Source organism: Pollicipes pollicipes, unplaced genomic scaffold (genome assembly GCF_011947565.3).
Source record: "Pollicipes pollicipes isolate AB1234 unplaced genomic scaffold, Ppol_2.1 Scaffold_4740;HRSCAF=5597_pilon_pilon_pilon, whole genome shotgun sequence".
NCBI classification, from domain to species: Eukaryota; Metazoa; Arthropoda; class Thecostraca; order Pollicipedomorpha; family Pollicipedidae; genus Pollicipes; species Pollicipes pollicipes.
In genome coordinates, this window is record NW_023596545.1 from 23,019,547 (window position 1) to 23,144,546 (window position 125,000).

Consider the following 125,000-nt stretch of genomic DNA (forward strand, 5'->3'; position numbering starts at 1 on the left):
TTGCCACGAATAATGATCCATATCTTGAAATGCGATTGCTTTTTAAAAGTGATGACCTTACCTCGTACAATATTATCACGTACATACATTCATAACAGCGTACTATTCTAGCTTATCCTGTTTTATTATTATTGCGGATACCAGCCAATGTATCCCGCATCAGCTTAAGCCTAAGGGTAAGACTTATTTATGCATGGGGACTATGCAGATTTTTCAAGAAAATTTTTCGGGATTAACCCGTTTTCAAATTTATGTTGCTGTTGTCGCGAGATTTCAGAACGTCCAAAGGCAGCGCTGTTGGCGCGGCTGCGCCGAACGAGCCGCGCTCCGCTGGCCCGTAGCGTCGCGCATGGAGGCTTATCGCGACGGTCTGCAGAACGCCTGCAGACGGGGAGAGCCCTGCAAGCCGGCCCTGCCAGCCTGGCCGGACCGGGGGGGGGGGGGGGGGGGGGCGGAGGCCGGGACGCGCTGCAAGGCTTTAGAGCAGCCCAGCCGACGGCACCCCACCGGAACTTGGTCACTGTCCGGTCCGGCCTCTGCCGCTTCACGAATGGGGGACAGCCTGAGTTCGCGCCGCTCAAGTGGCAGGCATGCCTTGCTCTGCGGGATAGCGATCGCGATAATCACAGGACTCATCGGATTGTTAATGTGAGAAGAAACGTTCCTTTTCGCCTTCCACCGATGTGAAGTCCTTCCATCCATTCCTGGTGATGTATGGATAGTCGACAAGGTATTCAAATCTACTGGCAGAAACTATAGCAACAGCAACAATGGAGCTTGTCCGGCGCGCCAGTGTGACAATGTAGGCCTTTGACATCGTCGATGGTAATTTTTTTGTCGGCGTGTCATGAAATATATATATATATATATGTGTACATATATATATATATATATATATATATATATATATATACATATATATATATATGCATATATATGTGTACATATATATATATATATATATATATATATATATATATATATATATATATATATATATATATGCACACATATATATATGCACACATGTATATGCACATATATATATATATATATATATATATATATATATATATATATATGCACACATATATATGCACACATATATATATATATATATATATATATATATATATATATATACATATATATTATTGTGTGTGTGTGTGTGTGCGTGCGTGCGTGCGTGCGTGCGTGCGTGTGTGTGCCTAGCCCGCCCAAGTAGCCCGTCCCGATGGTTAGAGCACATGCCTGCCGGTTCATTCACCGATAGCGGGGTGGGTTTGGGTCGCTTTAAGCGCTCGCTTTCTGCTTTTGACACGCATTGTCCGTGGCCGGTGGAAGTTACCGCACTAAAGGTCAAGTGACGTCAGAGGGCAAGACAAACTGAGCCGAACAATGCAGCGCGTGAAACCCTTTCCACTAAATGTTGGCTTTGACCTGACATTGCACGATCAGATGGTAGGGGGTACGTTCTCACACAACAAGTACTGCTTTGCGTGAACTCTGTTCCCAAAAATCCGTTCGTTCAAAGGTTCGGATTACATTTTTAATGAAAAAAGTCCCGGTACGCACAGCCTGAGCACAATGGCGTCGACCAAACATTCCATTGCACTACGCCACCATGTTCGTATGGTGAGAGACAACAGCTAGAAACCCCGGGGGCATGTGTGGGTGCCAGAGGCATGTGTGCGTGCGGGAGGCATGCATAGGTCCCGGGGGCATGCGTGACTCCCGGAGGTACGCGTGGGCCTCGTGACACATGGGTTAAAACCGCCATTGTCGGCTACGCAACAAACGGATCCCGCGCAGCTGTTGACTATACCACGGTCGTTAGCGCTAGTACAAGTAAGCATACTGGCACAAACGGATCCCGCGCAGCTGTTAACTATACCACGGTCGTTAGCGCTAGTACAAGTAAGCATACTGGCACAAACGGATCCCGCGCAGCTGTTGACTATACCCCGGTCGTTAGCGCTAGTACAAGTAAGCATACTGGCACAAACGGATCCCGCGCACCTGTTGACTATACCCCGGTCGTTAGCGCTAGTACAAGTAAGCATACTGGCCCGGGGCGATGCGAAGGCGTGGAGATAGCCTAGCAGCACAAGCACAGACATTGACGGCAAGTGCGGGAGACCACATGCCTACTTTTCGCAAAAGTATAATTTCAACCACATGTCATTCAACCACATGCGAGGAAGATGTAGGCAAAACGTGATTTGCGCTTGTCTCTCCACTTTCCGGTACGGGCATTTCTTTACCCCAGCTGTTTCTTCGAATGCGGGTGTCACAGTAGTTTCGTTCCACCTCGATAACAATGATGAACATTTCCCAGGCGGGTCGAAGGGAATCAACGTTTCCGGGCTGTGAAGTTTCTGACCTTTTCATCTTTTTCCCCTGGGAGAAAAACAAATTTAAAGCACGTAGATGGCTTGACGAAATGCCCGTTGTACATTTTGGTATGTTTTTTATCTTGAAATATATATATATATATATATATATATATATATATATATATTTGCATACAGTTAGTCATACGTGCTCTTATTACACGGACACATTATTTGTTTAGCGCAGTTTGACTAACACCAAAAGTCGCAACACACAAATTTGCTGCTGAACAAACATCGACGCATTGTAATGCCGCGCTTACATATATCCTGATTACCTTGCCAGTCGTGTGTCAAGCACGTGAAATGGCCTGTCTATCGCACTAGAAGGAATAGGGAAGTAGGAAGTAAAATTACACCGTCCTCATCTCAGATGAGACCGAGAACAGATTGTAATTCGCGGATCCTACTTTGACAGTTCAGTGAAACCATATCACTTAGAAATATATGAGCAAAGCCGTTCAGCAATATTTGGATTAACGGCTCATATCATAGAGTAAAAAACTGATGCGCTGGATGATCGTGGTTTCCTAAAATGTCGGTGACGTGACCATGCGGTACCCGTCTACGTGGAAGTAGTTCCACAAACCCACCTAATACCGTCAAAATTGACGAAGTCACATAAACTGGCAAATCTTCATTCACCCGTCATAATCTCTTTTTTACCGAACAGTTGGTCTTTTGGCCCAGTGCCTTACACCATTCCAAAAACAAGACGTTGACAATCCCATGTAGCCGAAGTAAAGCCGGAAATGCCCTTTGCATGCGGATTGGCCATGAACCGGAACTGAACGCGCACACTGAGGGACACACTGCCACCCCACTAGTTTTTGTTCAAATATTCAACAGCACCTAGGCCAACAGTGAGATGACCAGTGCCGCGAAGCCGGGCACTGGTACATGTCGGATGATCGGCCAATTAGACAGCTGTACGGGCTATAAAAATGCCGACACATATCTCCGTGGCAGCATTTCCTCAGCGACGGGTCAGCTGTATCAACATGCACGTTCTGGTGAGATAAGACATGCTGGAAACCCTTGCACACATACGCTTATGGCTAAATATGCGAAAGGTGGAGCTGTCGTGTGATGTTTACCAGTAGTTGTCAATGTGTTTGCAATGCTTAGAACCAGGACTTGCACAACTTAACGTAGGATGGCAATGTGTTCATCATGTTATCAGCTGTTGTGAGGATGAATGGTCACCATTTTCGATTGTCTTGCAGCCTTGACAAACCCTCTTGCAGAAGGTTTGTTAATTAATTTGACTTGTTCTTGTTTCATTTCGGTTTGCGCCGGTCGCCAGAGCAGCGGGCCACTGTCTTCTGGCATGCGACGAAATAGCAACACACGCTTTGCACTTAATGTAGATGTTCAGGCACTTTGCGGACGTGCAGACGCACCAACTGTTCGCAATGATATTTGTGCTTAGCTAGGACGTTGTGCTTTATAAGGCACTCCTTTATTTCTTTAGACTTCAGCCTTGGTGCCCTAGATTTCCCTTTTCCTTGGTGCCCTGCCCCAATACGTAATACTTAGTTTGGGGTATTTTAAAACATAAATACCCAGTAGTTGTATTTATAACTAATACCTGGTTTTGGGGCATCACTCACCAGAGAGCGTCTGAGATTGCAACTGATCCCGGGCGGGTTCCATCAATGCCAAAATCACTGATGAATAAGCAGCATCGCACCAATTATTGTGTTGCTGCATTCATACCACGTGCAAAGCTGTAACATATTCGGTTTACACTTACAAAATTTTGCTGGCAAAAAACTGTGATGAAGATGTTGCGTCAAGGAGCAGGCTAGGAACTGACAGCATGGTACCTTTTGTACTGGCTCAACATATGCTTCCCTATTGTACTGAGGGCTTCGGAGGGCTGGACTGAGAACCACAATCGTTGCCAAGCCTAGTTTAACGTGAGAACTGTGACCTCACGTCTCGCAGAGCATTTCCAGGTGAGCAGATAATTTTGAGCAAAATATTTTTACCTGCCGTGCAATATCATGATACAGCCACGATGTGGCACTCACTCTCACCTGGCCAGTTGGCATCTGGCTGTCCAGGCTAGTCAAACAATCGAGCCGTGTTTCTCGGACGCGAATCCGAAATGCCTGCCTTTCTAGCTCCAGGCAATCAGCTCCCCGTTGCCTGAGCCAAGAGCACAGCAAACTGAGGTAAAGGTAGAATCGAAATGGTGGAATGACTGATGTGCAATACAGTAGCTGAACTACATTACTCTTACAGCGCAAAGGATACACAAAACGTTCTGAACAGAAATGAAATCGCTCAACAGCGAATCTATATTTCGATGCAATGGGTTTTTGTGTGCCGTGCCAATAGCATTTGACTACTGTATTTGTATAAATAATAGCAGTTATATAACCGGTTGTCGTCCGGGACGGACCCCGTATCGACTGCTGGGAGGGGGCGCGTTTCCAGTGAGTGCCAGTAGCATGGAGATCAACTTAAAGTAACAAGTTCAGCCGCAGCTTAGCGGGCTCATCCTCCAAGTTGTGTTCAAAACGATGATGAACATGCACGGGAAAAGGGTTAAAATTGGCCGCTGAGCTCCAGAGAAGGCGGACTGTTTGTTGCACGTCCACCTTTGTGGCAGTGGCACAGCAACCATCGGGCTGTTTGTTGCACGTCCACCGTTGTAAGAGTGGCAGGGCTACCATCGGGCTGTTTGCTGCACGTCCACCGTTGTAAGAGTGGCAGGGCTACCATCGGGCTGTTTGCTGCACGTCCACCGTTGTAAGAGTGGCAGGACTACCATCGGGCTGTTTGTTGCGCGTCCACCGTTGTAAGAGTGGCAGGGCTACCATCGGGCTGTTCACTGCTCGTCCACCGTTGTAACAGCGGCATGATGACCATTGCAGGTGTTGGTAGCATCCGTTTTCTCGACCGGCGTAGCCCACGTCCACTTCCGACCGCACTCGCATCCGCACGATGGGCACGAATACGGCTACTCTCTGCCATCGGGCCACGCACACTTTTCGTCAGGCGTGGGTCTGCACCACCGGCCGCTGGGCGTAGAGTATCACCACGCCCCGCACGCCGCCATCAAGTACGCCCACAGACCCGTGGTCAAGGTGGTCGAGGTACCCCAGGTCATTGTCAAGGAGGTACCCAAGTACCTGATCAAGGAAGTGCCCAAGGTGGTCGTGAAAGAGGTGCCAAGAGTCATCGTCAAAGAGGTGCCCAAGGTAGTCGTGCAGGAGGTGGAGGTACCCAAGGTGGTTTACAAGCCGGTGCCGGTGGTTCATGAGGTGGCCGTGCCCGTCCCTGTCAGCTACCATCCCCCTGTGGCGGAGGTTGTGACCGCCCGCATCTCCCCTGCCGTGACGAGCGTCCCCATCTCGCCGTTGCCCGCTGCTTCGGCGCTCCCGGCGGCTGCCGCTGCTCCTGCCGTCCTCGTAGGTGCCACTTCTACGGCCCCCGTCGCTGTGGCAGCAGGTGCGCGCGCGGCTTACCCCAGCGCCCACGGCTACTAAGTCAGCTCGGTGGAGTCTCCTGTTACCTGCCCGAGAATAGCAGGCTGCGTGCAGACGTCGGCGCGCTAGGTCGCGGCCAATACCTCGGCCTGACCTGCTCGGCCCCACCTAGACTGGACAGCGCAGTTCATTATGTCAACTTTGTCTTGTGAGGTCAACACCAGCTCATAGTGTGTTATCCGTGCGTTATCGCCCCGTCGCCGGTCAGTTCTGCGTGGAAACGGGGTGCCAGTCAAAGGACGGACTGAAATATGCGAGACATAGCAGAGATGCCGTCTGGTTCTACCGTCACCAGTATATTCACATGGGTGTTACCTTTTTGGTGACGTTGTATGGCGTCTCCCTCGGTCAGATGCGTTCGCCTCTTCGATGTTGAAAGATGAGGTGGTCTGTTTTTTTTAGCCCAAAATAGACGTGTCACCAAAACAAGTGATATCTGTTTATGCATTTAGCCGTTGTTGAAAAAGCGAGAATGAAAATAGTGCAAAGAACAGTGAGCTGTCAGCAAACCTCCAGAAAAATAAGCTGGATCAAACCATATAAAAGAAAGAGGTGTAAGTGAGCACTGCAGAGACAGCAAACAAAACCATAACAACACAAACAAAACGGATGTTACGCAATTAAGCATACATCACGCAGTCTGTATGGCCCCATGAACGAATACGTTCACAGTGTGCATAATGGATGATCTCAACGATATCAGCGATTAGATAGCCTAAAACGGAAGTCGACTTGCCGCAATAAACTTCAAACTGGAATCTAAAAAAAGCATTCCAAGAACTTGCTGAACTTGGAAATCCCATAAAGGTACAAGACAACATTGCAGTGCGTACCGAACCTAACACCTGTTGATTATTGACTGCGACTACTGTCTTTTGAAAGTTAAGTGAGCCCCTGTTAAAGTTTTCGGCACGTCATGCGATATGAATATAGAAATATGGTAATAGGACATGTTTCGCATTTAGATATACAAAGTCGTCATCATATATGACGAAATAAGCTAACTCATGACTATTGCTATACTTTTAGCTGGAAAAGACTGTTCTGGATAACAAAACTTCTCTGTGTTGCAATGATTCTCCTGAAAACGCCATTATTTGATTACGTCACCGCACCTTTTACAACATTGATTGGGAGCCAATTGACGGTCGGTATGTGTCGAGATCGTGCTCAGAAACGTCAGCTGTAATCGACTTGACAGTTCTATTTGTCTTGGCCTTGGTAGTCTTACGGATAATGGAGTAGCAGTATTTGAATAACTTTATTTTTGCGTCATTAATGCCTAGATGACCTTGAAATAGTCTATACGAAATAGCGTGCACATCTTCGTGGGCGTGTAGCTTGGAAACTAAGGGATTTTAGGACTTCAGCTGCCTGTTATTTTTCTGATATGGTTTCGTGACTTACGTAACTTTTGTAACTAACGCAACTTTCGTAACAGGCGGACCCTACTTTCCCAAAACCGAAGTTTAACCAGACAGAGCCTGGAACAGCTGAAATCTACTGCTTCGAATTGGCCAGTAACATTATGGACAAGAATGCGCCCAAAAGTAAAAATGCGAATGTCACGCACTCTTCTCCCACCTGACCCGAGCTTGGGCCAACCTTTGTTAAACATTACATTTTCAACAAAGGAATGCTGTCAGAAAGGGACACGGCATGTGCTACGTAAATCACAGGAATATGCGCCAGATTTACAAGTGTTTAACGGGTTGCGCTTCCCGAAAATAGCACTTTCAAGTTAAACACGCGGACAAGTTATGCCGTCGTCCTAGGTTTGTTTGTCATCTTTTAAGTTCAAAATATCTTATTTTCGCGCTGCGATAATTCTGCTCAGTTTTGGTTCAGCTTCACGCTTATGGGGGGAGTGAACGCATATAGAGTAAGTCTTGAAGAAGGTACACTGAAAGATGGTGTATCCTTCGTTAAAGACAGCTTTTAGTCACCAGACCGCAGCACAGTGTTTCAGTCCACAGATCGGAATGGAGTGTGAAAGTCCGCAGCTTATTTAAGTCTGAGGTAGTGTTTGGTGAAACACTATAGGTAGGGTATAATTTTGGCGGCGCAGTATCCAGATGTTACCTTTCAGCTAGTCGGGATGTCTTTTGGTCGCAAGTATTCTTTTCACAACTGGAATTTTCTGATCATTTTTGGGATAAGAAAGAAAAGAAAACAGCTTTGCCAGGTACAGTCTTACTAAATTGAAATCATTGTGGGTTGGCCTTATCGATGAAATATGACAATGCTAAGCTCTCGTGTATCTTAGTCCTTTCAATATAATTTTTATATGGCTGTCCCTGTGATTTTTCAAGCATGCTAGGTATGTGAAACCAGAAGTGAGCCTTACACTACTTCGGAACATTACTGGTCAACTAAAAAAACCTTATGTTTTATCCTTCCAATGGGCTGAAACCTTGACGTGGCATGCGGAATATCCCTTTATTCTCAGTGCTAACCTACTTCGGAGCCAAAGAACCATCGTGCATGATGGCAGTAGAAGCCCCATGGCTCGTGCTACAGTAGATGAGCGCGTTGGACTGAACATGGGATCTCTCAGAGACGTATAGTTGATAATAACACTGAACGAAATGACAGCAAAATTACTTTCAAAATGCTCGCATGCCGATCATACCAGTCGTGAAAGCTCTTTTCGAGGTGATGGCTCCGGTACGGTTTGTCGGACTCACAGAGGGGAGCCGTGAGTCAGACGTCGTGCCGGACGTCGAGCGGCATCCGGCCAGGATGTGACTGATCACGGATCCGTCCCCGGAGAGCCAGGACTTCGGCGGTCCAACCGGCGGTCGCCGCATCGAGAGAGAGGGAGAGAGAGAGAGATAGAGAGAGAGAGAGCCAGAGCCAGAGCTAGAATCAGAACTAGAGCTAAAGCCAGAGCAAGTCTTGTCTTGTCTTGTCGACTTGTCGACCCATCGTTGCCTGCAGTGCTGCAGTCCTGACATTGACATCATGTGATGTGCACAGTAGTTTCTTTATTGTTTGTGCCTGGAAATACGATGCCATACGAAAATTTAAGAATTGTAATGTTGCCATGAATTGATTGCCAAAACATTCCTTTTGCTGTGGTAAAGATGGTAAGGATGGGCTACCAAAAATTTTCATTTTGCTCATAACTATTCATGCAATTTATTGTTAACCCTGGTATAACCATCGTGTTGCACTGACATTCTTACTGTTGATAGTCGTTTGGTACTGTTAAATCAGTTGTTAGAAGTCATTCATAACTTATAAGCTGCTGTCTCATAGCCTTGACAGAGTAGCTAACCAACGTGGTGCATTGTGTAATGGCATGGGTCAACAGCCGTGGCAATACCTCAGTGCTGTACTGTGCTATGACATAATGAACAATGATATGGTTTTTGTACTGCAATCCCTGCTGCTTTCATAATGAATTTCACCATAAAAAGACGGGTCAAGTGTCCTCTCTTGTAATGACTCCCCATCTAATGTATGGCTGACCAAAATCACATGATACAAGATACAAATCACTTTGAGCAAAGCAGACAACAAATAAGTGGCATCACTTGCTCAGCCTGTTTTGGGAATCCACAAAACGTATGTGAGTAAGATACAAAGACATCTTCCACTTCCACAGTCATGCAGCATGCTGCAGCCATCAGGCTGCTTTACTTAAAAAATAACGGGAAAGTTTTACATGTGGTGAAATGATGCTGAAAAATGCTGACCTTGCACAAGGCTGGAAACATAACAAGCGCTTGCAGTTATGGTTGGATGGGCAAATGCAAGGAGGTCATGAAGCTGCCAGTGCACTCAAGGCTTATGATAAGAATATTATAAAGTGCTATCTAAGACACCAACAGCAACACTTTTCCACCTTTCTCAGCACCCAGCATCTCTCGCAAGTTGCAGTAACTATGACATTGATGACTCACCAGCAATGCTCGCCTACATACAATATTTGTGAAGACAGTACAATGTGCATCAGCAATAATACAGCTCCATGTTTTCAGAATTATTTAAGGAAAGACAATTCTCCAATGGCATATACTGTGAGCCTAAACAGAACACGTGCATTAATGAGCTGTACGCACCAGCCGCTGCAGGTAAAATACATTGCTGAGATTATGACACGCAATGGATTAATTACATGCTGTAATATCTCAATAGGTTCAAAATGCTGGCAACATCATAATGAAATACCAGCTTGCCTTCGTACATCCCTGCAATATAAGTGTTAGTGTTTCTCTTAGTTTCCCAGCGTTCCTTCGTCATGTTCAAACACAAACATAAAAGTAGAGGCAGGCATTAATACCTCACATGTTACTGGGAGTCAGTAGACGTAAAGAAAACAAAAAACAATGTTCTCTCTAAGAGGTACAAACCTCGCACGCACACTCCCCATTACATCGAGATCAATACAAGCCACTGGCACACACCACCAGTAATCACACCCATTTCAAGCCCCCGATTTACACTCTTTTGTCGAATAAGTGTGATCTCACACGCACAGCTCGCGGAACTATCAAATTGCAGGTTTTCTCGCAATTTCCGCACAAATTTTCAGTCAAACACCGTATTTCACAGTGACCTCTCTTCAAAAAAGTCCCTAACGGAGGTTCATGATGATGCGGCTTAAGAGATTTCTTCAAGAAGAAAAAGTCACCAACAGGGGAAAAAGACAGATTTGCCGTCGCGTCTTTTTTTAAAACTTTCGGGAGAGATCCCATTTTTGGGTGCCGTACTTTTTTGCAGACAGTGGTGTTCTTTTTTATAGCATTGACCTGTGGCCTGGAAACAAGGAAAAATGCCCCGTTCACGACGAGTGCTGCACAACCCGAAAGAGCTCACGCTTACGTTCGCGACACGCATTTAACAGCCAAATGTTGTTAACAGTCAATCATCTTCCGCGCATTGCATCAAACGTGCCGCATCATTGTTTTTGCGAATGTTCCAGCGGCCAAGCCCTTTTGACATTAAGCATAAAACAGCCTGTAGTAATGACCGCGATCGCATGACGTTTTTATGACGTCATTTATGCCGAGGCAACTTTGAAAAGGACATGACCGTGAACTGCATCAAAAGCTCCTTAGCATGGCTATTTCAGTTCAAAACGCCTTACAAATGTGGAACATTCCCTTTAATCGAGCCTGGCGAAAAAGCAGTGGATGATTTAATATGACCTCGCAAATGGTAATGAGCGTCATGTTGTTGGATCACATATTCACCTCACTCAGCCGGTTCAAATAGTTTTCTGAAAATCGAGCAATTTCAGCTTTGCAGACCAATATTTACAAAACCGTGCCCTGTAGCAACACGGAACTCACAAATACACGTCGCGGGTTCAATTCCGAGCACATGAACAAGACGTTTCGTGTGTGTTTGAGCGAACGTTTGTAATGTAGAGGTTCGTGAATGCAACAGTAATGTCCCACCGCCCACGATCGGCTTATTCGTTTATTGCCGCCCACCGCCCGCGCCGGCCCGAGATCGCCGTTAAGTAATTGTAAACCCGACGCTGTTCAGAAACCAGCAGCGCTGGACACGTTTTGGGGTTCAAACACGCAGGATTAACGCATCAGAGGGTGCAAAAGAACAATGGGGGCGATTGCAAGGCGTGTGGATAACATACACTTAAAAAACCTGATTGGGGTTTGCATCGACCCCACTCTCAGGGCTCAGGTGTTTCTTAACCAATTTCACAGGGCGTGGAGGGAGAAGCATGCATAGGCCATAGCCATGCATCTGTCTAGATGGCCAAATCCCTCCTCAGTGTCTAAGCCGACCCCGGTGGCTAGTGCCGACACTGTAACTACTTCGTTTTGGGTCGTTCGCGTCGGGCTTGTGCGCAGGGATGATTAAATCTAGGTTTTTCTTAGGATGGCAGTTTAAACTTCAAATTGTGTGCATACTCTTGTAATACAATTCTTAAAAACCAAGGGAAATGCAATTTTGAACGGGGTTTTTATGCCGGCAGGCACGAGACCATGCATTTCTGCCCGTCTTGTCTACTAGAGTTCCGTGGCAAGTAATTGTGACGCAGTAGCGACCGCATCCTCGATTCACGGTGCATCCCGGCTAGATGTAGCGCGCCGCATTTTTAGCAGAGTAAATCAGACTGAAAATTGCATTTTTACACGCTTTTAAAATATGTCCCACGAACGTGTTGTCAAATGTTTGGAGAGGCTCGTGACAACAACAATAACACTGCATGTTGTAATGGTATGAAATTCATTCCTATCGAAATGCTTAGCTCACAATCGTAATATGTATTAAATCGCTCCAGCTTGCAGTCGTCACACATTTCAATAGGCAAAGTGGGTTCAGATATTACAGCACAAACTACGCTGTCGGCTTTTATTACATTAAGTTTTCGTAGGAAGCCACTTAATGAGAAGAGCTGCATTAGCCCAGCAATCTACCAGATAAAACGCCTTACCTTGTAAGAAATCTTTTAACCTGCGAGTATGTCACCGGTTGTCAATTCCTCTTCGCCTTTAGATAAAGTAACCATACTAATGATGTTGACAACAATGATAACAAATCTAGTTTGGTAAACTGTCAGGCAACATTAACCAAACAACAGAAGAAACAACTCCATCTCATCTATGCTGCGTGCGTTATTGTAATGCAATGCATTGCTGTGCAGCGCGGTGGCCTGGAATGTGGCATGCTGTGTTTCTCTCAAGTCGAAATGTAAACAAAAAATTGAGGTTTAAAGCTGGTATTATTGTAGGCATTCCTTTCTAGGCGATGTCCTTCGAATTGTACCCGTAAGCAACATTTTACTCATGAGTTGGTTATCGTGACACCGCGAATATATCACTGGCTATTCACGTATGCATTCGCATGCTTGCTGTCTTATCCAGGTTTGACATGAGTGAAACTGATCAGTGCCACGGATTTTTACGCTTGAAATATGCGAGACAGATGTTTATTAACTAGACGAAGATAAGTTTTCAACCATACATTTCTTCTAAAATAATTTGCAATGACTCGCATGTATGACTTTGGCTTCGGAGTGCCTGATAAGCAGAGTTTGCTGCCACTTGCTTGAGCACAGCCCCCACGCAATGCCCCCTCTTCATGGGATGATTTTGTCGCTATCCTTTTGCCGGGGAAGACTCTGGATCGATTTACGTGTGGCACCATGCTGACGAAACATGCAGGACCGTGGGTGAGATAGCAGTGATATCAGCTTGAAATTAATACAGCTTTTATGCTTCGCTTTTGGATGACATTTGATTTGGCAGCTCAACCACCTCAACGGTTCTTAGCATCCTTAAAACGTGTGCCACACAACGTCGAGGAGCGCCAACACCAATCCTGAGCTGAGCCTGATTTGATTTCATGGACATGTCATACCGCACACAGTGCACTGCTGGCCATGCTTTCGTGAATCTGCACTCCCAGCTTTGCATGCTGCGTCTGTTGTTTGCGCGTGGTTTTCCGTCCTGAAGCAAAGCGGCGGATGTGCTATCAGCGGCGCCTCCGGTGACCAGCTCTGTCTGACGCTGACAGCCCGCGGTTAGCACTCCCCAGCGAGACGTGTAGTGACATGGGTGCACTCAAAGTTCTCCTGCGGCTGCTTGTCATTGGTGTCCTCGGTAAGTTTTTACTAGTCTTTCTGCGGAATGACACCGCTTTCTGTTACATTCCATTGTGCCACTGCGCTTTCCATTCCATTCCATTGTGCCATTGCGCCTTCCACTACATTCCACTGTGCCATTGCGCGGGGGTTGCATGGTATCCGGGGGCCAACACCGTTGTGACATTTCGCCGTTGGTTTTGTCAAAGTCGGGCGTCGGGCCCACCGTGTGGTGCGCGCATGGGTTTGCGGCCATGGACCGGGATTATGTGACCCGTTAGTGCGGTTAGTGGTCACTTGGGCGTGGTTCAGGTTGTAAGGGATGGGCGCAATCGTGGACTTTCACGGCTCGTTAAAATCGGTCACCACAAATTGTGCGTGAGGCTGAAAGTTCATCATGGGAGTCCAACAGTGTCGTCAGTTTGGAGGCAGCCCGACTTCAAGGCTATCTCTGTGAAACGGTTGATCATTTTTCCCACACCCAAAAAACAAACAAAAAACATCAGCACAACTGGCACTAATGGCCGACAGAACAGGTCATACATGGATGGTTCGAGCAGCGTATCTGGGCATGGAATGTATTAAAGGAAATCTTCAAAAAGATATACTTGCCACTTAGGAAAGAGGGGAAGGAAAAATTCCATGAAAGGGAATGTTCCACATTGGATGGTGTTCAAGCAGACATCAAGTATTATGAAATAAGCTCACTTATAGCTGTTTGTATATTTTTAAGTGAAAAAGCCTGTTCTAGGCAACACAACTTCTCCGTTAAGTAAATATGTTCCTCAATACGTCATTGCTTCATTACGTCATCGTACCTTCCGCAACAATGACTGAGAGCCAAATGATGGCCGTTATATCTGAAAATCGTGCTCACGAACGTCACATATGAATGACTCGACAATCATATTTTTCTTGGCCTTGATCGCTGCATGGCTCATGTACTTCAGGATATGAACGGCGTCAGTATGGTGTCATGGATGCCTAGGTGTCCTTGAAATAATACCCCCACCCCCCCCCCCCCACCCCCTCCCGAAAAAGCCTGCATATTTTCGCGGGCGCGTAGCTCAGAAGCTAGAGTGGTTTAGGTCTCAAGAGCGGTAGAGCTGTGAACTACACCGGTTGATCTGCAAGGTGGCTAATCCAGTTCAAACCGCCATGTAACAGTCGTTCACTCCCTTCAAAGGGAGTGCTCAATGATTTAATGGTCACCGTAGCCCTGTAATGGTCAAACGAGTTGAATGACCCCAACACGCGCCCGGGTAACAGGTTGAATACCTTTGGCTAATTCTGTTCGAAGCGAGCATCCGAGCGGCGACCCTACTGTGAACCATCTAAATGACGGTGGAGCTCTCCGTTTGGACAACGGAGGGTTACCTAGGAGGTCACCGCAGGGTGCCCCTCGGTGCCCTGCTGTGGCATGGTTCCCCAGCCAGATCTATTCCGTCCACCGTATATGACGGGAACACGTGATTGTGATTGTGCTGTTTTGAAACGAAAGTTGATGGGCGGGTTTTAGATCTGCGTTTAACGGTTCAAAAACTTAGAAATAATGAACAGATCGTCGCACCAAGGGCAGACAAATCCAATACACATGTCATTATGGACAAAGCTTCTTTTCTGAGCAAAATGGGCCATCTCCTTTCTGATGCCTCAAAGTTCATTTGCATTTCGCGGCATTCAAATAAAAGCCTGACTAAGGCGGCCAACGGCCTGGTCACCACGACAACTGCCCTGATGGGCCGGCAGCACTTCACAAAGGTCGCAGGTAAATGCATCCCTAGTTATGCCCACGGCAACGTAAAACCACCTGACACGAATAACCCCCTGAGACAACCTACATCTCAAATTCCCATACATACCTATCAGTTGACAAAACTTCAAATACCATGGTTGAACCCGACACACCAAGATGGTATAGCTTAAAGTCAACAAGAGAGCTCGCGGAAATTATCAAGTCCAGTAATCCCGCTGCTTGGCTTATCTTATTAGACGTAGAGCATCTGTTCACAAACGTGCTGACTGATGAGGCGATCCGGATTATACTGGAATGCGTCTACGACCACCCAACCTTGCCACTTCTGAAGCTGTCACAATCCATCCTTTAAAAAATGTCCCGATGCTGCACCACAGAAGCAACCTTCTTGTGTTCAAATGGAACACTCTGCCGCCAAGTAGATGGTTTTCCAATGGGGTCACCACTTGGATGTTTGTTTGCGAATGTGTACATGTGCTGTCTTCAAAGACGTAAAGGTTAAATCACTTATATACCGTAGGTATGTCGATGACGTATTTGTTTATTTTAGAGACGAGGTCTACTTCCACCAGCTGCAGGCCACTATGCAGCGGCAATCGTTTTTGCGATTTACAGCTGACCTACGTGTCAACCGCTGTTTACCATTTCTTGACATCGATGTGTATGTGAGTGACGAATCTTTTGGGACAGAAGTGCAACATAAACCTACTGCTGCTGGCAACTAGATGGACGAGCTAGCGAATCCCCAGAGCTTTACCGTATGGCCGTCATGCATTCGTTTCAGCGACGCTCTAAAATATTTCCCCGGATGGTCCAGCGTGCACCACAGACTTGAACGGCGCAAGCAATTGTTCGTTAATAACGGCTACTCGAACGACGCAATTGACCAAGCGACAGCATCCACCTTGAATCGACGAAACCTGAAACCACTCGACAAGAAACCGACCTATCAGCTTCTTTATCGAAATCAAATGTCCACGTCGTGTAAGGTGAACGACAAACTTTGCAGAACATGATCAGGACAAATGTCACACCGACTGACGAAGACAACGAATAAGAATTGCCATCTTTTACATGAGCAAGACAACTGAAAGCACTGCAATAAAAAATAACCTGACAGCAGACCAAAACCAACTAGAGCATGATAATATAGTGTATGAAGCGATGTGCCCGCCCGGAGATTGCCGGCTCCGCAACTCGACCTATACTGGAATGACGACATGTCTATCACGAGGCATGACCACGCACCTGCAGGAGCATTATCAGATTAGGGTAGCACGGAATGAGGCTAGTAGCTGCAATCTGAATGGAAATAGAATGCTAGAGATATCATTTCAGTGTGAGTTACACCACAACCTGAGAACATGAAATCCCAACACCAGGTAAAGGCTTTCATGTTAGAACCTATCTGCCATTTGAAAACGAAGCATGGCAATGTCAAATGTTTCCCAAATCTGTCCAATCTAGACCAACCATGTCTGACTGGTGAAAAACCGGAGAAAGTCACATTCAGACAAGACAGTAGTGTAAGCCTTCTTCCACGGAGAAAAACCAGGAGAATGGAGATATGGTTAAGTTGATATATCGGCCACATGCCTTTATCGAAACAGTAACAGAAGTATTTTAGAAGGTAATTGTAAGTAGAAGACTTCTGCTATTGTTTCGATAAAAGTACGTTGGCGAAATATCAACCCAACATTATCTCCATTCTCCTGGTTTTTCTCCGAGGAATAAGGCTAATGCTACTGTATTATCTATATGAAAGCCACATTCTTCTAATCACGCTCTTATCGCAGGAGCCAAAGAAATACTGCGTAACACCAGCGCCTAATTTGCCTATGACAATATACGGACGCGGAATTTTGGCGTATGAGACGGCAGTTGTACCGTCAATATATCCTAAATATTGCAGTGTAAATCATTCATGTTTCATATTTCCGTATTCATATTGCTTTGCGCCACACATCTAGGTCCGATTGCAGTATTGTTTTCTCGCGTGCGCATGGGCCCATTTGGAAGCTGCTTTTAACGATTGGAATGGCTAAGACTGACACTTCTGTAGTTGGAAATCTGAACGATTTATCCAAGTTTGGCTTACGGTGTGTAAGTATGACGTAAAATGTCTTTTCCGCGTACTTTTGCTTGCGGGTGGGAGGGTTTGCATGTGGTCCATTTGCCATTATTAGGCAGACACCCAGAGCTACACCCAGGGTTTTTTAGATAGTAGAGTGCACTTTGTAACAAATAGGAAGTAAGCGAAGCGCCATATTTTTGTTCACTAGCACAGTAAGTATTGACTTGCCCCACTTCGTCTCTTGGACTCCACGCTGCTTGTAGTGTCGGCATGTCACAAGGATTGGAATTGAGGACGTCAGTTCAGAGACAAAATTTTGTCTTGGAGCACAGATACTCCCGTTATGGTTCTTGGATCGCAATGCATCATGCACGAACCAATTATTGTCTGTTTTGCTACAGTGGATTGTGTTACAGCCTGCTTTAGAGTGTCCGTGCCGTCATTGCCCTTTAACCTTACTCGCCCCATGATTGACCTAAGCAGGCTGTGACAGCCCGTGATTCGCCTGGACGTGCACCTCAAGAGCCAACTTTGGTGTCGCTTCTGAATAACGGAGGGAACCAAATTTTCAGAGGTCATATTTAAGATAACAAGATGAGAGCCACGCGTTGTCCTGCCCAACGCCGCGCGACTTAACATCCATCAGAAGCGCTTAAGGGACAAAATTATCCACTGACCGTACTTATCAACGACACCTTCCTTACGATCCCTGGCGTTCCAGTGGGTCGGACCGGGGTGATGCCGTCAGCTTGGATTAAAACCATTCCGGTTCAGCTTGCGCTTGTTTCTGCATTCCAGAGATGTCCAGAAACAGACGTGGCCCACATGTAAAGAAAACGTCAGCCGCCGCAATTGTTGTTTCGTCTTTGCCTGTATATCAAAGTCATTTATGACGAAGTTTATCATAATTCATTCCGCATTTGTAAACCCTGCCAGTTAAAACTTTGTCATTTAACGAATCCGTCACACATGTGCGGATATCAATGCAAGTATGACACATGATTGAATGAGGCCACTTGGAACTATTGGCATGTTTTTTAATTGCAAAAGATCGATCTAATCATACAAGTTGTTCAGTGCATTTGCGAGGAACATTATTCACGTACATAAGGCAGTAGTAACAAACTTTTTCCGCGGGGAAAAACGGGAGTACCGATCAATATAAACCGTATTTATCTCCATTCTCCTGGTTTTTCTCCGAGGAATGAGGCTATTACTGCCGTCGGATGTAGATCACTCTAATTAACACAATTTCCTTCTCAGGGAATAAGCTCCTCGGTGCGTCATCCTTTGATGACGTCATGGAACATTTCTATGACGTCAGAGTCAATGTCAGGTTGGCCGTGGCCACATTTGTTTTCGACTATGAGCACAATACAGCCTATGAGATGGCACATCCACGTGACTATGTATGGCGTTCTTTATGTCCGATTGTCTCACAAAGCTTATTTTTTCTAAATGCTGCTAAATTATATCAATCTTGAAATCATTATCTTCCGATCGGTGTTGGTTGCATCGAAATCGGTTGATAAATAACTTTGCAATAGTAAAAATACCTCAAATCTTAGAGATTTTCCCCAACCCACCTACCAGAAAGCCTTCAGACGTTGTTTTCAAATGTGTATGTAAAGCGTTGCAATAGAGTACCGCTTAAGTACCGTTTTTCACCGTAAATAGCTTCCAAAGCGTCAGAGGCAAGGGCTGGGCGTCCACCTCTTCGCTCGGAATGCAGCAAACACGAACTCGGATTGGACGTAGAGACGCCAACCTTTGTAGAGCTGTGAACAGTCAAATAGCTGAGCGTTTGATATGCAAAATAAGACGTATCTTTAAAGCTCCAACATGTAGCAAGCCAAGGCCCGGTCATGGTCGCAGGGAATGTTTAAAACTAATGCGACAATGCAATGCTAGGCCATGCCATACAACTTCCCGGCCAGTAATTTTGATACGATCCCAGTCAAGATAATTGTGTTCATTCGCCAGTCCTGCAGTTACAATTCACCACTCTGTCGTGTGATGTTTGGAAATGTCAGCTCCAAACGTCAGGCACTTTGGTCGGGATTTGCGACCTGTTCCGTATAATTTATGAAATGATCCGAAACAGGATCCAAATACTTTCACAAGCAAAGTGTCAGAAGCGTTCTCAGAGCTGTCTATGGTCATTGCACCTAAAAAATGACCGATCCCGATTGAAATTTGCCAACTTTTTACAAAACAACCCGTCAGGAAATTATGACCGTCCCCCTTGCTGCCTATCGTGATAACATTTGAACTGGCCCCACACGCAAGGCCCCAAGTTGAAGGTTAGGGAGACTCACAGATCACACAGAGAGATCACAATGTTTTACTCGGAAAACTTTGGAGTTCTCAAAATTTTTCCCTTAAGAAAACTGGAAGTCCTCTCTAACGGTCAGATTCGGGATTTGCTTGGAAAGTTATTTTAAGTCATCATTATGAACGCATCCAGGAAAGGCAATACAGATAATATCAACGTCATCAGAACGGGCTTTCATTTTAGTGTAAGCGGGGCGTACGCCCATTGTGTTGCTGTAGTATCCGACAAGAAGGCATAAATCAAAGATTGGGCATGGGTGGAACCAGAGTGCCTATTGCAGCGGTGGACAGGGATTTGGAGGCTAACACTCACCCAGGTGGCCGGTTAAATACCCGTCGCTCGGTTGGGGGTCAATTTGACCCCCTAAAGTCTTAGAAACTAAGAGAGCTGGGGAGATGAAGCACACAGAGTGTGTTGGACTGTATGTTAACTCACTTGTGCCAAAATTTGGGGCTCTTAGATCATGACTGTTGGGTCAAAAAAGGTCAAGCAAGGTCGAACTATAGATTGGTATCAAAAGCGCTCCCAGATCTTCTTGTGCAACCAACGTGAACCAACATATCTGTTCTAGACAAAATGCCTCTGATGCTCGTTTAAGTTCGATGGCTTTGTGTGACCTTAGGAAGGTCATGGTGACCAGAATAATACAGGACTGCTTTGATTTTGCGTTTGGATAAGCCTGAAGAACTTCGCCGGGCAGAATGTTCCTAAAAACAAAAACTTGACCTGGGTAATTTTAGGCCTATTATAGTGGTTACCGGTAATTATATCACTATCGGGCATTTTGTAACCTTTGATAAGTCGATGGAAGATTGCCACGCGGTTCCGGGCACAAACAAATCCAAAATGAGCATCAAAAACTACTCTCGGCAGCAAGCTCTGGAGCAACTAAACAGGCTGATTTTGACTCGGTGTGACATACATACCCTTTTACCTGCCGTAGGTCTGTGACCTTATTAGACACATCTACATTTTGTATACCGAACGATCCGCTATGCAACTTTCTACGGCTGTGCAAAATTTGGTGTGGCCACGCCACGGCGTTCGGAAATCATTTCGAGGAAAAAATTCGGTCGGGGGATTTATTCCTGCCCGACCGCGTGGCAAGTGAGAAGTAAATATTTTTGATCGAACACGATACTGCTATGCCCCGTGGATAAAGTGTGGCGCTCACTTAGTGGATAACAAGCGTATCCAGGTTGCCAAAGGACATGCGATATTAAAGGGGGAGGTGATTAGGGCAAGTGTATCCAGCTTTGGAAAAGACGCATCTTATTAAGGGCATTATCAAGGATTAAAGTGTGGTCGATTGCCGCGGCCGTCAGCTGTTAGTGCCGGCGATCTTTGTGCACAGTAATCCCTTTGCCAATTGTGTCGAATGTAATCTCTTCCCTCGTATAGCTTCCACGATGTTGTTTGCTGCACAGACGTGATGGATAGAATGCAAGCAAGCAGCCTAATTGAGGCCTTCATATGCGAGACGATATGAGCTCCTCCTTGGTTCAATCCCTGAAAGCGTCTCCGGTACACGATGGTTCTCTTTATTCCTCTGCTGACACTTTTTATTCCTCTGATAACATATTTCATGCTGCTTTAAAAGCCCCCTTTTCAACCACAAGACCACCTGTCATACTTCTTTTGTTATAATAGAATGGCCGTACTCGTGTTGCAACTCTCTTACTCACTGAAAGGATCAGTGCATTTCGTGCACGCAAGGCAGTGCATATAGCTCGGGGAAGATTCAACTATTAACGTAAAAGCCAAATTATATTGGAGCTTCCTCCCAATAACGTCCTTTGGAACCACACCTGCGTATACCATGTAGCACAAATTTCGGTGAAATAGCTAGAAAAAAACAAATAGGACAAGTGGGAACAGTTAAAGAATTATAACCGTTTCGGAGAAACCGGCTGACAGGTGAAGGAACGCAGAGTAGGTCACTTTGCCCGGAATCAATTAAAATTGATATATGCATGGTTTTATTTTGTATTTGAATGAGAGGGCTACAGACCACCCAACTTTGGAAGAAAGGTGAACCACGTCCCGGAAGAACCTGTTTTGGGGTATTTTGATCGTAGGTTGATCCTGATTTTCACACTCAGACACCTTAGTTCATTTTGCAAAAGCAGCCCTGGCCGTATGCGTACGCAGCGTGCAATCTGGACGGCGGAGAAATGCCTCTGCGACATCATCTTAGCTGGTGATGCTGGTCTCTATCGGCAGGGAGCGGATTTTGCCAGATCATTGACTTGGGAGTGCAAGACTCGACATCATGCCGTTTCAAGGAGCAAGACAAAGTGACAGGGAGTGTTGGTGCAAGCTTCAGGTGAGGTCGCCCGCAGCTGGGCGCAAGAGCTTTCCTTTTCAGCTCAGCTGTTAAAGTACTCTGGCTGGAGGGTTCAAGGGCTGCTTCAGTCTCGGCAGGCGCAAGTTAGCGCGCTTGCTGTGCGCAGTTATCAGCTGGCGAGACATATGCGTATGCTGTGTGAGGCATGATTTCACTCACTGGGAACCGCGCGCTTAATGTGATTGCTTATGCCCTTCACATTTCGTGCTGCGCAAGCAAGCGAGCAAACACAACCTGCTTAATCACGCAATAGTGAAACCGGTAATCCCTTAGTATCAAAGCACACCTGTTGTGTTCTGCAGTGCACTCTCGCCGTATGTTATTACACATCAAGCCTGTTGCTGATCTGATGTGATGATGGTCTGTTTTTGTGCTCATTTAGCATGAAAGAGTGGAGATTGACTAACCATAAAACCGCGCCGACGCCCAAAACACTTTACCAAAGTGTCATTTACATCAAAGATGTTGATTTGTAAATTGCTTCAGCTTTTTGTGCTAAGACGTTGGTACGTTTCTGTAGTTTGCTTTAGTTTATAGTGCCTAAGACGTTGGTGCACTTCTAGCTACTTTTTTACAAACGCTATTATTTATGCTTGTGAATTACAAGGTCGGATTCCTGCTTTGCGGATGGTTTTCGAGTTTTGTGAATGACACAAACTCGTGATTACTATTCTTTTCGTCATAAATTAACCTTGCCTCCCATTGACAGGGCTACCTGCGACCAAAGTTGCACGGAGACCGCAACCCAGAGAAAAAATACGGTTTTTGGAACGGATATTTACCACCAGGTATGTATGTCAGCCTTATGCTGCAATTCTAATATGGACGTTCAACCCCATCAGGAAAGGCACCTCCACTGTTTTAGACTAGCAACACCGCCACACCGCGCACAAAAACTATGCGACAGGAGTTATTCGCACACATTGTGCAGGATGCACGCGCACTAGTCGACAGTTGGCATCTTCAACACACATTCACACACGTGGCGTCCTGGGCAGATAACTGAGAGACCTCAGTGGGACCTCAAGAAACATTCACAATCCATTAACGTGATCTGCTTCAAGGCTCGTACAAGGCAAGACAAATATTAACGTATTGTGCTGCATTGTGCTTATAAGGCATTAGTTTGTTTTTTACATCCTTCAGATGTAGGCTTTGGCATGGTGGACGATTTGCACTGCCGGACTAATATACAAATTTATTAATTATCATTATTCAATAACTTGGGGTGCTGGCAGTGTAGTGGTTAACGCAGACGCGTTAACCACTACACTACCACACTTTCCCACACACTGCGCGTCTGGGAAACCAGAGGTACAAGGTTCGATTCTCCGCGGTGCCCGCCCTTCCTGCCAAGGTGAAGGGCAGGCGGCGCCATATTGCCTCCGCAGCTGAGTGCGTCGTAAACCCTCAACGACACACACAGACATCCCCCGTGGCCTGAAGTTCGTCCCGTTTGGTAGGGCCTGCGCGCCGCATCCGTCCTCTCACGTCAGGTAGGGGCCTGGGTCGGCGCACTGGATCACCGGCAGCGTCGCCGCCTGTCGGCAGGACTCAGAACTGTGCGTGGCGGCCATTCACGACGCGCGGCTGGCGCACCCGGCGCGGTGGACGGGGCCGGCTGCTGTCGCGCTGGCCGTCGTGCCACACGACGGGGACTTCGCGGAGAGCTTCCGAAGAGGCGTCCGAACGGCACATAAGGAGCGAGACAGCACGAAAAGGGCCTTCGCCTTCACCAGTGCTAAGGTCATCGGTACGTTACCCGAACATCACTTGAAAGAGACTCAGTGGTTAAGGCCCACAAGCTTACCACCATTGTACCACCCAATGGGTCTTTTTGGCATCATCGCGTCAGTCACGTGTATTGCGTGGGCCATTTTTCGAGTACCCCAGCCAATCCAGATCTCGTGCGCATGATCCTCGGTTTCTTGTCAGCTCAGTTTACCCTTGCTAACTGTGATAGCCTGGCCGATGGCTCGAGTGCATGTGTTTACATCTTCCTGATAGGCAAAGTTCACAGAATGGCATGCAGGTAGATGGGCATGAACGCAACGTTTTCACTTTATCTTACAGCATGCAAAACTGAAATGACCCCACGTAATCTTAAACGCAGCCCAGCCGCAACGGCAGAAAGGTTAACACCGATACTGATTGAGGATGTTAGCCCCGAAGCTCGTAAAGAAGCGCGATAGCCGCCAGTTAAAATGCTGCTGGTCCTAAGTAAGCTGATATCCCTGAATAGTCTTAGCTCCGTTGTGCGGTAATTAACAAGACAGTCGTGCAGTTTCCCTACTCGCTTTAAGTGGAGTGTAAGACAGTCTTGTTTGCTACTTTCAAATTACGTCACGGTCGAGAGGACCACTGTTATTTGTTTCGATAAACATATGTTGCCAAAATATCAGCAAACCTCTACCTCCATCTTCCTGATCTGTCTACGCGAGATACGGCTATTACTGCTGTCAGCCGTATCGTCGAGATGTGTCTTATCTATATGCATAATGTTCCTCGCAAATGCACTTAACCTGCGAGCAAGTTTTATGAAACAACGAACGCCATGTATGGGCTCTCGTGGTCCATTGTTTACAAATTTTGCTGGTCGAATTGCAGACAAGAAGGGGCCACTAGCATTTCTAATTATTTGGGTACTTGGTCGTTAAGCGTGGAACGCTTATAGATGTTTGAGCGCGATTTATGTAATCAAGGGATATTTCTCCCTAGTACGACTAGAGTGCCACACATTTTTCATGCTCATGAGCTGAAATGTACCCGCAGCTCCATTTTTGTGCAAAAGGGCCTTATGCACCCGTCAACAAACACTCTGTGACTTCTCCACGTCTCGTGCCGTTTCAGCTATTCAACGCAATTTTAGCCGGCTGTCACCAATACCTGGCCGCTGATCGGCTGGCCCGAAAGTCTTTGCATTTTGTCTCTGGTACATTCAGCAGGAGCTTAATAGTCAAATCTGATTTAAGCCAACTAGACGAGTGAAATAAAATCATAAACCATGGTCTGTAAGTCATGATAACTGAAGATGAAAAGGTCGGAGAGGAATTGTGATTAAACGAGAACCAATTGATCGCGGCCAAATTATGCTAAATTGTAAAGACAAAATGACGACTCAGGGCATGATGTACAATTCAAAATGCTCCCGGGATGGTACTCTACGACTAATGGGTTTTGTTCCAATTTTTATGCTTGTATAGTTTGATGCCATATTGAGCCCCTGTAGAATACGCCTTCTGTACGAAGGCATAATGGTCTGTTGATCATTACTGGCATGGCGTATGTCTTTTGTATTGCATTGTGTCAACTAATGTGTGTGTTCTTGACCGCACCTGAGAGAAATTCACGGGTCAAGTAACCCAATGGGTATTCATTTGAAATTTGCAACGGGCTGGGCCGAGTACAGGTTCTGTGGAAATAACGCGTAGAGATGTGGGTATGGCGCTTGATGCGGGATGGGTAGGACGCTTACAAAATGGCAGGTAATGCAGTGCTTATGGCGTAATTCCTCGTAGAATAACCAGCGAAATGGACAGATAAATGCATTGGTATTTCGGCGACATGTCTTCATCGAAACTACTATCAGTAGTAAATTCAAAATTTCCTTCTGCAATTTACTACAAATACATTCTTAGGCAATTTTAAATTTGCTACTGATATTCGTTTCGATTAACGCGTATGACTGAAATATCAAAGCATTTAGGCATCCATTCTCCTGATTATTCTACGGGAAATAAGGCTACCAGTGCTGTTTTAGTGGCAAGCGTAATGCTCCTCACAAATGCACTTTAAAATACGAAACTATACGTTGATATTTCAAGCAATGTTTCACTATGGTATTGCATACGCTTCTTTTCATCATCATTAGCCCACTCACGCCACTTCTGCAGCTATTTATCCCCTCGCTCTGATTCGCCGTTTTCCATAACGCTGACTGGGAGGGGGGGGGGGGGGTTCCATACGACCCGTTGACCTTCCCAAATTAATAAAGATAGATGGGACACGATTTCAGAGCCCATTCCTGACATCACGGTGGTCCACGAAGGATTTCGCTACAGGGAAGGACGCCCGACCAGCCTGGAAATCTACGTCGGCGATTCGGAGAATACGGACATCGAAATCTTCAGTTCTTCCGGTGCTGTCAGTCGAAAAGCCCAGATCACTGGAGGTAAGCTGTCACTGCGGCAAGCTGTCGAGCACTTGCGAGGCATGCCTGTGGCAATCACGAAATTCGCTCGCCTGCGGTTGCACTTTGAGCTCTGCATTATCGTATACGGTAACGTGGAAATCCAGTTTAAGGATACAACTAGACAGCACATTTAGGTGAAAAGATTTTTCGTTTACTAGGCTCATTTCCTTTTCCAATTTCCATGTAACGGCTATCCTTAGGTGCTTGAGGGTCCAAATTTTGTGAAATATACTTGAAACTGCCGCCCCCCCCCCCTAAAAAATATTGGGTGCCTCATCTTTGTGCCGATTATTTGCGGGCAAAGCTTTCGATTAAATTAAAGCAGGAGCTCGGAATTTCCTACCGCGGTGAATGAATATCAGCACTATAAGTCAACACCAGGGCGATCTGAAGGCTAGTCATGTATGCCATCCATGTGGCCATGCATCTGTATCTTTTCAATAAATACACCCACACACCGTGCGATTCTTTCTGGATCCCGCAGCCCACGCGCCCCCCGGCCGTGACGGTTCCCCCTGGTCAGGCGGTACGGACGCATTCAGCGCCCGGTGCAGCGGAGTGGTCAAATTAATTCCCACTGCACCCCCTTTCAAACGCCACTGAACATTTCGCTTCCTGTTTCCACTCCAGGAAGTTGTATTTCCTGCGTAAGCGCCCCGCTATTCTGTCCTGTAAACAAAACACAATTTTACCTGACCTAGTGCACAAAAAACACAGCTCGAACTATATCCCATATGTACGGCGGGAGCCTGACTTGATACTTAGCGTGCGGAAGCTGCCCGTCGCCCGTATCAAGTTACACACTCTACATACGACCCCGACCTACACCACGAAGCCTGCCATCACCTCTCCCTTCAGCTGACGTCTGTTAACTGATGTTGCTGATGCAAGGCGATGTCATCTGCCGCGTCTGTGAAAGCTGTTATCTCGACTGAACGAAAAGACCAGTGCTTCTAAGCTGCTGGAGAGCTGACATGCACACCAATTATTCTTCGTTTCATTCACTAAGCGTCTGCAGCAACATCTGTGACAAGTGTAGGATTCATGCTGTCCCATATCCTCAACATCAGAAGCAAGTTGGAGTCGATTCCTCACATGCAACCCCTTGTCAGTTAAGCGCCGTTGGGACACCGTTACCAAGGACCAGGATTAGTTAACAAGGTACCTCCCAAAGGTGGTCTCCATGATCAGAAGACTATCCCAGCAGATTATGAGTGGAATGTGCGAAAACGATTGAGGTAGCGGACTCCATGAACCAGATCTTTCCGCGGGTATCCCATACTTAGCCGGTAAATCCACGGTGTGGCTTTTTTGTTTCCCTCCTTCCATGCAATAGCGGCATGCTACGCTCCCCGCATGCGAACGATGAGATTTACATTTACCAGCGGTGGAAGGGGGAGGGGTAGATTCTACCTCCCACGAGATCTCGAGTAGTGCTAGTCAAATTCTGATGATGGGCGAACACCGTTCGATTTGTGGATAACCACTCAAATTTTTCGATATTCTTAGAGCAAACACAGTTCGACTTGGAATGTGCCGTCTTTTGTATATCTGAGACTATAAATCAAAACGAAATTTGGTGCGGTCACGGGGCTGGCAAAAGCGCTTTTTAAATTTAAGGTTATGCTATTCTGATTTGTTTATGATAGTAACATGCACACTTAGCAACATACTTGGTGATCATTAAAACAGTGCACCGGGGCGGGTCCGTGTAAGCATTATGGAACAGCCACCATCAGCGTCACTTTTCTCCGTCCTCCCGCCACTTGACTTTCCTTTTGGGTGTTTGATCAACAGGTGTCGATTCAGATTTCTTCAGGTTTCCTCCGCCCCCAGTGTCTAACTTGGTCCATTTTCCGATGGTAAGTTTCCTCCCCCCCCCCCCCCCCCCCCGCCCGCTCCCGTGTACGAACCCCAATTACAAGGAGCACATTATCAATGGCAGCTTGAAGAAATCAACATTTTAAAACGCATGCTCGCTGTATTCAATGACGAGGCTCGTATGTTTTGTTGACTGCGGTCTATTTTGTGTGTTGTTAAAGTGTTCTGCTATTATTAACGGCTGGACTGGGATGCCAGGCGATGCTCACATAACGGAGAGAGGTATGTCGCAAAGGAGCGATCTACATAGTTGCATTTGGTTTTATGTTTGATCTTCCTCGTGCTTTGCTTTACTGTATTTGTACTTCATGTTGGGACACGATTGAAGGAAATTGGATTCGCACGTTATGATTATAATGTGCAATCATATGATTTGGCTGCACTGTATCTGACCAATGCCGACTTGTAGGAGCTGGATGGCAAATTGTCCTGCTTTGGCGCCGTTTGCGCGCGCACACGTCGGTCGTGAGATACTTTCTGATGGCCTTCCGTCAAATATTCGTCACGCTGTAGGTTATGCAGCGGGAGATATAAACAGGCTTGCAGGGACACCATTTTCGAACCATGACTTAAAGGGTCGGTACTGTTTCAGTTGAAGATATTGAAGAAGGCATGAGAGGTGATGAAATAAGCTCACTTATGACTGCTGATATACTGTCTGCAAAACGCTGCTCGAGCCAACACAATTTATTTGACTAGTAAATATGCTCCCTAATACATTATTGTTTGATTACGTCATCACACCTTGCACAACATTAATTGAGAGCCAAGTGACGACCGTTAAATCTGGAAGTCGTGCTTGCGAATGCTGGGTATGAACGATTCGACAATCATCTGTGTTTCGCATTGATGGTCGCATGAACCGTGGAAGGACATAATCTTGCTGCGCCGTGGATGCCTACGTGACCTTTAAATAGCCTCCCCGAATTGGTATGCACATCTTCGCGGGAGTGTAGCTCGGAAACAAGCCGGTTTTAGCTCTTCGGAATGGCAGGGCCATGGTCTACACCGAAGGATCTCCAAGATGATTTTTTCAGCTCGAACTCCCAAACAAATGTGAAACCCTCCCTTGGATTTGCATTTGTTGGATCCTTCTGGTCGTTTAGTCCAAGACTATATTCTGGTTTCAATCTGTCTGTCTCCCGGCAGCTGGCAAGTATGCCATCTATAAGCACGCGGCAGCCTACAGTCTCCGCTGTACTAATCAGCCGGCGCGCAGACGACTGTCGCCAATGCTTACCGTATAGGGAGAGTTTGCTTGCATCGCGCCTTGGACGATGGTTTGATCAGAACTGCAGAGCACGTCCCCTCCTCTCGTCTCGCTGATTCAGAATTTATCATTTTCAGTTTACGATCAATTCTGATTCTGAGATTACAATGGCGCCAAAGGATTTTTAACTTTGACCCGATGAATGTCAGGGGAAGTCACTGAAGTAAAAATAGTTTGATTATCCCGTCTTTTGGTGGGCATGCCGCGTAAGATAAGTACTTGAAGCAGATTGTCACTTTAAACTACAAAATTATCTCAATAGCTTTTAGTCATGTTTACTTGTTAAGTCAAATAAGTCGAACGAACCTCATGAATATCAGTGACGATTGGTTCATAAAATGTTTGCTGAAGGGGGTTCCATGAGAAAATCTGATCACTGAGGGCACTTCGGACACTAGGACCATACATGACCCGAAGGTTAGGACTTAAGAATCTCAAATTCTGACACGACTGAGTTCATGTTTGACCCTGTCTGTCCAATGAGGTTATTGATTCCAGCTTTCGCAGTTTTGGAGACCTCAGTGGACGTGAAATTGGCCACTGTAGTACATCATATTGACGTCATATTACATCGCGCAAAACGTGATTCGTGATCGAAGCTTGCATGGCCTGCTCACCATTGATTAAGAGCCAATTGGCATCCACTATATTTGAGAATCGTGCTAAAGGACGCCAAGTCTGAGCAATTCGACGATAATATTTTTCCTCGCCTTGAACGCCACATGGCCTATGTGGTGGCGGGATTGGAATGGCGTTGCTGTGTCATCATGTATACCTGAACGGCTTTGAAAAGTCTGAACAAAACAGTCTGCTTATCCTTGCGGTATGAAGGTTAGAAGCTAGACAGTTTTATGTTTTAAGACAGGCAGGGTGTGAACCGCACCGAATAATTTTCAAAATGGCTAGTTTAGCTCAAGATCCCATGCAAATGTGGAGCACTTCCTTTCGTGTAAATAGCACTGGGAAGCAAACATGCGTATTAGCAGTGTATTATGCGCAAATCAAGTGTATTCATTTATGAGTTCAGTTACGCGGCCATCACTACAGACCAGCGCTGGATTTCTTTCTTCTTTTAGCACCCCATACGGCATGACGTGCATTGACGATATGCTCACACTGAAATGCTGAATGGCTGAGGCACGACTGCCTGAGTATACACCCCAGACGTAGCGCAAATGATATACATGAACCGTGGACTGCTACAGATATGCCGATGCTTGCCTGCCGGCGACACGACGTCTTATGAGGCAATATCGCTGCGAGATTGACTGTATAAGAGCACGTAGAAGAGCACGGGCTGACTCCTTCGTAGTACTTAAATATCCCGGTAGGTGGCCGTGGCGATCCGGGATGTTTTGCTTCCCCAAAGATTGTAATGAACTCCTGTTTTTGGCCCTTTCTGGTTGTGTTTACTGGAAATTCGTTCCGCCTGCAAAACATTGACAAAAAAGGTTGAGTTCGTTACGCCTGAAAACCGTGCTCACGAACGCCAGATATGAACGGCGCGACGAGCGTATTCTTCTTGGCTTGAACGCCGCATGGCCAATATGGTGGAAGCACTCGCGTGGCATAGCTATAGCACCATTCATACCGGTGTGACTTTGAAAAGTGCACCAAATATTCCATGCAATTCGTGGGCGTCTAGCTCAGAAACCAGAGAGCCTGAAATCTTAAAAGGAACAGGGAGTTGAAACACCCTGAATACTCTTTAAAAGATTATCCTGGTGCAAACCCCTACACAAATGTGAAACACTTTTTTAAGTGTTGGCAATCCTCACTATCTTCACATAGTTAGATATCGGCCGTACCGAAGGCTGATGTGTCAAATGATGCGAAATTGGTGGATGCTGAATGAGAGGCAAACAATCTTTTTATCGCCAGCATCTGACACAGAGCTAAACCAACATGCTAGAGGCCTTCATAAATTGCTGGTGTATCTACTGACACCAATGTCGTATGGCTTACAAAACAAACATAGTTTATGCAAGCCCGGGTGTAGTCTTATAAAACAACTTTGGGGGAGGTGGAGGGTCTGTACAGTGAAAAAGGCAACCTAACCCCAGACTACAGACATATAGGTTTCTCCTCAGTGGAAGGGGGTGGGGATAGCACCCCCCTCAAATGAATAGAAACTACGCCCCCAGTTTAGGCCAATTAATGAAGTGTTAAGTGTACCGGTTACTGGTTATCGAAAGTAGGTTACGCTTGCAATAATTCAGCCACTAATACACGTAGATGCGCGCCTTTTTTAACCTTAAGCAGGTGCGAATGAAGCTACCTTTGCCTAGGAAATAAAAAGGCAGGAATTTGACTAAAAAGCTCAGTTTAAGAAAACTGTTGTCATACCTGCCTTGAAAAGGCAGGTATGGCAACAATTTTCTGATCACATTTTTTAAAAATTTGTTTTGTTTTTTGAAACGTAAGTGCCAACTAGTTTGTTTTATCCGGTGCGTTCTTGCCGTAGTCTACGCCCGTCATGGGTATTTTCAACTTTATTTTCTCCCTTTGTCGCTGTGTGTAAGTACGGGAAAGTGTTTTGTGTGCGAACCCTTCATATGACGGTGACCCAGTTGAGCGCCTGCCTTCGGATCCTGAGCATTAGAGCGTCTGCCCTTGCTTTAGACTGGCCGGCTGGAGGTCCAGGATGCGCAACAGCTGAACCTGCGCCGGTAGTAGATTGCCCGGCCTAATCTGATAGATGGTCCACGGTGATGCAGCCAATCTCAAGTCTTAAGGTCGTTTTGAGTTTGAGGGTGTGAACGTTGCGTGCCGCAGGTGCTACAATGGTCAATGTATTTTGGATTGAAATGAATGCCTTACCCAAACTTTTTGAAAAAAGCTGTCAAGGAATTATACGCCATATAGCATTGACAGGTGTATTGATTGATAACAAACAATTTAGCATATTCCATGCGGTACAGGAAAAAAGGTTCAGTTCAGGCTTCGGAAACACAACCCTTTCGTTGTAAATTCAGCACGCTAACGGTTAAGCTGCAGATACCACTGGATGTAATGCAAAAGCCGGAAAATTTACGGCGTACCGTGCACCAAGACTTTGACCCAGTACGCCGTGAGAGTTTGGCGTTGGCGTCCAGACAAAAAGAAATGGTCAATGGATCTGTTCCAGACCAGTGTTCTAGAATTCCCGTCTTTGGGTGTAAAGCACTATGCTATGAAGACGAATTTTTCACTCCTTTTACCCATATTTTATGTGAATTTTTTACTCCTGTCCGACATTGCCTAATCGCAAATGTCAAAACCCTGTTTTCATTTCTGAGGTTTTCAGATGTCATACAAAACCGAGCTCACTTGAAACCACCAAGCCAAAACGATGCTCCACAGAACCTGGACACCTGTGGCTATGTCCTGCCTCACCTACATCTGAATACTGTCTATGTATGCGCAGAGCAAGGCCTCCAGGTGCCTCCAAGCCTAAGAATCCCAGCGACCCCAGCCGCTTGCACGCATTCAGTTTGGTTTGTTTACAAAATGCATCACAATCTGCAGCTGTGCGCCAAATGCAAGGTTTTCACGCATCCACCATTTTTTTTTCTCAACACCACAGCACGAAAGCAGAGCCTGCCGCAAACACTAGCAAGGCGGGATAGATAATTTTACTCCACGTAGCTATCTTTTCCGAGGAAAGTTGGCTACTAAAATGCATCACTCCCGAAATGCAGGAGTAAAAAGCTCAAGAAATACCTTCTTAATTAAGCTTACAAGATGAATATCACCATTTAAGCACTTGTATTAACAGATTTTAAGTCAAATCAGCTGACAACAAAATTTTGCGAGAAATGTTCCAGTCCTTATATTTATTTAGCTACTTTTGTTTTTATTGGTATCATACGAGTGTGATACTGCTTTATTCTTCCTTCCTTTTTGATTGCCTTTAGAGGTACCATCTGCTGCTTAAACTTTTGACCAAATTCTCTGCAAGATGCTGCAACTGCAAACTTGTACGCAATTCATACCTAAATTGACTTAATTCGCCAGTCGCCCAAACATGTTTGATATGCACCCAAGCGTGAACAATTCACAGGGGATGACGGGGACAATTTGAAGCGCGGAACTTATTTTCACCGCCATTTTTGCCCTTTTAAACTCCCGGTCATCCGTTTTCTTGGTTCATGGGGTTGCTCCATAATGATAAATCTAAACCTTTCGAGTGTCCGACTCACCATGCTACCTGGCTAGGCTTTGCTAATGCAGGGCCCTAGGACCGACCTGACGCAGCTAATGCAGAAATGTTTGATGGCGAAATTCTGACCTCTGGAGATGTTTATCATGCACACCTCCTTGTTTTGCATTTTAGTCTCGTAGGTTGGTGAGCATGATGGTGGCATTTATATTTAGGGGTGAGTGGGATCATGCAAAAGGTTCTGACTTTTTTGGGGGGGAGGGGAGGGCAGGAAGAAGCCAGTAAGTCTCGTGTGGACCAAGTAATTGCTTACCGTACCTGCTTTCAATACATGATTGGTAACCAGAGTTGGCCATTTTCTGTTTCAATCCATCGAGTTTTACCATAAGACAAATTATGATGCCACAAGGTATGCAATGGGCTTATTTTGCACCATATTCCTGGTTATTTGCCCTAAATTTCTTAAAGTAATCTCTCATGGCATGGATCTCTCATGACCGGCAAATGACTACTGTATATATGCAGTATATTGTTAACACAGGGATACTCTAAGCTGCATAGCAACTATAAGATGAGTTGAATATTAGTTTGTAACAAATAGTCAGACCATCCCATTCAAAATATGAAGCCAACATCTCAAACTTTACCATTAAATATGAATAAGCAAGCCTAAATGGATGCATTTGCTGCAGCTGAAAAGGCAAGCAGCAATACTGACATGGTCATCTAACAGTTATGTTACTTTTGGAGAAGAGAGATTGTTTTGTGGAGCATGCCCTTTATTGCCGTTGACATGAGTTAACCATGACGATCAAAATAAGTTGTTCAAAGTGATTTAGAGTGTTTTGATTTGTGTGTTGTCAACTTTGTCTGATTTCAAGAAGTATACACAAATGAACTGAATAAAAATGCAAGTTGAAACCAGCCCAAAACTAGCTTTAGATATCATGTTTTTATCACAAGTGCTGCTCTCAACATATAGGTGAGTTGAGATGATGTTCATCACATGGGGCATTCTAAGTTAGATTAAGTTGGTCAAGTGCATGGCAAGTGGCAGTGGGAATTGTGCAATCAGTAACTCACAATTGCTGATGTGATACAAACAGGTTGTACAGGATGAAATGATGTGAGGCCTTTTGGGGTTAGGCATAGGCTACTCTCATAGAAATAAGCATTGGTATTTTGGGAGAAAGAGTGGCAAAATGTTTATGTTCCCTGACCCCATCTTAACAGAAGCCAGAAGTATGTCTATTGTGTTTGACTTGGTGATGGGCTGACGTGTGGGATCCCAAGGTTTTTTGTTGGAGTGTTTTTGTCTTGCTGAATTTCCAGCTGTTATTTTGTTATTGACTTCCTTTGCTTTGTTTTGTTTTAAAGGTGCTGTGGAATGGAATTGGAAAGTGCAGCATCAAATTATTGGTGTTAATAATGTGTTATGCTCATAATACTGCCATGAAATTACTATGATTTAGCACGCGCCCGGTTGGCCGGCTAGATAGCCTCGCTCAGGTGAGGGGGTCAATTTGACCCCCCCTACGAAATCTCGGAAACAATAAGAGCTAGAGACACCAAATTTACAGGGTGCCTTGACCTATAAGCGAAGTCACTTAGGTTAGGGTTTCGGCTCCCTAGGTTATGACCTTCAGGTCAAATAAGGTCAAACGATGTCAAACTCCACGTTTGTCTCCAAAGCGCCCCGAGAACCAAGGCAACTGTCTGTATGCAAAAGGTCACAAGCCCATGTGAGGTCTTTGACCTTGTTTGACTTTTTGAAGGTCATGGTGACCAAAATGATACAAGACTGCTCCGAGTTTTGCATTTGAATAAGCGACGAAGATTGCGCTAGGCGGTATGCTCCTAAAACAAAAAGTTCGACCCGGGTCATCTTAGGTCAATGGCCTGACCTCTAAGAAGTCAATGGAAGATGTATAATGCGGTTCCTGTCGTCAATAAATTGGAAATGAGCACCAGAAACTATCCCATAAGGAAGCCCTAGAGAAATAAATCAGGTTGGTTTTGACCTCGGCCTGACCTTCATAACTGACCTTAGGTCAACGTAATTTGCTCATTCAATATTTGTGGTGCCTAAGAAAGCATCTCAGAGATGTATGTATTCGTCAAAAACCCCGTTGTTGTATCAGATTGAACGATTCCTTAGAAATTGCCTTCACTGAAACCACTGGCTAACTTTAACTTGTAATAGTTTGGCCACCTTACAGGGTGCATCTCAAATATGTATGTCAAACAATCCGCTGTGCAATTTGCTTTCGATCGACAGCTCTCTGAAAAGGAAGCCTTTAACTCGTGAACCCTATGGGCTAGTAGGAAAAGTATGCCGTAGAGCGGCTGTGCTACCAACGTATTTCGGTGAGGGCTGCTTCCTATACGTAAAACCGTCAATTTGCGTCTTGGTCACCTCTGATGAACGACGAACTTCACAAAGTATCGTCGATCACAGTGGATCGACTTATTTAACGTTTTGCTGTGCATTGTTCTTCATTACGCCTTTTACACAAGGATGCAGCTTCACATCACCTTGAAATTGGAAGTTATTTCTCCGTGGCGGAACAGTTTTGCTGCACATAATTTATTTAATAAAAGCTTTCTTTTCAAATTTAACACAGCGACGCGAATGAAAGTGGCCGATGTCCGAAGAAAAATCAAGATATGGGATCTGATTAGGTCGACCTTATCGGCCAAGCCTTCCCCCTCCCCTCCCAAAGATCTTAGTGTTCTCCAGCGCCCGGTCACCAGCTTTTACCTATCTTCCTTTCCAGTTATCGACATGTATGTTGGGAAGGTCGTGAAAGCTCAGTTTTACTTAAAGTTGTAAGCCTAACCTAGGGGTTCCATATCATGGAGGCCACGGAACTTATTATGTTCCATATCCTTGAAGCTACGGAACACGGAAAAAATCCGCAGTTCCTAGTCTGTTGGTCGCGTTAGCCCACTCTCTTCGTCGCGTTAGCCGACGCCATTGTTCATGCAATCATCTTTTGCGCCTTGGACCATTGTTGATGAATGCAAAACACTACCCAATTTCCTTGATCATAACCAGCTGATTTGCAACTAAATTTTCGTCCGCCGTTACATCCCATTCCGTATTTTTCATGAAAATGCATCTTTACATTTGCTTGCAATGGGATGCTCCACAAAAGTAAAGCAATTTTGGAAGCGTCCTGGCATTAGGGGACGCAAATGTAAATGGCTGCAATCCAAGACGATTTGTCGGGGTAGGTCAAATCGACGTCATCGATATTGGTATGCGGACTTCCTTTTAGTTAGTCTCATGTAACACCGACGGACCCCAAAAACGGAAGCACGGGACGGCGAAATTCTTGTTTGCAAGTCTAAAACGATAAAGACATTGTGGAGATGATTGCAATATACGCCCACAGCGTGTACTAACAACAAGACCTTTAATTAATGCAACAGTGTGTTCCTCATTTTTCTTTCAGTTTCGGAGTGCGCCTCTACCACAAACGTTGTGAACGTGCCCAGCGTTTATGACTTACATGGCTGTGTGAAAGAATGTGCGATCTTTATATTGTCTTGAAATAGAACGAAAGTGCGCCGCATAACCTTGTGTTTAATGTTTCCTTTCTACAGTAAACTGCCTTCCAAAAACAAAAATCTAGCAGAGCCTCTAAGCAACAGATGTATAGGAATTTTCATTCAGTGCTTCATGACCATTCCCAAAAGCTCCCCAAATGTGGCGCTGCGGCGGACGGCTTAGAAACATCAAGCAAAGAAGAACAAACATGCAAGCAAGGTAAACACTGCGGAGATGCAGAGTTTGCCCCAGCAGGGAATAGGTTGCATTGTGCAGACATGCCAGTTCCATAGGTATAACTCACGGCAATAAATCAACTAGTTTCATGGACCTTAAGGTCATTCTTTAATCAATGCCGCATCTTAAATCATCGTAGCATTGCGCTGTAAGCAATGCGCCCCGGCAGACACAACGTCTTGCTCAGTTAACTGCCAGGAAACTTGTTCAAAATCGTGGTAAGATGTGTGTGTCTTCTCGCTCTGACTTTTCTTGTTTCTCGAACATCGGTCATGTTTTGAAGTGTGTTGTGAATAATCCGTTTGTTCTTTCAGCCGATGGAAGTACAACCAGTGTCAAGTGGCTTAAATTTGGACAAAATTCATCACCTGGGGCTTTGATTATTCGGCTAACAGGAACACTGTATTCGGACGTCACAACCGTGCGATATGTTGAAAACCGTAAGTATTCTTTCGTCAAGGCATCAATGCACTGCTTGTATTGTGTAGATGTGTGAAGACCGCGAGACTTTGAGTGGGACGTTTTCATGCGGAACACGTTAAAGTTCTTTATGTTGAGTCTATCATCGCATCCTTGAACCTCGGGCTTTGTTGTCATTCGTTGACAGATATCTCGCGTTGTAAAATGGAAAATGTTCAGCGTGCAACGTTTCAACGTGAAGTGTTGCAAAAATGACAATGTTATAAACCGCTTTGCAACACCGTCACGGCAACAGAAGATTCCGCGGAACCGTCGGCTGCCGCCCGGCGCCTGCGCCGGCCGTTGATTGTCGCGTAGTGTTCCTGGACGAGCGTAGCTGCTTGGAAACCAGCGCACCAAAGGGCACGTTAGATGTGTCAAAATTCGCGTAGTGAATGACACATAAACTTAAAGAGGTATCCTTAAGAAACTTTAGGCGGTCTCGTCGATCAGCCCCCTATCAGGGCCAGGGATAAGGCGACTATTTTAACTTTTGGAAGAACTCAGATAACCATACAATTTAGTAAACAAAGGGGACACTTGCAAAGATTTGGTTTCTTGGAAGCATCAACAACTTGCGTCACGCACAAATTTTAGAAATATACAAAACAGGCCTTGTCAGATCAACGTTTGACTACGGCACCACGAACTTGCATGCGGTAAAAACTGCCTGTGATATATCGCAGGCGGTTGAAGAAACAACCTCTGAACGCGCGAGCCCACAGCAAAGGTCTAAAGGGAAACGCGAAGATACCGATAGAAAAGTGAGCTGGTGAGCTGACCACCGGCATGGAATAATGCTTCCGAATGTTTTAAAAAGTTAATTGACACCGTGGAAAGATTAGCCTGGGCATAGTTCTTTTTTTACAATTTGGTGGCATTCCTCTGGACATTTCAACGGCTACAGCGACATGGAGAATATAGTTTTATATTTACCTATTTTGCTTTATCACCAGATTCGAGCGCTACTTCGCAGTGCTGTGAAAACAAATTAGTTCAGTTTGTCAATCTGAAAATCGTACAGCTGAAGCACATACCCGGCTACCTTTCAAATGGATAGTTTGGTGTCCTAAAGAGTTAAAAGTATTTCTTCCACATGCGTCATCATTGTGCACCCGTTGGCCACGACGTAGTTCTAGCTGGGGGACCGAATCTGCGCGTCACATGGGGACTGCAGCGTCTGACATGAAGGTTTTGGTATTGATTTGCCAACGCTCATGCTCAAAACTACGTCACAAAGCTGCACTACAAATCGGTTCCGACTGAATGTTGATCACTTCGAGACAAAAACTTCAATCTACATTCGTTGGTTCCTTAATATCTGTTTACAGCCCAAATAAAGAATCTGACAAAACTTCTGAATTTTGTTTTTTATCCTCTTAAGTAATTGGCGCTCTTCATTTTACAATAGCCCACTGGACTATTGTCAAATGAAGAGCACCAATTATTTATTTCATGCCGTCGTTAAACGCATCATTTTTTTGGTGATTGCCTATAAAATTCAGACAATTTACCTAATGGTAGCTTCTAACTTATTTTCCAGCTATGGAAGCAAAAAGGAATCAATATGAAAACATGTTCTTATTAACGGATGGTCACTTTCAGCGATTTAGGGTGACCCTCCCACTAACATGGCCCTATATATATATATATATATATATATATATATATATATATATATATATATATATATAGCGAAAAGCATCACTGGCGGGGCCGAGGCACTGAAGTCAGAAGCTTTCCGGTTGGACACATTACAACTTGGTCGTGCTCTTGCCTTGCTGGTCATGATACGTCAGCTATGTCTAATTTATCTTTTACCTCGGTTTTCAGCGCTTGTCAAGCCTGATAGAAACATTTACCGAGCAAGTGTCGGTGATCGCGTCGCTCTCACCGCATATCCCACCACGAATGCATTGGTGGCTTGGCAAAAAAATGGAGTGTAAGTACATACATTCTGAATTGAAGGGCACATACACTCGATACCATGATTAATTTATTTTCCAAGGCTCAGTCTAGTTCTCGGTAGTTTTCACTATGCCCTAAACTGACCTTTTTAGGCGTGCGTTAGTGAAGCTCTTTGAGCCTCTTGCCACCGACGAGGTCTTGACTTCTTTCAACGGTGTTGCATTCATTGATGCCCTACGCACCTGCTTTTACCCAACGCCCCAGTTTTTCCAGGTCCAATTTTCATCAGAAGTGCCCGCGGATTTACTTCACTAAGCGCCGCAATGCCCGCAGGGACGCCTACTTCAAATTAAAATTGTTAACTTTTCAAAAGATTTCGAGAAAACTGGTATGACTTACCAAATCACACGCGTCTGATTTCAAAACAGGTGAAAAACAAAAAGCTGGCATGCTCTCTTTAAATCTGACGTAAGAGTGTTGTTAACTAAACCTTAAACTAAACCTTAGAGTGTTGTTACTGCGAATTTCTCCAGTCCTCAGCGTCACCTAAAGAGAGGGTTGGGCATTTGAAAATATTGAAGCAAGCGTGATGAAGTAAGCTGATGTACAACTATTGGTGTACTTTAAAGGGGAAAAGGATGCTCTAGACATTACAGTTCATCTGTTCAGGAAATATTCCCCTCAATGCGGCATTATGTGATTACATCATAGTACGTTGCACAACATTGATTTAATGGCATTTGAACGTCATCTTATTCGAAAGTCGTGCTCACGAACGCCAGATATGGACGGCTTGACAATCGTATTTTGATTGGCCTTGATCGCCGCATGGTTAGTGGACAGTAGGATTAGGATGATGTTTGCATTGGCGACATGGATGCCTGGGTTACACGAATTTTTAAAGTTCGTTATTTTGATTTTGCGTGCCTTGACCTGCGTAAAAATGTTCTTGCTTGCGGCGTGCTAAACTTGACTGACAGTAGATGTTTTCGTTCTTTCCCCCATTGCAAAGTCATGCACGCGCCTGCCAGTAGATATGTAAATGTTTCCAGATGTTCGATTGAACACTCCTACATTCTGAATCTCCAACACTTAGCTCTGAGCACATGCCTCTTGTCACACGTACTCCGTTGACTGGCTTCCCTTATTGGGCAAGGTAGCTTTTGGACGTGTCACAAATATGTTAGGAAGGTTAGTTGTTTTGGTTCAGTGCCAAAGATCGGTACACTGTTTGGCCATGGTGCGGACACACATGTCACCTAGCGGCTCATCATCAGTATCGGTGCCCCTCCATTATCTATGTCGGATGACAAGGCCAATTTTCATCCTAAAGCGCCGCCATGTGTTGCAGGAGTCTGAACTACACAGCAAAGAACTACATCATCGATCGTGCGGAGGTGGCGGACGCCGGTCTGTACCATGCTCAACACGGCGGATCTACACATGGAGCCGCGATACTTAGGCTCATTGTTCGCGGTAAGGCTTATTTGGAAAGCAATATCCCTAAAAAGTGTGCTCCAAAGCTACTGAATTAGATAGATTGCTCTCCTGTGCTCCTAAGCAGCTACCGCTGTGAATACTAAATTGGCAAGCATAATATATATGCATTAAGCACAGAGGTAGGATGCGTGGTGAAGTAGATGCTGTTGGCATATAAACACAGCGGAACAGAACAAGAACGATTCCGGCAGTCGCAAGATAAGATAGCTAACAGGCATTGAAGAACACGTTTGTAGATTACGTACTATGAAATGTTTCCGCTTTTTGGGTATGGGTGTAATCATAACTGTGAAACTGCGGGAACAATTAAAATTGCAGGGTTACGACTGGAGTCTAGCGGAGACAATCTGGACTGAAAATGACATTTTGAATCGAAGGATGTGAAAAAACAAGCATTTTACAGGCAACATTGAAAAAATCACATCATGAGTAAAAAGTACACATAAAGAGTGGGGGAAAGCATGTTTTCCGTCCCCCAATCTCCATAGAGGTTCTGCCATCACTGGGCATGGCATGGCAGCTAGGAGACAGCAGATGGAGGAAAGGTGGCAACAAGACAAAATAAGACAGGTTAGCGCACGGGGCAGAATAAATGAGTGAAAGGTAGAATAGGATAGAGGAAAAGATAAGAGCACAGGGCAGGAAATAACGGGTTACAACAGCAGCCGTCATTGGGACTTGGGACGACGCGCTCAGCTCCTGAGGCTATATGGTGTCGCGTGCCTTTCACCCCGGTAGGAGGGGCGTGCAACGCGGGAATCGAACCACATCCTTCTGGTTTCCCAGATGTCCAGTGATAAACGCAGACGCGTTAACCGCTTCACTATCGGCACCCTGTGGGAAGAAGTGCTGACGAGATAAGTTAGCATGGGTAAGAAGATGACGTTAGAACAGGACGGAAAAGATGAGGGTAGCGCAATGCAGCACAACACATAATGAACATAATGACCATGTGGTTGCCACATCCCATCACAAAGGAATGAGGCTGGAAGCCGCAGCCTAACTGGCTAATGATGTATCCGACATCATTTAACTTATCACACTCCACCACATGGTCATGGGGGCACATAATCGCACTACAGCCTAATGACTAGAGCATTACAAATTTAAAGCCCATCGCAACAATTCCAAATGCAATATACCCTAATATGCCGTTCTGGCCAGACACATTGGTCCAGTTCTAAATTGCATTGATTCGGTCATAACCCTACTTGTCTTCGCTCACGGTCAAACCACAAAACAAATGCATCATGATGGAAACACAAGTGTCAGGTTAGCCCCGATATTTTCGTCCCGGCCGGCTGCGGGATGTCGATTGCCATCCTAGATGTGGTATCCGCTTACACCTGCCAGCAAGAACGGATGAAGTTTCTAGGCATATGAAACGATAGCTTAGAATTTTGGTATGTAGTTCAGCAACTAGCAAGCAAAATTATTACGTTTTTATACGTGTACCTTTATTTCTTGCTGCACCATGTATTTTTGCTGGCTTCCGACATCACTTTTTCGGATGAGCCACGGGCCCGTTTCAAATAACTGAACTTAAGTCGCCTTCGGCTTCAGATAATAAATTGGTATCAGAATGATTATTGAAGGTACATATGTACATTCAAAAGATACGTTTGTCCACAATTTGCTATTTAATTGGAGGAGGTAAGCATGTTCCATGCGTCATTGTACGTTGAAGTGCCACCCATTGACCGCAATTCGTAAAAACTAATAATGACAAAGCAAGCTATTTTTATATAAGTCCTTTAAGTATCAAGTTGCTCTGTGCGATTTCTGAACCACTACTCTCACTTCAGTGTCGGAATGTGAAAGGGACTGCACATTTGTGTAGGGTTTTTAACTGAGGTAACTGTTTTCAATATTAGCCCCTGCAAACCTTAGGCGTGGCCTTTATAAGACTTCAGACCATTGGTCCCGACGCACGCAAAATTGCGCAGCTTATCTTTCACCGTCAATTTAAAAGCCACCTAAACATGTATGAGGTCATAGAAACGTCATGCGAGCCCATCTCCTTCAACACGGTGCGTTCATGACCAAAAAACTCGAGGCCGCCGACACATTCGTGTCTTGAGTATGTTAGGAGTATGCCAGTGCTCCAGTGACCTAACGATGGAAGGTAAGTGGCTGACAGCCAGTTCAAGCAACACGGGTTTGTGATAGGTACCGCGTGCATTCGGCAGTGGTATTAGGTATTACCGATATTAGGCCGAGAATAGAATAAGCTGAGAACAAACCGTAACGAGAATGCAAGTGCCAGTAAAAACATGCCATCCAGGAAAAATATGCAAGAACACTACGGGAAAGAGACAAAACACTGCGGTGTTTTGTCTCCTTTTCGGCAAGTAACAGCAATGCACCGCGATATTCGTAGGCGAAGGTATTTCACGTTTAGCGGTGAACTACCCGTTCCCTGATAGCATGAATGACGATATTATCCCAAACAGGAACGTTTGTTGGACTGCACTGTGCTTTTCAGAAGAGCTTTCGCTTGCATGTGATTTATGTACTGTTATTGCCAAATGCTTTAAACGAAAAACTGCAAGAGCAGTGCTGACATGGAAACACGTTTTTGCAGGTTGCCCAACCGACCTCTTTGGCACTAACTGCGACAAGCGGTGCCCGTACTGCCTGCATGGTGGGCAATGTCATGACGTAACTGGCGTGTGCGTATGTCCAGCGGGATTTCTCGGACCAAGATGTGAGACAAGTAAGTGACAAACAACTGCTGCATTGCGTGTGGTGAGGGCATCGGTAGCGTAGTGGTTAACTGGGAGTATTGAAAATCAGAGATACGGGGTTTGCTTCCTCGCGGTGTTCGCCCCTCCTGCCCGGGTGGGGTGCATGTGACGCCATGTAGACTCATTATTTGAGTGCGGCATAAAGCCCTGATGTCAAAGACATATGTGCGTGGGATGTCTGCCACCTTATTTAAGCTGCTTAATGACATGAGTTGCAATGCGCTGTTCATAGCGACAATGCATGTAACCATGTACTCCAAAGAGCCTTCGTTGGGTCTTCTTTGGGATATCGCCAGCCTTGATTAATAGCCGTTGCCATGACGCCTCCTGGCCGCTTGTTCGGAGCACTGGGTTGACGTCCGGTGATGGCGGTCCAGAGGGAGCTGGGAAGCCTGGACGTCCCTCCTGAGATACATCAGAGTGCGTCCTCCTGGAACTCCGTCCGTCCTCCTTGGGTCCTCTTTTATTGCTGATCCTGCGGCCATGACACCTGTATCCCCAGCACCATGCGGGTTTTCTGTGGATTCACCAACGGATACCGTTGCTTAGCTTATGACGGGTTGCTTTTGTTTACAGTTAAGTAAAAAAAAGTGAATTTGTCTTTATTTGACAGTTCAGCTCCTCCACACGCTACCTTGGCGTGCTGTTTTAGTCCTTTTGACTTGGTGACCGCTATATTTGTTATTGTGGTATCGGTTCCGTTAGTTGATTTTGCACCTTTAACCCAACACTGTTCGTGACGAACTTTTATGAACTTCCAAATGGTCTGTGATGTGTATCCATCGAGCGGTAAATCTGCATGCAAAGCGTTCAGGGACCAGCGGATTATGTTTGTTTTTTACTGAGCGATCTGACCTGGCCCAACGCTTACATCGTTCATTCCGCGCAGGTTGTCCGGAAGCTCACTTTGGTCACAACTGTTCATCGGAGTGTTCCGCATCCAGCTGTGAGAGCTCGCTGCTCTGCGTTCCTGATCCGTATGGCTGCTCCTGTGCATCTGGATGGAAAGGAATCGACTGCAAAGAAGGTAGGCCCTTTATGTCGCCCGTTTTGTTCTAGGACCACGCCAGGCCTGTTCAAAAAGATGCGTTATCACACATAACGGTGAGACTAACCGAGCACTAGGCTGTTTCGAGATCATAGGTGAGGAAAACGAGCGGAGCACCTTTTAGCATTTAGTCTTTAGAAATAGTGTGCTCTGAAAACATTCAAGGATCGTGGATGTGTGAGCACAACAATTTCTGTGTATTGACAGCAGACCTTTGCCGCTCATCAGTTTTACTTCTGCGTTGACGCATATTCGTTTCTGGTAATACCGATCCTGAAATGTGTAGCGTACTGCTGGCAACCCCTTCCCGACTGATCCATCTATTTGGTGAGTAGCTATGGTGCCGAAATCGAGACCACTTTTGCCGGATGGCGCACGCCCGAGCCGTTCCGTGGTTAAATAAATGACGTTTTAGGGTCATAAGGCTTAAAGGTCATAAGTCGCACGGGCGAATATCAGGCGTCATGTACTTGCGAAATCACAGCCATCAGGTGCTCATTGGTCCTTGACGGTGTGGGTGGCCACCAGTGTCTCATGTTCCCGTCAAGCGTGTACACGTTTTGGACTGGGGGCCCTTTCGGTTGTCAGCTTGTCTGACTGCTTCATTAAATTCAGACCTTGGAGGGCGGTCGTAAAAGCTCTGCAATAAAATGAAGGACAGTGGCTGAATTACTACGTGCTGCTATTCGGTGACGTTGGTTTTGGGTGATGTCGGTCCACTTCGTCCAGCTGTGTTACTTCGTGGGGTCGATGAGGTAAATGCACGCTTGCCGCGATAGAAGCCGGCCCTCCAGCAGGCCCACCAGCAGGCACATCGCCGTCATACGGAAGATATGAGTCCAAGATGTGTCCTGATGACTTTGAGCTTTAGTGCTGTGCTGCAAGACCCCTATCAGGACGGGCTGTAAGCATTGTGCCCAATGCGCACTGTCCAAACCATGCATATTCAGCCATTCAGTTAACGAAGTGGCATGCACTGTGGCCGCTTGTGAAGAACTCTTCATTTTGTCTTTATGACAAAAGTACAGCGACTCCAGGCATGACCGATTAGATGGATACAAATGCGTTGTATCGCGAAACTCATGCGTAGTTTCATACAGTGTGATAAGGTAGCCGTTCCCATGTTTTGCTGAACAACGATGGGAATAACACAAGGAGAAAAGATTACTCCTTGTATGTGTGACGTTCTATGCTTTTACAGCAGAGAACGTGTACGTTATATCAGTCCCCGGGCATGATATTGATTGAAAATACTTTTCAGGTAGCGATGGACCGCTGTGGACAACCATTCCGCTAAATATTTGCCCGTCCTTCGCGCCTGTTCGCACCAGTTGCCCCGCAACTCGGTGTGGAAACGTGGGCGCACACACCTTAAAGGGAATGTTTCACATCTAAAGATATTCAGGCAAGCATCAGATATGGTGAAACAAGCTCGCTTATGCGCATTAGTGTAGTTTTAAGTGGAAAAAACTGCTCGAGACAGCACAATTATTGGTTTAGTAAGCATACTCTTCAATGCGCCACAGCAAGATCACGTCATCGTACCTTGCACAACATTGAGAGCCAGGCAATAGCCGTTACATCTGAAAACAGTTCTCACAGACGCCACATATGAACGCCTCGACAATGTTATTTTTCTTGACCTTGATCGCCGCATGGCTTATGGATTGGCAGGGTTTGAAAGACGTTATTATGACGTCATAAATGCCAATGTGGCTCTAAAATACTCTCCGCCAAATACACTCCCCACTTTTGCAGGCGTGTAGTACAGAAATTAGGGGGCTTAGGTCGTAAGAAGGACAGGGATGTGAACAGCACGGCAATGTCTCAAATGTGGCTATTGCTGTTTGAACCCCAGACCAATGTGGAGCACTCTCTTTAAATTTAGCAACTGTGTTTCTCACCCATGCTTAGGCGCAGTGCACGCAACGGAGTTGTGCAAGGCGCTGACGACGCATGATACGCAGCCATACCTTTACGTATGTCAAACAGGTCCGGTGTCATTCGAGATTGGAGTGGCAGATTCGAACAACATATGCCATATCAAGGTCATTACTTCCATTTTGGTCTTTCCAGGGCCATTTGTTTAGGGTCCTCTTTCGGATCTTCCGTTGTATACGGATCGCCAGGGGTGGTAAAAGTGTACTGTTGTCACCGACCAATTTTTTTAGGAAAAATTGTCCCCAGTAGCGTAATGCGATACCAGATGACAAACTGGTCACTAAGTCCATGCCCAGTAGTGTCACCAGTAATCAGCCCGTGACTGAAAGTTTCTTTCATCGCCGCAGTTTTCAATATCAGGCACCTAACCAAAACGTTCAGTCATACACTGCACTTGAGCAAATGTCAGGATAAGTTGTGCTGCTAGGAAAGCAGACGCACCTGTCGTAGACTTATGAGATAGCCCAATCACAACAGGAATTTTCTTCCGCCCTCGGGACTTGCCGGGGCCTCACATTTAAACTCGATCTACGGCTGGATTTGCTTCCTTCGACCTCAAAAACAAACACCGAAGGGCCTTGATAGCCAGGGCAGCAGAATGCACGGCAGGTTTCGAACCAGTTGCAAGCGGCGCCGGGAATGACGTCAAATATGGGGGCCTCCACGTGGCCATGCACCTTTATGAAAATCATGTTTGCGCTTCAAGCCTCATCTCAACCGTCATTAAAGTGTCCACCTTAGGCATGTTACAAGCCCGGCGCGACATGTTTCGACTGGTGAGCGCCTTTTGCCGTGCCCCAACAACTATCGAAATTTGTCAATAACTTTACATCAGGCGGATAGCTCTTTCTGATCGAGTTACTCGCCCTGGCAGGAGGGGGAAGGGTGGGCGATGCGGCACGACCCCCCCCCCCCCCCCTCCAACGTTTTTTTGAGGATACCAAGGCTTTATATTGTGCAGTCTTGCTCAAATCTTCGGAAGCCTCTGGGTCATCCATTGTAAACGTGCTGACACAAAAAATTGCCCCTAACAATTCTGGTTTCAGAATAGCGATGTTCTTTACAACATTGCAAGACGATTCAAGGCCGGCGGGTGCGAAGGGAGCAAGCGACGATATTGCGGACCGCGCGCGGAGGGTTGGCACTGTTACATAAACGAAACCCTGCTTTATAAATATAGGCTCCAAACGGATAAAGCTACATGCCACCGTACCCATAATTAAACAAGGGTCACGCCTCTTTATGTTTATGTCACTTCATCACATGGCTTCGTATATATGAACATGTAAAGCCGATGTTTGGTTTTCATGAAAATCTTGCCTTCGATTTGGTTTAGTGGGGGCAGTTAACAACAGGACACTTTTTACCAGCCACGAGATCTCGCTAAAGACAGTTCACTGTTCGCTTGTTTGCCTTCGTTGTTTGCTGTTTTGCCTCCGATTTGGTTTAATGGGGTAAGTTAACAACAGGACACTTCTTACCAGCCACGAGATCTCGCTAAAGACAGTTGCTTCTTTCTTTGCGAGGCTTTACCTTTTTTTAGTTTGCAAACGTCAGGGAATCCCCCCCCCCCCCCCCGCCAGTCTGCGTCACAAAATCTGGCGAATCAGGGTAGGGGTTAAAATTATTGCCTGCTCATGAAAATATTAACTGCTACAGCAGAATGACACATTTCATTACCAACATCCAAATATTGCTAGAAATCCCATCAGCAAGCCAAAATAGCCCTTTGCATGCAAGTAGCATCCAAATCTAAGATTACCTGTGATATCTGTCATGTATAATGCAGGAATGCCAATGCAAATTAATTTCTGGGGCGCTGCCCATTATCTACGTTGGACTGTGTCCTCTCAATGCTGATTCCTCCTCCCCCCCCCCACAGCCAATATTTCTAGCTGGAAAATTACAAAAAAAAATGTTTGGGAAATATGGCTGTAAAACAAAACCATCTTATCCGAGCTTAATTTACTGGCCATGATCCATGGGTTGTTATTTCCCCTAATAATCCACAGTAGTTGGCACTCCTGTCCTTATGCCGGCACCACACAAACTATATTGATTTCTACTGCCAATGTAGGCTGCATATAAGGTAGGCTGTCTGCCTTCACAGCGTGTTCTTAAATGTTATCAGTGATTATGCTAATGGTTCCATCAAGACAATTTTACAATTCAATGTTGGCAAAAACAGCAATGACATTTACCATGTTTGCATCCATGCAATGCTATATTCACAAGTGCAAAGAAAATATGCACATGAATGAGCAGTGCAGAATGAATGACTCCAGAGCTTTCCTGTTGCAGTAGGGTTGCTATCATCAGGAAATAGTCAACATTGTTCTCAGAGACAACCAAATGCCAACCTTTCATTCACGTCATAGGACAGTTGGATCACAATACCATAAAACATCATGGTTTTCAGAGTAAAACTCTTGGTAAAGGGGAGATGGCAATGAAACTTGCACCCCACCCCCTTACTCGTTGCTTACATTTACTACACCACTCCACTCCTCACGTTTATCACCTTCTCATGGCTTACATCATTGAGCATCATACAAATTTATAGCAACCAAGATTCATGATAACAAACGGTTGAACCGCGGATAAGTGCTTGAAAGCTATTAAAGCAGTGATGATATATTTGCATTTCAAGCGGGGGCATAGTTCTTAAAGATAGGTTGGGGAGCAGTGCAAAAGTATGCAATGTACCCTCAAAATATGGATGTCTCCTAGATAAGCACACTTCTTCACACTTAGGGGGAGGGGAGGCGATGGAGCCCTGACCTGAATAAGAGATAGGAACACCCCTGATTTGAAGATCTATGTGACTGGTAACCATTCCCAATCAAACAAGTACAAAAATGGCATAAACTGATCCTCCAGAACCATTATCACGTCCTGTAATTCTCCTTCATGAGGAGTACCATCAGGCTTCAGCATCAAATCCACGGCTCTTGGAAATGGAAGAAAGCTGGTCGCTTGTGACTTCTTCATTGAGTGAACAGCATTTTCGGTGTCTTGAAAGGCGGCATGGACAATCGCGGGTCGGTATCTACCTCGATATCTACCCGCCGACTTACACTGATCTGCCAATGCCTCTCTTCGGTGAGGACAGGGTGCTGAATCACGGCACAGCCAACGAAGTAGACAAGACCAGAAATTAAACCCTAGACAGGTATTCATGACACTGCAGTGCTAATGCCACTTGCAAAGTTGGACCGCATTGAAAGTCACCGCCCACCTCATGTCAGTCACATCGCAACAGTTGAAACACGCCCTTGTGGCCGGATGAATCCCCACATCTTGGCTCTTTTCAGTACTTTATACTGTCGAGTTTGGGACACTGAGAGTCGGCTGTTAAAAACAGCGAATCGGCCGACCGACCGGGGCATTGGAAGTACATTGATTTGTCGCCAACCTGTCACCGAGTCGGCCGACCAACTAAAAATCATAAGATATTTTTGTGGCCGGCTCGGAATGAAACCTAGAAAAGATACCAGTGTGCCGTGCAGTACGGTAAAGAGTTTCTACAGAAACATCCGCTGGTGTTGTGTGACGGACTTAATTGCCATGGAGGCGTGATTATATATATATATATATATATATATATATATATATATATATATATATATATGTGTGTGTGTGTGTGTGTGTGTGTGTGTGTGTGTGTGTGTGTGTGTGTGTGTGTGTGTGTGTGTGTGTGTGTGTGTTTGTGTGTGCGTGCGTGCGTGCGTGCGTGCGTGCGTGCGTGTGCGTGTGCATGAAGACTTCACGTTATGTTTTGCGTAGGGTGTTGTATTATTTCGGCTTGGCCGCCACCAAAATTTGCCGTGTAAAAAATTTTTTGGCACCAAGCTTCGCGTGAATATATGCATTTTTTGCCGACGTTATCCACTAAGTCGGCAGGTTTTACCATCCCTGCGGATTGCCGACCTTCCACTGTCAACATTTCCCAGAGAAGACCATTCAAAACAAGAGCATGCGCGACATCAACATGTTTGTTCACACGTGCTATCCGTGTGGATTAACCAAGGAAATGCATATTGCGACATCGTTTCTTCAGCCTCGTCAGTTGTGAGCATGCAACAAAAGCCTTAAAATGAACGTATTGCACCATTTTCGTTGATCTTTGAACAAATAATGAAAAAAGATGCTGCGCATCCAGCGAAGATTCTACGTGAGGTCACATACGCTCTTCGTCGTCCGGGTCGCTGCGAGTACTAAGGGGTGCTCCAAATTATATAGGATATGATGTCATAAATGATGTCGGCGTCATATATTCTTTACTATTCGGGTCGCTCTAAGTACACTCAAAGATAGGTGGCAATGCGATGAATGGATTGACATGTATATTTTCAGTCCGCAAATCGTGTTCAAAATTTGTTTTGGCGTCACCGGCTCACTGCTTTCAAAAAGTGTATGACCCCACCCTACATAAGGTCGTTGTTCACGATGCCACCCTCTCGATTTGCTTATCTCGCCCACAAATTTAAAGTGGCGTCCAAAATATAATGTAGTATCATGGTTCAATGCTTTTAAAATATGGTGTTTCGTCGTTTATCAGGTATTTATCCATACCTGCCAGAGGTACTGAAAGCTGTACCAGAAACATTGTGGTAAAGTCATGTGACTCAAAGCTTTTGAAGCATTTATCACATAACGTTTTCCGTACCGAGGAAGTTAGTAAGGTTGTTTGCAGATGACGGTTAAAAGAATGCCCAAGTTGTTAAGTGCATTTGCGAGGAATGGTGAGCATATAGATGATACAGTATTAGTGGCCCTTTTTCTCATGTCGCTATCGGAATTTGCCTAGTGTCATATGTTCAAGGTAGGTAGTAGAAATATGATATCTATATCTCCAACTTCCCGGTTATTCTACGAGAAATGAGGCCATGATGCTGTTACGTCATTAGAAAGTAGGGAGGCAAAAAGTTCCTAACTCAAGATGAATGTGTTAACCTGAAATCGGAATTTGACCGATGTCAGATGTGACACCCAAAATTGCCCACAGCGTATTGTAAGACTGTCACAGAAATATGGTCATTATCCACCGCTGTGCTCGTTTTCCACACGTAGATTTCTCCAGATCTCACCACCCGACATAAGCGTCTAATATCAAGCCTTTTTCAGTCTGCCCTCCTCAGAATTACGGCCCAGACTGCTCGTCCTCATGCGGGAGGTGCAAGGGAGATGGCGGATGCAACAGGTTCACCGGGGAGTGTAAATATGGCTGTGAGGACGACCGTTGGGAGCCACCACTCTGCTTGGAACGTAAGTTTTCTGTTTTATCTGTCTAGCATGCAGTCCAGCGTTCACCACGTGTGTTACAGTTCCGTACGCTAAGAACAGTGTGGCTTGGCGCAATGCTCAGATATCACCCAGCATTCACTGACGCATCAGGCTCGTGCAGCAGAGCCGGTCCGGCAACGGAGTTTGTGAGTCGCCACAGTATGTTTCAAGGAGGCGATAACGCCGGGGATGGCCTGGCCTTTCTGTGTCAGCCCCGCTTGAGTCTGGGAAGGTGTCGCAAATTTTTGTCTTTCTACGTCCCCGCCAATGGAGCATGGCTCCAATGGTGACCTATTGGACTCGCCTTTGGTCATGCATTATTCATTTAATGTGTGAGCTGCTTCAGGAAGCCTTATATCAAGTATAATCTGGCACCGCCACCAGTATTTGCGACCGCCGAGGGGTTGAAAGAAGCTGCGTGTTTTTGTACGATGTTGATGTCCGAATGTGGAAAAGTAACTGACAAAATATTCAATACGTTTGTTAAGCTCACAAACAAGACACGAACTTCCACGACCCTGGGAATTCCCTTAATCACCCACCTTAATTCTCGCAATGATGTTCGTACGTACTTGTAACCGACTAAACCAAGATAGTGTAGGGCATTCAAATCATACCGTAATAAAGGCGTGCGTTACGAGTCACCATGAAGTCGGCTCAAAGCCAAATTGTGCCTTTGCCTTATTACGTTGCTGGTGCCGGTACGAGGTACTGTTCCAGTCCACATTACTTTAGTACTTGTTGGTTTGAAAATGAGGACTGATGTGAACTACGTGGGCTTAATTATCGCAGGTAGCTGGCACAGCTCCTGATTTTTAACGCCACTTTTGCGTTGACCTCACATCATCTCTGCTGGCGACCTTTTACGGTCTCATATAGTGCTAGTACCCTTTATTAGCGCACAGTCGGCCCATAAGTTGGCCCATAAGTTGCCTCTTTTAAACCCTCAGGTGGTTGTAGCTTAGCTCATATCTGTACAAAACGTACATAAAAGATGTGATACCACGTATGAGATTAGGACTTCTTAGCTGTACAAGAGACCTACAGCACACTTTTTCCCATGTCTGTGCTGACACGAACTTTTGTTTGGTACGTGTCTCCTTGCCATGCGGGGGAATACAGAATGTCTTTTTCTTGTAGCATGCTAGGTGCCTTGAAATTAGCATGCTAGGTGCAAAACGGCTGCCGAAATTTTGCAACTTGTGCGTGGTGCGGAACAGTTGTTCAGGAAAAATGAGCTCCACCCCTAGGCTCATTACAATCTAGGCCATCGTCACCAACAGTAAAATGAATGTTGTACGGCTAAGCGCTTTCTCTGTCTGTAAAAAATAATTCGACCAGAGTCATGGTAATCAAATTGCGTGTATGAAGCTACGCTATGTGTAGGTGTTTCAGAATTTTTGGCGCGATTATAATGCTTTTTTGTTTTGAGGCGAGCTTAAGCGAGCTGATCGCGAAAGGATTAGCCAAATCAAATGACTGTGGAATGCGAAACGGTGTTGCGTTCTCATGTTCGTCTGATTGACCGGGATGCACAGAACACCTCTCATTGGACATTGCCAACGATACATAGTTTGGACGAAGTTTACACTGGGAGGTCAGGCAACACTGAAACGCACGTGAGTTGGTGTGACGCCACCATACTCCAAGCGATCTCCTGGCGCCGTGGTGGGCGTTTAATTCCGCAGATGATCCTGTGACGTTTGGCTTGTAGTGTCCGAACTGTCTGCGATCAAGGTTTGCAGCTTGAATGCTAACCTTAGGGTTTTTTGGATTTTCAGGATTTTGAATGTTTGAATGTTAACCTTAGGATTGCTCTTGCAGATGCTTGCAAAATTGTATGGCATCAATACCATGAATAAAGGCTGCAAAAGGTGATTAAGGAAATGAATAAAAAGGAAATGATGTAACTTGTTTCGATGTCTTATGACCTTAAAGCACGTTTGCCTTTTCCCAATACAACTTGGTGGGAAGCATATGTTCAAGCTTCTAGAACGTCATTTCAGAAAGGAACAGTTAAGACTGAAATCAAAAACAATCGATTCAGAATGCAAACTGCGCCGGCAACTCTAAATCACCATGTGTATGACATACGTCAACCCATTACAAACTGTGAAATGGGTTGACGTTGCAATGCAAGGAGCAAACATTACGCCAAAGCGTGGACTGCTGTAGGTGCGCACAAGGCCTGGCTGTGTTTGGCTTTGCAGTGTCACCCTGGTTCCGCGATCCGCCGGATGTGCGTCATACCGGCTTCACAAGCCTGAGAGTCAGGCAAGCCGTGTGGAGCAGCGACTATGACAACGGCTTAGGCTCCGGTCACTACAGCTACAGCATTGAATACCGGCTGAACGGCACCGCCCATCAATGGACACAACCAGCGACGAAACCGACGCAGAACGGTAAACACCAAGCGCGTGCTGTCATGGATCTTCCAGGCTGAAGCGTGCGCTTTCGAGAACGGCATTTGTATTCGCCTGCTCATAATTGTTTACCTCTATCCGACACGACAATGACTTCACGCTGACAGCTTCTACAAATTATTCTTGAATTTCGAGAAGTGTGGTCATGCCTTGGTAAGCAGGCCCTAGCTAGGGTAGTGCCAGCAATACTGCACATCCAGCTCCAGCAAAATGAGTCGCTCCAGAACAACCGTGCTTCTTTTCGGCACTCCACTGTCCCTGCAGGAAAGATCATCCTTTTACCTTTGTATTTCTAGACAGAAACTGAGCGTTACCAATGACATGGTAGTACACTATACCAGAAGAAACACCCATCCAATGTTGTAAAAGTGCAACTCCATTTCTCTGTTAGAGATTAGTTACCACCCTACACTCGACGTTTTTCAGACCCCATCTGACCTTTGCCTGGCCATGCGTAACTTTTTTGTTGTATGTACAAAATGGTCGCTCAGGTTTCGTCCTCTTCGGTAAGATGTCAGGGGTTGACTTATAAATACTTCCCTTAACGGGAGTGTTCTACATTTATGCGGGGTCTGGACTGAAGTAGCCATCTTGACAATCTTTCGGTCCTGTTCACATTCTTGCTCTTTTTAAGATGTAAGCCTCTCTGGTTTCTGAACTATACGCCCGGGAAAATGGGGAAAGGTACATCGGGGAGAGTATTTCAAAGTCATCGTGGCATTCATGGCGTCAAAATAACGTAAGCCCCTCTGGTTTCTGAACTATACGCCCGTGAAAATGGGGAAAGGTACATCGGGGAGGGTATTTCAAAGTCATCGTGGCATTCATGGCGTCAAAATAACGTAAGCCCCTCTGGTTTCTGAACTATACGCCCGTGAAAATGAGGAAAGGTACATCGGGGAGGGTATTTCAAAGTCATCGTGGCATTCATGGCGTCAAAATAACGCCACTGAAATCCGGTCATTCCATAAGCCATGCGGCGATCGAGGCCAACTCATATATGCTTGTCGGGGCGTTCAAATGTGGCATTCGGAGCGGAAGTGCAACGTACGGTGACGTAATCAAACAATAACGCATTGAGGAGGATATTTACTAAGCAGAGAATTGTGTCGTTTACAGCAGTCTTTTCCACTTAAGAATGCTATCAATAGCCATAAGTGGTTTTGTTGAATCATATCTGAAGCTTGCTCCAATATTTTCAAATATGAAACATTCCCCCAATTGTTTGGATTTGACCAAAACGTGTTGTTTACTTTTAACTATTTGTCCAGTATTAGGTAAATGGCTGGAGCATGTTGCCACGAGTGGGATTGGCGGCAACATCTTCACGTTCTTCTTCTGTTTGCGGCTGCTAAAGAGCTGCTCCCTCGTAATCTTTGCCCACTGTTCTCCACACTTTGTACTGCTTTTTGTTTTGCAGTAGGACTGTAGCATGCCAACGAAACAAGGTGCAAGCATGCATGAGTGCAAAGGATGTTGAACTTTTATGGCCAGAATCCTCACCGGGGCTCGTCGACGAGATTCCATATCACCAACTGTCCAGGAGATGTCTTGGTGCGATGTACTTGATGCAATCACGTACCGTGACAGCTTCGCTGTGTTCTCTCTTTCCATCACCATAGCGATTATGTTGAGGGAATACGTGCCCATCATGCATAAGTGATGGTTTCACACTGGCAGCAACCGGGCAGGCGCCTCAGGTGACACGTTAGCAGCAACTGCGTACGGCAGTCAATGGGACCGACTTGGCTGCCAGTGTCCAAGAGCGCGTCGTCCACCAAAAAGTTGTTGCTATTTACATGCGTCGTAGGGATCGTTATAAATGCCTTGCCAGCCTGCCCGTCGTCTGTCTAAGCAGTGTGTCGTTTCAAGTGTCCGAAGCTTCGGCAGGACCAGCATAGAGACTCCCGTCGACTTCTCATAGTGGGTGTGAGGGCGGTGCTAGCCGTCATCTGAAAACGAGCTGCTGTCCTGTGTCGTACGACGACGTCGCTTACCTGGGGGCGGCGCGTGGCGCGGTGGATCAGCGCTGCGCACACCCGTCATCTGATGAGTGACTTGAAGATAGTGATTGGTCAGGTTAACGGCTAGGTAGCAGCCGACCGCTCAGATGACCTTTCGGTGCCGCACCCAGCACCGTCTGCCGCAGTTCGGTAACCACGAACTGTGACGCCCGCGGCGCCAGTGTGTCCTGGGTGTGGTGCGGTCGTGATCGCGTTGGAACGACACCGGCGATGACGTGATGCATCTGCTGTGTACCGCATGCTCCGCTCCGCTCCCTGACCAGCACACGCACAGAGTACAGTTCTGCTCATCTCCTACCGAGCGGGAGACAAGCTCTTTGCGCTTCATTTCGTCAGCAGCTGCTTGGAAAGACACCGCGACCTGGCGCGACAACAGCGTCGTCTCTCCAGCTGATAGTTTCATCAAATGATGGCGATGCAGTGCCGTTTGCCAGGCTGGGGTGCACGTTCCCTTTGCCCAATCAGCCTGATCAAAGAACTCTGGGCAAGCATCCTGAACAAGCTGCTTGATGAGAACAGAGTACTCCAAAACAGGCATTGTGCCTTTCTGACCAGAAGTTGACTGTGCAGACGCCATCTTCGGCCGTATGGCGCTAAGCGTCTTCTTCAGTGGGGAGGGCACATCAGTTTGGTCGCTGCTGCCATCCATGGGCTGCAGAGCAAATGCACGGCATCTCACCGCCACGACGCTGGAGCGCTTCTCGGTGGAGATGTTGTCCAGTGCCGCCAGACGCTGGCTTTGGCGGATGGAACCATTGGGTGATGCTAACTCATCTTAGACCGGGAAGTCGGCCAACGCAACACTAATCATGGCAGACGGAAACGCAATAGGAGCAGTGGTTGTCACTCCATTCATTGCATATAATCACTTTCCCGGCACCGCTGCCATCACGTCCCGGCTCGCCCCGGCCGACATTCCACGAGGTCCGCATTCACCCGGGCAGCACACGCAGCCCGAACGAGGCCTGTATTTATGCTTCTCTCCACACACATTCCACGTTGTCATCAGCGGCCTCAAACGCCTCCAGTCATTCCTACGTCACATTGAACAGAGGTGGATCCAGCGCGATGTCGGACATGACAGTTACGAAACTGGGTAATGTGCTGGCCTCTAGGTAATGACATGTTTCTACGAATACTGTGGTATAATTTGGCAAGTGTTCAGATGCCATCACGTTCTAGACGCTATCTGGAAATTGCAATATCGATTTACCTTAAATCAGGCAACAATCCACCTGCTGCAACCGTTGGTCAATAGTAAACATTTTCATTATTTTTTCATTATGTTTATAATAATTGCGTCATAATCATTCCAACTTGACAGTTGGAATAATTGTTCAGACTATCATCATCGCCTGGTGTGTTGGTTGCGCACCATCTCGGCCGGTTAAATCTCCGGCCGCCGTCAGGCCTTATGCAGATCACGAGGGCACCGCATAATGTTCAGCTATCAGCCATGCATACGTCACATCACGAATCATGTCCGCGAGTTTTCTGGGATTCGACCAAGGGTCTCCTTGATGCGTGCTACAGCGCGTTACCAACAGAGCTAACCGGAAAGTACTGTTCTTCCTCCTTTTTTCCCTTCCTTCCTTCCCTCCTGCTTTGTCTTTCCCAGTTTATTCAGTTGGTTGAGCACTGGACTTGCAATCAAGAAGACCCTGGTATGAAGCAATGCCATGAAGGAGTTCAAGCTGCAACGCATACATGATTGATAGCCAAGCTTCACCCAGTCCCTTTAGGGACGCCATAGTACCTGACGACGGCAGGAAAGTTCACTAGCCGAAACGTTGTATAACGTATACCCCAGACGAGGGCGAGACTCCAATTATTCCGTCCGTGGTGCTAATGCCTCGTCTCAACCTATGCCTAAAATATTTCGAACTTGGTATGTATTTCAGGTAGCTGAAAAATTACCACTTGTGCTGGAACAGCTCGAGCGATCTTTCCGAAAAAAAGACACCTCGTTTCACTCATGCACTGCGTAGTGCTAATATCAGTGTCTGTTATTTCAGGCAACTTTGTAGCGTTCGTGCTAGACGGCTTGAAGGCCGGGAGCACGTACGAAGTGCGGATCATCATTAAGGATTTTCAGAGAAATACAGCCATGAGGGATGAGGCAAAGGTTCCTTCCGTCGAAGCAACTACTAAGTGTGAAGGTATGTGATTTGTTCGGTGTTCCAGTTCCCGTTTGGCTCCAAGGTCAAACTAGGTTGAATGGTCCGAATGCAGATATATGAAGTGGGTCAGGTTTGGGTTCGAGGCGTTATTTTACGTGCGAGTGTAACCAGGCGATCATTTAAGAGCTGCTAAAGGAAGTCGTGCCCGTCCTTCAGTTGTCTTTCTTACACGGATCTCAAGTGTCTTTTTGGAATCCCTTGCTTAATTTCGTGCCTTGTCTTAGAAAATCAGGACTTGGCCCCGCACTGAGGAAATCCCACATGCGTCGCTGAGAAGAATAGGTCACTTCACCCCGTACCTGGTGCAGTTCTACTAGCACCCATCCACCGCCGTCTATCATTGTCATAGCATGCTTAGTTCTTCACACAAAGTTTACCATCAAACTCATTCATTGGCGCCAGCCCAACGCAGTCTTTACGCGAACTATTCCACGTTGATGCATGCCCAGTTCCAACATGTGCAGGTCCTTGCAATAGAACGGGCGACTATGAGGCCCGACTCCGAAGATCGAAGAACATCGTTCATGGCGGGACTTGGAGCCCCATGTGATAGAAGTCATTTTGCACCCATGCGCCCAGTCATTTTGCACCCATGCGCACAGGTGTCCAGAGCATCATAAGTACTCGGTATAACGCGTGAATTATACAAGCATGGCTGCCAGGATGCACCAAAAGCTTTTTCGTCGTCGGCTGTAGCAGCATATGACGCATCCACATTTCTGGACGCGTTATTTTCCCCGGAGAAAGCCAAATTCGTCGTTTTTTAAAACCAAATGTCTGCGGAGGCAACTGAGCGTATTTCTCGGCCGCGCCAATTCATCTGAAATGTGAATTATGCGTCTATACTGGCAAATACCGAAGAATAATGTATGCCATGTCTGCCGCGTTCCAGGTCCTCTTGCCATCGAGAATGTGGAAGTACTTGTCATCACGAGCTCCTCAGCCACCGTGGCCATCTCGGTAAATAATCCACACAAGAATAGGAGGGGCGGGGGAAGTTGGGCTTTGAAAGCATTGTATTTGTTGAAGACTTCTTCGGAGCTGTTCAGAGCTGTTTGGTGTTCAATGATGAAATTACTGTGCAAATTCGCCAACTTTGCACCTGATCTGCAGCTTCGAGCGCCATGTCAGGTGTGATCAGTAACATGTCACCTCGTTCTAAAAGGGCTGCGAGGAAAACTCGCGGAAAACCTTCCCCTCCCTTCCGCCCCGACGCCCTACATTTTGCAGCGTGTCGCAGACCATCCCTAGAGGGTATAAGTGCCTGAGGGGGCCACATAATGTACACTGCTAATGCGCATGAACCGTGCAAAAAATCGTTCCTAACCAGGCTCAAAATACAAAAAAAAACGTTGAATTTCTCCCTCAAAAATGGTAGCTGACATTCTGTAGCGTACCGATGTCATCATCGTACTTAAAGACTGTAAGTGCAAGATCATACAAGGTCAAGGTTTTGTTTGGTGATGAAATGTTTGATGATGGTTTCATTATCAGGTGACCTCGCAATGCGCTTGTAAAACAAGTGGGGGCAAGGCGAGACGGTGAAAGGCAGGTAAAATCACGTGGTCTTCCTCGTAGACTTGCTCTTTTCTAGAAAGAGGTCATACAATTACATACCTACGTACATACATGCAATTATAGTGACGAAATAGTGTCGATGACTTAAGTAGATTTTTCCTTGGTTTGTTTGAAGAAGGAGCTTTGCAATTTTTACGAAACTGTAAAAGCCGTCCTGAAGAACTTTCGGTGCAGTTCAAAGTTTTTTTCAAGGTCACCGAGCCATCCATGCCGCCGTAATGACGTCATTCAAAGTCCTGTCATTTCGTGAACTATGAAGCGATTAAGGCGAACAAATATAATTGTCGAGTCATTTGCATCTTGCGCTCGCAAGAACGATTTCCAGAGATAACATAGCCATTGATCTTAGGTCATGTATAGAGGTCACACCGAAGTCAACTTAACCTGCCTTTGTTCTCGAGAGCTTGCCTCGTGGGATAATTTCTGGTGCTGATTTGGAGCTTATTCATGACACTGATCGCATCAGACAGATTTTGTGGAGTTTTAAAACGTAAAAATGGGGTGTTGACATAAAATGACCCAGGTCCGCATTTTGTTTTAGGAATATACCGCTAGCGTAATGCATTGATCTTTTGCTAAGAAAAGGTGTCTATGTTTATGGCAATTACCTGAGGAACTATAGGGGAAAGAGGTACTTTAGACACCAATGTGAAGTTTGACCTTGTTTGATCTTATTTGAATCCAAGGCCATATCCTAAGAGCCTCAGATTTGGAGGCAAGTGTGTTCACGTATAAACCAACTAAGTCTGTGAGCTTAGTGTTTCCAAGTTTGTGAGATCCTAAGGGTTCAAAATGACCCGCCACCCGGGCGAATAGCATCCAGTCGGGCGCTAGGGTACATGTTAAGCGATGAAGGTTTTGGGTCTGGTTTGGGTTGCGGTGCGTGTTTGAATACGTCATCATCTAAATAAGTGCATGCTTGCTTGATTTGAAAGCCTCAAGAGTATTTAGTTTGTCCTCTGTTAACGCCATAGCCATTTTCCAGACACCTTACAAAATGGCGCTGAACACGAGAGCTGTACTGTCTCCCGGACTTGGCATAAATGCGTCAGGGATTTCTGTGACGGGTTCTTTTCAGTTATATAGCCGTGACCCGCAATTCAGGAGCGCGGTCATGAATAGAGCATGGTCTCACGGCCAAAGAACGTACCAACACTCCCAAGCACCAATGATAGCGTAATAATGAGTCATTTTGATAACTAATTCTGTGCGTGGATGAAATATGAAGAGGACATTTCCCAAAACTCACCTGATTGCGACCTGCAGATAAACGCACCCTGTGGATCAAACAGTCCTTCTGCTTCCCGCACTGTCCTAGAATTGCCGACTCTGGGTGTAAAGCAATACCCTATGAGAGCGAATGTTCCACTCCTTTTCCCCGATATTTTACGTAAGTTTCCCACTCCTGCCGGATATGGTCTAATCGCACTTGCCAAACCCACATTTCCTTTTCTGAGGCTTTCAGATGTCACCCAAAAGCAAGCTCACTTTAAACCACCAAGCATAAACAAGGCTCCACAGAACCTGGACACTACGCTACGTCCTGCCTCACCTACATCTGAATAATGTCTATGTATGCACAGAGCAAGGGCGCCAGGTACCTCCAAGCCTAAGAATCCCGTCGACCCCAGCCGCTTGCACGCATTATGTTTGGTTTGTTTACTAAATGCACCACAATCGGCAGGAGTGTGCCAGATACAAGGTTCTCACTCATCCCCAATATTTTTGGTCTCACTACCACACCACGAAAGCAGAGCCTTGTGCAAACACCAGCCAAACCTGGTAGAAAACTTAACTCCACGTATATATTTTACCTGAAGAAACTTGACCACTAAATTGCATTACGCTCGAAATGCAGGAGTGAAAAATTCAAGAAATGTGTTCTAAATGAACCTCACTGGATGAATATCACCATTTGAGCACTCATGTCCACAGATTTTAAGTCAACTCAGCTGATCACAAAATTTTGTCAAAAAAGTATCAGTCTTTATAGTTATTTAATTACTTTCTTTTTATTGCCATCATGCGAGTGCGATATCACTTAGTTCTTCTTTCCCGTCCCATTGCCTTTAAAGGTACCATCTGTTTCTTAAAATGTTGCCAATTTCTCTGGAAAATGCTCCAACTCCAAAACTGCACGTCTTTTATACATAAATTGGATTAGTTCGCCAGCCGCCCAAACACGTTTGGTATGCACGCAAAAGCGAACAATTCACAAGGAATAAAGGAGACAATTTCAAGCACGGAACTGAATTTTACCGCCTGTTAAACCCTCAGTTAGCTGAGCTTTTTTTGCACATGGCAGTGTTCGATAATGCTAAAGGTAAGCTTTGCCAGTGTGTACCTCATCAGGCGATCATACTAGGCTACCTTATGCTGCCATCTAAAGCTTTGAGACAGACTTGACGCAGCTAATACAGAAGTGTTTGGTGGTGAATTTCTGCTTTAATCCGCTTAGTTTTGTCAAAAGACAAATTATAATGCCACAAGGCATATAATTGGCGTATTTTGTTCCTTATTCTCGATCATTATATTATTATAATATTCTCGATTATTTGCCTCAAATTTCTTGAAGTGTTCCCTCATGGCTGCTTTAACCAGATGTTGTCCATAGTTGTCACGGTTTGCTGACTGGCAAATGACTGTACTGTATATATGCACCATACTTTTAACACAGGGATACTCTGAGCTACATAACAATTATATGGGGCAAATATCAGCATGTAGCATAAAGTCATACCATCCCATTCAAAATGTGAACGCAGCATCTCAAACTTTGTCATTACATATGAATAAACAAACCTAAATAGATGCCTTTGCTTCAGCTAAGAGGGCAAGCAGCAAAACTGGTATGGTTTTCTAAGAGTTATATTACTTTTGGATAACAAATATTGTTTTGTGGAGCACGCCCACTACTGCCCTTCACAGAGGTTAACTATGGCAATCAGAATCAGTTGTTGGAAGTGATACCAAGTGTTTTGATTTGTGCATTGTCAACTTTGCCTGGTGTCAACAAGCTGGCAAATGAACTGAATGAAAAGGCAAGTTGAAACCAGCCAAAAATGAGCTTTATCATGCTTTTATTACAAGTGCTGCTGTCAACAGATAGGTGAGGTGAGTTGATATGATGTTTAACATATGGGCTACTCGAAGTTTTGTTACGTTGGTTAATGACATGGCGAGTGGGAATAGGAATTGTGCAAGAATCAGTGATTCACAAATGCTGCTGTGATGCGAACAGGTTAGACAGGGTGAGATGAAGTAAAGCCTCTTTAGGGCAGGCATAGGTAGGCTACTTTCATGGAAATAAGCATTGTTTTTTGTGAGAAACAGTGACAAAATATTAAGTTTCCCTGACCCTATCTTAACACAAGCCAGAGGCATGCCATGTGTTTGGACTTGGTGATGGATTGATGTGTAGGGGTTGTTTTTTTTTTAGTGCTTTAGTGCCTGTGGAATTTTCCATTGTTGTTTTGTTGCTCAATTCCTTTGCTTTGTTTTGTGTTTAAAAAATATGTGGAAGGGAAGCGCAAAGTGCAGCATCAAGTTATTGCCGTTAAATAGTTTTTGATGCTCATTACACTGTTATCAAATAATTATGCTTTAATGTGTTCTGTTTCACTTTAATGGCCTAAGATGTTAAAAAATAGTTTTGTCAGGTTTAGGACATTACATCCATGCCTACTTGAAATATATGTCCTTCTTTGCTGAGGCATCTCTCACTAGCCCATGAGTTCCATCTTTTGTGAACTCAATTTTTCACTCTCACACGGTCTTTTTAGATGGAATTTTTCACTCCCATCTCAGTTCAAAAGCGATTCTAGCTCACCGCCTTCCCAAGTGCGAATGAAATTAGAAGTTGAGATCGGTACAAATGTGTATATATATATATATATATATATATATATATATATATATATATATTTATATTTATATATCTGTGTGTGTGTGTGTGTGTGTGTGTGTGTGTGTGTGTGTGTGTGTGTGTGTGTGTGTGTGTGTGTGTGTGTGTGTGTGTGTGTGTGTGTGTGTGTGTGTGTGTGTGTGTGTGTGTGTGTGTGCGTGCGTGTGTGTGTGCGTGTGTGCATGCGTGCGTGTGTGCGTGCGTGCGTGCGTGCGTGCGTGCGTGCGTGCGTGTGTGTGCATACAAAATTATAACAGCCTGAGCTTTCCATAACTGTTCTTCAATTCCATCGAGATTCACTTCTTGGTTTCTTAACAACCAAGTGGAAAACGTTAACGTTCGCGGTAATGCCAAAAAGTATTCCGCATCTTGAAATGCTTGCATGGAAAACCGGGTAGCTAAATCCATTGTATTTCGGGAAACTCCGTGGCTGCTTCTGTAAACATCAAAACCAAAAGAAAAAATACTTCGCTCTAGATTTGTTTCGGAACTTCCCGTTGAGGAGGTCCGCAATGGGCTGGTCCTCCAGCTCCCGATAAGAAGGGTCAGGTGGGTGTGTCGGTCCGCAATGGTCTATTCTTCTAGTTCCCCGATAAGCGGGGTCAGGTGAGTGGGGGGAGGTCCTCAGTGGGATGTTCCACCAGTTCCTCGATAAGTGGAGTCGTGCGGGTGTGGGGGTCCACGATGGGCAGATCCTCCAGCTTCCCGATTAGTTAGAGCCAGGTGGGTGCTCGCACTGGCACTTGTGCTGTCATCCATCTCTGCAAATTCTCATTATTATAGAATTAACGCAAATTTTGCACTATTTACAAAGGGGCTTGCCGTGGGCACCACATTTGTGCACGGATTTATGCTCAGCATGCAATACAACCATTCAGCATACACATTCAAAATTATGGGCAAGGAGTATGGCATATGCCGCTGAAGCATCGAACGTCATTGGTTCCGTTTGGGTTGCAGCGAATGGATGAACACGTGCTCCTTTTTGAAGTCCGCATGTCTTTTTCGGTTTTCGGAAACGCGAAAAAGACAAAGTTGTGGTTTGTTGATGCCACAACCGTTTCCCAAACAAAAATAAACACTGGGCAGGTGTGGTTTGGTAATTGGCCCAGGACAATCACAAACATAGCAGAAAAATTTTGATCTGGATTTGTTTCAATGATACGATTTGGTGAGACATCGTCTTGTGGTCTAAAGGTCATTTTGATAGAGACTTTCTGTCTTAAAAGCATGGTTTAATCATTACCGAGGGGCTCAACTCAATTCCCACCACATCAAAACACTTGACCTCAAAGTCTTTTCTTCAAAGAGGCGTAATGCTTTCTTAGAGTGTTAGACATTTTAATTCAAAGTTTATTCTCTACTAAGTACCATGTAAACAGCTCCCTGAGTATGCAAGACTTTTCCTGACGTTTTGTGAGTTACATATATGAAATACCTTTATCGGGCAGCTGAGTTATAATTAAAACGAAAACAGTAAGCTTTCCGAAACTGATCTCCCTTTCCTTATGTCATGGGCTGACTAGATTACAAGCGTCATTGAAATGTGAATTTTGTCAGAACACTGGGGCAACGATTAAAATTAGCAAATTATCCAATTAAAAAGCAGGTAGCTAAAAGGGTTTTATTTGGAAAGAAATCCACCGCTGCTTCTGTTTTCATCAAAGTCAAAAGGAACTTGCGGAGCTCCCACAACAAATAATGCTCCAGTGTTGTCAACACGACCTAACACCCACGTCAGTCCCACGGACGACTTAGAATACTTTTTGGTCACGTAAAATGACAGCTGAAGGATACGCCAACCAAAACTTCACCGCAGTGTCCTCGAATCTAAAAACACAAGGCGAAACACTCGCTAAGAGAAAAGCCGTGCCAGGGACCAAGTGAAAGGGTGTGAAAATCCCGGGGCAAGCTGGATGCAAGATCACCTTTTTAAAATCTGTCAGTGTCGTCCTCTAACTGTTCTCAATAACCTGTCCAGTTTCAGGAACGGATAACACCAGTGCTCCCGGTTGTATCGCATCTGTGAAATGCGCGTCTTTAGTGACCAAGGACGGCTCCTTAAGAGGGATGATCTTGCCATGCGCTTTTGAGTCCATCCCTGATTTAAAGGCTGCATTACCGACCCTTTTCGAAGGATGGCTTATCTACAGTATATTTTGTCCTAATTATATAATAAATATAGATATCACTGCCTGCGGCGCAGAAACCAACGCCATTCATCATAGTATTACAACGTGGTTATCATGGTAGCGCCTTTGTGGCATGTTCTCAGTGTCCTCTTCTGGTAGTTCCAAATTGTTAATAACCATGCTAAATGGTTATTTATGGTACTTATAATGGACGAAAGAATCTACCGACGTGCCAGTGCACGCCATAAAAAGACCGCGGGTTATTTTGATATGCCTACCACAAATCAGGCGTGGGGCAACTCTCACAAAATGGGCGCCAGCATTTTGTCGGAATTTGTAACAGCGATGGTGATGAAAAGTCAACCAGCTTGATCGCACTAGGTGGAACGGTGTAGCTATGGGACAGGAAAGTCTACTGAGGTTGAAGCACTCAGCCATAATTACGGATCTCCGAACACTGAACTCACAAGGAGCTTTGATTACCGTTTCAGGCTGTTGAAAATTTCAAGAAAGCATGTGCGTACCAGTTCAACGTCTCATCTACTCTGGGCTCTTCCGTCGAATCCAGAACCAAAACGTCGGACACGAACGGAGGAGCAAGAGTGAATCTGCCGGACTTGCTTCCGTTCAAAAACTACAGCATCAAAGCGTTCGCCGTGAACCAGAAAGGTCGAGGACCTTCCAGGACCACCAAGTTCCAGACCGCAGAAGCTGGTAAGCCTGTGGCAGCAAGTTCTTTGCACTATTTTGGTAGCTGGTATTTTATATTAGAGAGACTTATGGTGCTGAGGACTATGACGCATTTCTCGAATCTGTGTCATGGACACGTCTCCTGCCGTGCGCGTAGGGACAGTATCCACAGTAATAGCACTTACGCCACAGGAGACATTCTGGAACGTCCTTTTGCGCATCATCCCTGCTTTGCCCCCGTAAGTTAATCGTTACCGGCGTCTTTAACTTGTGTTTTAGGCCAATTTCCACCACATCTCCCTTGGGCACGCAATGGGCGAAATCCCCTAGTACGTGGTTGCGCTGAATCCAGCGTAGAAACATCTCAAAACCCAACGGACCGCTGAGCCAAGGATTCAAGACGAACAGCATGTGTGCTCCATGCCATTTGTGCCGGACAATGGCATCCGGCAATGTGATTCTTTTTTTAGATATTTTAGCATGATTTTCAACGCCTGAGCGTAGCGTCACGCCGTCGCAAACGCTCCCTTTCGCTTGCCACGCTTCGGTTATGCTCGACCTCTTACCCCCACCAAGCGTAACGCAACTCATGGACGGCCCGTTACACATTCTGGAATGGACTAAAGGTGGAATACACACGCGGCACATCCATTAAGCACTTCAGATAACATTTTGCGAGGCAGCTAAAGTTGTCTGTTGGCTGCTGTCAGCTGCGCTCGATCTTGCATCCATGCGGTTGTCCGGTACACAATCAGGTGCTGCCATATTTTGTACGTCAACAAGCTAACAGAAACGTCAACGATGCCCAATGGCGAGGGGCTGAACGATGAGATATCCCATTATATCAGCCTCGTCTTGTTAGCCATGCAGCCACGGACGCGAGGTCAAGTCTACAGGGTCGAACCCGGTGTGCGTCACGTGATAGCCGTTGCAGCAAAATGCTACCCTTAAGTGCTCTGTTTCGCCTGCGCGCCGGATTCCATGGATTTCTGTCAGCGTCCGATGATGAACCAGGCTTTGGATAGTTTTCGTATCTCGTATTGTGTGCTTTTGTTCCGGTTAGTTGTTACGCGTGCGGCACGATTAATATTTGGCGCGTGGCAGCCATCTTTTTGGCCGTTTCACTTGCTTGCATCAACTGTTCTCAATACTATGCGTGCGCGAACGAGGTGAAAGACGCCAACCAAACAATAAGTGGGAATTATGCGGGTATGGAAGTTCCAAGGAAGAAAACCAGCAGGGGTAACCATCATCTTGGGCTTCAGCTCTAGGGCTCATCAAAGATCTGAAATTTTGCAGAAAAAGGGAAGTCTTACCCTTCAAAAGAAGGAAATAGTTAACCACCAGATGAATAGAGCCAAAAAGGTAAACCGGCGCGGCCACCGCGGTCTGGAAGATAGAAACTAGCGAACACAACTCAGATTTCGATCCAGTATCCACAACCTGGGCGTCGTTGCGTTTTGCCCCAAAGGCACCGACAACATGCAAGCTGATGCCGCTTAAACGGCAAAAAATATTGAATCACTAATTTTCAGTTGCTTTTGCTTTGGTTTCTTTTAGTTTGTTCCCTTTTGGTTTGTAAGATTTTATGTTTGCGTTGTTTCCCTTTGTCCTGTATTTCATCATGGGTTCCCATACGGCCCAGTAAAAGAAACAACGTTTTTGAAACGGTATTGGCTTCTGGTGCGGGTACCTGGGATCAGTTGCATGCTCTCTGCTACATAAGGAACAGGATAATGTATTGTTTAGAGGATTTCGATCTGACAAAAAGGTCGTTTCAAGGGCGATCCCTGGAAGGCACTCTGCGTTATCGATTGCGAGACTGAAATCTTGCTGATGCTTCAAGTTTGCTTAAAGTATTTTGAGTGTAACCAAAAAATCATGTTGTGTTGGGTACTCAAAGGAACCTCTTTGTCGTGGCCCATAGCCGATAGAGTATCGTCCGACGTAGCAGTGTTACTAGTATTTCCCCCAGGAAGCGGTCAAACCGGGGCATGACAAGGCCATGGAGTTGAGATCACGTTGTAATGCCTCGAAGCCCCGCTCTTTTGTTTGACATTTTAGGGTTTTCTGGGCGTCTTAAGTACTCGTAAGTAAGTACTTAAATGCCCAAAAGTACTCGAGCCTTCTGCCCCAGAGCTCGTCCGTTACCTCCAGGGGAAGAGGGACGCATGGTCCCGAAAGCTCCCCTCCCCCTCCCCCCACCCCTTCGGTTAAGCCGCTGGCCCGGCACCCTGAAGGAAGTGGGCTCGGCAGTATGGAAATACTGGCCACCGTGCTGTGTGCGTGAACAAGATGGCAAAGAAGAGATGGTGATAGAGATAATTTTGGGCAACCCTTTCAGCAGCCTTGGCAGTGACAGAACGAATGGAGGTAGCACGGAATTCTGAGGATTTTTAGGCTCATCGGATCTTTAAACATGGTCTACAGTCCGTCTCGCAGTCAAAGCCCCTGGTAGGAATGCGCGAAAACCACCCTGCCATGATCTGGGCCTGTTTCATAACACAATACCATATCGTGCGCTTGAAAAAATTTGTTACATATGCGCAATGGACCGTCTAGAAATAACCTCATGCATGGGACAAAGGGCGGCTAATGCAGTACTACCGCAGCATAACACATGGTTGGTTGTTCGGAAAGCGTGGTGCTGCGTTTAGGTTAGGTTGCAATTGATGCAAAACTTTTGAAATCGATGTCGTAAAAGAAACTTCGATACTGCTGACTGCCGGTCATAAGCATCCACAAGTCAGTTAATTTTTCGCATCTCTACCTTGATAAGGCACCAGACGCACCGTACTCTCGGGGTGACTTTACCCTTGACACAGCGCAGCCAGAAGAGGCCTTTTTGGTCAGCCTGACTAGGTTGTAAGCGTATGGAGGGTGTCGTTTGGGACGTCAAAAATGAACAGAAATGTTTAATGCAATTCATGAAGGACCCTAAACGGGAGTTGACATGTTTTTGTCATGTCATTTGATGGGTTATTACTGTACAGTGAATAAATGGATTGAAACAAACTATATTTTTCCCACTTGCATTTGGGACGTCATTAAAAACGCTCATCACAAGGTGATATATTGTTGTGCCCATCTCATTTACCTAAATATTTGTGGTATGAACCCTTTAATACCTGCCTGCATTTTTCCGCCACTTTGGTTTTGAGTCATAGCAGAGTTTCAGGAAACGGAACACCCCGCCGACATGGCTTGAAGTAGTGCGATCAATAATATTGTGCAGAATTTCTTGCACGTTCCATTTCATTTCAAACCATCTGCACTCTATTTTGTAAGCGTCTTGCACATGCGCATGCCCATATCCATACCTTTCCCAAAAGCTTCAACCAACCCAGCCCGTTAGCCATGTCACGTGGCACCATGGGTTTATCCAATCTGTGAGGTATTTTACCCGACATCGAGGAAGCGAACAACTTTCAGCACGGCGTAAGAGCGGGATGCGATGGCGCCAGATGCTAAGGTAATTAATGTTATTTCAGTCATATTGCCATATATGTCATAGATATTGCAGCATCTATTGCCAAATTAAACGATGTAAGTCTAACAGTGGATGCATTTTTATTCAAGTGAAGTTGTTTTACGTTTAAGGGTATTAAAGCAAAGATCAGTTATGAAATAAGCTCACTTAGAACTATGGGTATGCTTTTAAGTGAAAGAGACTGCTAATAACAACAATAGCCCTCGATTTAGTAAATCTGCTGCTCCATACGCCATTGTTTAATTGCGTTATAGAACGCACGTATAAATTTGAAGGTACTACCAAGCTGGTCGCGCGAAATCGCCACCCTAGCACTCACCTGTGGTACTTAAATCACCTGAGAGGTGGCTGTGTTGGTGCCTGAGGTGTTTGCTTGACTAAATATCGTTATGTGATTGTGTTTTGGCACTTTCTCATGATGTTCTTGCATATTTTCCGGCGGGTTTAATATGCTTAGTTGCATTCACATTTTTGGCGGCGCAATGTTGGCGGCGCAATTGTTATGTAATTCGGTTGCATGTCTCATGTCCGTAGTAATTAACACTCATGTCGTTTCTTATATTTAGCAAAAACATGATTCGTGATGGAAACTTGCTCACCCTGCACAGCATTGGTTAATAACCAGTTTACGTTCGTTCTTTGCTGGAAGTCGTGTTCACGAACGCCAAATGTGCACGGCTCGGCGATTAAATTCTTAATTGGCTTGAATGCCACATGGCCAATAAGGTGACATTATATGAACGACGTGTTTGCAATAGTATGCATGTCTGAATGACATTGAAATAGTCCACACGAAAAAGACTGTATATTTTCGTGGGCGTGTACCTCAGACACGTAAAGGTCCGGCTGCGTGCCAGTAGCATGCATCGAAAAGGCGCCGAATTTACACGGAGTATGTCACCTCGTATGAACTTTTCACTTAATGTCAGACCGCACGAGTGCGATTTGATCAGTAATACCGGTTTTCTCGAAATTCTCCCCAGTAGCTCACAATTTCGATTTGAAGAAAATTCTGCGCGAGAAACCGCCTTCGACTCTGCGTATCACTATGAGAGAATTACATTTCAGTTGCCTTGCTTTTTCCACGTTGGTATTCTGTGGTCTTTGCACCATCGCAATGTAAAACGTTTGTGTAATGAATGCTACGAAAGCTTAAAGCGTTCTTAAGACAAGACATGCGAAAATGAAGCTATCATCCCGTGAATTCAACAAAACGGTACCATGGCTTGACTTCTCTCTTATGTCGCTTACCGCGGTGACTCTTTTTGAGGCGCACTTTGGCTTTGGGAATGGGAGTATCACATCAGTCCGCAGTGACGCACTGGTTCAAACTTCGACCAATCTGCTTCGCGGTAACAGGCCCTTGTCCCCCCCCCCCCCTGGGCCAATCACGAACGTTCTTATTATTCGCAACAGTAGAGGTGCCCCGGCGATTGTCATGACGGCGGTGGCGACTGCATGCAAAAGGTGTTCTGCTGTTACGAAGTGTTGACAGCATAATTTGGACAAAAAATCGTTACAATTGACATCTTCATAATGGCTTGACGGTACTGCACTGGCACTACCCAGTGCTAATATCAGACCTAACTGGCCTTGACACTTTACTAGAGTGTTTTTGGAATATGCCCCAAAGGTAGGACACTCCCTTCGGCAGGGTAGACGCCTTCCACCTTCGCGCTGCATTCAAGGAATTGCAGTGTATAATGGCCTCGCCTCAGGCAAGCCAACCTCCGGCCAGCGGTGACGGACAGCGGTTCTGCGTTCAGCAAATAATTGCTGTTAATGCCCACCTACCGTCAGCGTATGCCGGTGGCTGATGGAGCATGAAAATATTGTATACTTCGAAACAGCCGGAGGCCTAAAGTAGAAATGCTTTCGTAGCCCACGGTCCTGACCAGTGACTTTGTTTTCAGCTCCTGGAAAGGTGACCGAAGTCCAAGCACGGAACAAATCCGCAGTCGACTTTAACATCACATGGAAGGATCCCGCATCACCGAACGGAATTATAAGGGAATACGCGGTTGATATAGTGGTACGGTATATATCTTCAGTTGGAAGGTTCGGATACGGTGGTATTTTCAAAAGTGTAAAGTCAGCAAGCAGTTCGGTAAATATCGTAGCCATGAATCTGTCATGCGATGCTTACCAGCTCTACGAGCGAGCTACAAACTATTAAGTATCAGCGTAGATATGAAGTGGAGGCAATGTAGGTTAAATGTTATGCAAAGCGCTGTAACCGAATGTTTCGTTGTGTATTAAAATAGTGGCAAGAGAAACAGGACATACGCTACGCCTTCCCTCACTGTCAGTTTTTCAATAGAAAAACATTGCGCAAAGCAGCCAAACTGTAGATCACGTGTTCTTTACGTCCAGGAAAATTTCAAGGCAAAGAGGCAGTTTCGCGCATCCAAGTCACCGGAGAGACATACGTGCAATCACAGATCACAGGTTGCAAGTGATTAGCGCACACCATTTGTGAACGACCCTACTGGACAGATGCCGCAAAAGGGACCACAGGTGAGGTGGAAAAAACACGCTGCCACGATGAAAAACACATATTCACGTTTGGACTTGAGGTGACATGTGGCCACTGACAGAGTAAATTTTACAGCAGCCACATGTTTGAAAATACGCAAAATTTTGAGGGCAGGTTTTCCTGTGCGGTCATCAAGCAGGTGCTACATAACATTGTTACAGGGTTTGAAAGGTACGGGAGGCATGACGCTGTTATAGTGTTTGAAAAGTAAGGGAGGCATTCGCGTTCTATTGGGAAATTGTGTATGCATTCCAACAAGTGCAGTTTTCCTGCTCAGCCAAAAACCAGAGCGCACAAGCCAAGGGCCCAAACGCGACATGGGACATATAGCCGTTCGCACGGATTTGGGCAAGCTGCGGGTACCCATATGCGGTTTGCCCCAGTTTACCTCGGTTTTCTGATATCAACATGCACATGGCGCCACCTGGCTCTTAACTTGTGGAGGAGCAGATGAGAAATGCTAAAATATGATATTCTAACATCCTGCAGGAGTCACAAAAGCGCAAGCCAAAGCCGCACAAAGAGCAAGAGAGTTGACAGCTACCATATTCGGCCCTAATATATATCAATCCTTTGACAAGCACAAAGGTTTCGTAGTTCTCCCCAGCCAGACATGCATTTAAAAAGCCTATCATGCCGCCTACAGATGAAGCCATTGATGCATGGTTTGAGCACCTCCTCAAGCATGCTGGTTGTGTTTAAATGCTTGGCTTAATGCTCAATTATGTCAGAACCTTACTGTCCATGTCCCGAAACATAACTTGGTTACATTCGGATAGAACTGCTGCAAAGCAGACAGGGATAGCCATGGGAAGTAGAGCAGTCCCGCCACCCGCTATAGTTTTCATAGACGCGGTTGAATCGCTGTTTTTCGTCTCAAACCGATAATGCAGCCAGCCCTTCATATGAGGTACATGGACGATATTCTTTGTGTTTGGATGCACGGACCCCCAGTCCTCGTCGCCAACCTTGAACGTCGATTCCTTCCGCCAGCCCCCAGCTTCAGAATCAAGCGGTCAGACAGCAATTCAACGATTGCCTTCCTAGACATCCTCCTAACGGTGGAATTTTCAGGTCATTTCACCTGAGAGCTCTGCTGCAAACTCATGGTTTCAGCTAGCATACTCCATTACTGTTCCTCACACCCCAAACAAACAGAACGATCAGCACCGAACTTGCAACTCCTGCAAGCGAAACGCCTTGGCTATAGATACTAATTGGTGGATTAGATGCTACGGCGGTGCGACGAGGAAGGATAAAGGTGGGGGACATTTTCACCAAAAATGGCCACCCCTGCGCATGACAAAACACGTAGTACATCACAATCGCATGAGATGTGGAAAAAATACGTCGTGTCCACCGACGGGTAGAACATACATTTTACTTTCAGTCGTAGACTATAGCCCAGCTAAAACCGAAAACTCAAAATTACTTTCATCGGGCCTCTCCGCTTAAGCGGCATAGAAAAGTGGAACGGGCGCTTAAAACCGGCTTGTCCGGTCTGTCTCTGATCCTTTCCATGTCCCTCGGGTAACCGTAAGTATGGCACTTGCAAGGCAGGTGTGATGGGCAGGTGGACAGCGTAAAACGCCATGTACCAGGAAAGCTGTCAGTTGTGTACCCAGGATAAAAGAGCTTTCTATATTGATGAGACAACGCATCATGTATAAACAAGGACATAGTATGCGCTTGCGAGGCGCAAAAATTAAGCTTTTGAGGTTTCACTCCGGTGATGACATGCGTCTACCACCCCACCACTGTCCGTCCACTGTGGTATGTGTGTAATAGGTCGTTCGCCACGACGTGTGTACATCACCTGCGATCCGCGATCTGCAATCGCTCGTTTGTCGCTCTTGTGGACAAGACGCACATATACTGTACAGAGCCGAGACTTGTTTCCGATGAGATTGTCCTGGATGTAAAGAACACGTGATTTAGAATGTTGCTAGTTTTTTTAGTGTGTTTATGTTGAACAAACCAGCGTTGGGAAAGCAGTGAAATGAAACCCACAGGGCAAACACAGAAGTGTTTGCCCTGTTAGAATGCATCATGTGGTTTTTGGTTATTGCTTTTTGCTTAATCATGAAACCCAGTTGCAGCCTTACCGTGTCATTTTAAAGATACCGATATGTATGTGAATCAGTCGCTTATGTTCATCAGCGCCCAAAATTCATCGATTTTTATTTCAACCATTAGAAACTGGTATTTATTCAGAAATGCTGTTCCATTCTTACCGATTTACCCAAAACATGTTTCGAACGATGCATGCCGCTCGATTTACTGGAACTATAACATGTATTAACTGTTTGTTTTCGCAGCACAGGGAATATGCCGCGTGCGCTCAAGGGAAACGAGACAGACAAGATCGTATTTCGACAAGGACAGCTAACAAGTTCTTTCACGCCAGTCTCATGCACCCTTTTTCCGCCTATTCTGCCACGGTGAAGGCATTCACGGTCGCATTTGGTGACGAGACGAGGCATGACTTCGTCACTGGGGTCCAGGGTACGATCTCCAGCACGGTGCTACCATTAGCACCTTTTGTGGTGTTGCCCGTTCATGTCAACAGTGCATCTAAAATGTTTTTTTTGTTGTAAAACGCCGGTATTAGCGTGTTTATTACGTGTATAAGTGTGAGCGCAGGTATTTGCTGGATGTTTGGCTGAGTATACACAAAGAATCAGAGACCAGCCTACTGACCTTCACAGGGTGCTCTGGCCAAATGCTTCTCTCAGTGGCTGCGCAGCGTGGCATCCTGTAAAGTACCACTACAAGCATCACTTTCAGAGATCACTTCACTCGGCTCGTGCCCCAGCTGTCCAGTTCATCTCCGAGTTGCACACGCACAGGCGGCATCTTCGGGCGCCCCAGCTGTCCAGTTCATTTCCGAGTTGCACACGCACAGGCGGCATCTTTGGCCCTCCGATTGGCTCGAAGAACGCCCCTTACTTCAGTGTTAAGCATAATCGCAAAAGCCAGCATAAATGTTGGTCGATGGACGAAGTGATTTGCTGAGCTATAGGATGCCTCATTTAAACTATAACTTTTAAAATGTCTGTTATACACAACAATAAATTTGTTCACATCTTTTTTATCTACGAATGCTCCAACATTTGAGTTTTGGTTTGAATGATGAGCACACTTCTGTTCAAAACAAGTTTAATTGTGAACTGGCTCACTTGCCAATCGTTTTCGGGTGAGCTGGAGCTGAGTCAGCTGGTTAGGAAAAATACCGCTCTAAGCCATGAGCTGAATCATATTCTTCGTAAATTGTATGAGATCGATCATGAACTGATGATTTCTTGCAATAGCTTGTGAGCCATATGGTTCAAATTCAAATGGCAACATTAGGAAACACCGTACGCCCCAGACAAATCATACAAACCATTTATTTTAGAGTGTTTATATGTTGCAATTACAACAGCATGAAGCATTAATTATGAAACTTGTCGCTAACTCAGCACAAAGCTTATTAATGCAATTTCTAGGCAGTAAACACAATGTGGATCAAATCTCGGTCAGGAACCAGAGGATATTACAGGTTGATGACCTAGTTTGTCGTCACGTACCCTGAACTTGTTCCCAGTTCTTGTCCCGTGCATGTATCGACCCATCGTTGGACAATGCTATTAAGAATGTCGTTTAATGTATCCGACGTGAAAACGTCGTTTAACCAGCACATCATGATATATCGAAGGCACGCAGGGCCGATAACTAGTAGCAAAAGATCTCTGGGTCCACACTGCAATCACGAAAGCTAAGGTTTTTACGTGTTTTAGCTCCATCTGAAGGAGTGCTCTCCGTAGACGTTCTCGGACAACAAAGTGCCTTGACCGCATCCTGGTCGTGGCCGGACTGCAGCCATTGGAATGACGACAAAGAACATCTGAGGTGAGCAGATCGGTTCAATAAGAAGCAGCCGGGATAGGATTGACAGACCTATAACGTAAAGATATAGATGTGACGTAGCTGTGAAACTTTGTGTCTCACACTCAAAATATGTTCCGGTTGTCATCTTTCCATCAGTTGTGAGGTGATCATTGTGACACAATGTTCTGGCTGAGTCATTGATTCTAGGGCAGGCCACGTCGATATACCAATTCGTCCGTTTGTCCCGGAGGCAGCCAAGAATGGTACATTCCTTTAGTCGCCCAGTTTTCATGAGGTGATTCTGAGCCTTGTTTCTGTCATTTGATTTGAAAGATCAGAACGTTATTTACGTAGCTGACCAGAACCCCACGTAGCATTCTTTGGTGCAGGCAGAGGATCCAGAAGGCACGATCCCCCAACCCCGTCTCAGGTCCCGAGGGGCCTGGAGGGGCCCCGCAACGACGACTACTGGCCTGATTAGATAGCCCAAAGCGCCGTCTAAAGTGTCTGTGGGTCATCCTAAGGACCTCGGCCGCAGGGTAGGCGCCCCAAATGTCAGTCAAATGCTGTAATGTGATCAGGTCAGTTTACAAGTCTTTGTCGTGCCCAAAGATCACCAATACCGGACAGGCGACTCCTTGTCCGTCTGAGACTTGCGGGACCATTTCGAAGCCAAGTACAATGATGGACCCGCGATTTAGTTTGGTCGAGACCCATGAAAGGATGAGGGGCCCATTGTACCCCGAGCACTGCCGGGTGGAATAAAATCAAGAAAGTATTATTATCACCCCTCTACAGTTCGCGGCCATGCAACTAGAAAATTGTATTTTCCAGGTTGGTCGTGGAAGCTGTCGGCAGCAGCCCATGGAACATGGGGTACTCCGAGGAAACTGTGCTTTCACAGAGCGACTCGCAGGTTGAAGGCCTGATACCCTTCTCCAAGTATTCCCTGCGACTGTATCTGAGCAACAGCGCCGGAAGATATCCGAAACCTTATGTCACCAACGTCACGACACTTGGATCCGGTACGCTCCACACTCGTTTTGCGACGAAATTTCACAATAACTGGTGTTCATCGAAGGACAAGTCGCGAGCTCATAGTGGTGCAGTAGGTCCGTTTCTTATCGACATACCTTTCGCATCGCTGCTACGACACCCGTTCCTTCGATGAGGACAGATCGCCGAGGACCGATTTGGCGCCTCGAAGGCTTTCTGTTTTAGCATTGCTGAGAACGAGTACGTTATTTTGATTCCAAAAACAGCTTTTCATGATAGGTGAATCCAGTGAATCCAGTGAAGCAATAGGATCTCTGCACCTGATCTTAGACCGTTAAGATATGGAACTAGAAGCCGTCATAATTAACAAGGCCTTAGGGGTTAATTCGCCCCCCCCCCCCGCCCCCACCATCGAAGGGTTTCAAAAAATAGCTTTCGTACACCGTTGCACAGTCTTGGCAAGCTTTGTACAGCTGCAAGCACTTACACAGATCATTTGGCGCAGCGAATGAGACGTTCTATTATCCTTGGGCCAGGGTCGGATCAAGGTCAATATCGAACCGTGTCATTTGTGAAAACTTGTTTTATGACATTATTTACGTTCATTTCAAATTCCCGGATCACACTGACGTCAAAAAATTTAATGTTCTTACTTCTTGAAGTTCAAGGGAGACTATTGGCCTAAAATGACCTCGGTCAAACTTTTGCCTGGAGGAGCATGTCACCTCTGGTAGTACGTGAGTCGATTGGGGGTTTATATATGAAACTAATTCTCGAACGTTGCTGGTCATTTTGCCCTCCAAAAACAAAATAAGGCCGTTGGCATGATATCAACGTCAATGGCATTCCACTTTTAAGTGGTACTTACACTAAGACTAGTTGTATGAGGAGGCTAAAGGGCACTTTGCACACCGATCTGGACTTTGACCTTCTTGACCCGACTGTTCCAACCTGAGGACCTTAACATCTAACAAGAGTGAGCCGACGTAAGGGCATACGTACCCTGTGAACTTGAGGTGTGTCTAGCTCTCTTACTTTGTAAGATCTCAGGTGATTAATCTGATCCCACCACAGCATGCCGAATTTAACCGACCAGTCGGTTGCGTGTGAGGATGCTGCTACCGCTTGTTCACTTTCCGTAACACCTATGTCAAGACCAAAACTGCCCAGACTAATTGCAACCTTATGGAAGGGCTGCTAGCTGCAAAAAATATATCAGAAAAACGGTAGCGCACAGTGCAGCCGTCTTAACGTTGAAACCAAGAACGATTTTAGACGGTTTTCAAATGTTTTCCAACCTATTGTTTGGCTTTGGGTTTTCTGTGTTGATGATGATGATGATGATTTGAGGTTTTACGGCGCATCGACTGCTGTAGGTCATGCAGCGCCCAGTGGGGGGGGGGGGGGTCTGTGTTATTCAACATTGCATGCACTACAGGTAGGCTGTAGGTTCTCTATTTACCAGCCCCAACAGTTAAGTATGCGAATTGGAATGACAGTGGGTGACATTATGCCGCGAAACATTTAAAGAAACGAAGTTCAGTCTATAGAAGATGTCGACATCTGGTGCTATGCACACCAGCCCACCGGCACGTGGAACTGCTGCGGAGAGTCCGCGTCTCATGCACTGTTCCTAAGGACGTGGTGCTGTTTCAGTCCCCGGAAAACCGGTCAAAGTGACTATCACGCTGAAGACGGCCACAAGCATCAACGTTGGATGGGACCAACCGTCTCCCCCGCTAGCAGACATCACCTCTTATGTTATCCGTTACCAACGCCAAGGAGCATACGCATGGACGAGCCATGATGCCAAGCGAGCCGAAGCCTGCCAATCCACTGGTGGGCACGGACTGCAATGTGACGTGAAAATCCCCGGGCTGGAAGAGAATGCCCACTACACTTTCCAGGTGAGAGGGACAAGGTACAAATAATGTAGAGGCAGACTTTCGATCAAGTATCCGTGTGATTTACGCTCTCGTGCAGTGTGGTCGCGAGTTGATTAGCTGTCAGTGTAAAAGTTTGGCCACATCTTAATTACTAATTTCCGAGCGTGCGACTGCCTGTCTGCCTGTCTGAACGTATTTTTGGCCAGACCCACAGCATGCACGATGATATGGATTCATACCCGTCCAGTGCCGGTATCGGTCACAATTTGTGCGAGAGGGGTGCGTTTATTGGCATCCAGCTGTGACACACTTTTCTTAAATGTAAGACAAGCAACTTGCGGAGAACCGAAGCCGTTGAAAATGAGCCGTCGAAAACCAAGCGCCGAATTGTTAAAAATGATCTAGCTTCTAAGGCACCGTCCCGTCTTGGTGGCTTTTCAAAACTTTTTTCTCTTGTCCTATTTTCTTCGTTTCTATGCACCGGGATCGGTATCGGGAAGGTGCCTCCAAAATTTCGGAGGGGTTCGGGCACACCCCAGTACTCTCTGGCCGCGTCAGGCTCTGGTTGCCGCCTCTACGTACCGTCCAGTTTTACGCTATTTCTCTAGTTTTACGCAATGGACTAGTGTGTAGTATTGTTTTGCAAGGCATACTCATAAAGTAACGACGATCATGTGACATGTATTTTGACATCAAGAAATGACACATCTTTTCAGTACAAAAAGGCTCGCGACATCATGCGAAACGTTGACGATACTTGGCCTGGTCGAAAATGCGCTTGCACTGCTTATTTGGCACGTCACTGTCAAGGAGTGGCGCGCTAATGACATCGTGACGTCAGCACCGTGCGCTCCAACGGACGCTCAAGTGCTGAAGACTGCGGTATGGCCAGCTGGTCCGAGGATGACAGCATTGGCCCCGCACAGTGGGCGTCACACGCATGACAATATCCGATTTTTGCTGCACTGCCAGCGAAGTACTGCTCCTTTTATGTTCCACGCTGCTTGTTATGGAGGGAAAATGGCATGTCATGAGCGCACCATGCTTGGAAGGAGACCGGTCTTAAACATAACGCAAGGGAAGAACGACGATGAATGTAACGTCCCCACACGCGCAAGAATTTCCAGCGGGCGCAAGCACTAAAAGCTCAGACGAACTGATTGGGACACGCTCTGCAGCACTGATATGTGGATCAGCGTTGTGGCTGAAGACGGTGCAATAGCAACGCCAGTGGCATCGGGTCTTTGCGTAGCGGAGCAAGCAGGTACCGCTTGTAACTATTGAAGTCGTCAGATGTTTCAGCAGCAGTCCAGCCTGACTTAAGTGTGCTGGTGCTAAGCCAGCCTCATGCTCGAGCTACTTGTCAGGCAGCTGTAAGCTGCCACGCGATCTAAACACGTGTCCTGACTACAAAGCGTGATAAGTCTGAGGCATGTTGTTCTGTTGCAGGTGTACGCTGTTAGTGTAGCCAACGGAGTGGGAGAACGCGTTGCCGTAAACGGTACCACGCAAGAAGGAAGTAAGTGTCAGGAATGGGTGTTTTTGAAGCTCTCTGAAGTTGTGCACAAACAGTCCAATGGCTGCGTCTCTTTCACCAGAATTTGAGTGATTTAACTTAAAAAGCAGCTGCGATGAATGTTTTGCCTTAACGTTCATTCCTGCGCTTGTGTGTATTTTGTCTTTCTTTGATACGTGAAAGAATAAGTTTTGTGTGACCCCGCTGAAACGTCATATCTCACATACGCATTCGTCTATTACGTCCATGGCAAACGTGCCTTAACGCACCCCGGGGCTCCGCTCGTATATATTTGACATGTGTGATTATTGTTTCCGTGGTCATTTTCACACAGGAAAATGCATAGCTTTAGAGACAGATATCTCATGTTTGACTGGATACATTTAGTGCCGTACAATATATGGCATTACGATGAATCCCTTCTCAGGGCCTGGACCTCCGCAAGACATCAGGTATCTGGAGCGCGGCACGACATCATTGAAACTTTCGTGGCGCAGTCCTATTCAGAGAAACGGAATCATTCGTGGATACCAGCTGAACATTTCGCTCGCGGCTACTTCGTCAGAAGCGAACTCCGATGCTGCCCCGTTTTTGCGCAGTTACAACATATCAACGGACATGAAGGAAGGTAACTGTGCACCAAGAAATGATCCGACGATAAAATCAGACTGCACGCAAATCAGACACCAAATCAGAGTGGCGTGACTCAACAACAATGCCTGGTGAACGAGCCGATGACAAAAACAAAACATGCATGTGTTCTGTCTGTACTGCATTACCATAGAGCCCCGTAAATATATAAAAAAAAACACAAGCCACATGATGTATATATCTGAGTCCCTGTGTTCCCTGCTTTCGTTACCAGTTGGGGTGAACTGCCTGACGGTAAATATTTAATCCTTCGACACGGAAAACCCAAGCCTGCTTACAGTGATGGCAAGTAAGAATTACAGCCTGCATAGACACAAAGTTACGGACACAGAATTGCCAGGTCTAGGAAATCGGTCAACATGAACTGCGCAAGTCAAAGTGCATACCATATAGGTAATGAAGTACAGCTGGTACATCAACGTATGCCATTGAGATGGGCTTCAGGACGCCTGGGAATCACTTCGCATCACTGGCTATCACTAGTTGTTGGCTATCCTTTAGCATTAGCACCACTAGCTGGTGGCTATCACACCAGCTGTTTCTTTCCATTCGTGGCACCCCGCTCGCTGTCTACTGGTTGCAGTCGATGCTGCGTACGTGCACGAGGAGCGCGATCTGAACCAGGGCCGTCGGTACCTGGTGCGCGTGGCGGCGCGCACGTCTGTCGGCTACGGCAATGCTAGCCAGCAGGAGCTGGAGACGTTGGTGGCACCGCCGCTGATCAAGACCCGGCCGCAGCTGCGACCAGACCTCACCACTGACTCTACTGTTCACCTGAAGCTGACGCCGATAGCGGACACCGGCGGGCCCATCCCGGTCTACTTCGTGGTCGTGTCCAGCGACCCCGATTTCGACGGCACGCCGCTGACTTCGCAGACATCCACGCTGCCCAACGCTGACGAGGCTCGGGACCGCAATCTCGACTACTACGTGGCTGCCGCTCTCGACGCGGTGCGATTTCTGGGGGGAGCTCGGCGACTGCTAACGCTCTTGACGAAATGTCGTGATTGGAGTTGTATTAGTTCAGTCACGGCATGTCGCAACTGAAGTTGTAGAACTGAGTTGAATCAAATCCGCTTATTTCGAGTAGAGGTCATCTCACAAACGACATGTTTTATGACCTTAGTGTGTCATTGTCCAATTGCATTTTTTGGTAACAGCAAAGCACTGGTTCCCAGTTCCTAACGTTTTTTTCATCCTGTGAAAGTATTCAAACGCAGACTGTATAAGAGTGGTAGATATCGTTAAGATCACGTACACCGCATGAGGCATGCTGTGTTTTCCATCGAAAATGTTTGCTTATTCAGGCTATTGGTCAGGTGTCGGCGCGCAGGGCGTCACCAACCAGAATCGGTGTTGCAGGAACACGTGACCCAAAACGGCACGTTTGTTGTGGGCGACGGTTCGCGCGACAACAGCACGGGCCGAGACTTCTACAACAAGCCTCTGGAAACGGGAGAAACCTACCGCATCGGAGTGGCGGTGCTCTCAAAACTCTCGGAAGAGAACCAACGCCTCACTTTCCGTGGCATTGGGGCTCCCGTCACTGTGCGAGCACCCACCGGTAAGCAGGACCCCAGCAGAGCCACGGATAAATCGATGGCAGATATCCTCAGGAAACTATAGGGGTTCTCTGCCTCTCCCACCACCCTGTCACGGCGAGGAATAAGTGTTCCTTAGGGTCCTTAGCTTGTACAATTACCGAAACATGTCACGGTTAGGTCATGCCAGTTAGGTCACGGCAGTTATGCGACCAACATTTGATCATTACCTGTGACACTGCCTAGATTTTCCACATGTCGGGACCCGGATCCGTACATAATTATTTAAAACACTTCTTTAATATATCAAGCCTTTGACTTTCTATGTGTGTTTGCGTTAGGCAGTGTCAGACACATAATGGGGCATTCAGACCGTGTTTCAGGTCTTAGGGGATTTGGCATTTGGTGTTCTCAATGGCCCTCCAGGTAGTGACGGGGATCATGTGGTCCTATAGTCACCTATTCCAATGATCATCATAGCTCATCTTGTTCCATGTTATCAACATCGAATCGACGTTTCCAGAGCGTTGTTATGATAGCAGACTATGCAACAGAAACTACTTCCAACTGTTAAATGTTGCTAGCAATATTGCTGCTATTCTGCACCCAGTCAACCTCTCATACTGCTGAAAGCTGGGGTCAGCTGCAGCAGCTATCAGTGTTGTGTGTTGAATGCGTGTATTGCGTAATTCCCCTTAGGACCTTTGAAGCTGGTCGACTCTGTCAACTAATACCTTTATTTTCATCGCCTTTGTATCGTCTGAAAGAGCGCCGTGCTCTGCACATTCCGACCTACAGCCTGTGTCCGACCAACCAGGAAATGCTAACCAAATCCCACGATAGGTTGCACCTCAACGCTTGAATTTTCACGTTGAACGTTGTAAATAAACAAGTCGGAATACCTCAAGTAAGTTTTATTAAGCTCGAACGACAAGAATGTCCACAATGCAGGCAACCAACGCATTTTCAACAGATTTGCGTCAACTGTTCATTATTTCCGGGTTTTGAAGGCCAGGGTCGAGGGAACCATAGGGGCTTGGGGTAAAAGAGTTTGCTGATCCTTCAACTTTCTAAAAATGCAGCACTGCCTACGGACGCTGGCTGTAAATTAATAACCTAAAATAGGCTCCGCCCGGTTCTCACATTTGGAGAACTCCCGTTGGTTCTGCTGAAACTCTAGTCTGGTTGTCATTTGTCATCTACGTTTGAGAGCTTTCATGGTTGTAAAATTCATACTGTTAATTGAAGACGAAGCTGCATCGGACCAATGGTTCAGAAAATGAACGAAAATTGATGAATGGGCACTGGATAGACTGGAAAATAATATGTCTATCACCGCAAGCTGTGGAAACCACAAAAATGCAAAAATGCACGCACCGCAAAAATGCCACTTGTACCCCCAACGCTTTGTGCTCTGAGCCCAAACAAATTTTCAAAAGTGATCCGAGGCACGGCGTGAAATCAGGTTGATTTGTCTCCGTGACCCGTTTTGCCGGATTTGTTTATATCTGTAGTATCCCAAACTGCTCACAAACATAGGCCTTTAGGAAATTTGAGCTTTTTCCACTTTTCCATTTTTACCAAATTCCCCACTTTTCCCTCAGCTATAGGGGCTATCGTGGGCATACTATTCGCCGTACTGGTGGTCCTGATAGTCGTCATGGTCGCCTTCATCCTGTACAGGTGAGTTTTCTTTCCCTGCAGCCGGTCACGTGTTGAAGCTGAAGTGTCGAGACAAGTATTTTTGAGCGACGCATTTCAGAAAGTTATGCTGCCACGCGTGCGCTTTTAACGTAGTTATACTTGTGATGCGTGGAGTTCAGTTTAATGATCATGATCATGATCATGATCAATGAGCTAGCCAATCACCAAGCATCGACAGAATGCCCCCTTCCTGAGGAAAGGGAGGCGCTGCATGTAGAGAATCGGTTTCGCATGTCAATATCAGGAATTGGTGACTACTCAGCGACGAGCAATTCCTAGCAAAGCTTCGGCAAAGCAACTCCAAGCATGTCACATGTTCTCCGTCGTCCAAACCAATGTTCCATTCGTTTCACACGGATTCAATTGAAATCCGGAAGCGTCTGCATCCTTTAAGTACCGTTCAATTCCGCAACCTTGTTTTGGCCAACGCAACTGTGGTTAAACCCAGCGTTCTGGTCAACGTCGATTTACATGATTGGGATATCTCCTCTTTCTGGAGTTGGTTGTAACGTGATGCATGTACCAGCTGGGACGTTGGCTGTGATGCTGATACCACTGGGCGGGGTAGTCGAGAAATGCGGCTGTCCCGTTAGCTTGGTTCGTTGGGCCGCTTAACTTTTGATTCTCTCCCGTGGTGGGGTGTGTTCACGTTTTGGACGGTCTTTGTTTGCTTCTGACTGTGATGATATCGACTGTGGTGGCTTGCAGCCGAAGGCAGCCGCGGCGTCAAAGGTCAGGGGACGTCAGTGATCAGGATTGGCGATGCCGAATTTGTGGCACCTTAAAAGTTGGTCCCAAAATTATTTTGTTCAATCACGACCGGATGGGCAGAGTTACAGCTTACGCAACAAGTGCTCCTTAGCTTTGACGCTGCATCCAGAAATCTGTCGAACCAGCAAGTTTGGATTTAGTTTTACTTAGTGTAACCGGAACCGCCGAGGAAAATATATAAACCTTTGCTATAGCAGCTGCAATAATGTTTTGTACCTAATTTCAGGAGAAGACAACTATCAAAGTGGAAGAATGATGCTCCCCAACAAACGGCGGGTAAGAGAAGTTCCTTTATTTAACATGAATGTCCGCAATGCAGCTGTATGAGCATGGGGTGTTTTCGGCAACCCGGCTTCCGCCGTTGGTCCGCGTCGTGGGATGCCGCCATGTGTTCTTGTTAGAGCGCATCCTTGGTCTCGCTGCGGACGCATTTGCGCATGCGTTCTACCGAGAGCAATATTTACGTGAGGAGCCCAATGCTCAGTCTTCGACTCGGATGACGCTCAGCGCACGACTCGTCACGCGGGGCTGGCGTTTCTGACGTCAGCACACACGTATATACATAGAGCGACTTCAACGGTTCTGAGACTTATGGCACGCACGCCTAAAACGGCTCAGATCCTACTCAACGGTAATCTATCTGGTAAGGGGCCCGCTGGATATCAACATTGCCTCCTCTCACCACCACCATCATCACTACCACCACCAGCAGCACCCTCACCACCCACTCTTTGTCCATTCGACGCCTCCCCGCATCAACTCGAAGCATACTCATTCTCCGGCGCTCGCACTGCACCGCGCATTCTGGTAAGCACATGGGTTGGAGCCCTGCCCCACCCGTGCCCCTCCCTTGCATCGCCTCGGCAATATAATGGTTATTCTGAGCGAATCCTCAAGAGGTAAAACAAACCGCATTCCATCCATTTCAAATCTCCATAGAGACTTTGTTTAAAATGTTGACACGTACTCAATCATGTCGCGTAGTGGTGTATGGCAATATCACATCAGCTGCTAAACCGATAGGCATCATCCCACCCACGGTCGGATACACAATGCTCAGCCCAATATCTCCCTCTCGGGCTATAGCTCCCTTCGTGGATCGTAGGTTCCTCGGTCGGCTGTTCAGGTCCGAGAGTTTCGAAGGGTCGACCGGGGTCCTGGGGTTCCTGGAGAATTATGATGCTCGTCTACCGACCAGATGTCCCAGAACTGAGAAGGCGACCCCAATCCTTACCATGTGCCTGGTGCTGGGCAGCTACCCAAATATGTCGAACAGGACCAATACCAAGACCCCAGTGTTCCAGAGAACCTCCTCCGGCGTCGCCCAAGGACATCTGATTCATTGAGGGGACGCTATCGGCCAAGGAGCTCGAGTACTGAATAGGAAACTGGGCAATGCATCTGTTTATCTGCCGTGGATCCCGATACTGAATAGGAGATCCACGACACCGAACAGGGGCTCCGTAAATCCACGACATCAAACAGGAGTTCCGTGCCGGCCAGGACTCCATCAGCAGATCAGGGGCAGAGTCACGGTCCCAGATTTCAGTCAAAGAGACTCCTCTTGAGTCACTAGGGAAACCCGTGAGACTATGAGAGGCCCTCTGGTCAGGTGTCCCGGCACCGAACAGCGTCCTCTATCAGTCAGGGACCTGTGGGGGCCTAGGGACCTAACCTGTGGAACAGGGACAGCCAGCCTCCCATAATTCAGCAGGGTACTCGGGCACGGAAAAAATGAGCTCAAGCCTTGCAGATGCGGCGAGGAAGCTCTGCCATTGAGAGAGGTCAAAGGGCTTGACATTTAGCCGCATGAAGGTCTCCATGCAAAGGGCTAAAAGTTCCACATTTATATGGGGTTTATTCGAGATTATCACGCTGAAGATGATTTTGTGCAGTTCACAGCCATACCCTATTGCAGCGCCCAAGTCCCGTTGTCTTTCTGAGCCCGATGTACACCAACTGTTGCAGACTATTTCAAAATCACTAAGTTACTCATAACGTCATGCGAACGTCACGCAAATAAAGTGATCTTAAATCACGATGTATGCCTGCCGCAATATATTCAAACGTGGAGCATTCCGTTTAAGGCTTGGACATCGGAACACGCTCCCCGTAACAGGAATGGCAGCTTTTTGAAGTTATCGACGCTAGAAGCGTTTGCGTCAGAAGTTTTGTCGCGTAACACTTCATGCATAAGGAGCTCTTGCATGAGAGGTGATGTTTTTGTGATGCTGTCTCTTCCTAGTGTCTCTTATCTAGCATTACTTGTGGAAATGGATGGAAGATTTTCGTCTTCTCCCTTCCATGGCTGCTAGGGGTGAGCAGCTGATCTGGTCGTCGAATGTTAAGGTGTACCCACAGCGTTCTTTATTGCAGAGAACATCCGCATGCGTCCTGCGGTAGAGCCTTTGGCTCTTGACATTTACAACCCTCCAGAAGGTCCTGAAGGCCCCCAGGGCGAGCATATCTACGAAAATCTCAAGGTAAGTTGGCAAACGTTCGAATACTAGAAACACTTGCCATGCTCCAAGATGCCGTACCTTGCGATCAATCAAAGTTATAAGAAAAAATCGTGTGGTGCGCATCGTCACGCAACACTTCGTGGAGCGGTAGCCATTGCAATGATTATTTAAATGCCCTGGAATCATAGCGCCAGCTGCGGGTCGAACTCAGAATTAGCTGTTGCTGACTACGCGGGCGATCAATGTCCTTACGATTGTATGCGCCACTAACTTTCGAACATCTCACTACCACTGTATTGGTAAAGCTTACTTATAGGGAGTGTCCCAATGTTTGGACATATGAAAAACATACTTTTGTGAAGTTTAAGGACCAGTTGCGTTCAATAATACCACCGGGTAATGTCCTGCATCACCATCAATATATGATGACGAGATAAAAGTAATTGTTCTCGAGTCCATATTAATAGTTAACGTCTGTTCATAGCAATGCGCTGATTTCTTTTGTCACAAAATCCACTTTTCATCATCCAATAGCCCACTGTGTGGCCGTATGCCACCCACCAGCCATCAGTCACACGTAACCGCCGCTGCATACGCTGGATCCGCCGGCTGATTGACTTGCCGTCGGTCGGGCGGTGCATTGTTGCATTAGCCAGACGTTGCCGGATGAGTCATGTGTAGTTACTACAGCCGTCTCCGTTCAAGCCCAGGCATCTAGCAAAAGATCATTCACCCGCATGCCATCTGTTCCGTCGAAACATTAATTATGCACTCCATCCTTAATGCGATACGGTATTTCCTTTTAAAAGTCGCCCGCAGCGACTCACCAGCCATCTGTTGCACCACATCATTATGGGATCGCGGGGCGATCCCATACTCTGTGATTGCTTAGCCGGGACTGGCGCGAGAAGGACCCGCGCTAACGAGGCTGACACTACTTTCAGTATCACGCCGACAGTTATAAAGCTGCTACAGAAATCTCCAGAATGTTGCTCAAGTTAATGACAACTGCAGTTGCCGCGACCGTCGTCTTCATGACAACGAGCAGTATCTGCTAAGAGACGTCGCCGGCTGTGGCGGACTAGATATGCAACTTTTGAGCTGTTCTAACTCGCACAACACGAGCCTGCGGGCTTAAAAATGGCACCCCTGCTGTGTGGCACAGCGGTTGGCGAAGGCAATTTGCCGAGAAGTGTTTTGGTGTGTCACTGTAAACCTCGTGATATTCTGTTTCCCAAAACCCAGCTACATTTCGAAAAGAAAAACTGCTAGACACGGTAGTGGAGAAATGAAAACCATAGTGTCACGTTTCGGTGACTGCGTGACAATAGGTATACGTGAAGTATATGTTTCTTTAACTGGGGTGCTTTAAGCTTTCGTAGCATTTATTACACAAGGCCTGTGACGAATAAGTGCGATGCAAGCATTACAGACACACGCTGGAAAAGGCAGAGCAAATGAAAAGCATGACTTCAATAGTGGTGAGGAGGAGCTCCAATGATATTTCTCACGCCTGAGTGGCGACTTCAGATACAGATTCTGAGCTATTTTAGAAATTCGAGAACACTGAAGTTCTGATCAAATCGCACATGTCTTATTTCACAAGAAGTTGAAAATGCAAAAATTGTGGGCATTGTTCTGAATTCTAGACGTCATTTAACCAACACAAACTGAGCTGCACTAAACCACCCGCTATGATTTGACTTCGGTCATTTTTAATGACTTCAAGGAGTTTTGAAAAGCTGCACAATACACCTGTGTATCGTACACGATATAAATGAAGTGCATATAGCCAGCTGTTCTAGTTTGTTAGGAGACGTTATTGTTAACTGTCTTAAAATGTAGCGTTTTTGGTCATTAAGTTATGGTGGTATTTTCATTTTCAAAAATTCAGCGAGAAAACATCTTCAACAAGTTGTGAACCGATATGGTCTAAAAGGTCGTTACAAACGAAAAGATCCAGTTAATTGTATTACCTGGTCTCTTTCAACGTAAACATCAACAAAATTAACGTAGGATCTGCAGCACCTTGTGCCGCTAACAATATCGGTACTACCACACGCCAAAGGCGCATATCAGAATAGTACCGAAGTACCCAACTTTTTTAGGTAGATACGATTAGCTGCAAGTCATTCTTAGCTCAATATAATCTTTATTATCAATGTCTTTTTGCAATGTACTCACCCGCTGCGTGCTGAGCGAGTGTTATATGGCGTCGCCTGTCTCTCACCCTGGCTGGAAGGCCGACACCGCGTAAAGGGGACTTGGTGGGGCAGTGTTTCAGATGGACAATATGTCAATGGCATTTGTACGACGGCTCGTGCAATTGCTGAATCTGCTCACAGTCGCTCTTTGATATTGAAGCATGTCAGAAAAACAGACAAGTGAACTGGTGGTCTACGGAGGATATTAACGCAGCAACTAAGGCAGGAAAGGATTGCATTTGACATGGCTAAGTCAGGCAATGCAATCGAAAGCGAATATGTAGCGTAAAGGACTTTCGGCTTAAGAGAAAAAAAAATCTGGCCTGTGGCATGGTTACGTTCCTATCATTGCGGTATCTTAGGTCGGCTTCACCTCTTGGTAGGTTAAATTAATGACTTGGCGACGAACAACTTCGGTTTGACGATCCCGGATCAAGATGTTTTCACGTGTGATGCGGATGCTACGAATACAAAGTTAAGTGCGCACAGCAACCCATGCATGAGCAAAACGTTCGATGAACCAATGTGTTACCGTGGGCACGGTGATATAGGTCATTGATGCAAAACCGCATCTACCTATAGGCAGACATATGCCTGACTCCTATTGTTGTCTCCTGGCCCTGACTGACCTGCACTACTGGTTGTTCAGCAAACACCATGCGCCGTTTCATGGTTTCCGTTGTTTTGTTTTCACAAGCACCAGACTCAGGTTCCTGGTTCTCGTTAATTCGTTCATAAGCACCAGCGTCTGGTTCGTGACTCGCGTTAGTTCCTGATAAACATTGAACCCTTGTCCCTGGTTATCGTTGTCTCTTTCACAAATACGAGCTGCAGTTCCCACTCTCTGGAAAAGATACCCGGCGTCAATTATATGGCGAAAACTCAAGGGTGATACATGCTACACACCTATGTTTACGCAGTGAATATGTTTGCCACAAAAATACATATTGCGTGTGAGATAGCATAGTGAACAATGAAGAAATCTAGCCGCTAAAGTGCGATGGGGCGACCAAATTTGCTTCAGAATCCGAGGCCATCGCCGCTAAATTCCATTTGGTGGCGGCCACTTTCATTTACGCCTTCTCAACTTTCATCTACGCAACTTTCATCTTTTCTTATCACTTCATCAACTTTCATCACATTGTCTGTTAACCCCATATAGGGCGTGGATCTGGAAAGTGCACCATAAAATTTTCGACGATGATGATGATGATGCATTTGCCATAAGGTCCATGGTGGCTTTTTAACTTAGGTACATCATGATAAGTACACCATTTAGTTCACATGGTACAAGAGCAATCATGCCACTCGCACGTGACCACGCGTTCATGAGCAGCATTAAGTCATACAGAAAAACTGCTAGTCCGAGTTCATTTGACAAACCGAAATCGACACCATTGTCCGTGTCACGTGGCGTCGAAAAGCCCCGGGATGAGGGCGGATGCCAAACCTATTTCCACGTGCCAGGGTGGCCGGCTGAATACCATTCGGGTGGGGGGTCAAATTGACCTCCTGATATCTCCAAAGCTGAGCTAGCTTTAGACATCAAATTCGCAGGTTGGCCTGTGTGTGACCTTACTTGCGTCAAAATGTGTTGTTTCTAGATCATAATTTAACGATCAAATAATGTCAAACCAGGTGTAACTCCTATATTGGTAGGCAATGTGTCCCTAGGCTTCCTCATATAACCATCGTGAACCTGAATACCTGTTTTTAACAGAACTTCAATGCTGTTCATTTGAAGCTGACGACCTTGTTTGATTTTAATGGGCTGAAGTGTACAAGACCTATGAAATTTCTCCTGTTTTTTATTATTCAAACAAGCGTCAGGGATAGCGCCAAACGGTGTGTTCTCAAATAGATCTTAACCAAGAATAACCTAGGATGACAAACATAAGTAAGGAGGTGTTGTGAGTCTTCTTATTTTGGCCGTTAGGCTTCACCAGTGGTGACATTGGGTGTCGTACCTGGAATGTTATATTGCGTGGCGTCCGGTTGCATAATATTTAACGTTGCGTCTGGCAGTACAACTGTGCTTCTCCTTTGTTGGAGGAGGGCGTTCAGATGCCACTGCAGCTGTAGAGTGTTGAGGCTGACTCATGGTCGTGTCCTGCTTTCAGGCCATGCAGATCAACTTCAGTCGCATTGCTCTGTCAGACTTGATGGAAGCGGCCAGGAATACTGCTCAGCTGAACGCCCAGATCATGAGCGTTTCGTCTGGACTGGCTCGACCCTGCGACTATGGGCGACAGTTACCCAACAGAACCAAGAACAGATACGCTAATCTTATTGCGTGTGGGTTTGATTTGCTCATCACGACCGAATTGTACTGGCCGGTATTGCATTTGCGTTGCTCAGTTGTGTTGTCGAACTCATCCATGTTTCGTCTCATGCACGCACTTAGGTATTTGGCTGCCTGCGTATATGCAGGGTGTTAATGGATGGCAGAAGTATACCCTTATCGGCACATTCTTGGTCATCCCACCACAATCATGTATGTCGTATCAAGATAGTGAGCCATAATTTGCTCCAAGCTTTCGAAGAAGAATCATAGGCATCAGGGCAAAATAACCCAATTATTCACCGAGCTATTTCAATGCTTGTCTGCTTATTTCGTATTTTATGTGCATTATCTGCACCTGTCTTAACATATAGGTTCTGTATCAGATGACGACTCGCGTGTAATCCTGGACAAGATGCCTGAAGATGACTATTCCGACTATATCAACGCCAACTATGTCGATGTGAGTAGCATAGCCTGGCTTTTCACGAAAGTCTTGAGCTAAGGTTGGGCTCAGACAAAGAAGCCTTGAAAACTAGTGTGGCATGTTACCCCCGGCAGTCACATACATATTGAACGGCTCACTTTGATGTCCCCGTTATGACTGGTTAAGAGGATATGAGGAACTGAATTTTGCTTTTGACATACGAACGATTGCATAGACACCAAAAAAATGCTAGCACAGCTGTTTACCTGGTGCTGTAAACTACGATAATAATAAGAAAGCGCATGTAGTAATCACAGATGAACGTTGATGTAAACAGGATATAAAACACGGACCGTGCTCGCAATGAGCACTCCCCACAGAGGATCTGTCAGCACGCCCTGGAAAGTGGAAGGGGTGAAATATGTTCCTTACGCTTTGTTTGCTATATCCAAAGCTAGACACTCGTGAGAGTAAATAATATTTTGTGCATAATGAACTCGTACTTTTCGGGTCGTGGTAGCCATAGGTCAGGTAGCTTAGGTTAAAAGTGGTAACCAGTCGTCGGCGTATGCCCGCAGTCAATTATAAACGAAATGCTCAATATCAAAGTCCTCAACACGCTTACGCGGCACCCGAATTGCCTTCAGCTAGGCAACAAATGAAGCATGAACAGCGATGGATGATTAAGGCATAATTGCAGATATGTCGGATCAAACTGGAACTAATTTAACTCTGGTGAGTGACAGATTCAGCGCATGGCACGTTTCGCCCCTGTGATTCTTCAATTACGCTCCATCAGCCCCAATCCCTTCCCCTCCGTTTCCGCCATGCATAGCGTGAGAAATAGCCGGCTCCTCTTTGCTGCTATAGGCAACAATTCAAATTTTTCTGTCTTAATTTGAATTGTTTTCATTATACACGTGTCCAAGAGGCAAGTTGCATACCCTTCACTCGGGTGGGCATCAGTTTGACCCCCTTGAAATCTCAAAAACTAAAAGTGCTAGAGATTTAATATTTACATGGAACTCCCCTGTGTCAAAAGTTGAGAATTTTTGGTCAAGGCCTCGGTGTCAAGGTCAAACTCCAGATTGATGTCCAAAATGCACTCAGACCTCCTCATTCAATCGACTTGAACATAGATACCTGTTCTAAGCGAAAGGTCACTGAACATCTAAGGTCAGTGGCCTTTTTTACCCTAACAGGGTCAAGATGACCAAAAATCTACAGGATTGCTTCTATTTTGTCAGTTGAATAAGCATCAGGGATTACGCCACACAGTATGTTTCTAGAACAAAATGTTTACCTAGGTCATTGTAGGTCACAGACGTTCTCTGACCGTAAAGAAGTCCTTGGAACATGTCTGTTGTGCCTCTTGTTATTAACACATTCAAAATGAGCACCGGAAAATACACTATTCGCAAGCTCTGGAATAAAAAAGCAGGTTAACTTTGTCCTCAGTCTGTCTCTCATGCGGGATCCTAGGTCTGGGCAATTTGTTGCACTCATAAATACAGTTCATGCATTGCCTAACAAATTATATCAGAGATGCATGGGTTCATCTATGACATTCCGTTGCCGCATCAGATTGAATGATTCCTGAGAATGGCCCTCGCTGACAGGCATGGCCTGACTTGGACCTCTGATACGTCAGCGACATGGTCCATCTAGTGATTTTTGAAACCAAAATATCTGCTATTAAATTACCCTCAGCTCCACTTAAGCGTGGCTACGCCGTGCCGTTGGGAAATCATTCTGGGAAAAAGCCTTCGACAGCGTCAAGCTGATCCCCAGTTGAAAGCACGTTAACGGTTGCACGTACAGTTGAAAATTAGACAGGCTAATCATGCGCAAACGAACAACGACGACGCTCTGAACAGCAGGCTAGGGCCAAGACCGTTCTGCAATTGTTCAAGAACAAGCATATGTGTACTGTTGGCATTCGTCACAAAACTACCAGCATGAGCTCTTTTCACAGGGCAACGCCAGACTACTGTCTGAAAACGCAGATGATATTTATGAAAGGCGCAGATGAAAGACAAGGCCCATCGCTGTTGTTTTGTGCATTTCTAGTGTTGCAGTTGCAATAAACTGGGAAGGAATGTACCGCATTCTGGACCGTGGAGGGATTATATGAGCTGATGAGAGATGCCAGTCATATGTACACTCGCATGTGACCTAACCACGTGCTTCCACCATCCTTGATGCAGGGGTACGAACGGTCTGAAGCCTACATCGCCACACAAGGTCCAAAGCTCGAGACAATCTTCGACTTTTGGCGGATGGTGTGGCAGAAACGGACGGAACGGATTGTCATGCTGACAAACCTGGTGGAGGGAGGCAAGAGGAAGTGCGACCAATACTGGCCGGAAGAGGTGCCTCTCCAGCTGCCTGAGATGGTCATAATTAGAGACAGCGAGCAGGTGTCAAACGATTACACCATCAGGACCTTCACGGTCGTGAAGGGCGACGCCAGAAGGACGGTATGTTTTTGTTGATATCGTGTGCAACTATGGTGGGTTACCATAAACCAATTGGTATTTGCTGTGCATTGCCTCATGCGTGAACTGGGTACCCGACAGAATGTGGGTGCGTTCATGAACGCATGACCCTCAGCGGCCCGCCAGGCTACTGCCCAGCCTCTACAACGGCACATAGTTTTCGCCTTGTGAGGTGCTCATGAGACCCGTGCTGGGGGCCACGTTGTGAAAAACCCGACCTGGTGTCTTTGTCGGCAACCATGGAGTCATTGATTGTGAAAATCGTGTATCGCATGAAACCGTCGATGTGTCGTTGAAATATTGGCGGTGGTGTTGTCTGCGCTCCTTGTTGCACAGTAACTATCGCATGTCAGCTCATGCTCCGTTCTCGATCCGTCGATCCACGAATCTAGTTCTCTTTGATAACAAAAGATGTTTCAAAAGTTCCCCATCAGTTACATAATGTGCTCTTTCTACAGAAAGATGTTGCTTTCTATCAAATGGACGCATTCATAATCGTAACATCTCAGCCATGGACCGTCAGGTGGCCGTTTATGGAATCCAGTTAAGATTGCAGTATTATTATTATATATATATATATATATATATATATATATATATATATATATATATATATCACAATATTATACAGAGCTGCCGTATTAAAACCCGTGTTATGAAAGTTAACTGATCATCTGGGTGAGCACCAGAGTGGAGCACCTCCCCGTGGTGACTGCAGGTCACGCAGGTCACGCAGGTCATGCAGCTCCTCGTGGTGACTGCAGGTCACGCGAGACACGCAGGTCATGCAGCTCCTCGTGGTGACTGCAGGTCACGCAAGTCACGCAGGTCATGCAGCTCCTCGTGGTGACTGCAGGTCACGCAGCTGCGCAGATCCGCAGGCCACACAGGTTGCGCAGCTCCGCAGGTCACACAGATCGCGCAGGTCACGCAGGTCACTCAGCTCCCCCTGGTGTCTGCAGGTCACGCAGCTCCACTACACCGCCTGGCCGGACCACAGCGTGCCCATGTATCCGTCCTCGCTGACCAAGTTCATGCGGGAACTGGACGCCATCCCTGATGGGGGATCGCCAACTGTCGTCCACTGCAGGTGTGCATATTGTGACGGATCAGGGATTGACGGTCGCTCATGCCACGAGGGTCGTGTCTGGCGCTTCATGTGAAAAACAAGGGACGTGTTCGCTGTTACTTAGCATCCTCATCCTGCTCGTGCGCGATTGTCTTTTCGAAGGTTTTCTCTTCATGCATCCACGGCATGTGTCTCAGCTTTGATGGACGTGGTCTTCTCATTGCTTCTAAGATGGGACGTGCTATTATTTCCGAAACAATCTCGCACATCGTAATGTAGCAGCTCAGTGAATCTTATTTCAGATGTATTTTCGCTGTTCGATTATGCATCCTTATGATTGGTGATCACATTGCCAACAACTGAGCACAACTTGTATGCTGCTTTCCGGTGATTGCTATTTTAAGAATCTGAACAGAAATACATCATTATTACAAAAGGTTTAAATAAATGATTGCCAGCGCGTAACTAGCACGCATTCTTCATGTGTTCATGGTTTTTAAGATCTCTTCTCAAATATCAAGGCTCGCCAGACCCCAATGATACCTCACAGACCTCGCAGGCCCACTGCGCCGCGAACGCTCTTTAATTCAACGGCTGTTGCTGTAAAATGCTATAACTGAGAATGATGGGAGATATTGCAAGATGTGTGCGCACCACTCGCCACTCTCGTCTTTCCAAAGACTGGCCATTCGCGCTCCCAATCGGCTCCCTTCGAGCTGCAGGTAGCCCGAGAGCGGAAATTCGATGGCTGAGCAGTGGGCCGCTGTGCCCGCTCGTTGCAGTGCCGGCGTCGGTCGGACCGGCACGGTGATCCTGATCGACGTCATGCACCAGATGGGCCGCCGCGAGCAGGCGGTGGACGTGTACTCGCACCTGGTGGTGATGCGGCAGCAGCGCGCCAACCTGTGCGCCAACCAGCACCAGTACAAGCTGGTGCACCAGGTGCTGGTGCAGCTGCTGGTGGCGCCCGACACGGCTCTGCCGGCTACCCAGCTGGCCGTCCGACTGCCGCAGCTCAAGTCGGTGGCGGACGGGCCCTCCCAACTGGAGCAGCAGATGACCTTTCTCGACACCAACCCGCCTGAGGTCTCTTTCTCCAGCGCGCTGGCTGAACAGCTGCAGGGCAAGAACCGCTCGCCGGAGATTCTGCCAGGTGAGGTCGGGTCTGCACTGTCGATGACAGCCAATCGTGGTGTCCGTATCGCGCTCATAAATTTTGTGACGAGTCTTACAAGTTGACTTCGTTTTGCGTTCTTCGGCTGAACGATGTTGACGTTTTCAGAGGACAAGAGCCGGGTATTCCTGCAAGGGAATCTACAGGACAACTACATAAATGCGATCTACGTTCAGGGTTTCAAGACGCCAGACGCCTTTATTGCCACTGAAGCACCTCTGCCAGGAAGACGAGGCAAGATCTGGCAAATGGTCACCCAGAAACAAGTCCACACCATTGTTGTGATGAGTGATCTGGAAAGCGAGGACGTAAGTGCTCTTGAAAGTTCCAAACTGTGCGCTTGATTTACAGTGTCATGAATTTGTTGTTCGACGTTGATCATCGTTGGTCAATTAATTAATTGGGTTTCATCAGGTGCGTACAGCTGGATGCAGTTAAATATTCTGTGATACTTTCTATATGTGTACAGATATACGTGTCATACGAGCTAGTTTCGAGGATTATTTCGTGCTTCACACAGCTTTTTGAGCTCGTACAAGTCCCATCTAGTTACCTATAAGCGATGTGGCATCACTCGCAGTTCCAACGGCCTGGTCGACTGTAAACATTGTTCCTCACCTGACACAATGGACGGTCATGTATCATTATTATTTGTACCATTTGAGTACGAATTAAATATTTGAGTTCAAGCAGCACTGCACACATTACGCCACTGCATCGGTGCCAGCGATGTGCCCTGTAAGCCGCCTGTTGGGAGCCTGATGCGTGGCATTTCGGCCCAGGAGGTGAAGCCAAATAAATTGAAGAGGCATGATGAAATAGATTCGATTATGCTCAGAAAACCTGAAAATGCCTGTCATTGTCATATAGTGTGATATGATCTCAGTCACTTTCAAAAATAGCGATTTCCCTGGACTCGACGATAGCGGATGTAGTTCCCATCTCCCAAAAACATTACACAGTTATCGTAGAAAACTACAGACCAGCAGTTATTGGAGATAAACGCCCTGGCTGTAGACAAGGGCGTACATATCTATGAAGTCATTATGCAATCAATGTCGAGTCTTTTATGTTCATGTCAAAGCTTGTTGGGCCTTTTTGATTTTGTAACGAATTATTTCCATAAGGGAAACCTAGTTCATGCAGCGTATCTTAATGTAAACATTACTTTTGATGTGGTTCATCACTCAAAACGTTAAATTGAACTTCCGCATCATGGTATTTCTGGTAGCTCGTAAGCTTGGTAAAATTGTAAGTTCGCATAATGGTATTTCTAGTAGCTTGTAAGCTTGATAGAATTGTAACTGTTAGGACGACAGCAAAGTGTAATGTTCACTGATTTCAACTCTTCGTGGCAGGATGTTTTTGGTCGGGTTTTACATTGCTCGGTTTCTGGGCTCACGGGTCATTTGTGTTGTAATATTGAAATTACTTTAGACAGCAGGTGTATGAAGTTCGCAAATTATTTGAAAGTGTTCCGTGCAACTAAACGCAAACTGACTGTGCCCTTGACCTGCGACAGCTTGATTTAGGCAAACTTATTGAGTGATCTGGAACACGGCAGTGAACTTGGACTCATAAAAGCACATCGTCATAGATATGGTTGGAAAACATGTTATATTTTTCATGCGTTCTGGGCTGTCAAGAATTTGCTGTGATCGGAGAAGAACAGCCGCAAGTTTTATTCTTAGCATTAGCTAGCTGCGTCTGATCAGGCTGCAGCGGTGATGCAAAAACAAATGTAGAATATTCGGAGCATTGTTTACAATGCGTTTTCAAAACGAAGTCATTAGAAAACTAAACTTTACGGCATGCGTGAGGCCATGTAAGGAACTCTGTGTCCAGACTGTGTCTCCAAGTTATGGAGGGTTGTTCGTTTTAAAGAATGTACCAAATGGAACAAATAGAATGGTCAATGTGCTTGAAATTGTGTCTTATAAACAGATATAAATGATACTGAATATATTTTCGCTGAAATATTCGGGCCTCAGGGAGTACCTCACTTATTTTTCGATCGTCAGGAAAAAGGCTTTCTGAGTGCACCTTTGCGTGTAATAGGAAAAAATAAAGTAAGAAAACATCAAAACATGATCATAACAAAACCATTCCAAAAGCAGGACCAGATTGCGACATTGTTTTCTCACGGATTTGTTAGTAAATCATAGCAATAAGCTTCCTGGGAGCTTGCCATTGTCATCTTGCTCAGTGTTTTTTTTCTTAATATTGGTCAAGTACTTCATGGAAAGAAGAACAGCTTTCAGAATTTTATCGGTTCTACCGAAACAGGAATATTTCAAACTCTAAGCATTTATCAATTAAACATTTGAAATTCGTTTTTTTCTGCTACATTTCTACGAACTATATTTGATTTGCCCGGTGGAAAACTGCAACTTAGACCAGATTGCTCATTTAACACTTATGATTTGATTCTTCTTGACTATATGTCTGGTAGAAGACCACTTGTGCTGGCCACCGTGTGGCAGACATCTGCGTTTGCGTTATGAGGCCTCATTTATGGTCTCTATGCAGTGCAATGGGAAATTACCTATCTGTTTTCCAGATGTTCTGGCCGGCCATTGGAGAAGCAGTCACTTACGGCAACACAACGGTGAAGACTAAAAGTTCGTCCTTTTCCGGAATGGTGGAGATCATCGTCATTGTGTGGAAAACGTTCAACAAAGACGGGGTACGGTTAGCGGGGCAGAAGCGACATTTTTTCCTAGGGGCGGGGAGACAAGGAGAGAGAGAACATGGCCTGGACCTAGATTGTTTGTTGGTCGGGTGTGTCGTCTTCGTATTGATTCAGTCTTCCGGGGATGGGGGGGGGGGCTAGGGCACATGTGGCCCGTCATTTTTTGACACTTCCACAGGCTAGTGAAGTTATTGGAACTTATTGGAGGTTGCGGGCCAGAAGATAGATAGATAGATAGAGAACGACGGCAGCCAGTACTGAAACATGCGTGGCAAACGAATCTGTTCACGCGGATGTTCTGCGTCCTGCCTGTGCCGCTGTTCTGCAGTCTCGTGCTGTTTGCTGAGCTGCCATGCAGTTATCCCGTGCGCAATCGTCCCGCTATTTGATGCTCGAAGGCTGCGGCCGTGCATTCCCGTACTCTGTGCGTGCGTGCGTGCGTGCGTGCGTGCGTGCGTGCGTTTGTGTGTGGGGGGGAGGGGGGCGTGCGTGCGTGCGCGCGCGCGGTCCCACGGGCTATATTCGGTACTCGCGTTGTACTGCAGACCCATACTAGGCGTATGCGAGGCTGCACAACGCTATGCGCGTTACACACGCGCGTTATGCTGCAACTCCATCCCGATGCGTGTCGCTGTCCTGCAGCCCGACAGCCGGTGTGTGTGTTGTCCCGCAGTCCATGCCATCGAAGGAGGTCCGTCTGTTCCGGCTGCCGGCTGGTGAGGTCCGCGACGACCTGCCTTCGCCCGGGACACTGGTTCAGCTGTACTCTACCTACGCCAGAGCTCGGCCCGAGAACCGAGGCCGACCCACGGTGGTGGTGTGCAGGTGAATTCACCGGGCACACCACAGACGACTAGTGTCCAAACCAGTCACTGCCGGTTGCTTGCTAGGATGTACTCGGAGCCCAACAGCCACGTTGAGTGGAATACATCATGAGTTTTCCGCCACACTGGAAACTCGGAAACCGTTTTGATATTTTATCGAGTCAAATCAGCATTGACGTAATGCGTCAGGGGAACAGACATTCACGCTCCAGGAAAGAGAGTGGGCTGGGTCAGGGTGGGAACCGTATGAAATTCTGAAGCGAACCAAGGGCCAAGTTTTTTTAACCCTATGAACTTCAGAATGGTAAGCGTGAGAGAAACGTGTGTTTTTACACGGAAGACCCTCGGGACCAGCGACAAAGTCTAAGAAGATCTGAGATCGTTGTCAAGGGGCCCCGGACCGTAGGACCGGACCCTCAAATGTCAGACAGAGGGCCTTCTGCGCCTACCTGGTCCCCTGGGATAATGCGAGCCCGTATATCCGTAAGAGACCACCAGCACCTAACAGTCGGCCCCATGTCGCTCGGGAACCTGAGAGCCCATTTGTCATTCAGGGACAAGGCCGGGATCCGTGATTTACATGGGTCAGGGCCCCTTTTGATAATTTTAATCACGAGGGTTTATTGTGTCTATCAAGCGCCCACAGTGCCCTGTGTTGGCAAAACGATTCCAGTCGGCGAAGAGCATATTTTTTGGGCAGTGACAGGAACATGGTACCCAAATGTCAAAGGACCTCTTGCGCTGAACAGGAAGCTCTGACATTGAAATGAGATCTGAGAACCGGCGACAAAGCAGTTACCAATGAGAGAAGGGAAGGAACCTGTGTCAGTTACCGTAACTATTGTTGAAGAGGCTCTCCGCCCAATTTTACATGGGGGCTGGATAGGGGAACTGGATACCTTGTGCCAATACTTGGATTGTTACGCCGTTAAGGGATGCTTCTCCTTCTGTGAGGGCCTCGTCGTCGATCTGGATTTAGATTGCCAGGTCAGAGGGTCTACCTATCAGGGAAGGGACTGTCAGAAATATCATTTCATCGTGTTTTTATGTTTTCCAATGAGAGCTTTCGAATCAACCGGTTTGCCTCGGCCACCTTTTTGTCACAGTGACAGTAGGTGGTTTCCACAGGTTGTGACGGAAAATCGTTTTTGGATCTCTCTGCGGGTCGAATTTCCGCCAACACCTGGATAAAGACCGGATCGGATTTCCGAATTTACCAGCTCACACGGATTGAACGGACTGAAAACCAATCTGAGGAAAATTATCACAAGATGAGACAGTATTATTAATTAGCCTTATTTCTCGGAAGAAGAAAAAACAGGAGAATGGAGATATACTTAGGGTGATATTTCGGCGACATGCCTTTATCGAAACAATAGCAGAAGTCTCGTCAGAAGTCAGAAGCGAAGGGCATATTTGTTGAACAGTGACAAGTCAGAAGTGACTTCTGCTATTGTTGCGATAAAAGCATGTTGCCGAAATATCAACCGAACTATATTTCCATTCTCCTGGTTTTTCTCCGAGGAACAGGGTTATCGCTTCTGTCTCATCTATGCGAACAATCTTCCTCGCTAATGCACTGAACAACTCATGAAATTAACACTAAATTGCTCCTGAAATTCTCAATGGCGTTATCACCTGAATTTTTTTAAAACCAACAAAATACACTAGTTTTAATGCAAAACAATGCACAAAGAGACCACATAGTATATATATATATATATATATATATATATATATCAGTCACATATACCCACAAACAATTTTTTAATAAAATGAATGAGTGGCACTCATATATGTTCCTATGGAAAACTCTAGCTCTCGTTCCTTTCTTGGTGAAGAAAATGTCGAATGATCTACAAACCTATGCTATCATCACGTTATGTATGCATATATGTATGTATATATGCATACATATATGCAGGTATATATATATATATATATTCATATTTATATGTATATATATATATATATATATATATATATATATATTCATATATATATATATATATATATATATATATATATACAAACCATGTATAGTAATGATACCTTCGATGGCGCCGAAAATTTCAGAACTGTATTACAATTGTTTTTGCCAGATTATTACCTCATCACACGTCGCCAGCAGCAGACTGCTAGTTTTCACGAAGTGTTTCTGCTTTTCCATATCATCAGGCACAGTCATCCTCTGCACTGACGTTACGTGTTGTCTGTCGACGCCATACCTCGTGTTGTCTGTCGACGCCATACCTCGTGGCAGATCGTGCAACGGGCGATCAGCTGAACATCTTGTTACCGAATATCGTGCTCATGCTTAGTGCTCTGCGCAACGCACACTAAACGCCAACTGCGCCACTGCGAAGGCTGGACAGGCCTCTAGCGAGCGATGTGCGCTCCTCAGGACGGGTGTGACGCTGTGCGGCCTGTTCCTGGCCTGCGCATTCGTGCTGGACCGGTTGGCGGAGGAGCAGGAGGTGGACGTGGTAATGGCCGTCTCCGTCATACGGCAGAGTCGTCCCCAGTTCATCGCCAGTGTGGTAAGGCGTGCTAGTGCCGTCCGCTGGACAGTCCCTCACGTAAACACGTCACGCAAGGTACGATCGTGTTGAGCACTCTGCTGATAGGGTTATGTGTTGGAAGCTGTTGTGATAGCTGAAACCTGCTATGGAGCACACGGAATCTTTCAATTCTGACTGCAGTACACACGAATTTATCGCACAGTTGAAATGCGTCACGTTATTTGGCAAATTCCTGGGTGAACGCATCAGTATGTGACCCGAAACCACCAAAAAAACTACGCAGCTTGTTGACCCGCCAAATTTACCATGGTCTTATCTGCATCAATGGCAATGCACAAAGGGAATGTGATTTTTAACAAATGTTGTAAAACGAGGGCCCCAGGGTGTCCACCATCATGCTACTATTTCATTACGACAGTGCTGTTTTAACCCCCATCCGTTTCCTTTCAGAAACAGCTGGAGCTGTGCTACGACGTGGCCCTGGCCTGGCTGGAGGCCTTTGAAATATATTCAAACTTCCAGTGATGACTTCCGTGCTCACATCGTGTGCTGCGACCGCCGCACAGCTCAGGCACTCCATGCTAGGCTGGCCCGGTTGCTCCGTGGCTCAACAACCGCCTGGTGTTGCCGCAGACTGACCCGGGTAGGCGTGGCCGGCGGATGGGTTCGATCCTCCGGTACAGGTGGACTGCAGCCCAAAGTGCTCCTTTTCATCTCTGCTCGTGATTTTCCAGCATGGACGCAGAGGGGTGCTGCAAGACCCTCCAAAGAGAAGCAGGGTGACGAGTGATGTGTGTCTGCGCGCACAAGGGTACGGCGTGGCAAAGGCTATCGGGCTGTCATCGTCCGGTGTGCCGTTGTGTTTTGGAAGAGTTCTGTCAATAGCAACATGCTGCGTGTGTGCTTGTGCTTCTGCTGTATATATGTGTACCTGTTTGACTTCCAATAATTGGCCTAAGACTGCCCGGTCATCATTTCGCCCTTTGTAGGCCAAGTTAGGTCGAGTTAGCGAGATTGTTCTGTGATGCGCTATGCCTGGTCTCTGAATCATCGCTTAATGTGTACGGGGCTTATGTGCTTGATGAATGCAAACAACACGCTCAAACGGACGCAAGTCATTGGACTGCTCTGATTTCATCAACATGCTTAATCAAGTTGTCAATCGATCGCTCCTACCGTCATCCTCTTGAGCCTAGTTACGGCATTGTATGGACATGTTGTTTTGCTAAGCTGTTGCTGTATATAGTGTTACTTTTGATTACATTTTTTACCACATGTCGCGCTGGCATGCTGTTAACAGCGTTTGAGTGAGCCATGCTTTACTTGCTTCCACAAAATACATGAATGATATCACACAGATCTTCTCCATATGGGCATCCTGGCTGACTAACAGCCGCCTTGCTTAACTGCCTTTACCCAGACGGCGTACGTAAGTGCGCATTGTGTTGAGCCGAGAGCAACATTCTTGTATCGCATCTCTCCGTACTTTGAAGCATATAACTCTCAAAATGAGCGCACGTTTAAGCTGGGCTCCCTCCATGGACGGGCTACATCAGGTGTGTAAAGTCTTACAGGCCGAAGTTCGGGATGGACCTCACCGTAGAGCAGCCTGATGAGGATGGATGGGTTGATGAAGGAGCGCATGTTGGTCTGGAATGCGTCAACAGCCTGGTATTTTTCATGTACTAAATAATTATACGCCATATATTACCTAAGAACACATGATAGGGATGCTCGTTATGTTGTTTCCGGCACGAAGTCAAATGGATGAGCCAGATCTGCTGGAAGAAAAGATGCAGCAACAATCCAGCTCATCAATGCTGCGACATGCGTGCACGGAACGCGTGGCGACATGGGGTACGAGGGAAAAGTACTGGATAGCGATGGAATGAGGAGAGTGTGTCTACCCGAGAAGCGGAATTCAGTGGTAGGAGAATTACACCGAATTCACCTTTTGACTCGGAGGACTCGTGGCAATGAGGTTAGTTGGCTTTGACCTTGAGATTAGCTGACCTTGTTAGCTGACTGGCGGTTTGTGAGGCCACCAGACGTGGAGACCCACAACGGCCGAACTATTCCATCGACGCTTGGAATGATTTCAGTGCCTTGCCAAGGGCCAAAACCCATGTGGCTTCCCCTATTCGACCACGATCAAAGTCCCCGGCACCAGGTTACGCTTTTCGTAGTCACTTTTTCCACTGGATCAACGGGGCATGCATTCCATTTGAACCTGCGCTGGACCTTGTCGCCAAGCGCCTGCAATTATAAGAAGTAGGGTCAAATACCGGCATTTTTTGTGCGTTGTAGAAGGCATGGTTTGTTTCTGTTCTTAACACGCACCCGGGTGGCCGGTTGGATACCCTTCGCTTGGGTGGGGGTTAAGTTGACCCTTCTAAGTTCTCATCAACTAAGAGAGTTAGAGGTACCAAATTCACAGGGTGTGTTAACATCTACGTAAACTCACTTAGGTCCAAATTTCAGGTTCTTAGTTCATATACTTTGGGTCAAATAGGGTCAAACAAGGTCAAGCTCCAGGTTGGTCTTCTAAGGGCTCCTAGAATCTAAATAACTGTTCTAAGCAAAAGATCACATGCTCACTTAAGGTCTGTGACCTTTTAGTGATCATGATGACCAAAATCATACAAGACTGTCTTGATTTTTGCATTTGAATAAGCGACAACGATTACGCTAGGCGGTATGTTCCTAAAAACAAAACGTCGGCACGAGTCATTTTAGGTCAGTGACCTGTTCTAACCTTAAATAAGTACATGAGGTGTAAAATACGGTTCCTGTTATCAATAAATTCGAAATGAGCACCTGAAACTACCCCATGCAGCAAGCCCAATAAAACAGGTTGGTTTTGACCTTGGTCTGAGCTTCATACATAACTCTAGGTCACTGCAATTTGTTCATTCAATTATTTTGTTGTCCAAGAAAGTGTCTCAGAGCTGTATGCCTTTCGTTAAACGCTCCCTTGTTGAATCAGATTGAACGATTCCCTAGAAATTGCCTGGGCCGAAAATATGGTCTGACTTTGATTTGTCATAGGTCAGCGACCTTACAGGGGGCAACTAAATTTTTATGCCAGACGATCCGCTTATCAGTTAACTACAACTACACAGTCCGCGGCGTTCGGAACCCATTCCGAGAAAACCTTCGGGGGGAGGTCAAGCTGCCCCCCGCCCACCCGAGCGCGTTTTAAGATGGCTTGATGGATGCTTACAGCCGCCTGTGTTGGAACTGATGAGGGAATTATAGGATTGGAATTGATCCGAAGTCATCGGCAACGCACAGGACCTATGGGCAGGCCAATTGCGCAGCACATAAACGATGATTTCAGTCAATCTGGGGATATTGCGGCAAAGCAGCAATTTTATGATATCTACAGACATTCGACTAACCACCCTTGCAGCAGGTCATATGCTGCAGGTGCCAAAAGTGGATGCTTAGAACGATCGGGACAATATCGTAAGTCGTTCAGTGCATTAGCGGGGAACCTTACTCACACAGGTAAGACCGTAGCGATAGGCTTTTCCTCGAAGAAAAGCTAGGAGAATGGAGATATAGATGGGTTGACATTTTAACAACACGCCTTTATCAAAACATTAGCAGAAGTGAATTCAAAATTGTGTAATGGTTTCGATCAAGGCATGCTGCCGAAATATTAATTCATCTATTTTTCCATTCTACTGATTTTTATTCGAGGAATAAGGCCATCACTAGTGTCTTATCTATGTGAATAATTTTCTTCGCTAATGCACTGAGCCTTTTACGTAATTGTATCGATCGTTTCAAGCATAGAGATACAGATGGATTGATATTTCGGCAACATGCCTTGATCAAAACAATAAAACAATTCTGAATTCACTTGTGCTATTGTTTCGATGAAGGCCTGTTGCCAAAATATCAGCACATCTATATCTCCATTCTCTTGGTTTTTCTTCGAGAAAGAGGGCTATCACCACTGTCTTATTTACGACCGATGCAAGATTACATGCAGGCAAGCAATGGGCATATGCACATGAATGCATTCCCCAATGCCCAATTGGCAGCTGTAACGAGTGTAAGCAAGATCCCTCTGGGGCAGAATTGCAGTGAACATAAACATTTTGGTTCACCCTTCCCACATGATTGATGTGCTTTTTCTTGTAGCCTGCTCCTTACCGTTCATTTTTGAATTGTAAGGAACGACAGTGATGCAGCTTTCATATCATATTGTGCATTTGCTTACACAAAGAGACGTTACGTAAGACGTAAGGAAGTTAGACGCAAGACGTTAGCTTGAATTAAACGTAACATGGACCAAACGTATTGTGTTGCACACCAATAGAGGTTTGCTGGACTAGCCTTATTGCATGTGTCGAACGCAGATTAAGTTGATTCGAGGGGGCCGGCTTTTCTCAGCATAACAGCTTGCGCATCAAAAACACATCAAAACATCAAAACATTAAAAGCGCTATTCGGTTTGCCTGGCAGATGTGTGTTACAAGGCGTGGGACGCGAACCCCCAGGTCGGTGCCAGTACTGCGCTGGCGGAACAGCCTGGTCCCGGCGAACTGGTAAGATATGGTAAACCGGAGCCGTCGTCAGATCCAAACATGACCCGCGAACCTGACCTCAAGGCTATAGTCGGCTCTTCCAAACTGTGCACCTCCGAATGCTGGCCGTATTTGCGGTCTAGTCCCTCCAAGTCACCAGACACCACTGGCCAGCTCTCTTGATCAATAGCTTTGAACACGCGGGAATCAATGCAATTTTTAAATGGCATCTCAACGGAGGCAACTATGTTGGCTAAATTACCAACAAAACAAAGCAATCTGGCTATATGCGCGTACTTTGTGGGAAAGCAGTTTAAGGTCATTGGCCTATTCAGCTGGTCAAATTAGGTCACTGACCCCAATCTTCTCTCAAAGCGTGAAGCCCTAGTCCGTAATCCCTACCACCTATCCTCTGGAGCTCGGTCACCCCCGCACAGCACCACGCCGTGTTCCGCGTCGCTCCAGCGGCAGCGGCGGCAGCACCTACGGACTGCGGACGGGTCGGTGAGCACTGCCGACGGCGCCTTGTGCCGCCACGGACTATGCGTGGGGGATGCCGGTAGCGCCATCTTTGCCTGCCACCCCAGCTACATCAGCACCCTCTGCGTGGAAGGACTCACATTGCTTTCCGTTAAAGGGAGTGTTCCACATGTGTATGGGATTTTAAACTAACATGGCCATCTTGAATACCATTCGGTGCAGTTTACAGCCCTGTCCTCCGTAGGACCCAAACCGCTCTAGCTTCTGAGCCACACGCCCGCGAAGAAGTGCAGACCATTTCGTGCGGCTAAGGTAGCTCAGCCGCCAGCGCTCGCGCTTAGTTGGCGCTAGCGGCCCAGGCAGTGGCCAGGTAGGTATTGTCACTGGGCATCTGCTGGGCCTGACAGAACAGGTCCACCGACTATGGAGCATCCAGGCGAAAGTGATGTTCTCGTCCGCATTCCGGCTGACCAGGCCAACGGCGCGTGGGGACTGTAAACCAACGGTCTTCACCACCACCCAGCCGGGGGTCTCAGACAACCGCAACCAGCCTGAAGAAGTTGACTCCCCACCTCCAGAATCTTCAGCTTTCAGTTGTCTTACCGGAAAAGCAAATATGCCGCTGTTAAATCTTGGTAAGTCATGAAGAACACACACCAACTTTCGACCTTAGGCCAAATGTGAGGTTGCGCTCTCGTCGTTTTCTTCGGCGACGCAAGAGAAGGGTGGCATAATACTTCAGCTGTGTCATCTCCGTGACCATACCGCACAACACTTTTTGGTGCCACCAATCGGTGGCCTTACTCGTTGAGGTGTTGACCTCGTACCGCTATAGGGTCACCAGAGGCCACGAAATGAAAAAACGATCGTTCTGATGAATGCAGTTGAAACATGTGGTCATACGTTAATACGGATAATTAAGGCATAGAAGTAAGCGTCAAGACTGAACGGAGCTCATTCCGACCATTTCCATTCCTCCATAGGGTCAGGTCAGGTCGGGCCACTTTTCCAAGCTGGTCTACCAGTTGCTTACAAGAACGATATCACTTTTGGTTTCGTTCACAATGTGCTTCTGACTAAGTTTATTTTGCTAGGTGCAGCTGTGAGAAAATAAAACATCCAAGACATCTAAATTCCATTTTAGCCTGACCTATGAGTGAGCTGATGTCAATCTGGAGCAAATCCATAAACAATCTAAATGGAAAATTGAGTGTTAGCCGGGTCTAGCTGACCAGTGCAATGTTTGTTGGTGGTCAGAAATAGGTGTATTATACATCCATAGGTACTCAAGATCAAATAGCTCTAATATTATACATAGTCCCATGGACGCTTGGCAATTACAGACTGAGAACAGGCACGTTGATGCATGGAATTGTGCGTCATCAGCTTCACAAACACAATACAGAAGTGGTTACAAGCGCCGTTTTCGTTCGTCTAGCCACTCCACTACTGGCAGCAGAGGTCTTGTCATATAATATAATATATATTATATGTCAATATAATATGTTATATTATACATAATACATATAATCAATATAATATACACAATACATACACAACAATATATACAATACAATACAAATAGCATATACAATCAATATGAGGTCACCTTGGGTGACCTTGTAATCACTATCACTATCCTTACTATTACTATGCTTACCTTGCATATCCTTACGTGATCTATTGTGGCCTCAGTCTGCATTAAAATGATATCAAGTTATGTTCTCAATGAAATGTCCGAATTCGGCGCTCTAAACTACCTGATAAAACTGCCTATTTTGAGCCCAGCATGCGTTCAGCAAAAGGCACCCATAGAAGTAGGACACGACCTTGGCCGATGTCATCTGTTCTGTGGTCACATGATCCTGCCCATGTGAGTTAGCATTCGTTTCCTAAACATATAATTGCCAAAACTGCATAAAAGTGTGCAAAAATTTCCATTATTTACGAAAAAAATCAAAATCAACCTTACCTCAGGTCACTATCCTCGCCTGTTTCAAAGAATATGAAATGTACAAACTGTAGGGACTATTATTTTCCGTTACTATATAACGAGCTTGAGAAACGGCAATTAGGACAAAAAAGTTACGCGTTCTCGAAGTTATTAAGAAGTTAATCTCTTTTCTTCACCTAGGTCAATGACCTTGGCAGATCAAACTGGAAATTCGCAGTAAGGAGGTCAATTGGATATATTAAGAGGTACTGTTAACCCAGCGTTACTACCGGTCCTTGTTCTGGAAATCGCGCTCACGAACGCCGTATATGAACACTTAAGCAAGGATATTCTTTATTGGTATTGATCGTCCCATCGCTTATGGAATGAGAGGATTTTTGACGTTATTATGACGTCGTGAGTGCGTAGGTGACTTTGAAACATTCTTCCTGATATACCTCTACCCAATTTGCGCGCTCTTACGCTAAAAAAATTGAGGGGCTCAGGTCTTAAGAATGACATGATTGCGAACAGCACCGAAAGTTTTTCAAGATGGCTGTTCCGGCTCAAAACCTCATATAAATGTGGAGCACACAATTGCTAAAGGATCAGTGTGTGTGTGTCCGTTGCGTCACCGGCAAGCCAAACGGTAAGGAATTTATTATGAAATTTTCACACGACGGAAATGCGCCGGCTGGGCTTTTCTGGGTCGCGTCAAAAATTCGCATTTCGCAAAAATGAGCGCGTGCCGAAAAAAAAAATGTCATAGGGTAAACACGGCGACGCTAGTTTTAAGACGACCGGCCGACGCTTCGCTTCCCGAAGCCGTATCTCACTAACCAACGGTTGCAGCCACATGAAACTTGCACAGTCCGATAGCGCACGGAACGGGACATCACAATCGGGCGCGCTTTTGGCGCACGTCACATGTGGCACGTGCACATGTGTTGACAAGGCGAAATCGGCCGTTTTTGACGGACAACACTACTTCATCGCCATTCATCCAGCCAACTTCACAATACGGAAGTACTGGTCAGATCAGGTTACGGTTCAAACGTTGTGTACCTGCGGTATTGGGGCGCATAAGGAAAAAAAACAATTATCAAGACGTTTATATATTTCCAGCATTTAATACGAGTATGGCGCGCCTGCGACAGACGTTGCTAATAATTGGCGCTGAAACGGCGGGTGCTTTGTGCGTCCTGTATAACGTTGCCGCCGCTCCGGCTTCGCGCGTGGGAGGCGTGGACATGATTTTTCAGCAGCAAGGAAAAACGTGTCTGGCGAAGATGGGTGAAAGGTGCGTATTGTTTCACACATGAATGCTGCTTCGATACCCTGATGCATCATCCAATATTCCTCGTCATTTTTTTTTTCACGAGTGAAAGCATGGTATACTTACCGTGGAATTGCATGAGGTTAGATCAGTTAGTTTGATGAGCCAAGGTCTTTGCGAACAAAACAAAATTGAGAATTTCTTTTAAACATCACTTGGATCTCACACCTAACAGCATATCCGTGTGCCTGCATTAACAGACATGTGCATGCATTGAGAGTGGTTCATTTGCTTACACCACAAAGGCTAGCAATGTCTGACTCGCAACATACATCACCTGATCATAATACCAACACGCATGGCAACAAGCTACATTCCAGCACTCTCTAGTCATGCCCGCATCTAAAACTAAATTGATCTTGTATATTATTCTAGGGTCTACACATCTGAATAATTTTGAACATGATTTCTGGCTTCAGAAGCAGCGCACTTATATGCAGGGGCAATGACTGGGATTCAGCTGTTGCCTGTTCATTGTTAATGGCCTCCAACAAGCAATGAACGTTCGTGAATTATAATTTGGCATGGAAGTGTTTTTAACAAGTTTGACAAAAGTATCAATACTATGCAGCCTAAGGTTTCTAGCACAAGTTTCCCATGGTATCAACACCTACAAAGCTCTCAGAATTCTGACCTCGCCATGAGGGAAGCAAGTAAGTCTGATAGAAATGCTGAAGGAATCATAATGCTGTGATGGTGATCATATGCAAACAAAACATCAGGAACTTCAGCACAGCGTGGTCTGGGCTAGGCTGGCACATCCATGCACCAAACAGTCTGCACATTGATCTTACCTCCATGCCATTCAGCGGATGCCTTTTGCTGACTGCATTGTTGACCTCATTCAGCTGTTTGACAAGGCCTCATTCATTTGAGCACCTTTGGTACCGCTGTACAATGTATGTTGACATTTGGTTGCATGCTACATTGCAGTAGGATGAATTTGGTCTCTTTCGAGGGAGTATTGCCCACTGAATGTCCTTGTAATGATCATGTTTCCGAGCCTTGTGCCAGGCTTACATTTCCCAACCCAACCGAATGCTACATTTCTTCTGGCCAGTGCACAAACCTATGTTGGTGTTTGATTATCCATAAGAACTTCCCAGTTTTTTTCAAGACAAAATTAAAAGCAGGTATCATGTGCATCATGGCAAAAGTATCACCGTGTGTTGTGACATTTCCAGATTTCACCCTGTTGGATTTTATCGATGACAAACACTTCATTTTTTAATTCCTTCAATTTTATTAATTTCATTTTTTCAATGATGTTATAATGGACAGAGCATAATGCCAAGTCAATTGCATGTTCCACCGCATTTCAGTTGCTCTCCTGCATGACCATAAACATGACTACCATTTTCATCTCACAGCTCATGTGGTACAATGTGACTGAGCGATGTTCATTTAATGCTTGTTTTTTCCTGAACCATTTTCCATCCTTTTCAGATGAAGAGTATCAGCACCCAGAAATTCTATGGGACACCTGGGAATACAGTTATCAAATCATCTCTTGCTCTCGTTGCCCAGTCTTTAAACACCAAAATCTTCAAGGCTCTTCGTTTTCCTGTTCGGCAAAAAGCAAGGTGTACTGTCAGTGTGCTAGTTCTGTTTAAAGACCTTCACTACTTTGTGGGCAAAAGTGTGGACACTATCCTAAAGTATAGTGAGACACACCAGCAAGGATGGCATGTGCGTTGTGTTAGTGCAGTGGGAGATGCCAATGAAGTAGTGCCTTCTGAGTGCGCTGTAAGGGTGAGGAGGATGAGAAAGGACAAGGAGTATGTGATGGAGGGTGATGAGATGAAAGAAAAGGAGAGAGAACATGGGTATGAGCTGGTAGTGACCATGTGGCGTAAGCGCAGAACTGGAGATGCAGCTTCTTTCTACTGAGCTGAACTTTGGCAGCAGAAGGCCTGCAATCATGTGACGATTTGATGTATGTATGTCATGCGTGTGCTCTGAATGTGCACATGTAATTGCACATGTGTGCAATTGATCAATGACATGTAATTCTCAACATGTGTGTAAATTATAATGTGATGTAACTTGTCATTTGCATGAGAGAAAATGTATGTCAGTTATCAGCCCAGACATGTACATTGGAGGTGTCGAAGAGATTCCTCATAGACATCTGTTGTAAAGTCGACTTTGACCTGGATGCAGTTATACGTAAGTTAAATGAGAGTGCTGGTCAAAAGAACTTTTTCCATTGCATTGGTAGGCCCACAGCTTGAGGTTTTTAGAAAACAGGTAGTTTATTTACGCCGTGTGTACGAAAGTGCGAAAAGGAGAGGTAGTGGACCACTTGCCAAGTTTTTTAGGGAGGCGGAAAGACGTATCGTTTCTGTGAAATTGTCTGATGTGATTGACGCCGGAGAGCAGAACACTGTCAGTGAGTTGAAAAAGGACAACAAACGTGCATCTGACCAGCTTACCGCCTCCCAAGCTGAATGTAAACGCCTCCGAGTTGAGAACGCTCAGCCGAGTCTGGACCTTTACAAAGCCCAGCTGAAGGAGAGGAGGCGCAGTGAGGCACAAGTAGCCGCATTGACGCCAAGCCTACCGAGGCAACATGCGGTCCGTGCGCACCAGCAGAGGTATGAGGGTGACGGGAAGCGTACTTCTTCTTGGAAACTTTGTGGAAATATTCTGCGTGATGCTCTATATTATGTTCTATATTCTATCTGTGTCCTGTTATTTCATTACATCGCTGGTGTTTGCGTTAAATTGTGCAGCAAATTAGCTATGCATTCGCATCAAGATCAGGCAGTATACTTTTTTATTTTTAACATAACATTACGCAACATCAGTTCCAGATGTATTGCTTATCTCGTGTTACATTGTATCTGATTAAAGGAAGCCTTACATCCCATTTCAGACTGAATAGCTCCGTGCGAGTTCATGACTGTGCAGGTGGGGCCCGACGCGATCTTGCGGACACCCGAGCTGACCTCCGCCCAACTATTGCAAATGGCATCAACAACTCCATCCGAGTAAAGATAGCAGGTATGAATGCTCTGTAATGTACTGCTACCGACGATGTTCCTGGAGTGGTGACACGATTTTGGATCTTAGAGCCCCATGAATGCAGGTTTTCATGAAGTTCAATCAGGGAGCATAATGGGAACAAATGTTTTTTTTTTGTCATCTGTGTAAGTTAATCATGTGATTTATTTTGTGCAGTGCCACCTCTGTGCGTATGGTGTCGTGAACATTCTATGCTCTGGTTACATGACCCATCTCTTTCAGTTGAGTGTTGTGTGATGCTACTTGTGTCATTTGGGGCCTTAACAAACCTCGTATTACCAACCATTAGCCAGTTTCTCAAACAGAACTTCACATATTCTTGGTGTAAATTGTACATTTTTGGCATATAATTGTATAATCCAGTTTCTCAAAGCAAAAATATACAACTTACAACTACAATCTACAATGCTAAAAAATACACAGAAAATGTACAATCCATGACACAAATATCACAAAAAATCTTGCATGAGTTTCTCGAAGTCAAGAACAAATGTGCAGCAGAGCTTAATTTTGATAGATCATTAATGAATTTGGCAATGCAACCAATGCAAGCATTTCTGTCATAGATTATAACACTGACCTTAGGACTGTTGCTTATTGAAAGACAAATTGCTGCAATGGTAAGCCTAAACAACATGCAACAGCTGGTAAACACATAACAGAGCATGAAGCTTGAGTGTGAGCAAGTAATAGTGCTCCAGCCTTTCAGGCAAGAAGCCTTGGGTACGGCATGCCAAGACAAAAAATAAAGCAAAACTGCCTGGCCAAGGAGCTTCCTTTGCAAGAACATCAAAATACATCACAATTGACAGAAATTTGTGTGGCTGCCACAATACTTGTTATGGATACCATACATTCTATGTTGATACAATAGCATCCCAGTCCTGCACATTCGTGTTTCGAATTATCTGTTGGTGCGCTGAACCTTCGCACATAACATAATTTTGATCAGTTTTATCAAATATTTGATAGCTTATGGCCTATCACGCGCAAACCAGAAAGGCGCCTACACTCTTACCTTATCATTGCACTTCTTTCTACTTCTTACCTTATTATTGCACTCCTAATTTATTTCCAGTTCTGAAGCTTTGATTGATATTTCCAAGCAGACAACACAGAAAAAGAGCCAACAATGTCGGTTGAAATGGAACATTTCCAGCAATCTTAACAAACGGACCAAGCCACGGGAATCCAACACCGAAGCCAAGCCAACGTTTTCGGTACGGAACATTAACGTCCATTAGCGCAGTGCACCTCATACACGAGTCCGGATAATGCGATTCGCACTTGTTACAACCAAACACATCGTGACAACAATGTCGCTTAAGCTACAACACTTGGGTCCAATTAATATGACTACTCCGTTGCCGTGAGATGCTGCCATCATGTGCGGAGGGACTGTCGTAGCACCCTCTTAAAGCAGTGCACCTCTTGTACAATTCCAGCGAGCGAGGCCTGAAATCGCACTGACATCCAGAGACATACTCTGCCGAGATCATATGCCAACAGCAATCCTAAAGAAACGGACCAAGCCCCGGGAAACTAAGGTTGAAGCAAGGCCAGCATTTTCGGTATGGTACATATACGTCTATTAGCGTAGTGCACCTCACACACGAATCCGGATAATGCGTTTCACACTTAATGGAGCTATACACATCGTGCTGACAATGTCGGTGGAACCGCAAGACTTCGGTCCGATGAATAAGATTCGTGCATTGCCGTGAGATGTTGCCATCATGTGCGGACGGACTGAAGTAGCACCATCTTCAAGTAGTGCACCTCTTGTATAATTCCAATAGGCGAGACCTAAAAGCCGCTCTGACATCCAAAGACATGCTCTACCGAGATAATATGCCAATAACAATCCTAAGGAAACGGACCAAGCCCCGGAAACTGAAGCGAAGCCAGCGTTTTCGGTACGGCACATATACGTCTATTAGCGTATATGTACCGTACCGAAACATCCAAGCCGTACCAAACTCACATCCAAAGACATGCTTTACCGAGAGAATATGCTAGCATCAATGCCAAAGCAACAAGCCAAGCCCCGGAAACCGAAGACCTAAGCAAATCCCACGTTTTCAGTACGGTACATATGCTTTAATTGGCGCAGTGCACCTCATACAAGGGTCCGGATAATGCAATTCACACTTGCTAGAAATAAATACGTCGTGCCGACGATGTCGGTTCAGTTACAACACTTCGGTTCGATGAATAAGACCCATGCTTTGTCGTGAGATGTTGGCATGTGCGGACGGACTGCAGTAGCACCCTCTGAAAGTAGTGCACTTCTTGTATAATTCGAAACGACGAGACCTAAAAACCGCTCTGACATCAAAATACATGCTCTACCGAGATAATATGCCGACAGCAGCCCCAAGGAAATAGGCCAAGCCCCGCAAACCGAAGACCGAAGCAAAGCCAACATTTTCGGTACGGCACATATACGTTTATTGGCGCGGGGCACTTGAAACACCAGTCTTTATAGTTCGATTCACACTTACTAGAAGTAAACACGTCGTGGCGACAATGTCGTACTTCGGTCCAATGAACAAGACTCATGCATTGCCGTGAGATATCACCATCATGTTGCACGGACTGACCGTACAAGCAACCCCTTAAAGTCTACGTCTTGCATTATTCCAGCTTGCGAGACTTGAAAACACCTCTGGCATCCAAGAATATTCTATACCGAGATAATACTCTCGTGTATAGGTGCGCTGCGCTTTAAACATGTATGTACCGTACTGAAAACATTGGCCTCGCTTCGGTCTTCGGTTTCCGGGGCTTGTTCCGCCCGCTTAGAATTGCTGTTGGCACATTATCCCGGTAGAGTATGTTTTTGGATGTCAAAGCGGATTTTAGGTGTCGCCATTTGGAATTATACAAGAGGTGCACTGCTTTAAGAAGGTGTTACTACAGTCCGTCCGCACATGATGGTGACATCTTACGACAGTGCATGAGTCTTATTCATCGAACCAAAGTATTGCAGCTCAACCGACATTGTCGGCACAATGTGTTTATTTCTACTTACTGTGAATCGCATTATAAGGACTCTTGTTTCAGGTGCCCTGTACGAATAAACGTATATGTACCGTACCGAAAGCGTTGCCTTTACTTCAGGTTCATGTCGGCATATTATGTCGGCAGGGTATGTCCTTGCACATCAGTGTTTTTAGGTCTCGCCAATCGGAATTATACACGAGATGCATTATAAGAGGGTGCTACTGCAGTCTGTCCGCGCGTGATGCCAACATCTCACGACAATGCATGGGTCTTAATCATCGAACCGAAGTGTTGTAACTGAACCGACATTGTCGGCACGACGTACTTATTTCTAGCAAGTGTGAATTGCATTATCCGGGCCCGTGCGTGAGGTGCACTGCGCCAATTAAAGCATATATACCGTACTGAAAACATGGGATTTACTTCGGTCTTCGGTTTCCGGGGCTTGGCTTACTACTTTGGCATTGTTGTTAGCATATTCTCTCGGTAGAACATGTCTTTGGATGTGAGTTTGGTACGGTTCGGATGTTTCGGTACGGCACATATACGCTAATAGACGTATATGTGCCGTACCGAAAACGCTGGCTTTGCTTCAGTCTTCGATTTCCGGGGCTTGGTCCGTTTCCTTAGGATTGCTATTGGCATATTATCTCGGTAGAGCATGTCTTTGGATGTCAGAGCGGTTTTAGGTCTCGCCGATTGGAATTATACAAGAGGTGCACTACTTGAAGATGGTGCTACCGCAGTCCGTCCGCACATGATGGCAACATCTCACGGCAATGCATGAATCTTATTCATCGGACCGAAGTCTTGCAGTTCCACCGACATTGTCAGCACGATGTGTTTAGTTCCAACAAGTGTAAATCGCATTATCTGGACTCGTGTGTGAGGTGCACTACTTTAAGAGGGTGCTACGACAGTCCCTCCGCACGACATGATTGCAGCATCTCACGGCAACGGAGTAATCATATTAATTGAACCCAAGTATTGCAGCTTAAGCGACATTGTCGTCACGATGTGTTTGGTTCTAGTAAGTGCGAGTCGCATTATCCGGACTCGTTTATGAGGTGCACTGCGCTAATAGACGTTTATGTACCGTACTGAAAACGTTGGCTCGGCTTCGGTGTTGGGTTCCCGTGGCTTGGTCCGTTTTTTAAGATTACTGGAAATGCCCCAGTTCAACCGACATTGTTGGCTCTTTTTCTGTGTTCTCTGTTTGGAAATATCAGTTAAAGCTTTAGAACTGGAAATAAATTAGGAGTGTAATAATAAGGCAAGAAGTAGAAATAAGTGCAATGATAAGGTAAGAGTGTAGGCGCCTTTCTGGTCTGCGCGCGATGGGCCATAAGCTCAAACGACAAAATGAATAATGCTAACTGCCTGCTCATTATTTATGGTGCTAAAGATGTTGTTTAGGTTGTAAGATTTCAAAGTTGGGCAATTCTGCTAACGCGAGCTGGTTGTGCCCGTTTCGTACAGCGCATAAAACGCTCGCGGTGGAGATTTTTCTTCTTCTAAAAAAGGTGAAGTTCTTGAAGAATCCCTAGGCATCATGTACTCACTATTCACATGACCTCGTCCACAATCGCTATGCAAAATAAAGCCTCCATGAGTGGAACATTTTAGGATGAAACTGAACACTGAAGGAGCTGATGAATGGAAGGAAGCCTCCTTCACCGAATTTGTCAGTTACGGACAACATTGCTACCAAATCCAGCCCTAGTTCTGCACGCACGTCCACAACGCCAAACGCATCTACAACACGTGTTGCTCTGTTTATTACGTAGCACGGAGACTTACAAACACAGCGCGTCGATGACAAAACGAAACGCGCAGCGGACGACGCAACTAAATGGTGTTGCTGAAAAGTGGGTGCGCACCACCATAGGCGAGTCGACGGGCAGTGGTCTCACACAAATTCCTTGCGGACGGGGAGCTGTCTTCACTCTCTCTCTCTCTCTCTCTCCTCTCTCTCTCTCTCTCTCTCTCTCTCTCTCTCTCTCTCTCTCTCTCTCTCTCTCTCTCTCTCTTCTCTCTCTCTCTCTCTCTCTCTCGCTCTCTTCTGCTATCTCATGCTCTCTCTCTCCTGCACTCGCTTCTCTTTAGTTCGCTCCTTCTCTCTCTCCCGTCCTCTCTCCTCCTCTTCTTCCTCGACTTCTCCTCTCCCTCTCTCGCTGCACTCAGCTGCTTCGGCTAGGTGGCGCCAACTGCCGCTCATCCTGGCGGAAACGCGGGCACCGTGGGTTAACGAACCCCGCGCCCAGACGCGTTAACCACTGCACCACCGGCACCTATCCCTTTGATTTCATACCCTGATAAGCGTTGCTTTTCAACCAAAGCGTCATAATTGTAGCTGGAGATAATATCCCCCAAATCGTAAGATTATGTGGCTGGTTTGATGCCGAGCCAGGCAACTGAAAAGTTATATATTATTTTGTCTTAATTGATGGTAGTTCGGGTTAACACATACACAAAAACGCATACTCAAAATAACAATAACACATACAAAATAACAGTAACACATGCTCAAAACATAAGACGTATGTTTATGGCTGCTAGAATTATCTCATGTTTGGTGATCGTTGTCCTGGCAACGGGACGCACAAATCCACGCCACTGCCAAATGTACAAACTACGACAAGGTCACGTGACGGCTTTGAGAAACTGGCTTAATGCGTAGTTTGTTAAACCGAAAGTACACATTAATACTTGGCGTAAGACTGTACCTTCACTTTGAGAAACTGGCCACATGTGGCTGTAGGTCATCTGCGTATTCCGCTTGTGTCACAACCTCTAATTATGTGAAAATATCAGCAACTTACGGTATGAACCCACAACCCACATATGCAGCCTAATGGAGCACTGCTTCCCATGCTGATGTTTACGTTATGGGTTGTTTCGTTTTACAGGCGACGGATCTCCTGCCGGAAAATACCGCCATTTCCGAAATATTGCGGTTGTGCTGATCGACGAGCCACTTCCGCAGAGAGCGCCAGTTCTGCTCGCTACGTCAGCTGCCAAAGAAAACTACGAAAATCTTCCCGCCATCCTTCTGCCTTTCAATGATTCGATTAGAGAAATTGAGGAAAATGGTCTTATCATTGATGGAACTCGGAGGAATTTTGAGTTTTATTTAGGCGGATACTATAAGTTTCTTCTCACTGTTCTTGGATTGAACAGCGCCAATGCTAAATTTGCTTGCGTTTATTGCGAGTCGGACGATGCTAGTTATTGGAAACGTGGTGACGGGAAGCCAAGAACGGTTTGGCGCGTAGGCAGTTTTGGCGTGAAACGGGGAAATTTACTTGATTCGATTCCGCTGAATAACGTAGTTTTTTGCTTTCTTCATCTGTTCTTGCGGACATCGGACAAAATTTTTGCCATCGTTGGACGTGAGATCCCGGAAAATTATGTAACTTTGTTTGAAAAGCACCTTCAGGCTGCCATCGCATGCAGAGGAAAAAATTTTGCTGTCAACGGTACCGTCGAGTTTTCTTGTTTGGATGGAGCAGATCGGCGACGCATCCTAAAAGAGCTTTCCGAAAGTGATACGTTGCCAAAGTTTTGGGGAAAATCTAGGGGCGCCCAGTTAAAATGCTTGATGTGTGCCTACATAAAAGTGCTCTCTACTGCTCGTGACTGTGACAACGCTGCGGCGGTAGACCGAGCATGCGGCAGTTTTCTGAAAATGTTTATCACGCTTTTTCAAACGACCATGGTTACGCCCTATCTCCATATTCTTGGCCACCACTGTCATGAAATGAATTCACGTGTGGGTCGCATAGGTGTCTTTGACAACAAAATGAAGAAAAACTAAATCATTTCGTGATCTCAACATACTTCAGTGCAACAAACTTCAAACAGACCCCAAAGCAGATCCTTCTGAGACGAGCAAGGGTCCTGAATCACCTGCTCTGTGGGTCAAAGAAGGGCGCGTCCAATGCATGAGTGTGCCGTGGCGGCTGTACATCGCAGGCAGACTTTCTAGAACGCTGCGAGGAAGCGCTACCTCTACGGAGACGCGGCCAGTGACCCTGCCGCATGGAAGATGGTGCGACCGGGCTGGACAGCCACCGAAGCCGTGGTGTCGCCCTCGCGTGTAGGCGGGTCGTCGTGGTGTCGGCGGCACCGCCGCCTACTGTTATGGTTGGCCTTCAAATTTGTGTGCAATAAAGAAACCTCGTTTTTTTTACTGGTTTTCGTTCAGAACCTGGATTTTTGCTATGCATGTTGATTCTACGGTTGTGCTGAGTTACACTTGCTATATTCTAAGCGCCGTATTGATGAAACAAGACCTTCAATTTTCTGCGCAGACGCGGCGCCGTAACCAGATTCGGACACGGCGTGCCAAGGGGGGGGGGGCGAGGCAGCAAAGTGCAGTGACTATGCCGTACATATTTTAATTTTTGCATTCTCTGGTTCTGCTGAATCAGCTGCTGATACCAGGGCCCCGTTATCCTTGTAGTGAAGCAGTTCACATCAATACATACGTTTATGCGCAAACACATTTGCACCTGAACATTTTTATGTTTATGCGTAAAACCATTCACGCATATACATTTCTGCACTTATGCATGAATGTTAAAACTTGTAGACAAGCGTCGACCTGCGCACGATTGTCCTGTCACTGACAAGGACAGAATACGCGCATACCATATCACGGACGTCCTGCGCGCAGGTGACACCCGTGACATCCATTAGTTTAACTGAAATTCGCGACGACATACTAAATCACACCAGGAAATGTGTAACACCATCAAACGGGGAATTGAATTATCTATCATTATCCGCCCTAGCAATGAAATGATATGATATTTTAACGACCTGGTGCCGCATCATTTGAATGTTCCGCGTGGGCGCCTCGCGCGGCAATTGAGTTTGCACGTGGCAACCCTCTTGGCATTGCTCTGATTTAATTACTTTGGCGACGACATGTTCTAAGCTTTACAGCTATTTCTAATACCGTCATGTAAAGAATTAAATTCTGCGCCAAAATATGGACTAGCAAATGATGATGTATGACTCCATGGCGCACGGCGTATGCGCAAACACAAAATTTTACTCCTGAGACAACAACACTGCGGTAAACACCTAGTTCAATATCCTGCCACCAGGGTCGGCCGCGGCACCACTAGTAGTCATGTCCGCTCATGGAACGTAACAGTTTTCTTCAAACCAGCACCAATCGAAAGCTAGTATGCGCTTTTATTAGCCATTCTGAGACTGGTGACGTCAGGTTGCCATCTTCACCTTCAAAAGCCGCATAAACTGCTTTAGGGCATTGCAGCCAATTTCATACTCGGAAACCGCTCGACCGATTTGCCCGAAACCTTTATCAGAAAATAGAGTGCATACAATTTCATCAGCCGCTCAAAAACTGGAGACCTCAGGTTACCAGCTTCACCATCAAAAACCGCATAAACCACTTTAAGGCATTGCAGCCAGTTCCAAACTCGAAAACCGCTCAACCGATCTGCTTGAAACTTTTAGCAGAAGATAGAGCGCATGTGATTTCGCCAGAGGTCCTGAAACTAGTGACCTCAGGTCACCATCTTTACCTTCAAAATCCGCCTAAACCACTTAAAGGCATTGCAGCCAAGTCCAAGCCGGGAAACCTCTTAAACGACCTGCTTCAAACCTTTACCAGAAGTTAAAGAGTGTGGGCTTTTATCAGCTGTTTTAAAATTGATGACCTCAGGTCACCGTCCTCATTTTCAAAAACCGCATAAATCATTTTAAGGCATCGCGGCCAAGTCCAAACTCAAAAACCGCTCACCCTATCTGCTTTAAACTTTTACCAGAAGATAGAGAGGGTGGGATTTTATCAGCCGTTTTCAAATTGGTGACTTCAGGTTAACATCTTCACCTTCAAAGCCACATAAACCACTTTAGGGCATTGCAGCCAAGCCAAGACTCGGAAAATGCTCAACCGATCTGCTTGAAACTTTTACCAGAAGATAAAGCGCATGCAGTTTCATCAGACTTAGGTCACTATCTTCACCATCAAAAACGGCATAAACCACTTAAAGACATTGCAGAAAGTCCAAACTCGGAAACCGCTCATCCGATCTGCTTCAAACCTTTACCAGAAGATAGAGAGGATGCGATTTCATGAGTCGTTCTGAAGGTGGTGACCTCAGGCTGTCAAAAGCCGCATGAACCACCTTAGGGCATTGAAACCAAGTTCAAACTCGGAAACCGCTCAACCGAGCTTACCAGTGTCTACGCTAAGGCAGCCCAGAAGCGCGACGCGTTTTTTTTTTGTAGACCAACAGCGCAGACTTACTGCTCAACGCGACCAGCCAAAAATGTTTCAAGAAACGCGTGCTAGCTGATAACGAAATGCAAAAGTACTCTGAGGTCACACCCCCAAAATCAGATAATCTTCTAAACAGCTGTCCAGTTGATTCTTTGGCGCAGGCATTGCTCGCTATTGTCAAAATGCCATGCTATGCCGCATATAGCGTTACCAGTAACGGTAACTGCCCGTTTAATGCAGCCTCTGT

General features: G+C 46.0%; 1 protein-coding gene across 1 annotated transcript; it reads left to right on the top strand.

Annotated features, from left to right (window-relative positions):
• The first annotated feature begins 13,388 nt into the window (after nucleotides 1-13,388).
• Nucleotides 13,389-105,533, top strand: LOC119099286 (receptor-type tyrosine-protein phosphatase kappa). Its single transcript, XM_037222409.1, has 37 exons — nucleotides 13,389-13,473; nucleotides 21,843-21,945; nucleotides 22,676-22,754; nucleotides 23,518-23,719; nucleotides 25,982-26,137; nucleotides 37,555-37,680; nucleotides 39,533-39,641; nucleotides 40,959-41,083; nucleotides 43,692-43,823; nucleotides 44,744-44,881; nucleotides 51,971-52,111; nucleotides 54,340-54,531; nucleotides 58,592-58,735; nucleotides 59,649-59,716; nucleotides 66,862-67,084; nucleotides 72,464-72,582; nucleotides 75,405-75,591; nucleotides 76,866-76,977; nucleotides 77,791-77,981; nucleotides 79,609-79,859; nucleotides 81,288-81,357; nucleotides 81,782-81,982; nucleotides 82,589-82,956; nucleotides 83,368-83,569; nucleotides 85,151-85,229; nucleotides 86,248-86,297; nucleotides 88,398-88,504; nucleotides 92,808-92,982; nucleotides 93,355-93,431; nucleotides 95,603-95,875; nucleotides 96,856-96,983; nucleotides 97,745-98,115; nucleotides 98,245-98,444; nucleotides 100,697-100,822; nucleotides 101,502-101,653; nucleotides 104,057-104,192; nucleotides 104,625-105,533. The coding sequence occupies exons 1-37, from the start codon at nucleotides 13,425-13,427 to the stop codon at nucleotides 104,697-104,699; spliced, it is 5,637 nt and encodes a 1,878-aa protein (XP_037078304.1). The 5' UTR covers nucleotides 13,389-13,424; the 3' UTR covers nucleotides 104,700-105,533.
• The last annotated feature ends 19,467 nt before the right edge of the window (nucleotides 105,534-125,000 follow it).

What these genes read in the sequence shown, in the direction of transcription:
- LOC119099286 (XM_037222409.1), top strand. Translation starts at nt 13,425, where the DNA reads ATGGGTGCACTCAAAGTTCTCCTGCGGCTGCTTGTCATTGGTGTCCTC. An exon ending in CAGCCACCGTGGCCATCTCG is followed by an intron (nt 59,717 to 66,861) that starts GTAAATAATCCA and finishes TTACCGTTTCAG; the next exon opens with GCTGTTGAAAATTTCAAGAA. An exon ending in ATCAACGGACATGAAGGAAG is followed by an intron (nt 81,983 to 82,588) that starts GTAACTGTGCAC and finishes TACTGGTTGCAG; the next exon opens with TCGATGCTGCGTACGTGCAC.